This window comes from Neolamprologus multifasciatus, chromosome 6 (genome assembly GCF_963576455.1).
Source record: "Neolamprologus multifasciatus chromosome 6, fNeoMul1.2, whole genome shotgun sequence".
NCBI classification, from domain to species: domain Eukaryota; kingdom Metazoa; phylum Chordata; class Actinopteri; order Cichliformes; family Cichlidae; genus Neolamprologus; species Neolamprologus multifasciatus.
The window spans coordinates 21,944,957-22,089,135 of record NC_140444.1 but is presented as its reverse complement, the minus strand read 5'-3'; the positions used below and the strand labels follow the sequence as shown (position 1 = coordinate 22,089,135).

Sequence of the window (144,179 nt, the reverse complement as noted above, 5' to 3'; positions counted from 1 at the left end):
TAGTTGGGCCAGATTTTCAAACCGAGGAATTTATCTGGGCCAGATATTTTTGCAGCCAGTAAGCAGCAGATCATGATCAATTTCAAACCCACACAACTGTATTGAAAAACAAGTACTTTTTTTATTCCCTTTTCCCCTGTAAATCTGGTGACCTCTCACAAATGCACACCAAAAGGTCCATTTAAAAAAAAAGGGACCTATAACTAAATTATTTTTTTGCACATTTGAAATAATAATAATAAAAAAAAAAACACATTTTGATAATTCCCTTTCAAATTTAAATAAATGTTTTGCTGACCACTCACTTTTCCTGCCACGGATGGAGACCCATCCGTCACAAGTACACAGACATGCTTCATATCCAGACCATTTTCCTCAAAAAGAGCTGACATCTTCTCAAACATTATTTCGCCAGCTGCGTGTCCCTCTAACGGTAGTAAGCCGAGCAATTTCCCATCCAAAAAATGGACATATACGCACAACTGTGCATTATCAGTTCTGTCTGTGAACCCATCTCCTGCTATAGAAATTACATCAGTTTTCGTCAGGTCATCTAACAGCATTTCAAACTCGTCTGACACCAGAACTTAAACTCTACGAATATTTGAACATTTTTAATAGCAGATGTCACACTTACTTTAATTTTTTCATCACTTATCACCGCATCCACCATGGCCAGCATGTTTCAGAATCTGTGAAAGGCCTTTTCTTCTTCGCCAAGAAGCAAACACGAAAGGAAGCTGCTGCAGCTCTCTCTTGAGCTGTACAGGACCCTCACCATGGTAGTACAACTCCGGTTGTAAGATTATTAAACTCGCAATTAAACTGTACTTTTGCAGCCCTCTCCTGAGATTGCTCTGGAAAGTTTGTGTAGAAAGTCTGGTGTTTGTCACTGTGGTGCCTTCGTAAGTACCGCAACACACTCGCTGCAAATTAAACACGTAGGTTTGGCATTTGGATTTGGTGGTAAAATGAATAAGTATTTGTCAGTCCAAGCAGGGTTAAACCGACGGTTTTCATTGTCAATGTTACGCTTTTGGACTGAGAAACACATGCTGTTGTCACATCATATATTACGATGATTGTTTAATATATTTACATCACGGTGCATTGTGGGTTAAATATTGCTAGGCTAATAGGAGTGTTGCATTCACAGTCTACACTACGCTGTAGGAATTTTAATTTTTTAAAAATTAATTAATTAATTAATTAATTAATTGCGTTTTCTCTGTGTTTCTGCCAGGACCACAGACAGGGCCACTCGCAGGTTGCTTCTGGGCTGCATGTGGCCCGCGGGCCGCCATTTGAATAGGCTTGCCCTATTGTATCTGCTCCATATCTTCTTATTATTATTCAGGCAAAACAAGTGACTTTTTGAGGGCTTGAACATGCTCAAAAACTCATGAAATTTTGCACACGTGTCAGGTCTAGTGAAAAATTTCATATTTTGGTGGTTTTACATATAAGCATTAGAAAATGGCTCTGGAGCGCCACCTATGCTTTGTTAAATGCAGTCCTACAAACACATAGTTTGAGCTACATGAATGAAATTTGACCCACACGTGTATCATGTGGAGACAAACAAAAAAGTCAGTTTTCTTTTGAGTTTTCGGGATACGGTGTGGCCGTGGCGCCACGGCGAATTTTGATGATTCGCCATAAAAATTCTTATTGTCTTTCATTCCGTCATACATTGTCGACCTGGATCAAAGTACACACATATGATAAGGCTCCACCCCTGAACAAATTTCGACTGCCATATTTGACATCAGTGACAGTGCCATCTTGTGGGAACAGGACATTTCACATTTTACACTTTGGGGTACAGTATAGAGATGGGTGACTGGTGCAGCCTCAAATTCCTCCAGGAAAGCCTTAAGGAGTTGGTCTTGGCAATACACTGAAAACTGTGAGCTTTTGCGAAAGGGCGTGACCCCAGCAACATGGCAAACATTGATGTCTCGCCATGAAGAAACAAATTAGTATAACTCAAAAGAAATCAGTACCAGACTTTACAGGCGTGATGACAGACCTGCCCTGAACAGATTGATATGCCCATTGTCAGGAATATGCAGAGCGCCACCTAGTGAGAACAGGAAATGTCATGTCTTTTTGCACACATCTCCAATGTGATGACGCCTTTTTTGTTATGTGATTATTTTCATGGAATATTACAAAATGGTCCCACAGCGCCCCCTACAAAATTACAAAACACCAGCCCCTGCCCTGTATTTCATCTATGAGTCTGAAACCTGTAAAGTATGGGATCAGAACGATGTCACCTTGAAATGAAACCAAAAAAAACATATTGAAAGTGAAAAGTATTTGCATATATTATAATGCTGACCAATAACTGTAGAAAACACGGACGACATGGCTGCGGTCACAGACAAACTTGCATGTCTAAGAGGTCTAGCGTTTACATTACCGACTATTTCAAAGTGACAGCCTGAGGTGTTCTTCAGTAAATTGGATTACTGAACAGGAGGACCTGAGGACCCAATGCAATATTTTCAGAAAGTTAAATGTGTTTGTAAGATAATCCGTAACTTAGGTCCTTAGCTAGCTACCTAGCTAGCCACCATGATTCTAGCCTACGTCACAGCGCCACGTGCGCTTTTTACATCCAACACAAAAACTGCAGTCGTGGTGCTTTCGATTGTACTCAGAACTCGGAAATTCTGCCTTCCGAATAGGAAGACGTAGGTAACACCAGACTGCAGATTAGCTGCATACAGGGCTGGACTGGGACAAAAAAATCGGCCCGGACATTTTGACTAGAGACCAGCCGGCCATTATAGGAAAAATCATAAAGCCTTTGAATGAAAACAAACGCTGTTGTGACAGTGATGTTCACTGTTTTGATGGTATATATGTGTTAAGTATAATTGTTGAATGTCATTGTGTTTCTTAAATTTGTAAGGTCTTAGTTCAATCTATAGGATCAAGACATTTCTTTGATCCTGACCACCTCTCTGGCCACTCTGTGCTGGGGGAGGTTTTATTGCAGATACATTCTATCTGGAAGGTCTGTTTCTTGTGTTGTAAGCTTCCTGCTTTTATGATCCTTTTGGTTAGTTAGAGGTCACACAAACACACCCACAGGTCACACACACACACACACACACACACACACACACTCTTGCACATGCATACAGGTGCTTACACATACACACACATAGTGCTTTGTCTTAGAACCATTGGGGGGTTTTACGGTGGTAGGTGCTTGTGTTGTATTGTGTATTGTAACTGTCATGTCAATAAATAGCTACGGGGACAGCTGCTCTTTGAAGGATTTTGCGCATGAGACAGGTTAGGAGCATGAGCTCCAAGAGCTGGTTCTTGACCAAAAACTTCCCTCGCTAGCGGGTTGAAGATGTTCTGTTATGTCTTCATGAGGAATAAGTCTCTAAACTAGCGGGGCTTGTGGAAACACAGACCCAACAATATGCATCAATCTATCAATCGTTTGTTGTAAGATTTAGATAATTATTTATTAAAAGCTAGATATTTTAAATGAGAATAAGAAATAAAGGTATTTCTTTGTGCCCCCTCTCCCTGTTAATGCCCTACCTGGCCCCCCTGGCAAAACTTTGCTAGACCCGCCCCTGCACAGTTACCAGCTGTCAGCTAAAAAAAGGATCCTGGTGTTATTTGTCTCTCAGAAACAGTTCATAACTTCCCTTCAACTCATTCATGTCACCTAAAAGGTAAACCTGTTTCTCCATCACCTGTTCAGCTCTGATGATTCAGTAAGGACATCTCCTGGTTTCATCTTCATGTTTCCCTCTCACCAGATAACCAAACCGATATCATGACCAGCAGCTTTTACAGCTGTAGCTCCAGCAAACATCAGCTGATACTAAAAAGTAATAATAAATAAATTCTAACAGCTGATCAAGCTTAAATGTGTTGTTGTTTAACGCGACCTCCACTGGTTTCCTCTTTCTGGCGCAAAGTGAGCGATAAACAAACAAGAGATCATTGATCAGTTTCATGATTGAAGTAGCAACAGGAAAGGGAGGGGGAGAGAATGAGAGAAGAAGAGGCAGCGGAAAGTGCAAAGACAGAATAACTCCAGCTTTGTGTCTTTTTCATTGTAGCTGAAGTACGGGACAAACTGTGTTCCTTTTCACCTCAATACGAAACGTGTAATATTTTCTCTGAATACGGGATGATTCCGTTTTTTACGGCAACTCTAATAATTAACCTTATGAACAAAATAAAGTTCAACAGTTCATCATTAATATCATAGCACCCACCCAGCTGTATAGAAACTCCGTCATGTTAGCTAGTACCCAGTACGAAAAAGTCAGCATAATGAAAATAAACTCCACCTAAACTTGGTTTATATCTGACCCAGATAGACTGCAGGTCTTAACTTCTTTCCTGAAGTTCAGTTCACCTGACACTCGGACCGGGGTCTCTGCGCCTCCTGCCTTCCTTTTCCCTCATCCACCTGCTGGCCTCCACCACTTGCTAATGTTACTGAATCTGTGGAAGCTCCGCGATAGCCACCGCAAGAAGTAACGAATAACGACCCTAACTAAATCCTAGTAACGATTAACGTGTTCCTGATTTTGGCATAATAACTACTTACCGTGCTCGTTACCACAATAATAACGTAGTTACTGTAACGCGTTACTTAATAACGTATGGCAGTCCATTCTCCCAGCAGCACGGACTACACTGCCCATGAGGCTACATTATTTAGGGCATTGCCTGTAACACTCTGCCCATTGTCTTCATATTAAATCATTTTTGTATAATAATTTTTAAAAATATTTCTTCACTCGCCGTAAGTAGGGGTGACATGGGCCGCGAGATAGAGAGACAGGCATTAGAGCTTCTTAATTCGTGTTTTGTTTGGGTTTCCACCAGCATTGAATTACCAGAAATAGAGAGACCATAGCCTAACATATGAAACAGGAAAATACCGCCATGTAATCCATTTATTTCAACAACGTAACTGTATTCTGAATATCACCTATTAAACGGTAACTGTAACGGATACATTTACTCATATTTTGTATTTTAAATACATAACACCGGTACATGTATTAAGTTACTCCCCAACACTGCCTGTTGATGAGATCCTGAGATCCACTTCTAAAACACCGCCCTCCAACTCCTAAAGAGACACAGGTATCCCTAGATTGAGCAAATATTAGCTTCAGGCTAGCTTGCTACGACGAATAGGCTAATACCAGCATTTTACCACAACTTCACCAAATTTGGCTAAAAAAACTAAACTAATGTCCAGTCCAGTGGTACAGCAAGGAAAGATGACAAAAAATGATTACTTACCTGCGGTTTAGAGGGTCAAGCTGAAATTGAAGCAGTCATTGAAAGACAGGAAGAGAGAAAGATGGCAGCTTGGTCAGCACTAGTCGGAATCCCCGCCCCCCCCAGCGTGCCACCGGACGCCAAAACAGTGCCAGCAGATTGAAACTGAAAAATGTATTGAAACTAAAAAAATGTATTGAAACTGGAAAAAAAAATGTAAGCAAAAACAAAAAATATACCGTTTCAATTAATTGTTTTTCACTATCATTTTTTTTCTGTTTCAATACAGAGTTTTCAGTACATTTATTTCAGTTACAATATTTTTTTTCAGTTTCAATATTTTTTTCAGTTTCATTTCAAGGTGGCATTGTTCTGATCCCATAGGTAAGCTTATGTAAGATATCAAGATGTATAAAAAAGTCTCTTGGAGTAGTATTCCAAATCCTACAGGAAGTCATCCATTTTGAATTGGACATGTAATTTTGGCTACATTTTTTCCTCTTTTCAGGCCTCGTACTTTGACGAACTCCTCATAGGGATTTCATCAGAATGACATGATCTCCGGTGCATGGAATCTAAAGACCTTTCTGATGTTAAATTGCGAAGCTTTTTGCTTTTGGTGAAACGTGGGTGGTCATGGCGTCACATGGAGTTTCAATCACTCGCCAAGAAGCAGTAAACTGCTTTAACTCAAAGACACATTGTCCAATCTCTCCTAAACTTCACAGGCATGATGAGAGTCAAGCTCTGAAAAGTTTGATATGCAATTTGTCAGCAATGGTTAGAGCGCCACCTGGTGCGAAGAGGAAATGCAATGTATAATCGTTATTGAACGAGATTAAGTTTTAGCTGCCTATTGTATGCATGAAATCAATGAGTGTGATATCACATTAGATCTGTTGGGTGTAAGTGTCGGGCGCGGCTCGACGCGCCGGGGCGAGAGGGCCCTCTTAACGCTGCTTGCAGCTTTAATTTTTTTTCAATAATGACTTGCTGTTAGAGCACAAAGGTACATAAGGTTTATTTAACAGTGGCCTCCAATGGACGAGCATGATACAGCCTGCCTGAAACTAGGAGAAAATTGAAACAGGAGTGGCATCCGCGGTGGGAAACGTGGGTGTACGGGGCGCAGGAGCCAACCCTGATGCGCGGCCTGTGAAATGCAACCCAGGCGTACTCTGGGACCCCCGGGGTCCAGAGCTGCCCTGAAGGGGAGCACAAGGGGATCATTGATACCCCAGTACATGAAAATGAAGCATAATCACAATAATAAGAATAATGATAAGAAGAAGAAGAAAAAGAAGAAAACAACACACAGATGCTTCTGAGTTTTCTTTTCTTTTATTTGAAATGACACTCATGATACAACTGAGGCAATCTGGAACGCAAAATATAAGTCAACAACGGGGTTGAATCAGCCTTTCAAGACAAACGAATCTCAGTAGATATGTCAACAACAGGTTTACGTGAAAAAAAAAAAAAAAAAGGTTTACATGAAAAAATATCAACAAACTGTCCGTGTTTCAGGTGCTCAGTGCTGTACAGCGCCTCCTGTGGATGAATGTGATAGAGCCTGCCCGAAACTAAGGAAAAAATTAAAATGGGAGTGGCATCCATAGAGGGAAATGATGAGGAGCATACCATTTAGGGACATGCGCAATTGGGGGGTGCGTTTTTACGTTGAATGGAAGGAATGAAACGAGGCGTGAGAAGTCTTTTCCTGATGCTGTAATAATGGTCAGCGTAAAAGTCATCCTCCAAGACTCGCAGACACTCGTGTTGTCTCTGGCTGGGGTGATTGGTCTTGCACCCGTTTCATGCGTCGGTGCGGTACTCTAGGTCGAGTAGGTGATACACGGTATTTCACGGTATCGCCGAATAAAGAAGACACCCAACCGTCAAGCTCGGCGTCTTGCCGCTCGCCCGCTGCCGCATCACACTCCGCGTCGGACAGTATCTCCCACTCTTCCGAGGAACTGTCAGTTGAGCCGTCCGAGGAACGGTCCTCCTCATCGCGACGCAGGGGTGCAGAGTCCATCTTTTTCTTTTTATCTCCCTCGGTTTTGAGCGAGTGGTTTTGACAAAAAAAAGTTTAAGAACGACAGAACTACGAGACAGAACTAGGACGTAGGTGGAGGCATCTTCACCAAAATTGTTTCGAATCCACTTCACAGCATCGCGTTCCTCTTGCGTGAACCTCGACTTGAGGCTCACCGCTAAAAGGAAAGCGTGGGGTCCGGGAGCCGACAGTTCGACGCACTCCTCGATTTTCGTTTTCACCTCGTTTTGCGTTTTGGTCGTGTCAAACAGCCCCGGAGTGTCGATCACAGCAATTTTTCTTCCGTCTTCGCCCTCTGCCTCTTTTCTGAGACAGCCGTCGGTGACAGACTCGGACGAAACGTCCTCTTTGAAAGCATTCGCATCCCCCAGGATGGTGTTTCCGGACGCACACTTTCCCAATCCTGTTTTACCGACCAGAAGGAGTCTCAGTTCTTCATGGTTCGCAGAGCCTGCGTGGTTGGGGAAATGACAGTAACATTTGAATCATTCTAGAAAAAAAAATAAAGCACTACGTTACACTAGGTTATTCTTTTGTTATCTTTGTATCGATGTTGACAGCGTGCAGTTTGTCCACATAACGCGAGTACCACAAGCAGCACGCGTCCCTGGAACTGGCCTTTGGTCGCCAACAAGAAAAAAGAAGTGAAATTAAAGGACATTCAAGGAAAGTGTTTCAGATCAGATTAGCAAGTTAAACCACACTGAAAATACACGTTGAATAAACCATGGCCCCAAACTGGTTGGTTGTCCCATGTGTTTCCCCTGTAGCTGCTCCGGGCGCACACACAATGAGCCCTGGTTTCGCGACACAGGCGTAGCAACAACCTATGTGGTCATAAATATTTTGTACTTGTAAATCAGTTTTGTATGTGTAAAAAGAATTTGTGTGTGCGTAAAAAAGATTTGAGTGTGCGTAAAAAAGATTTGTGTGTGCGTAAAAAAGATTTGTATGTGTAAAAAAAGATTTGTGTGTGGACTTAGCCAAAAAAAAAATCCCTGCAAGTTACAAGTACGAATTTTGACCCTATTTTTCTTCCTTTCATCTGATTGGTCAATGTCATGTCAATCACAAATTGGGGAGGGGAGCCTTTTTGAACTGCAGGTCTTTGAAGGGAATAAATGCCCTTTTACATGCCAACCCAGCGTTTTCCTTCATCACCACGAAGGAAAACAGTCTGGTCGTCCAAGTTTGGTGATTTGTGTGTCACAGGTCTACGTGTTTAATACAGTGACTTCCACAACCTTATCAACAGCGCTGCGGACTGCGGGGTGGGGGCGGGCAGTGTTTTGGAAATGACAGTCTTCATTACAAAGCTTTCTTCGTTATGAATTAGCATAGATGTTTTTATTGAACATTTGAAGAACTAGCAAAAAAACCCAGAAACTCTTGTAGAGGACATAAAGTCAGAGATAGAAAAGACAAGGAGCAGGTGCATCTAGTACAGGTAGAGCTGCTGCAAAAACTCACAGAGCCCAGCAGCCAGCGCAACAAATTCTGGATCCTTTGCTTTTAGTTAGCAGTTAGCATTAGCAATACATCCTGCGTCCGATGTGAAAGGACTTTTATGCTGCGCACTGTGACTCACAGCAATGGTCCCGGGTCAGCCCTGACTTTGTGTTAAACTAATCCTAAAGTAATAATGGTATTTCTAACCACTGATATACCACAACTTTATCCTTTCAACAGCTACTGAAAGTTAGGGGACCTAGCTGCTATCGGATATTTATATAGAGATCCTCCAGCTTCAAACTGTATTACCCTTCAAGGACCTGCAGTTCAAAAAAAGAGCCCCTCCGACAGCCAAACCCATCTGTTCTCTGATTGGATTGTTACATTTGTGATTGACATGACATTGACCAATCAGATGAAAGGAAGAAAAATAGGGTCAAAATTCGTACTTGTAACTTGCAGGGTTTTTTTTTGGCTAAGTCCACACACAAATCTTTTTTACGCACACACAAATTCTTTTTACACATACATTTCTTTTTTACACACACACACACAACTGATTTACAAGTACAAAATATTTATGACCACATTTTGAGGCCATACAACCTCCTTCTCGCCTCCTCTGTATGTGTGTGTGTATGTGTGTGTGTGTGTGTGTGTAGGAGGTACTGGGGTCCACAGACGGTGGTGTTCGCGAAACCCGCCCTCCACAAAGCTAAGCGTACACTAGCGAGGCACGTGAGAACGATGTAGGAGGAGCAAGGAGAACGAGGGGCACGGAGAGCCCGAGGTCCAACTGGGGCGGTGTTCGCGTAATAGGCAGGCCAAACAGCTGCTCTTTCACTAGCGGGGCACTTGAGAACGATGTAGAGGGAGCAAGGAAGACGAGGAGGCACGGAGAGCCCAAGGTCCTCAGTGACGGGGTGTTCGCAAAACCGGACCTCCGCAGACCTAAGCGTACGCTAGCGAGGAGCATGAGAACAATGTAGAGGGAGCAACGATGAGGAGGAGGCAAGGAGTTTCTGAAGTTCAAACGGAGGGCGGTGTTCGCCTAATAGGCAGGCCAAGCAGCTGCTCTTTCACTAGCGAGGCGCAGGAAAACGATGGAGAAGGAGCAAGGAAGACGAGGAGCAATGGAGAGTCCGAGGTCCCCACTTAGGCCGGTTTACGCGAACACTGCCGAGAAGGAGACGATGATGATGACGATGACGACGATGTGAAGTTGAGAGTCGTTTCCTCAGGCGGTTTGGGGTCCCTCCAGACCCCAGTGTTTGCCATCGTAACTTACGAATGTGGATTGGGGTGGCGAAATACCCCATTGTGATTCCTAAGGGGTCAGACTACCCATGGAAGAGGAACCGCAGTCATCACTTAGGCCGGTTTATGCGTAACCCGGGGCCCATCCGGCTAAGCGCTCGCCTGCGGGGAGCAGGAGAACGGGGGAGAAGGAGGAGGGAGGTCGAGGAGGAATTTTTAATTTTTTTTGATATCTTTTAAAAACAGTGTCCGACAGCGCTGTACACAAGGGTAGATTGGTGCGTAATAAGTGAGCAATTAAGACAGAAATCAGAAGTTTGAGATGAGAAGTACAAAGTGTGAATTTATAATTGTGGAAGCAAAACACCACAAGTAAGAGGGAAATAATGTCCAATATAAACAAAATGTCAAGTGTAGTTTGTGGATCTTCTTTTGCTGCTGGTTGAGTGATTTTTGGTTAGAGTGATGAAACCTGCAGCATCAGAATCTGTGAGATGTCAGGTTTCAGCACTGACGGCGTGTCGGTATACATGCTGTTGAGTGAACAATCCAAGCTTTGTGTGGAATACGTTTATCTGCTGACCTCCTATAGCCCAGCATGAGTAGAGGTCTCTTTTTTTCCTCTTGTACTTTCCCATTGTAGTGTACATTTCAGTGTTTTTTCTGTAATGCAACCGTTCTCTGACTTGTATCCCCATGTGATGTCTGTGTTGTGTGTGTGTGTAAGGTCGGGGGTGGGTTCATTCCACTGCAGGGCAACCTGCCACTGCATGTGGCGAATAAAATTTGAACTTGAACTTGGACTCGAATCAAACAGCGCCACCTCTGGCCAAGTGCCACAGCCTACAGCCAGATCAACTTGTGACACACATCTGCACTACATTTGAATTCGTTTCATGCACAATACATTTGTACCTTTCAATTGTGTGTTTGTGCATCATGCAAATAAACCTTTGAAATTAATGAAATGATATCATGTATGTATTATCAGCCTACATTTGTACAAAATTCCAAATTACATACACAAAGTCATAAGAATCACCACCCTTGTTCATCATGATATCAATACTTTTGCCCATAACAAAAAAAATGTTGTGAACAAATATATGACACACTAATATTTCACCAGTGTTGTAACATCACATGTCGTTAGCATAGTCTGCGTGTGTCTTTTCTCTCCAAACGAACATTTTAGAGTTGGTTGTTATATACAGTCTGTATAAGTAGTCAATCTCATAACAATCTGTAAAGAGGTGGCAGTTACGCTGAATGTACAGCAGTTACACAGTGATCAGTAATAAACAGTCTCCAAAACTTGCATATAATCCTCAATTTGGAACCCATCTACTGACTACCACATAGCAGCTGGACCAGTCTCCAATGCAGGTCAGTCCACTGCTGCCACCTGTGGCCAAGTACCATAGCCTACTACTAGATTAACTTGTGACACACATCTGCACCTGCTGCTATGATCACATTGAGTAAATGCTGAGTGGCTGCACTTACCCCTGGTACATCCAAATCTACCCACAAATATGTTAAAAGATGCAATGCCAGCAATGTGGATTGTTAACACTAAAAACAATCAGTAAGCAAAGACAACACGGATCAATTTTTTCTGTTCATTATCCAGCCAGATATACTTATGACACATCTGCAGCTGGTCCTATCACCACGTGTGAATTAGTGTGGTTGAGAAGAGCTTGTGAGAGAGTGGACTTCTGAAGTGAGTGACTGAGGTGTGCTAGTTGGTTTGTGTGGTGTGTCTTTGGGTCTGTGTGTTTGTGGTACAGTGGAATAGGTAGATAGGTGGACAGGTGTAGGTGAGGGAAATGGATCCCAAAATTGTGAGGGAGCTTCTGGAGTTCTAACTCCACAATCGCTATCCTGAAGGATCAACCAGCAGGGAAAGATATACAATCAAGAGAAGAGCTGACACCTTCAGGATAAATGGTGAGTACAATGGATAATGTCATGTAAACCATCAGAGTGTAGTATTGTGCTGTAATGTGACCATTTCTTTTTTTTCCTGTTTGTTCGTTCATGTCTTGCCTTACATGCATTAATGTAGATGGAGACCTGTATTATGTATGCAGGCAGAAGAAGAACAAAACTGAGAACCTGGCGAAAGTGGTCTGCTCTGCCAAAGAGGCAAATTACATTTTTAAGGAATTTCATTCCAGCCACTTTGGTGGACACTGTGGATGGGAGAAGACCCACAGTGCTATCATGGCACGCTATTACTGGCCTGGCATGGAGGGGGACATTAAAAAATGGGTGAGCCTCAAACTCATTTTGAAAACCCAAACCCCCCCCCCTTTTTTTGTTTGTTTGTTTTTCTGTTGCTTGTTTCTGTCTTTTGTTTGTACTTTGTTGCTCCTGACTAACCCATATTACCTACAGCTCTAAGGCATTTTGCTGATTATTAGCATGTAATGTCAATAGGTTGCTCAGTGCCCACAATGCCAGTGTAAGCGGGCCAATATTAAGGAAAAGAAAGGATACATTCCAATCGAGGTACAGTAACACAGACAGAATATTTGATACTGTCCAAATACATCAAATGTAACATGTTCTTTTTTCCCCCCCCCTCACAGGTCACAGAGCTCTTTGAGCTCGTTGGAGCTCTTGTGGGTAAACTGACCTTAACGGATGGTGGTAATCAGTATATCTGTGTAATGGTTGACTATTTCACCAAATGTGCAGAGGCCTACCCAATGAAAAACAAAACTGCACATGAGGTCACCAGTTGTATTCTGGATTTCTTCTACAAATTTGGTGCACCTAAAAGACTGCTAACAGACCAGGGCTCAGAGCAACAAGGTAAGGTATTAATAGCTCAAGCAGATATGTAATGTAATGTAAGCTTGGATGACTAATGTGATCACCTTTTCAAGGTCAACTATGGCTTGTGTAAAACCCTGGGCATCCAAAGAAGCCTCTGCTCACCATACCATCCCCAAACCAATGGCTTGGTGGAGAGATTAAATGGCACAATCCAGAGGTACAATACTGTCATTTATATTTTGTGCTGTAACTATGTCACAACGCTGGCTATTTAGTATATTGTTCTTATGCATTCACATTTCAGATCCCTCAATAAACTGGTGAGTGACGAACCCAAGAACTGGGACAAATTTTTGCAGTCCATGTTTGGACTGAGGACAAAAAAGCAACTGACGACAAAATACAGCTCATATTTCCTCATGTTCGGCTGAGAGGCAAGGTATCCATCGGAGATCCCAAAGGAATACAAGGTACAATGGTGTAATTTACAAGAGAGAAAATGTCTCAATCCTAATCCAGTTACTCAGTCATTCTATTTTGGCAGATTACAGAAGACATGGTCACTAAAATCATTTCAAATGAAGAGGTGTGTGAGGGCCTACAATCCCAGGAGGTGGTATACGCTGAAGTAACCAAAAATGTTAAAACCACCCAAGACAAAATCCACAGGGGAAAGGCAAAAAGGGGAGAGGAGGATGGCTTTCAGGTGGGAGACCTGGTTTTGTGCAAAAATGTGAGGCAAGAACAGAGAAAAGGTGGCAAACTGGATGCTGATATGCTGGGACCCTTGAAGATTATGAAGCTGGACGGCAAAAGTGCTGACTTGGTGTCAGAGAAGGGCAAGAGGACTCTGAAGGTCAACATCGACCAACTGACACACTACTTCCAGCCTGAGGGGAGGGTCCCAGCAAAACTGAAGAACTTGTCTGCTTTCTGCGAGGGCCCATCAGCACCACCGGTGTCACCGCCTCCCTGCGAGGGTCCATCAGCACCACCAGTGTCACTGCCTCCCTGCGAGGGTCCATCAGCACCACCAGTGTCACTGCCTCCCTGCGAGGGTCCATCAGCACCACCAGTGTCACCGCCTCCCTGCGAGGGGCCATCACTGGTGCAGTCTTGCTGTGACCCCGAAAATGGTGACTAAGCAGACAATGAACAAATGATATGTCTGACAAGTGCCTTACAATATTGTCTTCACAGTAATAACCAAAATCTGGGCTGGGGAAAGGGGAAAGTGCTGTGCTATTTTCAGGAAACATTGCTGATTTGGCACCTGAGAAAGAGTTGGAAAGTGAGCTTTGTAAATGTTTTGCACATGAGTGGTCACCTCATTGGAAGGAAATGACAATCTACCGTTTGTGTTCCTGGATCATAAATGCCTATTTGACACTGGTGAGGCGACAACACGCTGCATTGATTATGGACTCCTATTTCATTACATCAGTCGGGCAGGGGTCCACAAAAGGTTTCAGAAAGGTGAGTTGGCTTTGACATTTAAACATCCTCATTTAAGACTATTCATGATTTAATTCCAAGATCTTCACTTTGTAGCTGGATCTGCTGAATTATGACGTGACAGCTGGGGCAGTCTGCGACAACAGACACTGGACACTTATTGTAAGACATCACACAACCATGAGAATTTGAAGTGAAATTACTAGGTTTAAAATGATCTCCATTTGTTTTTCAAGATAATGTATCTAAAAGAGATGTGGGTTGTCTTTGTTGACCCATTTGGGGCAACACAAGCACAAATGGATAAGTGCAGGGATGTAACAAGGTAAGCAAAAAAGGTTAATGTTAACCACAGCATTCATTTTTCTAACTTGTACATGTGAATTACATAAGGCTGCTGCACTGAATAACATTCAGTACCTGTTTCTTTCTTTTTTTCTTTTTTTTTTTTTCCACAGAGCTCTGGTTAGGAGAAAATGTCCAGCCATCGGCAAATGGACGTGCTCAACTGTTGCCCATCCAAAACAGCAGGACCTAACATCCTGTGGCGTCTTTGTATGCAAGGTAAGTAAAATGCTCATTGTGTATTGTGCCTAAATAGACAGATTCTAATGAGTAGACAATGTTCAGCTTGCAGAACAAATACTTTCGGGGACCAATATACTCTACCCTGTTGACGAGGAGGGGGTTGCCAGGCTCAGACTGGACATAACGCTCTCTCTGATCCAAAAAAACAGCATTTGGACCTCCATTTAAAACATTTCTGTGTATATCCTCATTGTGACATTGTGCAGAAACCGATGACTGGGTAAGATAATGAAATCAATACCTAAGATGGAAGCACCTTGACTGGGTTACTTCAACATCACTGGGTGACATGTCACTTTGATGCACCAACAGTGGAATTATAGTTCAGGTGACCTGCATGCCTTTGCACTTTAAAGACACTAGAGCACCTAAAGGATGCATGGAAACATCAAGTGATACACAGATAAGACTGTTGCACAGGAATATGCAGTATCTGCACACTGTAACATGTTTAGTTGCTTTACTCAAGAGCCTGACTTCAGATGAATGACTCTGACAATCTAATTTTTCTTGCAGTTTGAATGCACCTTCTGTGGGAAGTAGTACCACAGTGTGTGGACTTCCCCTCTGCAGAAGGCGACCACAAATGTAGTGGGTGCTAAATTAACAGAAAAAATTGATCTAGAAAAGAAAAGGGGAGTAGGGCAGGTTTTCAGACAGCATCTTATGGGGAAATTTCGACAAATTTAAATTCTCTTTTCAGCCTTTAGTGATTCTTCCATAGAGTAAAAAAGTAGCATATTGACTAACCTGATGAAAAAAAACATCATTTTTGTTAGATTTGAAGAAGGTGGGGGGGCCAACTTCACTCACGTGTAAAACTTAAATTGGGAAAACTAAGCATAGAAAACAGACCAGAACCAGAGATGCAGGGAGACACGGAGAAACAATCAGAGACGACGAAGGGAGATACGCAGACAAACCAGCAATGCACATGAGAAAACACAGGGCTTAAATACACACAGGGCAATCAGGGAATGGGAAACAGGAGGGAGGCATGGCTGGGAGTAATTGGACATAACGAGACAAGGGGAGGTGAAACTAGAAACACTGACGGAAGACACAGACCTACAAAATAAAACAGGAAACTCACACATGCAAAGACACAGACTAAGAAACACGGACTTGACACAGGAATACACAGGCAGAAATGACTAAACACTAAACTGAGGAAGAACAGTACCAACAACCAAAGAGATAGAAAACCAGAACCAAAATACATCACAATAATAGACAACAGAACACGCTGGGTCAAAAGACCCAGGGTCATGACAAAAACATGTTAAAAGCACAACAGCCATAAAAAACACAAAGTAATTTGAACGTGGAAGCAGGATTCATCACGTCATCACTTATAGACCTGATTGTCGACCAGTCTTAAATAATCTTTCGTAAACTGCAACATTACTCAGTGTTTTTCATTTGTGTAGAAAGATTGTATTGTAAGTGAAGTCCACAGAAGCCATCCAAACACCGGCTACAAGCTAATGCATGAACTTCTGAATGCAAGAAATGTGCATTTCCCAGGTGAGTATAATAAGCCTGTTATTGAAAATTATGAATAACTATAAAGTGATTTCTTAGTGAGCCAAGCTAAAGGTAAGCTCATGTTTGTGTATGCATCCTTTCCTAAGCACCATGATTTGTTATGCAGGTTATTAGACTGACAGTATTTCCTCAAAAGTAACCATGACAGTATCACTAACTGATGAATATTGGAAATTCTGCTGGTAGATATTTTACAATATTGGTCAGGTGGTTAATATAGGTATTTCTAATAAAGTGGCCAGTTGATTTGTGGTTATTTTTGCCCACCTCTCAGTCTCAAGACTGCGGGAGTCTTTATGCAGCGTCGATGCAGAAGGAGTGAACATCATACGTCTACGTCTGCATGTATTAAGATGACGGCAGTATTCTGTTCCAGGTCCAAACTCCTAATGGCACATTGCCAGTAACCATAAGCTAATAAGGTATCAGTGGTATTGGCATATGAATACCTAATCATATTATAGATATTTTAATAATTGCTCTACAAAAAGGTTTCTGCTTTTTTGTGTTTTGTTGTCCATGGTGGCACGGATGGATTCAGTCGACTAATTGTCTACTTGACAGTGGCTGGTAACAACAGAGTCTTGGAGAGCTTTATTGCTGCTGTTTAGCAGTACAGACTGCCATCAAGTGTTCGGTCTGATAAAGGTGGGGAGAATGCAGATGTAGCTGTATTCATGATCAGGAGCAGAGGTACCAACAGGAACTCTCACATCGCATGCAGAAGTGTCCAGAATCAGCGCTAAATAACATGTTTTGTTGCTGTCTTATAGACAGCTTTGTGAAAGCTACATCACATAAACATTTTCAATTTTATTTTAATTACAGAATAAAGAGGGTGTGGAGAGATTTCTACGAGCATGCCCTAGACCAGGGGTCTGCAACCTTTTACACCCAAAGAGCCACTTGGACCCGGTTCCCACGCAAAAGAAAACACTGGGAGCCGCAAATACTTTTTAACATCTAAAATGAAGATAACACTGTATATATTGTTTTTTTTTTGTTTTTTTTTACCTTTATGCTTTGTGTGAACAACTAAAGTAAGTAAGTAAAGTTTATTTATTAAGCGCTTTTCACAGACAGGCAGTCACAAAGTGCTGTACACAAATATTAAAATAAACAATACAATCAATAGACATTATACACAATGTAAAAGATCAAATGTAAAGAATATAAAATACGTAGATCAACAAAAGGCTTGTTTGAACAGAAAAGTTTTTAACTGCTTTTTAAAAGAATCCACAGAGCAACTAAAGTGTGTTGCTTATGAAATCCATGAAGTGCTACAGAGAAAATTACATTTTATTTATGTAATTAACACATTTTGAACTCTTAAAGAAATATAACAAAAGGAAAGACACCCAGCTGAACTAAAATGATCCATGTAGCAAACAAAAACTGTTGTGAGCCTCCACCCTTATATCGCCTTTGGGTTTTGGAGCCTTGACCTGACTTTTAAAAAGTAATTGGAAAAAAAGCACTATGCTGCTAAAAAATAAATAAATACATATTTGCAAAATTCTGCCTAAATATGTATTTTACCTGGTTAATGTGTGTGCATATGTGTCCGCTGCAGGGGAGTCGGACGCACCTGAGCGGCACCCGCAATCATGCCTTGCCGCTTTAAAGTCTGTGCTCTCTCTGCTGTTGTGTTGTCGGGCTGTGAGCTGAAAAGCTACAGCCGGCTGTATGCGTCAGCAACTGTGTGTGAAAAGTGGTCAATAAAGAGATGCTGAAAAGCCTGTTCATGGAAACATCGTCGGGTCTGCCGTGATATGTTTACAATATGACTTATGGTCCCAAACTTCTGCGCACAGTGTCTGCAAATCGGGGCTGTACGAAGTCACTTTCATCTTTACGCAGGACTGTAAGCTGTCATCTGTGAGGCGTGAGCGGTGTTTGTTTTTAACAAAGTTCACGGTGCGGTGGAGAATAGCTGCTGACATAATGTGGATCCGAAGATCCATAACTGGCCTACCTGGGGTCGAAAGTCTCGATAAATGCACGGCGTTTTGGCGGGTATACCAGCTTCCGCGAGTGTGACGCTTATTTTGAGCGATGAAGAAATAATAAAATATAATTGTATTTTTATATTTCAATATCACAATAATCTTCCACTTTAGAACTACAAGTTAAAAAAAGAACTAAACACAAATAAAATACACTTCAGCTAAATATTTCTAATTTATTTTCCCAAACCACCCGGAGCCGCAGTATAGAGCCGCAGGTTGCCGACCCCTGCCCTAGACCTTTTCTATCAGATCTTCACTTCACTGAAAAATCAGGGAACACTTAATCCAGACAATGAAATCCATCTGTATGCCTTACACCGGGTCTTCCTTCCACACATACAGAGCAACCTCGACTCTTTCAGAGATGCATGGAACAGTCATGGTCTTAGAACTGAATGGAATCAATCACCACAGCAACTCTGGATAAGATACAGAGACCAAGGCTCCATGGAGGATCCTCCAGAGGTTAGAGAACAACAGCCTTTTTACAAAGTTATTAAAACTAACTGACCATATGCCAAAAAAAAAAAAAAAAAAAAAGAAAGAAAAAAGGCTACATACTGATCTTAGTTTTTGACTAGGGGAGAAAAACCATGTGCTAAAAGGTGATACTCAGAGATCCAAACCTAAGCTCTCCAAAATGTTCTGAGCTAAGATTTCTTTGGCACATGTGCATTTGTCTAGCATATGCAGAATTGTACTGTTTTACAATAATTGATTGTTAACATATATTATTCAAATACTTACCAACATGCAGACCACAAAAGAGCCCCAAATAGGTTGTGCAATGACCTAAAGCACAGGTGTCGAACTCCAGGCCTCAAGGGCCGGTGTCCTGCAGGTTTTAGATGTGTCCTTGATCCAACACAGCTGATTTAAATGGCTAAATGACCTCGTCAACATGTCTTGAAGTTCTCCAGAAGCCTGGTAATGAACTAATCATTTCATTCAGGTGTGTTGACCCACGGTGATATCAAAAACCTGCAGGACACTGGCCCTCGAGGTCTGGAGTTCGACACCCCTGACCTAAAGCATTATTAAAGTTCTATGTTCAGGCTTCTGAAGACTATGGGATCGACTGGAAAAGGCCTCACACTCACCATGGAGGCACAACATCAGTACCTGACATTCAGCTGGGCAGTGAGCTATCAGATGAAGAGCTTACTTCTTTGCCAGTTTCAGGAGTGTCTTTAACAGATGCAATTGGATCATACTTGGAGACCGTCCAAATTCCTTCAAGAACCATAGGAGACTGATATACAACTCAAGCTTCTTTTTTTTTTAGCATGCTAAAACAAACAGACATGCACTGTAAAACAATTTGCTTTCCTCACAATTTTTTTTAAGTTCCTTTCTTTCAAGTTTTTTCCATCATGACATTTGTCACATATAACTTTTTGGTTAACATAAAATTATAATTTTTGGTTTGTTGTAATTGAAAAAAAAAAAAGTAAGACATGAAAGCTGGGGATGCAGAACTGCATCTCCAGAACAAAATGTAAAACTGCTGTTTATAAACATGTGAAACATTAAACATGTGTTTCATTCCCCTTTGCTTGCTTTCGGTTTGAACCATGGCAAATTCTCTGCCTGAAAACTCTTAAACCAGTCCAAAACCTGTATGTGCACTATTTATTGCAGAAATATGTGCTTCCTCGAAGTCTTAGTATGTCTGGAAATGATCAGGCAGCGTTAGCATTTCAAAACATGTGGAGGCTGTAGGAAAGGCGCCCCCAGAGATCTCCACATTGAGTTCAGGAAGAAGCATCTCCCAGCCAACCCAGAATTTTATCAGTTGGGCCAGTCTACTTGATGAAGCTAGAAACTCAGAAATGGAGTTAAGGAAACATTTAAGTTCATTGTTCATAATGTTGCAGAGAATATACAGTTAAATTATAAATTTCATACATTAAATAACTTCAAATGCTTATTATCAAGCATTTGCAATATGAGCAATAGCTTTATTTATTTATTTTTTTAAAAAAAGGTCCCTATACCGGTTTCAATGAAGATCCGTAGAAATCTAGTGATGCGGCACATGGACTCAACATCAAATTCCTCATCTTCATCACTATCCTTAGCTGGCCATGTGATTTTGTCTATTACCATCTGATAGAACATGGAAGAGGACAACTTAGTCTTCAGTACTGGTGAAAAGAATATATGGATTTGGGCTGCACGATTTTGCATAAAATGAGAATCACGATTTTTTTTGCTTAGAATTGAGATCACGATTCTCTCACAATTTTCTTTATCAATATAAATATTTATTGCACTTATTAACTACACATCAACTTTGTAACAGTTGAGACAGAACATAAAAACAATAAATAAACATAACAAAACAATAAATGTCTCACATTTTGTTGTTGAAGCAAAATGTTGTACTGCTTGTAATTCCACCGCCACCGTTGCTCAACACTGCATGTATAGAGCAGGTAGTGCAACATTTGAAAAATAGTTGCGGGATGGCACTGTGTAGCGTTTGTCTAGGGTGTTGATAATTTTCATAAATCCCTCGCTTTGCACAGTGTTGATGGGAGCCATATCTTTAGCCAGGTGATAAGTGATAGCCTCTGTAATTTCTTTGTGCCTGCGGGAGTTCGACAGGTATGGGGAAGAGCTTACCATCTTTATTAATAGGAACACATCAAGTTCAGTATATTATTATTTCATGGCAAGTTCTCCAAATATATTTATAATTAAGGTCTCATAAATCAGTGGTCCCCAACCCCCGGGTCACGGACCGGTCTGTGAGTCGTTTGGTACCGGGCCGTGAGAGTTGATGCTTGGGTGTGAAATTTATGGTTTTCAGGGATTTTATTGTTAACTCTGTTTCCCTGGGTCTTTTCCCGTTTGTTATGAATAAACCTTTTTTGGTACCGGTACTGGTTTTATTTTGTTGTATTAATCCACTACAGCTTTAAGGCTGGTCTCTGAAAAAACTGTCGGACATAAACCATTCCGTGGTGCAAAAAAGGTTGGGGACCGCTGTTAATAATGATGAGAAAGAACTGGCTTACCTGTGGTGTGAACTGCATTTCTGCCATTTGTGGGAAAAAGAAGCGGGACAACATCTGGCCCTGTTCATGAAGACACACTGACGTAATGAAATATGGCAAAGCACGTCATGGGGTGATCGTGGCTCAAGAGTTGGTTCGTCTTGTAATCGGAAGGTTGCCAGTTTGAGCCCCGGCTCGGACAGTCTCGGTCGTTGTGTCCTTGGGCAAGACACTTCACCTACTGCCTAGTGATGGCCAGAGGGGCCGATGGCGCGATATGGCAGCCTTGCTTCTGTCAGTCTGCCCCAGGGCAGCTGTGGCTACAACTGTAACTTGCCTCCACCGTGTGAGAGTGAATGAATAGTGGAATTGTAAAGTGCTTTGAGGGTCTCGAAAAGCGCTATATAAATGCAATCCATTGTTATTATTATTATTATTTACACTGTAGCAGACAGTGTATACACCAAAGACAAATTATAATATATTTGCACATTTTACAGTAATATATTCTTCAATTCACACATCTTTTCTGGGGGCTTTGTTATTTTCCCAACATCAAACCACATTCTGCAGTAAAAAAAATAAAAAATTGCTAAGGTTAGCCTTTTTCATTAACTACAATGTGTCTTTAATGCCTATTTAAGTGCAAAACGTGGTAATGCAGAATTAGAAGTTTCACTCAGGGGCCATGTGAAGATATATGCCACCAGTTGGATCAACAGCCTAGGCAGTGAACTTACTCCCTTGACGAAGCATCACAGTGTCTCTTATGTTTGCCATGCCCCAGTCTGTCAGGAGTGCCGTCTTAGAGGGGTGGTGAACCTATAACGTATACATATCAGAACTTTCCAGGTTGATTAATCTCACAATCTCTCACAACACTCACTCTTTCAAATGGACACACCACAAAATAAATAAAATCAAAGACTAGCGGTCCTGTTGCTATATTTTCACCTGTAAAGCAGGTGAAAATTAAAGGATTTTAAGAGCACCTTAACCCTTTAAAGCCAGTCGGAGCGGGCATGCTCCGTTTTGCGTAACTATTTTTAAATCCCGGTAGCACTGCAACCACGTAAGCTAGCGCAGTGATTTTTTTTTGCATATGAAACCGTAGGTGTTGTACTCACATCTTATGCCATCAGCTTGCCCTTGGTCACAGTTTCCTTCCACATATAGCTTTGCAAAAATTGCATAAAAAGCACTTGCAGCAACAAAAACATAATATTCCAGAAACACGCTTTGCCGATCCGATCAGCTGTTCGTAACACGTCCTATGTCCATCAGCGCGAACTATCGCAAGTCCGCCATGACCTGCCTGAAACCGGAAGTGATGTCATTTTGCGGAAACGTAGTTTTTTACCATCAGGGCCTTGTAAGCCTATACCGGTGTTTTTAAAAGTCATGTTTGACTTTATAACTTTCTGTGTCATTTCTGGGATGCTTAGGACTAATATTGCACTGCTGGAAAAAGTTTATTTTGATGCATATGCTGTTTTTTTTTGCAAATTTGCAGTATAATATTTATTTTTGTTTTTCCTGCAGTATATAAAAATTGGTGTATTTCAAAAATAAAACTATGAAGACACTCAAAGTTCCTGTGGTGGGAAACTATTTTGTGCAACTTTTTTGTATTTACAGTTTTGAGGGATAAGCCTCTTAAGTTTATTGCACTTTTTTGCAATTTATGTAATTGCTATGCACTTAATGCATACATATTATTAGAATTTGGGCTATAATGGTTGTATTGATGTATATCTTGAAATGCTCCCAAAAATGGCACTACAGCATGTAAAAATATAATATAAGCTCTGGCGGACTTGGTTCTATGGTAGGTCTAAAAGGGTTAAAGTCAGAAAAATATGCTAATAACGACAGCCTGCTTGCATGGTCTACAAAAAAAAAGGGCTTTGGTGGGTATCTGAAGGACAAAAAACAAACCAGTACCACATCACTGAAGTTGCACCATTTTTACAAACTAATTGTGGTTCATCTGTTTCATTCAACAATCTGCTTTTGCCCTTCTCATTCTCCATCGCCTCCGTGTGTATGTAAACAACGGCACTGCGCATGCGCGTTTTACCCATATTGTATCGCAATATTTCATTTTCTTATCATTGCCTAACATTATACCGATATTACCGTGAAATGGTATATAATATGGCCCAGCCCTAAATAAAAATATAGAAAACTTACAGTTTGTATAGTCTAAACTTATTACAACATGTTTAGGAATTTTGCAGATGTGCAACATCCAACATGTCACTACATACAGTGCATTTACATGTGCAGTCCCTTTGTGCAGATTATAGAGAAAATGTACTAGCACGTCTCAAGGACCACACAAGCACCCCAAAGCACCAAACAAATTTTCCAGAACAACCACACTTAAAAAGCCCAAATTCTAATTGCATGTCCCTGTAATGTGTCGACAAGAAAGACATTAAAGTCCCGCCCCCCTCTCGCCTCAACATCAAAACTAAGGTCAAAGGTCTTAAAATATAAATATTTAATGTAATAAATGTAAACATGTTCCAGATAACATAAATTGTATGTGATTTTACTGAGGTTTAGTTATGCTGCATTTCTTAATACTGGCAAGTTAACTTTGCCAATGTAATGAATTAGAGAATAGAATAACAGTCATTCTAATAACAAGATCTGCACACACACACATCCACCAAGATCAGACACCAAGTGTCTGATCTTGGTGGATGTGTGTGTTTCTGTATGTGGTGCATAATGGGGGTGAATGTATCACATGGGAGCTCCTAATCTCAAAGAATATCTAACAAACAAAATTTATGTTTTCATTGCATAAAATAACTAAAGAAATAAATGGTAAAATACTGAGTTTTAAAAAAACATTTGAATTGAAAATTGAATTATGAATGAATGTTCGTGTTAAAATGTCCTAAACACAAATCTAACTCAAGTAGAATCACATAAATGAAACATGAAGTGAATTACATTCACATGTGACTGAATGTGAATTTTCTATGTTAATATTACGATCCTGGGTCTCTGACCGTTTCAGTTTCAGTTTTAAGTTCCTAAGTTATCCCTTTAAATTTTGAGTAATAGGATTATCATTTGGCTGCCTTAAGTTTAGTTATGTTTCACTTAGGTCTTCTACGTTAGTCGTGTTTCTTGTCGTCTTGTCCATGTTGTCAAGTTTGTGTTGTCATGTCTGCGTTCCATGCTGTTTCCTGTTTTATTGTTAAAGTCCCTGTCATGTGTGCATTTTGTCTAGTTTTGCTTCCCCTTGTGTTGTTAGGTCTCATTTGACCTAGCTGTGTTCCCACCTGTTCCCCATCCCCTCATTATCTCTCTGTGTACTTAAGTCCTCTATCTTCCTTTGTTCAGTGTCAGGTCGTCTGTTGTCTTTGTGCCATGTTTCCATGTAGCGTTGGCTACGTCAACGGGTGTTTTTGAAAATTGAGGTTTTTCGTTTAAAAAAAAAAATCGTGTTTACACGAGCAGTTTTGAAAAAATATCTCCGTCCACATGTAAACACTAAAAACGAAATGTGGGCCAATCAGAAGTCTAGAAGCCTGGGAGGGAAAGGGTTTTTGTGCCCTCACACAATTTAGAGACAAAATACTGTTGTAAATCTGACTATCTGCAGTTTTTACAGACGTGCAGTTACTGTCCCTCCATTTAGAAAGAAGCATCAGAGTGAACTTTGGATGTGGCTTCTACATTCAAAACAGACGCTGTCACAGCCTAAATATCGATGTCGGTTTTGAATAAATTTACATTACTAATAATAATAAAAAACACACACACACACACACACACACACACACACACACACACACTTATGTATGCTGTATGTATTTTCTTCATTCCTAAGCTGTGAGTTTACCCCAGCCAAAACACTGTCTTTATTGTTAACATTTGAAATGATGAAGGCACTTGAAGTAACACAATTATCTGCCTTATCAGAAGTACTTAAAGTAGAAACTCATCTCATAAACAATAAGCTGGTGATAAGCTTTGATGTAGCTTGACTAAATCAGTTTTTCTTAACCACACGTAAAAACAAAAACGGAGTTTCGAAAATCTCCACACTGCAGGAGTTTCAAAAAACTCTGTTTTCAATGATCAAAAACGCCATTTATGTGTGGACGAAAGGTGCAAACGCATAGAAAAATCTGCGTTTTCAAAAATACCCGTGTACGTGTGAACGTAGCTTTTTTTTTTATCCAAATCCGGTTTCATGTTTTGTTTTTTTATGTTAAACTTTAGGTTTCCCAGTATCAGTGATGGTTTAGCTTGGCCTCTGCCTTTTTGTTTAGTAATGTTTAATCAGTAGTGATGTGTCTGTCGCGAACAAAATGGCTCTTAGAGCCGGCTCTTTGACGTGAACGACGCGAGCCGGCTCTTTGACGTGAACGACGCGAGCCGGCTCCTTATGGCGAGCCCTGGTTTGTTTTGTTTTGTTTTTTGTTTTTTTTCTCTCATCCTCTCTCTCGCACTTTTTTTCCGCTTCACTAGCATGAGAGCCTTGTGCTTTGCAGAGGGAGGAGGGGCAATAGTTACACTCGCAGTAGCACAGGAACAGAATGGGAGGGAGAGACAGAAAGGGAGCCAGGGACAACAACGTCACATTAGAAAGGTATAGTAATCATCCACAACTATTTTCAGTTGCAGATGATAAAGGATTTAGAAAGTTTATTCATGCAGGCCCATATGACAGAGAATATGCATCTTTTTGTTTTCATATTTTAATTTATATTTAATTGTGTTGTGGTTTGCAGTGTTTTGTGTTGTTTAATTTTAGATTTGTTTAAAAGGAAAAAGCTGAAAATTTAAAAGTGAAATTTTGAAATGTGAATAGTTGGTTTTTGTATTATGATTTATTTGTTACATTAATATGTGAAGTGAATAAATAAAACTATAATTACTGTGGCCCTTAGAGACAAAGCACGTACAAACTTCAAAGCACGTACAAACCCTGAAGCACGTACAAAGCTCAAAACACGTACAAAACACAACAGAAGTGCTCCAGGATGCTCGGTGCAGTGTTGAGCTTTTGTTACCTAGTGGCTACAGAAGCCAGCAAGTACCAACGACCAGATTTGGTGTGTGGTAGTAACAGGTAAATTAACATTTATTTTTTTTAATTATTTGAATATATATGAGTGCTTGTGTATAAATACACAAACAATACACATGCTTTCAATTGTGTAATTCAAGTGCTCTAGGTAGCTCTGTTTTGGAAGTTCAGTTAACGCTAGAAATGTGTTTTTTGGAGTTTTGTACGTATTTTGTCTCTAGGGGCCACCTCATATATTTATATATAAACATATATAAATAAAACCACTTTTTTTTTAACATTAGTAATTCCCTTTGTGCATGATTTTATATTATTGTTAATAATAAATTAATTAAAGCAACAAAACAACCTGAAGTGCCGGTTCGGAGCTGAAAGAGCCGGCACTTTTTAGTGAGCCGAGCTGAAAAAGCCGGTTCTTTAAAAAGAGCCGGAAATCCCATCACTATAGGGTTCACACCTTCTGCATTTTTTTTATTTTTTTACCTCAGAGGGATTTCATTGATAAAAACACACATTTTTCTTCGAGTTAAAATCTAAGATATGGAGACGGATGGAGAGATGCAGGGAGACCGTGGTAAACAACACAGACGAACCAGCAACGACTAAGACAGAAGACACGACTTAAAAACACTCAGAGAACACAGGGAGATTACACACAGGTGGGGGACACAGCTGGGAGTGATTAATGTGACGAGACTAGGGAGGCGAACTGAAAACACTGACATAAGTGGCTCAGGGGGTTGGGAAGCGTATCTGTAACCGGAAGGTTCGATCCCTGGACTCTCTGTCCTGGTCGTTGTGTCCTTGGGCAAGACACTTCACCTACCGCCTACTGGTGTTGGCCAGAGGGGCCGATGGCGCGATATGGCAGCCTCGCTTCTCTCAGTCTGTCCCAGGGCAGCTGTGGCTACAACTGTAGCTTGCCTCCACCAGTGTGTGAATGTGAGAGTGAATGAATAGTGGCATTGTAAAGCGCTTTGGGTGCCTTGAAAAGCGCTATATAAATCCAATCCATTATTATTATTATTATTATTAGTAGTAGTATTAGTATTATTATTATAAGACGCAGACCTTCACAACAAAACAGGAACTTACACATGCAAGGACACGGACTAAGAAACGTGGACTTGATACAGGAACACACGGGCACAACAGAGTAAACACTAAACAGAGGAAGAACAGAACCAACAATCACACTAATAGAAAACACAAAACGCTGGGTCAAAAGGACCCAGGACTATGACAGTTGCTATATTTAACCTGAAATAAAAAGGATCATTAAGCCAATTTGTTTGTCAAAAGTAACTTAAAGATTTTTTCACAATGAGGTGTACAATCACAGAAGGTAAACAATACTCACATTTGCACGCTTGGTTGAAGAATGTAGCTGCTTGAGCTCAAGATTTCTTTCGATTTCACACTAACAGCTGCTTCACCACCTGTAGCTCAGTGAATAGTATCTGACTCTTTTAGCAATCAGGAGCAGGAGCCTTTTTTTGCTTTGCTGCATAGTAAGGTGCACTGCTTGGGATTAACACATTAGGTGATATCACTATTGAATCACAAGCAATCTTGCTGGCAGATATAGAAGAAAGCTGCATAATTGGGATTGTGTGGTCACGGGGAGTGTCTTTGGTAGAGAGAGAACGCTGTAGGTTTTTTTTTTTTAACAGAGTCAATGGGAGCCTCACTATCAGAGGGAGGAGCAGGGTGGTGTTTCAATGTGGCATGGTCACTGGGAGCCGTGCTGTATGAGGCTATAGGAGAAGTAACCTTTGACACATTCCTCCAGTGCCCTAAAGATGCCCTCTTTAATTATTGCATCATCCACTTCATCCACATGTGAGACCATTCGTGTTGTGGGATTTGAAGCCATCAGAAGTGCCAGTTCCTTAGCAATGCCTCTGTCCCTTTACCATAGACATCTGCTGGGCCCAGTATCACTCCAGAGCTGTATATATGGTTGTGTGAGTTAGATCTAAGGCTGGCTCACCCACACACAAAAACCACACAGAGACAGCAACTCAAAAAGATACCTGTAATTCATGGACCTTTTCAAGGTGCTTGTCAAGCCGATTAAGACATTTTGACATTTCTTAACATAAGCAGACTGGACAGTCCAAAATTGCAGAAAAGCTGTACAAATAGTTAAAAATGCTGTAATAGAAATTGGGCGTATAAAAAAGGTAGCAATTAAATGAATGCAGTGATTAGAAAAAAGGGTGCAAGAACAGTAAATATAAATTTATTCTCCTTCGGAATTTATTACGACTTACAGCTGTCTCAAAAGAGTCAGCTCAATCTCATTTACCACCTGCTCTGTGGCTCTAAGGTGCTTGACAATATTAAATGGGACGCTTATGTCCATTTCTGACATTGTGATGCCTTTGAGTTTTGAAGACGACAGCAACCTGTTGCTGTTCCCCTGTGGCTCCTCAATGTTCACAAACACCAACACCACCACCTGTACACAAAAACAGGACTTATAGAAGTACTGAAGGAGAAACATTGAATTATTAAATCAAAATTTGTTTTTGTCTTACTGTGCCTTTTTAACATTTAAAATGTCCTTGCTTTCGCAACAATATGAAATGAATGACATGACAGAAGCCGGTGTATAAATGACGCCTGCACTGAATGTCAAGCAACTGCTGCATGGCTGAGAATATATTACACATGAATAATCTGGGGGATAAAAAAAAAAAAAAGACAAAACAGGAGGGAAATGTTAAAGTAAATTGTTGTCATTTTTATACTTACCATCTCTACATTGTTTCCAACTGTGTGATCAAAGACATTCCTTTGTCCCCCCTCCCCAACCTGTCGAGGTTTTGGGGGAGGCACAGACACATCCCATGTGAAGGTTCTGTTTGTTGTTTGGTAAACTTCCTGCCCTTTTATGGCCTCACCTGTGTTGTGCATGGTGAACCAATACAGGAACTGAACCATATATTGGGTGTGAGGGAGATTACCCTCTTTATGACCAAGGATGTTGTTAAAAACAGTTGTAATCAGGAAGTCACGTAAACTTTTGTTTTCTTTTGCAACCATAGGGGGGTTTTACGATGGGAGGTGCTTGTGTGTACTGTAACTTTTTTTAAATGAAAAGGATTGGATTCAGAGTGCTTTTCTGAGACTCCGACCGGGGCTTTCTTTGCGCAAGTAAAATCGATCAATCGCTGTTGTCTTGCTTTTTGTCCTTCACAGGAAAAAGTCTCTGAGTCAGCCAGGTCTAAGTTTAGACCCAACAAAAACCATACAAGCCACGGCTCTAACCTATTCGTACATACATGTGCGGGGGTTAGGGTAGTCCACGGCGCCAGCCCGCAGATGTAATGAGAGTAGCTTGACTGTAATTACTGCTGCTGCACTCACACCAGGAGACTCTTTAACTACTACAATGACAGGACGACACCCACCATAGCTTTCACAAACCCCCCACCGCCTTTCTGCCTATCATATGACAGTTGTTACGTTCCTGTAAAAAGGTCCGGGGGATGAGGGGAAGTAACAAATAGTGTCCTGGTTGAACAAGGAGAAAGAGGAAAAAAGGTTAACGTAAAAAGGTTTTATTAACATTTTCACGATACTAACTCAAAGAGACGGTCAAGCTGCTATCACCTTTTAAAAAGAAAATGCAACGAAACTCAACACAACAAAAGTAGTTGGCCAAAGCCCTGGAAAGTAAGTAAAACAAAAGGTTAATTACCAAACACACTGGCTGTATCCAAATTCAGGATCTGAAGCCTCAAAGGCCACATTTTAAGGCCGATTACATCAGAGACGCGACGAAGGCTGTCCCAATTCAAAGGCTGCTCAAAATGCGGGCCTCAAATGCGTCCTTCATTTCCCCGGATTTTAAGGCTGTGGCGGTGTAGACTTTATGGCCCAACACATCCCAGACTCCATAGCGGCAGCGGTGGGTGTGGATAATTTTGCCAAAAAATACGGCTGAAGACGAGCGGCCGAAGAGTAAACTCTTAAAAGTAAGTACTGAATATTATATCACTTATATATGTGCAAATGTTCAATAATGAAGAACATTAAAATATTACTGTTGGCCACATGTCGGCAAAGTAGTGTGCCATTAGCGATGTTAGTACTAACTTGGTTTTAAAGCCTTTAAAATATACGCCGTGCAATAGTCGACCTTAATCTTAAAGACAATGTAATGATTTTATGGATAATTAAAGTCAGTCATATATCCACAAACACAACAAGCTTAAAGTCAGTGATGCTGCTCGGTTTGCGGTCCTGAATATCACGGCACAAGCAGGATTCATTGCACTGTTAATGTGCAAAAGAAGCGCGTATTCCCAGCTGCAACACCGCAAGGCTCTCTGGCCTAGAGCTTACCTAACCCTGGCTTAAGTACCTCTAACTGGGAGTTAACTGGCTCTAACTAGGTCAGTGGGTTAATGACCCAACGCATGTTAAAGGACATACTTTGGACTTGGTTTTCTCATATGGTCTGGACATTTGTATCAAGGATAGGAAAGGAAGTGACGCTGGGATCTCGGATCATTTCCCAGTTATATTTGATACTGGCTTATGCACTAATGAACTACACCCTGTGGCTCCCCTTCGCCCGCTACGTGTAATTAATGCTGAAGCGATGTCAAACTTCTCTATGTCTTTCCTGGATTCTGCATCTGTCACTCTGGACTGTTGTTCTTTTCGCTCGGTTGATGACTGTGCTAATTCCTTGTTATCGCTATTTTCTTCAATCCTTGATACTGTTGCCCCCATTAAGATGAAGCGCCCTAGAACCTACTCTCAGCGTTGGCTTAATGACACTACGCGCGCCTTACGTCACGTGTGTCGGCGCGCTGAGAGAAGGTGGAAAAAATAAACTTCAGGTTTCTCATGACATGCTACGGACTAGCCGCTTTAAATTCCAAAGTGCTGCTAAAACAGCCAAAGCGTCCTTCTTGTCCAAAATCATCCTGGCCAATGACCATAACCCCCGTACCTTATTTAAAATTTTTAACTCTGTGGTTAACCCTTCCCCGGACATGCCTTTAATTTATTCTCAAGCTCTTTGTGAGCGATTTCAAATTCACTTTTTAGAGAAGGTCTCATCTCTTAAGTCCTCCCTTCCCCCTGTTTTATATCCTCTCCCCATTCCTGAGTGCATTTCAACTTTCCACCAGTTTGAGCCTTGTCACTTTTGACTCTTAAGCGGCTAGTTGTTCAAATGAATAACACCAATACTGTGCTTGACATTCTTCCATCTCGCTTAGCTAAGGACTGTTTTGATGTAATTGGACCTAGTATCCTATTTCTTATGAACTTTTCCTTGCTCTCAGGCTGTGTTCCTTTGGCCTTTAAGCATGCTGTAGTCCACCCGATTCTTAAAAAAAGAAACTGACTGTTATGACCGTTAGGGATGGGTATTGATAAGATTTTCACGATTCCGATTCCATTTTCGATTCTGTTTAACGATTCGATTCTTTATCGATTCTCTTATCGATTCTTTTTTTAAAAAAGGAGAACACTAAGGTCTAATAGCTTAGAACTTTGTTTTATATCTTCTCTTTGAACAAGATAGAAATTTAGGAGTAACATGGCCTTACAAACCCAACAGTGAGATCTTAAGAGATCCACAGCCTACAGCTCTTCAATGGGGTGTCACTGGGTCCCCAGGAAAAAAAAATTGTAAATGTAAAATAATAAAATAAATATTCTTCTGTAGCAATAGCAAAGTATAACATAAATTATTCAGTAGCAATTACACAAGAATATCCAGTAATGTCCCTGCCTACAATTAAACACATTCACTTACTGAAAATCATCTGCTGTGGCAAATGGGTGCATGCCTTTGACCACAAACTTAGTCACTGCTCGGTGACATTCGTCTATCCTGGCCTGAAAGGAGACGCTACCGGTAGACTGCAGCGAGAACTGCCAGCATCTGAGCCAGACTCTGTCTGTCTCTCTCATCATGGTCACCTAAACGCACAGTAATGGCAGGTTTTGTAATAAGGCAGATCGCGCTAACATAATATGCACTGTTAGTTGATTATTTACCGGCCGCATTAACGGGAGAGGACGCGCAAACGTTACCGCTGCTGCTGGGTTGAGATTCACGAGTCCGGAGCGGAATTAAAAACACGACATTCATTTAAGGTTATCGCGTGTTTTGTGAGCAAATGCTTTTGCATATTCGTAGTGTTTCCTTCCTTAAATGAAATATCTACTTTACAAGTATTGCAAGTTGCCCTGTTGTCATCCGTTCTCGTAAAGTATAACCAAAGTTTTGAGCGTTTGAGCCGCTTACGCGCCATGTTTCCTGCCAGGTAAATGACGCTCCGCAACGTGGTGACGTCATTCGGGGCGACTGGAATCGATAAGGGAATCGTTTGCAAAAATGGCAAACAATTCCAAGGAATTGAAACAGTGGGAACCGGTTCTCAACAAGAACCGGTTTTCGATACCCATCCCTAATGACCGTCCTACAGACCGATCTCTAAGCTTTCGTTCTTGCCCAAGATCTTGGAGAGACTAGTTCTCTCCCAGCTCCAGGCGTACTTGGACACGAGCAATATTGCTGAGAAATTTCAATCTGCCTTTAAGCCATTGCATAGCACTGAAACAGTGTTGGTTAGAGTTCTTAATGATATTCTTGTAATCACTGATACTGGACGCTCTATGGTCCTAGTTTTACTGGACCTCTCTTCGGCCTTTGATATGGTGGACCATAACATTTTATTACTAAGACTTGAGCACACTGTGGGTATTAGAGGCACTGCCCTCGACTGGTTTAAATCATATCTCGCTGATAGATCCTTATCAGTTAACTTGGGCACCTTCTCCTCCGCTCCGGTCTGTTGTGGTGTGCCTCAAGGATCAGTTTTAGGCCCTATTCTCTTCTCATTGTATTTGCTCCCTCTAGGCGCAATCTTTGAAAAATACAATATCACCTTCCACTATTATGCCGATGACATACAGATCTATTTTGAACTTACTGATGACCTTGCTGTGTCCCTTCACTACTTTCAAGAATGCACGCGGGAGGTCAAAGAATGGTTCCTGAGTAATTCTCTTGTTTTGAATGATAAGAAGACTGAGATTGTGGTGTTCAACAGTAAAATCCCTCGTGCCCAACTCTGTGCTGCCCCGGGTTCCTTTGCTAGCTTTTCTTGTGACTATGTCAGTAACTTGGGTGTACTGCTGGATAGCTTGCTCAAACTCGATAAGCAAGTGTCTGCTGTAGTGAGATCTAGCTTCCACCAACTGCGCCTTATCTCTAAGGGTAGGCATTATGTTCCGCATGAGGACCTGGAGAAGCTTATTCACGCTTTTGTGACCTCCAGGTTGGATTATTGTAATTCTTTGTACTACAGTCTTCCCTCTTCTTCTTAGACTGCAAACAGTCCAAAATGCAGCAGCCCGCCTCTTGACTGGTACCAGGAAATTTTGCCATATTACTCCTGTTCTAGCTAGCCTGCATTGGCTGCCCATAAAGTACCGTATTCAATTTAAAATATTACTCCTTACATTCAAAACTATTAATAAACTAGTGCCAAGTTATCTTAGTGAACTTCTCAAATCACATACTCCTGCTAGAACACTCAGATCTGCCACTCAACTACTTCTGACCCAACCCAGATCTTGGCTGAAGTCCCGGGGTGACCGTGCGTTTGCTCTGGCTGCCCCAGTACTGTGGAATACCCTTCCTCTCGACCTCCGCGCATCTGATTCAATTGCACTGTTCAAATCACGACTAAAAACCCACTTATTCAATCTTGCCTTTCCCTCTAGTTAATATTTCTTTCATGATTTTATATCATGCACTTTTATGTGCCGCTCTCTTCGCGCAGCAGTCCAGCCTTTCGGAACCCGTTGGTGATGGTGGATTCTTTCACAGCACTCCACGCTGTTAGGATCCACTGACAGACATCAGAAAAGGATGCTTTTCGCATGCGGACAGTTTTTGTGAATGACTTTTCACCGCTTGTCATCCAAGTCTTCCACTCAACCCGTAGTGCTGCTTTAAATGCCCGATTTACACTGATGTCAAGTGGCTGTAAATACTTTGTTGTACCTTCAGGAATCACAGCTGGAATGGAGTTTGTTTTCTTGATCGCTGCTTTCACAGAATCTGTGATGTGGGCCCTCATGCTATCCAAAACAAGCAGTGCTTTTTTCCGGTAAAAAAAATCCTCCCAGGCGCTTCCCATAGCACTCCGTTAACCATTCCTTCATTAGACCTTCTATCATCCACCCTTTGGTGTTAACTTTGACCACTATGCCTTTCCGGAGTTGTTCTTTCGGCATAGTTATGCGTTTAAAAATCACCATTGGTGGAAGTTTTTGTCCGGATGCCATGCATGCCAGAACGCAGGTGAAGTGCATCCTCTCGTGGCCTGTTGTTTTCAACAACACAGATGATGCACTTGTCTTGTTAACACCTTTGAAATCTTCAATATTCATTTCGCGGGCAATTGTTTTGGCTTTCAGTCGGATCTGTACAGTGGATACACCTCGGCCACCTGCTCACTGTGTGTTCACCCATTCCTCCAGGACATTTTCAAGTTCAGGCCACCTGCTTTTATGTCCTCTGAAAGCTTTTCTCGACTTTTGGCATTGCATGAGCTCTTCCCGCTGTCGCCTCCAACGTCTCACCATAGACTCATTGACGCTAAGCTTGCGTGCAGCAGCGCGGTTTCCCTCCTGGATAGCAAGATCGATGGCCTTCAACTTAAAACTTGCATCATACGAACTTCTTTGTGTGGTTTCCATGATGAAGGGGAGAAGATTTGACAATAATTACGAGTTGGTAATTTGTTATGCGTGTTCTATCTGCTAAAGAAAAAGTAGCGTATTCTTCTTTGCATTGATTTTTCATCTATCTTGTTTTTTATTCTAATTCTGATTAGAGTCCCCCTAGTGGTGGAAGAAAAATCCACAGAATAGCCGCTTTTTTGTATAAGCTTCATGGCTCAAAACCTAGGAAAAAAGTAGCGGCTTATAGTCCAGAAAATACAGTACTGTGGTTGTGCCACAGGGTTGTCACTGAGGGAAATACTGGTCCCAAAAAGAGACTTTTATTTGTAATGTTTTGTATGTTTGTCATATTTTCTTTTCTTTTGTTTTCTGGGTGAAAAGAAATACAAAGCCAGCATTTTTCAAAACTCACAGTTGCCTGAGTCTCATTCAGTTTGCCTCTCCTGTACGTAGCCGAACCTACTGGTCCGAATCATTGAGCTCTTTTGCATCAAATTTGGGTGAAGTACCTTTTGATCTTGGAGTATTTGAAACACAGCAGTGTTACACATGCTACTGTCTCAATGTTTCTGTAGAATTGTCCCTTTTCTATTTGTCATAAGTAAAGAAAAATAATTTGAGATGCCGCATTAACCCTTTAAAACCAGTCAGAGCGGGCACGCTCCGTTTTGCGTAACTATTTTTAAATCCCGGTAGAACTGCAACCGCGTAAGCTAGCGCAATAAATTTTTTTGCATATGAAACCGGAGGAGTTGTACTTACATCTTATGCCATCAGCTTGTCCTAAGTCACAGTTTCCTTCCACATATAGCTTTGCAAAAACTGCATAAAAAGCGCTTGCAGCAACAAAAACATAATATTCCAGAAACTCGCTTTGCCGATCCGATCAGCTGTTTGTAACACTTCCTACGTCCATCAGCGTGAACTATCGCATGTCCCCCATGACCTGCCCGAAACCGGAAGTGACGTCATTTTCGCGGAAATGTAGTTTTTTACCATCAAGGCCTCATCAGCCTATACTGGTGTTTTTAAAAGTTATGTTTGACTTTATGACTTTCTGTGTCGTTTCTGGGATGCTTAGGACTAGTATTGCACTGCTGGAAATAGTTTATGTTGATGCACATGCTGCTTTTTTTGCAAATTTGCACTATAATATTTATTTTCGTTTTTCATGCAGTGTAAAGAAATTGGTGTATTTCAAAAATAAAACTATGTAGACACTCAAAATAAATTTCCTGTGGTGGGAAACTATTTTGTGCAACTTTTTTGTATTTGTACAGTTTTGAGGGATAAGCCTCTCTTTATTGCACTATTTTGCAATTTATGTAATTACTATGCACTTAATGCATGCATATTATTAAAATTTAGGCTGTAATGGTTGTATTGATGTTTATCAACTTGAAATGCTCCCAAAAATGGCTCTACAACATGTAAAAATATAATATAAGCTCTGGCGGACTTGGTTCTATGGTAGGTCTTAAAGGGTTAAAGGAACTAATTTTAACCGTAAAAATTTCATATGAAAATATTTTGTTTTGCCATGGAAGTATCTCATTTGAAATAAGAACCAAACAAACTTGTTTTGAGTGGAAAAACCTCCAAAGATAATCAATGAAAACAATAATAACAATAATAAATAAAAACAGTCTCGGTCGTTGTGTCCTTAGGCAAGACACTTCACCCGTTGCCTACTGGTGGTGGTCAGAGGGCCCGGTGGCGCCAGTGTCCGGCAGCTTTGCCTCTGTCAGTGCGCCCCAGGGTGGCTGTGGCTACAATGTAGCTTGCCATCACCAGTGTGTGAATGTGTGTGTGAATGGGTGGATGACTGGATGTGTAAAGCGCTTTGGGGTCCTTAGGGACTAGTAAAGCGCTATACAAATACAGGCCATTTACCATTTATAAACACCAATCTGGAAACTAATGAAAAGTATAATAGTAATGTGGCGTGGGTGTGGTCTCTGGCCAGCTGCAGAGGAGGGGTGACACAGTGAGCTCCCGGGGCGGCGCAGGGGCGGGGTCGACAGGTGTGCTGGGTTCCGACACTGATTGTGTGTCTTTTTATGTTGACAGTGACAGTCGGAGGAGAGCGGACGTGACAGTTGCAGAGAGCGGGAGTGGCTGTGAATAAACCCACATCTCTAAATAAAAAACCTTGCTGTCAAAACAATCGCCCCAGCGTATGTTTATCGGGTCGAACGCTACACTGGTGCCGAAACCCTGGCGCGATGTCCGGTCCCCAGCCGGCTCCCCCTGCTCCCCCAGCGGCGGCGCCGCCCGCCCAGCCGCCCGCCCAGCCGCTGCAGGTCTTGGGCCAGATGATGTTGGACATGGCGGCGATGGCGGCTCGTCAGGCGGCCGCGCAGGACCAGCAGTTGGCGTTGCTTCGCCTGCAGTCGGAGCAGCAGACCGCGGCTCTGGGGCAGCTGCTGGGGGATGCGGCCGCGCCGGCGCCCGCCCCTCCTCTGTCGGTGACGTTGCACCGGATGAGGGATGGGGAGGACCCGCTGGTCTTCATCAAGGCTTTCCAGGCCACGGCGGTGGCCTGTCGCTGGCCGGAGGTGGAATGGGCCGCCCGGCTGCTGCCGCTTCTGTCAGGCGAGGCCCAGACGGCGGCGCTGAGCCTGCCCCCCGGCTCGCGGGGGGTGTTTGAGGATGTGTGCCGGGCGGTGCTGGATCGTTTGGGTCTCTCCCCGGAGGATTACCGCCGTCAATTCCGGGCCAGCAGGATGACGGGAGGGGAGCGGCCCTTTGCGTGGGCTCGACAGCTGGAGGATGCGGCGGCGAGGTGGCTGCGACCGGGCCCCTCGGCTGGGGAGGCAGCCGCAAGCTGACGGACCGCGAGTTGCGATATAGCACCGTGGAGAAGGAGTGCCTGGCGATCCGGTGGGCGGTCGACTCCCTTCGCTACTACCTCCTGGGCCGCCCGTTCACCCTCTGCTCAGACCATGCCCCGCTGCAGTGGCTCCACCGCATGAAGGATGCCAACGCCCGGATCACTCGGTGGTATCTGGCTCTGCAGCCCTTTAAATTCAAGGTGATCCATAGGCCGGGTGCGCAGATGGTCGTGGCCGATTTCCTCTCCCGCTCGCGGGGGGGGGGAGTAGGTTCGGCCGGATGGGCCCCGGCCTCAGTCGGGCGGTGGGGATGTGTGGCGTGGGTGTGGTCTCTGGCCAGCTGCAGAGGAGGGGTGACACAGTGAGCTCCCGGGGCGGCGCAGGGGCGGGGTCGACAGGTGTGCTGGGTTCCGACACTGATTGTGTGTCTTTTTATGTTGACAGTGACAGTCGGAGGAGAGCGGACGTGACAGTTGCAGAGAGCGGGAGTGGCTGTGAATATGCCATGAGAATATGACTGAGGCCGGATGGGCCCCGGCCTCAGTCGGGCGGTGGGGATGTGTGGCGTGGGTGTGGTCTCTGGCCAGCTGCAGAGGAGGGGTGACACAGTGAGCTCCCGGGCGGCGCAGGGGCGGGGTCGACAGGTGTGCTGGGTTCCGACACTGATTGTGTGTCTTTTTATGTTGACAGTGACAGTCGGAGGAGAGCGGACGTGACAGTTGCAGAGAGCGGGAGTGGCTGTGAATAAACCCACATCTCTAAATAAAAAACCTTGCTGTCAAAACAATCGCCCCAGCGTATGTTTATCGGGTCGAACGCTATAAGTAACAAAAAAGATATTATTTGAGTAATACCTGAATCTGCTCAGAGACTTAAAGAACAGAGTTGTTGATAGCAGCTTTACATCAACTAAATTAAAAACAAAGTGCTCTAATTGTGAAAATCTGCCTCCTCCCCCCTCCCACCTGTTTTGCTTCAGGTGGGAGGGGGTTTACAGTTTACTTAATGAATCATATTCCTTTGTTCTGTTTTTATTTAGATGTTTGAAGGCTAATATTGGCTTCATCTATTTGCAGCATGAGGTATGTTGAAAAGCTGCCTAATCATAATTACATTGAATATTTGCAGTTTTTTAAATGCATTTTAAAACATGGATGTATTCATGTTATTTTTATAGAATTTTCCCAACATTTTTCCCACACCAAGCCAAGTCACTGTAAAAAAAAATTTTGATCGGTCCACAAGGGCACAAAGCGCATACTTTAAAAGGTATGACTGGGATTGTATTGCCGCTATAAACAAATTTTACACAACTACAAAGTTGTCAGAAGAATTTTAAAAATCGCTTTCCAGAACATTTTCTGTTGTAAAGATTTACTCAAAAGCAATGCGTGGCATATTCAATAACACTTCGCCAGCTTATCTTTTGTTTCTCTGCTGCTGTTGTTGGAGTGTGTGGCAGCGAGCTGGAAAGCTGCAGCACGTGTGTGAACGACAGCTGTGATAAAATACGTTGAAAAGCATGAATATGTTGTTGTTGTACTACACTTTCATAATTTGGTAGTGTAGAGAAAGAGAGAGATTTGATTTTTTAAAAATGTCATGAAATAATCGACATATTACCACACCCATTATATTGAAATGTAACACAAAATCAATAATAAATTACATCAACACCTGTCCAAAAACTAAGTGCCCCTCCACCACACTACAGATTGCCTCTCTGAAACCCCAGACCTGAGAAAAAGTATGTAGGTCTGAGGCTTCCTTATAGAAATTACATTCTAACAACAGCCTAGACTTTACCATGTTAACAAACACAGGGACTACTTCAACATTCATCCCTTCTGTCACCTTTCTGTTCCTGCACATATACACTTCCATTTTTTCCCGTTCTAACAAAAAAATTAAACAGCTGGCATTTGTTCTTCCTAAGACAAATTTAAAAACACAAATGAAAATAGTCAGTGTAAAACCTTCCCCACATCTACTGAAGATAGCCTTTAGAAGCACAAACAGAGCCGAGAGGCGAACACATTCAGAAAAACAGTGAAACAGGGTCTCCTTCTACTCACAGAATGGACATTTGTCTTCCACAGCAGCGTTAATAACAGAAACAAAAGAATTTACAGCAACAATGCCATGAAGAATTCTCCACTGCAAGTCTGCATGTTTTTTCGTGAGGGGAGGTTTGTAAATGGCTCTCCATGCTGGTTTGATGTCAGGTGCTAAGGAGAGATGGGTCCTTCACACCCCTGTCATTGCGACCATTCAGCTTGCCTTGGTTGAGAGTTTGTACCAGCAGCCTATACAAAGTTTTTCCAGAGGCTCCTTCCCCGCAACATCCACATTATCCAGTAAAGGACCAAAGCAGTTCGTAAAACCAGCAAACGGTCTGATGGAAGGATACGGATCTAAATGATTTGGAAACAGAGTGCCATCACAATAACTTCCCAAAAGTGAACACTAAAATCCACCTAACTTGCGTTTCCAGTGATCCAAAAGCTGAACTACAACTCGAGTAGACCGTATCCCAAGCTGTGCAGCAAGTCCATCCGGAGTATATAGCTGAGGTCCAGCCAGCTCCACCACTCTCTTCAGAGAAAAGACTCGTGCAGCGTGGAGCCGTCTGGATAAAGTAGTCCTCCCCCAGACGGGATAATCCGGCAAGCTGCCAAACAGTACAGGTTCCTCCAGCAACCGGTACAGAGAATCAGCTTGCTGCCGCCTCTCTTTCCCATACATGAAAAAACACTCTTGTAAAAAGGTGGAAGAAGTGAAGAGTTCAGCTTGTTTGCATCCATCAGAAACAGAGATGAATCCAAATCCATTTGACCAAGCTGCTGAAGAATACAGCACAATACCCTCCTCCATACGAGATCTTGGGGTCCTGTAAGCAGCCTCTGAATAAACTGAAAGTGAAAAGCAGCCCCTCTACTGGCCAAATAGACTAGACCTTGTCCTCCTTCCTCTCTAGGGAGAAAAGGGATACTTTGAGGAATCCAGTGCAATTTATCCCCAAAAAAGTCCACCAGGATTCTTTGAATGTTGGGTAACTGGGGGATCAACACAAGTCAACCGGTGCCACAAAGCAGAAGAAACCAGACTATTGATAACAAGAACCAGACCTCTGTATGACATGTTAGGTAAACGACACCTCCATTTTGAAAGCCGACCGTTGACTTTATCCACCATTTTTTCCCAATTCTTCTGCAAAAAAGTGTCATTGCCTATAAACACCCCTAAATACTTAAGCCCACCCTTTCTCCAGATCAAACCTCCAGCTGACCTATCACAGTTACAGCCTCACTCTTTTCCCACTTTATTTTGCAGAAGAAATACAACCAAAAAGAGAAACTGTGTTCTCTAAAACCTTGATATCTTTCTGTGAGTTGATCAGGACAATTAAATCATCGGCATAAGCAGACAACTTCAAAGGTACATTGCACCCAGGGATATAAACACCACACTCCTGTCTTAATTTGTGAAGCAAAGGTTCAATTGCCAGGGAGTACAGCATCCCTGACAAAGAACAGCCCTGCCTCACCCCCCTTAGAACACTGAATGGACCACTCAAGACCCCATTTATTTTCAGTACACTCGTAATTAGGGCTGGGTATCGTCACTGATTTCTAGAATCGATTCGATACAGCGGTTTTATTAGAGACACAGCTAAGTGTTTTGCATTTTGCATAATTTTAAAGTTTAAAATTGTTGAGTATTGAACGGCAGAAATTAGGTTTTCTTTTCAGAAGTAAGTAAAAGGAAAAAACAACAGCGGCCGACAGCGCTGTAAACAAAAGGTAGACTTGTGCGTAACAAGCAAGCGAATAATGCAGAAAACAGATTTTTAGACGGGAAACTGTTCTTGAAGTACAGAGAGAGAGAGAGCTATGCATGAAGTGTGATTTTATTGTGGTGGAAGCAAAACAGCAAAAGTCAGAGGGAATTCATGACGATGTTTTTGTGAAGCGTAGTTTGGATCTTCTTTTGCAGCTGGTTCAGTCAATATTGTTTGAAGAGAGTTAAAACTAACAGCTTTAGAATCAGCGCAAAAAGGGCGTAAACACAAAGCGCGGACCCTCCGAAACATCAGAATCAGCGAGCTGTTGGCTTTCAGCCCCGACTGTGTCAGGTGAGAAAGGTGACATCTCATTGATTTTGATCCGCAGGTCCGAGCTTTGTGTTTACGTCTTTGTGCAGAATCCGTGTACCTGCTCTCATTTACGGTTTTAAATGTTTGGTGGTTGTTGAAATTTTGTGAGGTTTCACCTGAGATTCTGGCATTTCGGGCAAAATAAATTTATATTAAAAAAAATCAATTCAGGATTTTAATGAATCGATTTCACGTTATCCAAGCCAGAATCGATTTTAATCGATAAATCAAAAAAACCCACCCCTACTTGTAATGTCACGGTACAGAACCTGAATCATTGCTACAAAACCTGGGCTGAAGCCAAAAGCAGTTAAAGTGTGCCACAAATATTGGTGTTCAACCCGGTCAAAAGCTTTTTCTTGGTCTAGAGAAATGAGACCAACGTCTATACCCAAAGAGCTAGAGAGGTCCAAAACATCTCTAATCAAAGTGACATAGAAGCCATCACGTCTCGAAGCCTGGTGGGCAGGACTTTTGAGAAAATCTTATAGTCTGTACAGAGCAACAAGACTGGTCTCCAGTTCTTCAAACTGCGTAGATCTTCCATCTTTGGCAGCAGAGTGATGACCGCCCTTCTACAGCAAGGCTCTCTGCAGACTATCCGTGACAACCTCCAGCAAATCTTCACCCATCACAGACCAAAAGGCTTTGTAGAACTCAACAGGAAGATCATCCATGCCAGGAGTTCTACCATTCTGAAAACTCATCAGAGCAGTATGAAGTTCTTGCAAAGTTGGCTGAACCTCCAGTTTTCGATTAGTTTCAGCCGCCACTTGAGGGATTCCCGTGAAGAATCAATTGCACAAACTAGGATTTTCTGAGAAATCAATCTTAAAAAGGGTCCTTATAAAAGCTGACAGCAAACTTTCTGATCTCAGAAGGATCCGAGATTATTGAGCCACCGTCAGACATCAGAGAGTGAACAATTTTTCCGCCCATTCTTCTTTTCCAGTCCAAAGAAAAAGTTAGATGGGGCATTCATCTCTGTGACACTGAGGAAACGTGACCTGACCAAAGCCCCTTTGGCTGTCATGCCCAACAGGTCAGCTAAAAAAGCCTTTTTGGATTTGAGGGAATCTAAAAGCCCCCGGTTTCCTGTAGACGCTGCTAAACCCTGCAGATCAACCACCTGAGTCTCTAGGTCTCTCATAGATCTGGTTATGTCTCTAGTAACATTACGAGTGAACTGTTGACACAATTGTTTGATCTGACACTTCCCAAAATCCCATCACTGCTGGATACAAACAAAGTCAGATTTAGATTTCCGGTGATTGAGCCAAAAAAAAAAATTCAAAGGCTGTCCTAAAAGTATTGTCATGTAACAGGGCCGTATTGAAATGCCAGTAGGCACTCCATACACAAACATTTTTAATGAAAACAGAACAATGAATCAGACAATGATCAGAGAAACCAACAGGGGTTATCTGACAGTCCTTAAAAATACTCAATTGGTGTTTAAATGAGTATATGCGATCCAGTCTTGCCAAAGATAAATGATTGTCCTTAGAGTGACTGCATTTGTACTGTCTCTGATGTCCATTGAAAAACCTCCACACATCTGACAGGTCCATAGCTGCAGCCAGCTGCCTAATCCTGCGAGACGATGCAGGATGAGGTTTGATGTGGTTCCTATCCAAAAGGTGGGTTGTCAGTACAATTGAAATCCCCACATAAAAACAAATACTCATCGCTACAAACCTTAACAGTATCACACAGGACATCTAAAAAACTAGGGCTGTGCGATATGACCAAAATCTCATATCCCGATATAAGAAGTCTATCGTCTCGATAACAATATAAATCACAAAAATGAAACATTTTCTGTAAATTCTGTGAATCTCGGGCAGCTCGACTTGCGGGAAGTGTTTCCAGCTGGGCGTCGTGTAGCTGGAATCGAGTGTTTTAACCGATGCATGAAACGATAAATTTTTAGACATAAATTGTAACGGCTGCCGTTTTCTTTGTGGTAAATGGCCTGCATTTGTATAGCGCTTTTCTAGTCCTTAAGGACCCCAAAGCGCTTTACACTACATTCAGTCATTCACCCATTCACACACGCATTCACACACTGGCGATGGCAAGCTACATTGTAGCCACAGCTGCCCTGGGGCGCACTGACAGAGGCGAGGCTGCCGGACACAGGCACCACCGGAGTATTTGTGAGTATTTATTACACGGCGTGCTGCGGGGAAAAGCCTGTTCTAAGGTTTGAGTCTAAGGTTTATTTTTTAGCACCTGACGGCTCTTTTTTACTTCTCATCCGTAAATAATCTGCTCTTTCACGTGATTAAGTTTATTTTGAAAAGTCTCAACAGGACCTTGAGCTTTATTGTGGAAGGCTTATGTGAAACATAAACAAGCAGACACGCGATGGTTTTACCGTCATTGTTGCTAACGACAACGCATAAAAACAGGCGCTTGTCCTTCCGTAGTGTGGTTATATTACATATAAGAAAAAGAGAGAACTTTAAGAAATTAATATAGCCACTACAGTGACCATAAAGAATTTATTTTGCAACACCACGAAACAAACGATAGCGTAAAATGAAACGACGTTTTTATATCGTCATCCGATATATATCTTTATATCGAACAGCCCTATTAAAAAAAACATTCTGTCCACTCCCCTAGTTGGTGCATATACCTTGAGAAAAACAATATTCACATTTTCATATTTGATTTTAACTTTCAGCACGCACCCCTTGATTATTTCCTCTGCTTTGCAAGAAACAGGTAAACAATTCTTAGACAACACAAGCCCCACACCTCCACTACAACTGGACTTATGACAAAAAAAAAACAAAAAAAAAAACCCATCCCCCCCACAGCCCTTCCTTCAGTCACTCTCATTGTCACCAGTAATGTGAGTTTCTTTAACCAACATAATATCCAATTTCATTAAGTCCATAAGCTCGAAAAAAAGCAGCTCTTTTCACCTCATCTCTAGCACCATTCAAATTTAATGTGCCTATTTTGAATTCAGACATGAGAGAAGCGAGACAGAGGAAAAAAGACAGGGACATATAGAGTCTGTTCCTAAACATCGTCATCATCAGCAATAAGTGCTTGAGCTCTCACTTTCAAAATCAGTTTCTTTAAACGATAAATCTCTTGGTCTGTCAACACATCATCAATAAAATTTCCAGATTTTTTTGTCAAGACCCGGGACAACTCAACAAAAAGCTTAAGGTCCGGAAAATAGTCCTCCACTTTCACCATCCTGAGGCCTTTGGTTTTCTGTAAGAATCTCCTGATCTCAGCAGAAGAGTACAGATTCCGGTGTTCCTGGCTTAGGGACAAATCACTTTCAGACTCCATACTGCTCTCGCCTGTTTTGTTTACTCTCTAAGCTTTCAACGTTTTTGTACTACAGTAGGCAGGTTCAGAGCTCTTCCTCTTTTGAGACAACTTCAACAAATCCTCATCAAGCATGTTGTCATCCTCACAAAGATCATCACACACAGACTCAAGAGCCGTATCAGCTTTCTGACTGGTGTCAGAAAAACCTCATTAGTCAGATCCGTTTCTATACCATCAAAACTTTTCACAATGCCAGTTTCATCAGACCCATTACTGCTTGTAAAAACACGTTTTTCCACCGGCGCCTGCCTCAGCTATGGTGGAGGTGCCCGCGGCCTCAGTGGGTTTCGCATGAGCGATCGCCGTGTACCTACCAGGAACCCTGGCCGGGACCGGCTCTCCAATGGCATCATCTGCTGGCTGCCTGTTTCTTAGCCTCTCTGAACAGGATCAAATAAAATGCTCTTCTCCACCACAACCAAAACATTTCATGCTCTCAGATGAAGCAAACACCATGTAGTTGAAAATCTCTATTTTGTAACTGAAAGACAGGTTCAGCTCGCCAGCGGTGTCCTCAAAGACACAACATGTTTGAGGAGCACAGATTTGCACCCCAAAGAGACCATCTTTATGGGTGAAACTAGTTGGCCATACCATGACAGCTCCTTGGCTAAAGTTTCATTCTTAATAAAAGGAGGCGCACTTGAGATGGTAACCTTTTCAGCAGGGCTAACCAACGGGAGAATGGGCGTAAAGGTTTCGTGAATGATGATGCCGCTTTCCACCAACTCATTAACTTTAGGTATCTTATCAAGAAAGATAACAATCACACCATTCATACGGGAGGCAGATTTCATGCTGTCATAGCCCACCACCTCTCCTACAGCTAAGACAGCTTCCTCCACCAAGAAATTCACAGTCGGTATAAGTTTGACAGTATGACGGTGTGTCAGCTCCTCAAACTCTGCACCACCCTCAACAGCGGACATTCTGCCAAGCCAAGCCGGTAGCAAAAGCTACCAAACCAGCTGGCAACAAACAAAACAGACCAACAACCGTGTGTTGAAAAAAATAATTAGACCTGACAGTAAAAATAGAAAAAAGGAACTCGAAAACAGAAATCCACTCACATCCCCATCACCATTCACTCCGAGCGAGAGTGAGAGAGCGAGAGAGAAATGGCCTAGATGCAACTCATTAGCAACCATCCTGAGACGCCTTATTTCCAGCCACCACCCTTGCATATCTCCGTCTTAAAGCCTTGTGACCAGCTGAGGGTGATAAGTTGGGATGTGAAAGAGGGAGTGGCTAAGGATGTCATTACAAAATGTAATAAGGTGGCAGCCATATCTGATGGGGCTGAAGTGACATTTTTCAGTTTCAGCAGTTTGTATCAAAAGTGTAGCAGGGATCTCGTATATAATGAGAGGGCATGAACTAAGAGGTGCAGCTACCTCCTATGCCATTCACATTAGTGCTTCCACACAGTTCTTCAAGGCCTCTGCCCTTTCTGTTTCAGAAGAGGTTTGTTTTCAAAAGCAGAGGATGTTTTGCATCCTCAGGCTCCTGTGACTAACCTGAGGATGAGCTCCACAAATGTGGGGCTTATTAAAGTAGAAGGGGATGCAATGCCGCTGCAGGTGAGACAGACTTACCTAGTCCCTAGTGTGGAAATATTGAACCTAAACCCTAAATGATCCAGCTGAAAAAACTGCAACATAAGTATAGAGACTAACAGCAGCATTTCACAAAGTAGAGGTTTTATTTGAAGTTCCATAGTAAGTTAGTGGTACCAACTATTGTAGCTAAGACAAAGACTGTGCCTCCCCAAAAGCCTGCATTAGGCGTGCCTTTATCCACACCTCACATTGCTAAATTAGCAACAGAGAATAGGGGCTGCAGAGGGTGCAACAACATTTATTGAAGTTGGTTTAATTATGCTTTACAAGATTAAACCTAATATTTTTAGTTGCAAGCAGCTAATATTTTTATTCATCAAGCTTTGCATCATGTGATGCAAAAGTAGACATGTCAAATATTTTGGAAAAATAGAAAATATTTAGGCAGTTATTTCCAATGAATACAATAATGGTATTACAAATATAAAACATGCACTGTATTTAAACTAAAAACATTAAAAGTGAAAAGCATTAAATGTGGAATAACCTGAGGGCAAAAAAGATCAATAAACCAACAATATTTGTTTGTTTTTTTTAAATCAAACTGTAACATTTAAACTAAGTGAACTAAGAAATGGTCATTGGAACTGTGACTATATCCTTGCTTGCTATGTTTATGACCCCACGACAGGCAGACACACGATACACTGCTAACATTTGTATATATACATATACAAACAAAGTGAAGGACAAAATATATTCTCTGATTTGAAGTTTTGTGCACATACCATATGGTAGGATAAACAACACCTGAATCAAATGATTAGATCATAACCAGGCCTCTGACGAACTTAAAGATGTTCTGAGGAGGTCATTTAGCCATTTAAATCAGCTTTGTTGGATCAAGGACACCTCTAAAATCTGTAGGACACCGGGCCTTGAGGCCTGGAGTTCCCAAGCCTGGTTTATTGAATCAAATGCTTTAGTCAGATCAAGCACTACAGCCCCAACCACACTTCTATGTAATAGTTTATAGAAGCTGGTTGCTGACAGTTTCTAAACTCACTGATCTTATCGACTGGAAGCACTTGTGTCACGGTCTGTGTGACAGACTGTGGGGAAGCCGGGGAAAGGAGGACCCAAACGCTGGACAGTGCGGTGAACAGGGCGTTTATTTACAGTGAAGTAAATGTTAACCCAATAAATCCCTGTGCATTCCCTCAACACCCATCTTGTGTCTTCTCCCAAAAGTCCCTGTTTTTTGCTCTCAGCTTCTGTGTCTCCACACTCGCCGTGGTCTCTGCTGTTCCACACTTCTCCCAGGAGAAAATAACAGACAGCTGTCAGGACACACTCTCTAGCAGGCATAAACTCTCTGACTTTAAACTAGTTCAGACACTGACGTGGAGTCTCACACAACAGCCCCCCATTGAGGAGTGCTCAGCCACACTGTTAAGTAGTTCCCCGATGAGGCTTCATCAGCTCCAGGTGTGTGATGATCTTCAGGTGTGGCCAAACACCACGCAGGACCACACCCACCAGGCCTGAAGTTGCCTGCCCCAGCCACACACACACACCAATAAACACAAGCATAGACACAGGAACAGCAGCACAGTGCATGAACAAACACATATCATATAAAAAGAGTCACAACTTTCATGGACCCTGGGTTGCTCAGACCCAGGTCCCTGACAACTTCTGTCTAAATTGACATTTTACAGTTTTTGTTTTGTAATATTAATATTAGAGATGGCACGATACCACTTTTTTATGTCCGATACCGATATCATAAATTTGGATATCTACCGATACCGATATGAATCCGATATAGTGTTTTTAATCAATAAAACTGTTTTTTAAATATCTTGCTGCATTTTGTATAAGTTCATACTCAAGTTTAAAACAACAACAACACTAAAGCTATTCTGTTATACCTGTATGCAAAAAAAATATTTCATAGTTCAGCAATACTGATCAATCTAATAAACTTAAACCTACACCATCCTCCCTATTCTGGTATTTTAAAGAGTACTTAGTGTAAATATTAATACAACTCCCAGCAACAACAAAAATAAATAAATAAAAAATAGGGAACCACCCCTCATGCTCCACCTCATAATGCTTAATCAATTATTTTTCAAGAAATATTAAATAGATTCAACATCTTTCTTCAACAGAATTGCAGACTGCACAGATGGTACCTTCCCAGTACTTCCAAGTACTATAGCTTACTAGGGTATATATATTAGACTTAATAGGTACTATATACAGTAATGGACTTCTATTCATTTTACATCAAATTAAAACTTTGGGTGTCAGATAATTATTTATTAAAAGCTCGACATTTTAAATGAGAATAAGAAAGAAAAGTATTTCTTTGTGCCCCCCTTTTCCCTGTTAATGCCCTATCGGGCCCCCCTGGCTAAACTTTGCTAGATCCGCCCCTGCACAGTTACCAGCGTCAGCTACCTAGAAAAGGATCCTGGTGTAGAAAGTAATATTAAATAAATTCTAACAACAGCTTATCAAGCTTAAACGTGCTGCTGTTGTTTAGCCGCTGGTTTCCTCTTTTTGGTACAAAGTGGGCCAAAAACAAAACACAGAGACAACTCGTGACAGAAAAGCCGATCAGCTGATCATTAAGCAGTTTCATGATTGAAGTAGCAGCAAGAGAGGGTGAGAGAGAGAAGAGGCAGTCGCTCCATATATCGGTTAAACTTAACGTGGGAATGCTTTACAAACATTCAGAGATGGAGTTACAAACTTGCTTTACTTCTCTCGGGGATAACTTTGTCGGAGATGAAATGCCGAGTTGTTAGCAAAGCTCCAAATGCTCAACCAGACCAGGTCCCGCATGCCACAGCCGCTCTATCACGTGATGCATACTGCTCCGACGTGCTAAGGTTCTGAGGCGAGTTACGGCGTGTTGCAAGTTTTGTGAGATGCTTTCGTGATATTTAATGGATCGGATTACATTTTTTTTATTTTTCTCCGATATCCGATCCAGTAATTTAGGTCAGTATCGGACCGATACGTAATATCGGATCGGTCCATCTCTAATTAATATCATCACTTTTTTCTCAATAATTACATGTCAGTAGTGATGTGTCGGTCGCGAACAAAGCGGCTCTTAGAGCCAGATCTTTCAAGTGAACAACGTGAGCCAGCTCCTAATTGGGAGGCTTTTTTTGTTTGTTTGTGTTTTTTCCCCTGTCTTTCGCACTTTTTTCCACTTCACTCCACACGCGAGCCTTGTGCTTTGCGCTGGGCAGATGGGGCATGGACGGTAGTTACCCGCAGTAGGACAGGAACAGAGCAGGAGGGAAAGAGAGAGAGAGAGAGAGCAAGGGACGTCATATTAGAAAGGTATAGTGATCATCCACAACTATTTTCAGTTGCGGATGATAAAGGATTCAGAAAGTTTATTCATGCAGGCTTATATGACAGAGAATGCGCATCTTCTTTTGTTTTTTATTATTTTAATTTATATTTAATTGTGTTCTGGTTTGCAGTGTTTTGTGTTTTTTCACTTTAAATTTGTTTAAAAGGAAAAAGCTAAAAATTTAAATAGTTAAAAGTTGAAATGTGAATAGTTGGTTTTTGTACTATATGATTTATTTATTATATTTTATGTGGAGTGAATAAATAAAAGTATATTTATGGTGGCCTCTAGAGAAAAAGCACATACAAACTCCAAAGCACGTAAAAACTCAGAAGCACGTAAAAACTCAGAACACGTACAAAAGACAACAGAAGTGCTCCAGGATGCTAGGGCGCAGTGTTGAGCTGTTGTTACCTAGTGGCTACACAAGCCAGCAAGTACCAACGGCCGTATTTGGTGTGTGGTAGTAACAGGTAAATGAACTTTTTTTTTTTTTTTTAATTATTTGAATATATATGAGTGCTTGTGTATGAATACACAAACAATACACATATGCTTTCAATTGTGTAATTTAAGTGATCTAGTAGCTCTGCTTTGGAAGTTCAGTTCATGGTAGAAATGTGTTTTGTTGTTTGTACGTGTTTTGTCTCTAGGGGTCACCGCATATATTTATATATAAACATATATAAATAAAACCACTTTTTTTTTTTTTTACATTAGTAATTCCTTTTGTGCATAATTTTATATTATTGTTAATAATAAATTAATGAAAGCAACAAAACAACCTGAAGAGGTGGTTCGGAGCCAAAAGAGCCGGTTCTCTAAATAGAGCCGAAAATCCCATCACTAGTTGTTGTAGTGATGGTCCAAATGTTGAGTGCTTTTTATATACACTTACTGGATCAGCTTTGTTTAGAAATGGTCCTCTAAATCCATCCTCAACATTATTACTTTGACCCCCTGCCAAAAAAGCCCCATAATAAATAGTTTTTAAGCCATAAATTGAAACCCCGCTCACAAACAAAACAAAAATAGATTTGTCAAATATAATACAAATTAAAATATGTATGCAAATTAACATTTAATGTGTTTCATGAAAAGGTTCAACAAACACTCAGTTTTCAAAAATTAGACATTTCTGCCAATTATTTTGTGGTCAAAGCTGATATGATTATGCTGCACTCATTTCATCACAAGTATCAGAAATAATACATTTTAATAGATTTGTCCAGTAGTTAAAGTAAACATTAATCTTTATGTCATCAGAAAACATTGCATATGCACTGTAATGTCGGTCTCCACCCTTTAGTGTTTGCAAACTGGTAAACAGATGGAAATACCTTGCTATGATTACAAATCAGAGGACTTAGCAGCTTAAGCAGTTAACAGACAACACCCAGGTGAGTTTTTTTTTTTTTAAAGAAAATAAGAAAAAAAAAGATCAATTAAAGAACAACAAGCCACAAATGGAGAAAAGTTGGGACAATGATTAACCTTCTACTCCAACCTTCTGCAAAGAAGAGTGGGCCATCCCCCAGAGATGTTAAAGGCTCATTGCCTGCTATCACATCTGGACAGGAACATGCAAATCATTGACGTGAAACATGAACATGAACACACAGATGACCCGACAAAAAAAAACAGAAGAGACTAAGGATGTAAATACACAGAAGGGTAATAAGGGAAGCGTAAACACCTGGGGAGAAACATCTGACACAAATGACCATGACGCCACAGGGGGTAAGTAAAACTAAGCACATTAACCATAGAAACAAGATTTTCAAATTAAAACAGGAAGTATCGACAGACGTGAACTGGGACATGAAAGCTTGACAAAAGAGACAGAGGGAGCGAGAGAGGGAGAGGGACACAGAAGAGAGACACAAGGGGACCTACATAGACGAGGAAGCGTAGAAAAAACATAAACCAGACCAAACCAAACAAAGACAAACTAATAATGATACTAGAACTTTGATACTAGAACTAGAACATTGTCTCATAAGTAATACAAAATAGAAAATAACTCAACTATACCCTTACTTAAGAATACCACATGACTTTAACATAATATTAACATAAGAAATCAACAATACAAAATAACACAAAACGCTGGGTCACAGACCCACCCCTGAACGGTGGTAAAATATACAACACCTGATTATTTTCTAGGTATATAGATAGATACAACCTATCCCCTACATTTTAAAGGGTAGACAATTATACTTAAAGGAACATACACAAACAACAGTTAGTTTTGTATGTGACTCATACCTGGTCAATCTCACATCACTGTGTTGCAGCAAAAAGATTAATCAGGTGTGTCCCTGATTATTGCCTAATTGTGTTTACCCTTGTTAAGATGAGAAGCTTTTCTAAGAATTACAATTTCCCAACAATTACGCAAATGAGATTAAATCATCTCTTGCAACTGTGTATAAAAAGCTCTGCTGTCAGTACAACATTACCACAATCATCCACATCTCTGAGACAGTCTGCTGAAGTTGTGAAGACCTGTCGGTAACATTTCTCATCAATCTCTTATTGCTTCTCTGTTTTCAGTGTAATGTTGGTTGAATAGTGATTTTGCAAATGGTTTTGACCACATCTCATCAGAATTATTGTCAACAGGTGAAATCACTGAAACCATGATCAAGGTTGTGTTTCTGCTTGGATGCCTGCTGAGCCTTGCTCTGGCAAATCCTGTAAGTGTAATATGACTGTAGACTGTGCTAGTGATGTTATCTGTAATATATGAGTATATCTTGCACTGTGTAACCAGAGACTGTGTCAGTGCTCCTATCTTGTCATATCCAAACAATACATTTACATGTTTGTTTTTAAACAGAATGACTCAGCACTTGAGCGCGATGCACGTTCTTCATCTAGGGAGGGGGTGAGTCTCATGTTTGTCTTTCTAGGTTTGAACATTAGACACACTTGACTCTCTGATATTTACATATCTCTAAGACGTTATTCACCAGAGAATGCACTATCACATGTAATAATATATATTACTGATTCTCTTGCAGACTACTGGGACTTCCCTAAATCGTCTTATCCTGCTACTACCTCTTCTACAGAATCCAGCACTTCTGCAGAATTCAACGCTCCTTGCTTTGCTTCTTGCTGCTATACGATAAGCTGCTCCTTAACCAACAGCTACAACTGCCACAAAGGATGAATTGAAAATGAACCAACAATGAATAAAAACCTATGTTGAATTGCACTGGGGTTCTTTTGTCATTTATTTACAGGATTATTGAAAATCAGTGCTTATTTTTGAGTGACTCGATCTTACAAAGAGTTACACTACAGTAGCATAGGCCTATTTAACACCATATACATTTTCCATGAGACAATTTATTTCTTATATGAATGTTATTTATTTTAACTGTCAAAAACAGCATGTGACAAGTGATAATGATAACAACTGCACTGCATTAAACAGTCACAGCAGGTTGGATAGCCAATCTTTAAGAGATGACCTGATAAAACCTGCTTCTGGGTCCAAACTACTCTGAGTTTAATAAGGCTGTTATGTTTTTAACATGTTTTAATGCTTTTTATCTTGTTCTATTTAATCTGAACAAGCCCCTAAAAAAAGTCAGTGAACACTGTGGACCTGTCTCGGATTTTCTCATCACTATTCATTTTAAAGCTCAGTTTTTAAATGATGTAACTGCAGCCCAGCCCATGCAGCAGTGTTTTTAATGACTAGCCTTATATTGCAGTTGTTCTTCTCACTGAAGTTTGGTCCGTTTACAGCATCCTGCCATGCAATTACATTAGTCCCTAACCATCAGGAACCCTCACGTTAACTTTTATTGAGTAGAAAAAAGTTAGCATTCATGCTCCAGCTTCACTGTGTTTATGCTTGGCTAACCATAGCTGTGCTAGCCACTACGCAGCACATCATTATATACCAGCTCGCCCAACTTCAGTAACCCTACAAACGCCACTGCTATTTAGTTTTCACCTCTGTCAGTGTTCCCCAGGGTGGCTGTGGCTACACTGTAGCTTGCCATCACCAGTGTGTGAATGTGTGTGTGACTAGGTGGATGATTGTATATAGTGTAAAGCGCTTTAGGGTCCTTAGGACCAAGTAAAGCGCTATACAAATACAGACCATTTACCATTTTCTGTCGTCATTTATGTCGGACGTGATAGCAGAGCTGTAGGTTTAAATTTTTGCTGTGGAATTTCAGCCAACAACATGTTTGGATCGCGGCACAGCGGCACCGCAATCCCGGCCACCATCGTTGAGGAAAAGGGCCGTGTTTTTACCATCAGCATTTTGGCACCGCAGCAAGGCGCTGTCCTCCGCCTTTGCAGTTTTAAGGCCCAGGAAAACAAGCCCGCCCGCACTCTGTAGTGGCTGCAACCGCTGGCGATAAGGAACGGCTGCTCTTCATAGAGGACTCACGCTCGGGGAAACGTTTTCTGGTCGACTCCAGCTCCCAGAAGACCCTCGGGAACTCTTGTGTCTTCTTTGCATAACTCTACAATGGTATATTATTTAATCTTAAAAAAAAAATTGGAGCTTTCCTGCGTACCACCAGAGACAGCTCAAGTACCACTAGCGGTATGCGTAGCACAGTTTGAGAACCAGAGTACTATACAATACTATATATACTATATATTATTGGTCAGAGGGGCCGATGGCGCGATATGGCAGCATCGCTTCTGTCAGTCTGCCCCAGGCCAGCTGTGGCTACAACTGTGGTTTGACTGCACCAGTGTGTGAATGTTGTGGAAGTTTTTCCACTTAAATAAAGCCTGCAGATGAGCGGTGAGCGGTAGCTAACATTCTTTAATCCAAACACACAAAGAACATACAACCAAGCTTGATGGAGAGCCTACATGACCACGGGGCAGGGTCAGCAGAGTCTCACTGAGCCTAGCATGGCTCTCAGTTAAATACCTTCTTCAGGAACAAAAGGCAGTGCACAGCTGTTTCACACCTTAAGGTTCACACTCCCTTGCTACTTCCCAGAGTCCTCGAAGAGACAAAATGTCACTGTTCGCTGGAGGACTCACACGCAGGACTCAGAGGCACAGTATTTATTACAATTCCACCAGGTGTATTTACAAACAGTGCAGAGGGGGTAGTGCTATATACAAAGCAGTGACAGGGGAAAAGGCTCCGGGGAAATCCAGGGAGGGAAAAGACACTCGCTCTTCTTCTGACTCTCTCCAGACACTCACACAAAGGAATCCACTCGGGGAATGCAGGGTCGGGTCCAGGGGATCAGAAGTACAGAAAGAAATACACGTCAGAGGTTTTGCGCAGGGAAAAAGAGAACTTGCTCAGAGCCGGGCTGCACTGACGTGAGTCACACACAACGATCCAGCGATGAGTAGAAGCCACTCCCTGGCTTAAATGCTGGCTGTGCTGATGAGGCCCAGGTGTTTCCTCTTCAGAGGGGTGTGGGCCGAGGGCGTGAACCCACCATGAGTTCCGCCCTGGCGAGAGAGCGAGAGAGAGAGCAAGAGAGAGAGAGAGAGAGAGCTACTAGTCAGCGGCCTGCTGATCCCCTGGCCGTGACACAAAAGACTGGTCCTCTGGAGTTCCTGTTTCCCCCAACATCCTTACTACACCCCCTACCATTTGTCTTAAGTATGAGTGTCAGACATGTTAAAATCCAGTGGCACCAAGGCATTACAATAACGTGATTAATACATAAGTGAAAGAAATTCCTATACAATCCCACCCTTTGATTCTTAAATCAAGAATCACATTAAAACCAGAATTTCTTTCCTGACATTCTGTATATCACATCAACATTATTGTACACTTAAAGGAGTTTCACACTGTGTATCCTCACTTCACTGATCTCCCACCACGCTTTGTTCATCTTTAATCTTCCCCACAATCTAAGCTCTCACATGCAAATGAAAACAACAATGATACAGAGGAAAGGTCTTCTCCAGAGTGTCAAAGTACTTTGCATGGCAAAGTGAAACAGCATTAGGTGGTCATTCCCAGTCACAGTCATGGCTCCTGGTGTCTGTGCCGTTTACAGAGTCATAATTTCAACGCTAATCTTCCTTGTGCTGTCACTTTTGGAGCTTGGCACGCACGCATGTTAAAATCCAGTGGCACCAAGGCATTACAATAACGTGATTAATACTAAGTGAAAGTTAAGTGAAAGAAATTCCTATACATGAATGTGACAGTGAATGAATAGCGGAATTGTAAAGCGCTTTGGGTGCCTAGAAAAGAGCTATATAAATGCAATCCCTTATTATTATTATTATATTAGGACAGAGTTTAGGACACTGACATAGCATAGTCTCTGTTATAGTACGTACACAGTTCACTATTACAATCTGTTCAGACCACTATGCTTCCACTACTGTACATATATTCATAGCACTCCGTAGATCGGTTTACCACACATCGATACATCGGTATATATGTAGCACATCTCTATATTTTTTCATAGTACATCTGTATATCTGCCTGTCTGTATAGCAATTTAGAACATCTGTATGCTATACAGATCATCTGTATATCTTTATATATGCTTACATCAGTAAATATGCTTACGTAGCCTTCCATCCTAGCTGGAAAAGACAAAAACCAGTTTTTTTGGTCTTATCTATCATCCACCTGGCCCTTACTCAAAGTCTCTGTTTGAATTCTTGGACTTTTTATCTGACTTAGTGCTCAGCTCAGATAAAGTAATTATTATTGTGCAGCATTTGACTATCTGTGTAGATACTGAAAATGACAGTCTTAACAAGGGATTTAATGTATTATTAGGCTCAACTGGCTTTTCTCAAAATGTAAAAGAACCAACACACCACTTTAATCCCACTCTAGACCTTGTTCAAATATATGCCATAGGAACATAACATTTAACAGTATTTCCTAAACCCCCCGCGCCCACACACACACACACACACACTTTTGTCTGATCATCACCCAATAACATTTAAATATACAATAATGGATTACACAGCAGTGGGGAATATATTTCATTATAGTAGATGTCTTTCACAAAATGTTGTAACTACATTTAAAGATATAATTATTCCAGTGTTATCTTCTTTTATGCCTTATGCCAACAGTGCAGAGTAGCTAGCTGAACGCTACTCCCACAGAGGTCTATTATCATGTCAATAATTTTACTTCTTCAATATGTACGATTCTGGATACTGTAGCTCTTCTGAAAAAGAAGACTTCAATCAGTACCTGAATCCCTGGTATACCTCTAAAACGTGCACCTTAAAGCTGATACAGTGGTCCCTCATTTATCGTGGGAGTTATGTTCTAAAAATAACCTGCGATAGCTGAAATCCCTGAAGTAGCTAACTGTATTCTCTTTTTTTTTTTTTTTTTTTACAATTATTATAGATGTTTTAAGGCTGTAAAACCCTTCACTACACACTTCATACACTTTTCTCAGACAAGCATGAACATCTTCACACTTTTCTCTCTTGTTTAAACACTCTCAAAGTTCAAACCTTTGTAGAAAAACAAGTCTAGTATTCCAGAATGAAATCAAGGCTAAAAAACTGTTTTCAGGTCTAGAACATGGGAATAGAGCAGCTGCAAGAGAATTCAACATTAATGCAACAATGGTACAGAAGTAGAGGAAGCAAGAAGAATGAGTTGTGTAAAGTTTGACTTTTCTGACTGTTTTGTTTTGCTTAATGCGCTTTATAATCTGGAAAATACGGTAACTTCTACTTTCCGCCAGCATGTCCAGAAGTCCAACTTTTTGTGCGATGGTTAGCAGCCTCCTCTCCCTTTTGGGTGCTATCGCAGGTGCCTTTGACTGTGCAAAACGTTTCGTCAACATTGTTGTGTTTGTTGGGGAGAAAACTTACAAACATACAGTACAGCACTTCAGAGTCACACTGCTAGCGATTGAAGATTTTTGTAAATTTGACAAGCTGAACGCATTCACAAGGTTGGACGCAGAACACAATGCGCTGTGCAAACAAAAACGAAAACAAACTATGTAAAATTGCACCAAAAAACATTAGCGAAACAGCGAGGCCGCGAAAGGTGAACCACATTATAGCAAGGGACCGCTGTAACTCGTATGCTGCAGAAGAAATTGCACTTTACTAATTTAGAAGATCATCGTTTAGCCTGGAAAGCCAGTTTGCATCTGTATAAAAAAGGCTACATAATAATACTAGAGAACATCTTACTATTCATCACTGATTGATGGAAATAAGAACAACACCAGGTTTCTCTATAACACTCTAGCCAGACTGAGAAAACCCGGGGCTCTGTTGAGCCAACAGTCGTTTAACGTCAACTAGTGATGACTTTGTGAATTTCTTCATGTGTAAAATTTTAAACGTTGAAGAAAAAATTGCCCATAATCATCTCACAGATGTAACATTATGTACAGCTACTTTCAGTAGGAAAAATTCAAGAAAAATGACAAAAGCTTTGTCCAAAAACTTGTGTGTCATGGCTGTGTGGAGGCAGGCAGGAAAGGTGGACCCAAAAGCAGGACTCACGGAGGCACAGGTGAACTCAAAACCCTCGGCTTTATTGTGGGAATGCAGACTGAACAAAGAACTAACCAGACGAAATGCAAATAAACTAGCAGGCAGGCAAACACAACACAGGGTGGTATGAGGATGAACAGACGTTAACGACGCGACACTGACACAAAGACACACTGGGCTTAAATACACTGAAGGAGTCATCAAGGAATTAAAGACAGAAGAGGAACACAGCTGGGAGGGATAAGACCTAACAAGACAGGGGGAACAAAGCTAGAAACACTGACAAAGACAGGAACATGAACCTTCAAAGTAAAACAGGAAACAAGACACACTTTACTAGGACACAGACTCGACAGAGTAAGACGGACTAGACGCTGAACTAAACCGGCAATAATAACAAAATACAACCCGAACCTTAGTCATAATGCAAAAACATACCAGAATAACTGAAACACAGATTAAGCATAAGGAACTCAAAATGCTGGGTCGATCCGACCCAGGACCGTGACATTATGGGCCAAACTGTACAATAAAACGGTGTTTGTGAAAAACCCAAAACAAATTTTGTGTCTGCCTGATTTTCACTGATGAACTTTATTTTGCAGCTACCAAACACAACAGTGAGCAGAAAGACTAAAGAAAAAGTCAAGATTCATTTTAGAAAAGAGAAAAACTAAAGCAAAACAAGCAACATTATGTGCTTTAAGGTGCCAATTTGAGAGGTATACCAGGGAATCAGGTACTGATTGAAGCCTTTCTTTTTCAGAGGAGCTACAGTATCCAGAGTTGTACGTAGTGAAGAAGTAGCGTTCAGCTAGCTACACTGCACTGTTGACACAACAACATTTTTAATCTTTTTTTTAAGACAGAGTCACTCAAAAATAAGCACTGATTTTCAATAATCCTGTAAATAAATGACAAAAGAACCCCAGTGCAATTCAACATAGGTTTTTATTCATTGTTGGTTCATTTTCAATTCATCCTTTGTGGCAGTTGTAGCTGTTGGTTAAGGAGCAGCTTATCGTATAGCAGCAAGAAGCAAAGCAAGGAGCGTTGAATTCTGCAGAAGTGCTGGATTCTGTAGAAGAGGTAGTAGCAGGGTAAGACGATTTAGGGAAGTCCCAGTAGTCTGCAAGAGAATCAGTAATATATATTATTACATGTGATAGTGCATTCTCTGGTGAATAACGTCTTAGAGATATGTAAATATCAGAGAGTCAAGTGTGTCTAATGTTCAAACCTAGAAAGACAAACATGAGACTCACCCCCTCCCCAGATGAAGAACGTGCATCGCGCTCAAGTGCTGAGTCATTCTGTTTAAAAACAAACATGTAAATGTATTGTTTGGATATGACAAGATAGGAGCACTGACACAGTCTCTGGTTACACAGTTACACACACAGTGCAAGATATATTCATATATTACAGATAACATCACTAGCACAGTCTACAGTCATATTACACTTACAGGATTTGCCAGAGCAAGGCTCAGCAGGCATCCAAGCAGAAACACAACCTTGATCATGGTTTCAGTGATTTCACCTGTTGACAATAATTCTGATGAGATGTGGTCAAAACCATTTGCAAAATCACCATTCAACCAACATTACACTGAAAACAGAGAAGCAATAAGAGATTGATGAGAAATGTTACCGACAGGTCTTCACAACTTCAGCAGACTGTCTCAGAGATGTGGATGATTGTGGTAATGTTGTACTGACAGCAGAGCTTTTTATACACAGTTGCAAGAGATGATTTAATCTCATTTGCGTAATTGTTGGGAAATTGTAATTCTTAGAAAAACTTCTCATCTTAACAAGGGTAAACACAATTAGGCAATAATCAGGGACACACCTGATTAATCTTTTTGCTGCAACACAGTGATGTGAGATTGACCAGGTATGAGTCACATACAAAACTAACTGTTGTTTGTGTATGTTCCTTTAAGTATAATTGTCTACCCTTTAAAATGTAGGGGATAGGTTGTATCTATCTATATACCTAGAAAATAATCAGGTGTTGTATATTTTACCACCGTTCAGGGGTGGGTCTGTGACCCAGCGTTTTGTGTTATTTTGTATTGTTGATTTCTTATGTTAATATTATGTTAAAGTCATGTGGTATTCCTAAGTAAGGGTATAGTTGAGTTATTTTCTATTTTGTATTACTTATGAGACAATGTTCTAGTTCTAGTATCAAAGTTCTAGTATCATTATTAGTTTGTCTTTGTTTGGTTTGGTCTGGTTTATGTTTTTTCTACGCTTCCTCGTCTATGTAGGTCCCCTTGTGTCTCTCTTCTGTGTCCCTCTCCCTCTCTTGCTCCCTCTCTCTTTTGTCAAGCTTTCATGTCCCAGTTCACGTCTGTCGATACTTCCTGTTTCATTTTGAAAATCTTGTTTCTATGGTTAATGTGCTTAGTTTTACTTACCCCCTGTGGCGTCATGGTCATTTGTGTCAGATGTTTCTCCCCAGGTGTTTACGCTTCCCTTATTACCCTTCTGTGTATTTACATTCTTTAGTCTCTTCTGTTTTTTTTGTCGGGTCATCTGTGTGTTCATGTTCATGCTTCACGTCAATGATTTGCATGTTCCTGTCCAGATGTGATAGCAGGCAATGAGCCTTTAACATCTCTGGGGGATGGCCCACTCTTCTTTGCAGAAGGTTGGAGTAGAAGGTTAATCATTGTTCCAACTTTTCTCCATTTGTGGATTGCTGTTCTTTAATTGATGTTTTTTTTTCTTATTTTCTTTAAAAAAAAAAACTCACCTGGGTGTTGTCTGTTAACTGCTTAAGCTGCTAAGTCCTCTGATTTGTAATCATAGCAAGGTATTTCCATCTGTTTACCAGTTTGCAAACACTAAAGGGTGGAGACCGACATTACAGTGCATATGCAATGTTTTCTGATGACATAAAGATTAATGTTTACTTTAACTACTGGACAAATCTATTAAAATGTATTATTTCTGATACTTGTGATGAAATGAGTGCAGCATAATCATATCAGCTTGACCACAAAATAATTGGCAGAAATGTCTAATTTTTGAAACTGAGTGTTTGTTGAACCTTTTCATGAAACACATTAAATGTTAATTTGCATACATATTTTAATTTGTATTATATTTGACAAATCTATTTTTGTTTTGTTTGTGAGCGGGGTTTCAATTTATGGCTTAAAAACTATTTATTATGGGGCTTTTTTGGCAGGGGGTCAAAGTAATAATGTTGAGGATGGATTTAGAGGACCATTTCTAAACAAAGCTGATCCAGTAAGTGTAGGTGGTGGTGATTGACTGATGATGGAGTCTCTTTTTATTTCTCTATATAGTGAAGCCAGAGTCGAGCGGGGAGAGAGAGGGCTTGACTGGAACAGACTGTTTTCCTTGAGTTCACAACTGTCAAGAAAATGCAATAATAGTGAGCACAATCATCGTGCGTGTCTGGTACTTTTACAACAGTCATGTGAGAAAATAGGGGCACTGCATTAAATTATCAGCTCTTTATTAAGAAATGTTCACATATCACTGTCCAATCATGTTTTCATGTATTACTGGAAAAGTAAGTGACTTAATTGCAAATAAACAAAAAAAAAAATTTTAAAAAATTTACACATAAAACAAAACAAAACAGCATACCCCCAAAATTTGTATTTTAATGGAGGAAAAAGTAAGGACACTCTACCCCCCCTAATAACTAGTGTTGCCACCTTTGGCTGATATAACTTCAGTGAGACACCTTTTGTAGCCTTTTACCAGTCTCTGACATCAATCAGAAGAAAGTTTGCCCCACTCCTCACACACAGTAGACTTCATGATGGATTCTATGATGGTGAGCTGGCCAGGTGGTGCCTCAGATAAGCATCCCCAAACTATGATACTGCCACCTCCATGCTTCACAGTTGGTATGAAGTTCTTTTCTTGCAAGGCTGTATTTAGTTTATGCCAAACATGTCTACTGTTCTGGTTCCAAATAATTCCACTTTAGATTCATCTGTCCAAAGAACATTATTCCAGAGGTCATGGTGTTTGTCTACGTTTGTCCTGGCAAACTTCAGTCTGGTCTTAATGTTTCTCTTAGAGAGCAAAGGTTTCCTCCTTGCACACCTCCCATGAAAGTCAAACTTGTGTAGTCTCTTTCTGATAGTAGAGTCATGCGCTTTCACATCGACAGCAACCAGAGCCTCCTGTAGTTCCAGTGATGACATTTTAGGCTTTTTGATGACTTCTCTGAGCACCTTGCGGTCTGCTCTGGGGGTGAATTTGCTTGGAGGGCCAGACCTGGGCATGGTGACAGTTGTTTTGAATGTCCTCCACTTGTAAATACTTTTCCAGATGGTGGAATGGCTGATGTCAAATTCTTTTGAGATCTTTTAAAATCCCTTACCAGACTCACACAGTCTTAGGGCATCAGACAGTTATAGATCTCACTATGGTGCTCACCTCAACACTTCAAAAGTGAGGAGCATACCAAACTAAATCTGAGGTTGCAATAGGACAAGTCTCCTTTATAATGCTGGATAACGATGTACTGATCCTGTGTACCTGACGTGATACACCTGTATGTGATTTTAACCATTTTGAATAATAATAATAGAACTTAACAGAATAAAAGAAAACTCACCTATACCATTACTAAAGAATAGCACATGAATTTAACATATTATTAATATAAAAAATCAACAATATAAAATAACACAAAATGCTGGGCCACAGACCCACCCCTGAATGGTGGTAATATACAACACCTGATTATTTTCTAGTTTCTTTACATTTTTTAAAAAGCCAGAAGATAGATATATAGATAGATACAACCTGGTGACCATTACCTCTACATTTTAAAGGGTAGACAATTATACTTAAAGGAACATACACAAACAACGTTTAGTTTTGTATGTGACTCATACCTGGTCAATCTCACATCACTGTGTTGCAGCAAAAAGATTAATCAGGTGTGTCCCTGATTATTGCCTAATTGTGTTTACCCTTGTTAAGATGAGAAGTTTTTCTAAGAATTACAATTTCCCAACAGTTACGCAAATGAGATTAAATCATCTCCTGCAACTATGTATAAAAAGCTCTGCTGTCAGTACAACATTACCACAATCATCCACATCTCTGAGACAGTCTGCTGAAGTTGTGAAGACCTGACGGTAACATTTCTCATCAATCTCTTATTGCTTCTCTGTTTTCAGTGTAATGTTGGTTGAATGGTGATTTTGCAAATGGTTTTGACCACATCTCATCAGAATTATTGTCAACAGGTGAAATCACTGAAACCATGATCAAGGTTGTGTTTCTGCTTGGATGCCTGCTGAGCCTTGCTCTGGCAAATCCTGTAAGTGTAATATGACTGTAGACTGTGCTAGTGATGTTATCTGTAATATATGAATATATCTTGCACTGTGTGTGTAACTGTGTAACCAGAGACTGTGTCAGTGCTCCTATCTTGTCATATCCAAACAATACATTTACATGTTTGTTTTTAAACAGAATGACTCAGCACTTGAGCGCGATGCACGTTCTTCATCTGGGGAGGAGGTGAGTCTCATGTTTGTCTTTCTAGGTTTGAACATTAGACACACTTGACTCTCTGATATTTACATATCTCTAAGAAGTTATTCACCAGAGAATGCATTATCACATGTAATAATATATATTACTGATTCTCTTGCAGACTACTGGGACTTCCCTAAATCGTCTTACCCTCCTACTACCTCTTCTACTGAATCCAACACTTCTGCAGAATTCAACGCTCCTTGCTTTGCTTCTTGCTGCTATACGATAAGCTGCTCCTTAACCAACAGCTACAACTGCCACAAAGGATGAATTGAAAATGAACCAACAATGAATAAAAACCTATGTTAAATTGCACTGGGATTTTTTTATTTATTTACACGATTACTGAAAATCCCCGCTTAATTCTGAGTGACTCGGTCAAAAAAAAAAAAAGGAACAGATTATTCTAGTCAATATAAACAACATCTCCTTGTTCATGCAGTTTCTCCCAAATCAACCAAATAATTCAGTATGCATTATCACAGAATATGTAGCATATTTATAGATACCTATGTTTGTTAAAAACCATATAAATAGAGATTTTATTAAGGCTTGCCTGGAGAGGTCACAGATGTTTTGCAGGATCATTCATCATCCCTCCAGTCCAGAAGAAAGAGAATACAGAAACAGCTTGTTTTGGATGGGAAGACTAAGATGTTTTCTTTAAAAAAGCATTAATTGTGAGGAAATATTTAAAATATAGAGTTTGTATGTCACAAACAGTAGATTTGCTACTAATTGTATTTTCGCAACAGGAATGCATTATGCTAACTGGATTACAGTTTAAGAAAAGCTCGGCACAACACCACAATATTATTACAGTCCACTTGATTCTTTAAGGTAGTATGCCAGTACTATACTATATAAACTATATACTATACTATGCTATACTATATACTATACCAGTGGTTCTCAAACCTTTCAAAAGGAGTACCACCACATAAAATATATGGAAGTACCACCCTTATGACCAATATTAAAGTACAGTATATACATTTTTCATGAGACAATTTTATTTCTTATATGAATGTTATTTATTTTAACTGTCAAAAACAGCATGTGACAAGTGATAATGATAACAACTGCACTGCATTAAACAGTCACAGCAGGTTGGATAGCCAATCTTTAAGAGATGACCTGATGAAACCTGCTCCTGGGTCCAAACTACTCTGAGTTTAATAAGGCTGTTGTGTTTTTAACATGTTTTAATGCTTAGTATCTTGTTCTATTTAATCTGAGGAAGCCCCTAAAAAAAGTCAGTGAACACTGTGGACCTGTCTCGGATTTTCTCATCACTATTCATTTTAAAGCTCAGTTTTTAAATGATGTAACTGCAGCCCAGCCCATGCAGCAGTGTTTTTAATGACTAGCCTTATATTGCAGTTGTTCTTCTCACTGAAGTTTAGTCCGTTTACAGCATCCTGCCATGCAATTAACCATCAGGAACCCTCATGTTAATGATTATTGAGTAGAAAAAAGTTAGCGTTCATGCTCCAGCTTCACTGTGTTTATGCTAGGCTAACCATAGCTGTGTAGCTAGCCACCACACAGCACATCATTATATACCAGCTCGCCCAACTTCAGTAACCCTACAAACGCCACTGCTGTTTAGTTTTCTGTCTTCATTTTTGTCGGAAGTGATAGCAGAGCTGTAGGTTTAAATTTTTGCTGTGGGATTTCAGCCAACGACATGTGCGGATTGCGGCACAGCGGCACCGCAATCCCGCCCATACGGTAAAAAAAATACATTTGTCCTGGCCAAAATATATTTCAAATATATGTTGTGTTTGTGATGCTCAAAAAATATATATTTTTGAAATTGAAAATATATTTTTTTCAAACCAAAATACATTTCAAAAGATATTTCAGGTTGAAGAAAATACATTTCCAACCTTACAGTAGAATGTATATCAAAGTATCCTTTATTTAAAATGTATTTAGTGCAATAATGATGATAATAATAATAATATTAATAATAATAATAATAATACTAAAAGTAACATGTTTTATGTACATCTGCAAAAAACAGTTGGATTCAAACAAAACAGTCAAAGGTTTAGCAAGAATTAGGCTGTTTATTCATTTGCTTACAGTATTTCACATTACACAATATCTTACTATAATGTAGCGTTCACTTGACTTTGAAATTATCTGTCAGTGATACAGTAAACAAGATACAACAACTACTATGTACACTTTAGTTTTTGACAATATATACAATACAGTATTTAAAGGAACACACTCCACTTTTTTTGGAAATAGGCTCATTCTCCATCTCCCCCAGAGTTAAAAATGCAGCGTCTTCTTTCTAGATCCGTATGTTAATAGGGCTCTGGAGCGTGATCTTACCGGATGGGGCGTAGCCAGGATTTTTGGTTGAGGTGCCATATTAGCAGGCCAAACAAATGCTTGCTGTGTGGTCGGTTGTAATGTTAGATTGCACTACTGGCAAAGGAATAAGCTTGAAAACGGGCTCTTTTCTTTTTTCATTGGAAGCATCATGAGGGAGCTTATGTGTTGGATGTTACCAAAAGAAGGTGTCTAGCCTGGATAGCAGCTGTGACACGAGCTGATATTCAGTTCTCTACCAGCCACAGATATCTGTTGGTGTGCTTCAGTATTTTCATTCTGGTAAGTTCTAAATAAGTTCATATTACTAAGTTCATATTTTTATTTTCAATACGCTCTGAGGTCATAGCAAATTAGAACAAACATGCAGAACTACCTTTATTTATAGAGAAGCTAATTATTTGGCATTATTGCAGGCAAACCAGTCTATGAAATGATTGAAACAAATCCTGACTGGGTTCCAACAAGGGGTGATTCTAGGATAAGAGCTTTGGGGGTGCTGAGCACCCAGAGAGCTGCCCAGCCAGGCAAGATAAACCTGTCTCTGCCGGTCCCTGCATCCTTAAATGTTGTCCCGAGTTCTCTCTGACTGTCACTTTGGTGCATTTAAACCCCTGTTCCTCCCTGTCTTCATCGTCTGTTGTCTTTGTCTCCGTTATCATAATTTTACCATCTCTGTGCAAGTCTGCAAATTTCTTTATTAAATCATAAGATTCTTAAATTCATCAAGTCTCTCTGTGCCTGGGTCCTCGTCACAAAACCTGACATCACTGTTTTGTGCATTTTAACACAATTTAATCCCCACATTTGTGAAAGAAAAGCAAAACACTTTTTTGAAAAGTCTGTAACAAAACCATCAAATCTGATCAAGGTTATTTAAATGCTGCAAAAGAAGAATGGATTGGAATAAAATACATATCCTAACCTTAATTGCTGGGGGAGAATAATGAGTGATGCTCACAGTGAGTAAAAAGTAAACAGAGTACATTTTTTGGACAGAGATTCACTTTTAATGTGTATGTATAATATAATACAGATACATAAAAACACTCCCAAAACAGAATAAATTATTACAAATAAATTATTACAAAATATTAATAAAAACTATAATATAATATATGGAGGCAACTTTGCCTGTGGTAGAATGTATACAATGTATGAAAAAATCTTTATTGCAGATACTAATTTTACTAATTTAATAATAATAATTTTGTGTTGTAAGATTTATGACTTTCATGCTTTCACAGTGGTCCTTAGGAGAGCTTGACATTTTTATCAGGTGGTACACACTGTAAAAAGTTTGAGAAACACTGATAAGTGTATGTGTGCTTTTGGAAAACATTTATAGCTGCTGTACAGAATCTTTGAAACAAGCTTAAAACATTTTTAGAATATAAACAGAGCATCTGCTTCTCTTTACAGCTCCTCACTCCACCAGGGCTGTTTGGCACTTTCTGATAGTGTGCAAATGTGATGTATGTACTGCGTCAGTCATACAGACAACTGGACGGTCCAAAAGTTGGCCTACCTATTACTGGCTGAGGTTTTAGTGGAGTTGTGGCTGAACCACATAAAAATATATCATAATTTTAATCTCCCCAAACAATTATAATGTTATGTTGAAATGTTGTTAAAGAGGGTCAAAAATGTTTCAACCCAGTTTGTTTTGCAGATTCTGTATAGCAGCTTTAATATAAGGAGACCAAACTTCCAGATTGTATGAATAAAATTTTTTTTTTTCTCTTTGTCAGTTTAACAGTTTCTGTTTTGCCGGTCACCAATGTTCCCTCTAATTTTTCACGTGTCTGAGCAAACACACAAACTCCCTGAGCGATCCCTTGGACCACTGACATCAGACATGTGCACTGTGGTCACACCAGCATCTAATCCATCCAAGTTACATGGTTCATTAAAATAATCAAATTACAGCATTTACATTTATGTTAGACTACTTTTAATTAACTGCTTTAGCCCACTTACAATGAAAATTTAAAAAAAATCTAGTCATTGACCTGTGTAGTATATTAACACTATTGGAAGTAAAAACTCCAAGTTCGAAAACACAACTTTTTTTTTTTTTTTTTTTTTAAATAAAGCTCTTACTTGTATTATGAGTCTGTGGTCTGGGAGAGAGTCCTGTAACTCTCTGTCTGCAAAATACAGTATATAATGACCAATGTTCGGCAATTAATTATATAGTTACTTCTTCAAAAAAGTAACTGAGTTTTGCAAACAACAAAGTTTTTTGCAGCTATTTTTATTAAATGCAGCCAAGGCATTTTTAAATAAACATTTCAAACTATTTACAGAACAATCAGCTGTTCTGCATCAAATTTGATGCCACACAAATTATTTGTGCCACTCCGCCCTCACTCCTAAAACTTTCCCCCGTTTCTTAACAACTAGATGCCACGTTGCCATATCATTTTTTGATTGGTCGACATGGTACTTTTTTGGACAAATAGGAAAGGGAGAGGGGGTGGAGGTTTTTTTTGCTCACAGGCGGGGAGTGCTTTCAAGCCTTTTTTTCTTCTAAAACGCTGTTTTTACCGTTTCTTCCCGTTTCTTCCTGCAGTAAATATAAACAACAATAGTATTCAGCAATGAAACCAAACATTGCAGATATTTTTTATCATAACTCTGGTTTTACGTGGCCTATCAACACAATTTAAAAACTGGTATAAAGTCCACACTTTTCCCGTCAATTGTTCCGTCTGTCCTGCTCACATCTCCAATGGTTGTCCACGTTGTCATTAACGTGGCTTCACTCCACATCAGCCACGCCGCTTTGCTAGTTAAAACACCGGTGTCGGCACATAAAGACGCTGTCATAGCCTGACAACGACGTTGATTAGCTGCATATATACGAATGTGAATCACATTATTGGCTGGACTATGGGATAAGGTGGCATTGTTCTAATCCCATACGGGAGCAGCCAGTCACTTATTGACTAACACTGTAAAACAGAATTGTTAAAGTATTAATTTTAATTTCAATTCAGGTTAGATTTTTTTTTGTGCGCAACGCAGATTTTCTGTGCGCAGAGACCGTGCCAGCAGTGCGCAATTGCGTACGTGCGCAGCTTAGAGGGAACATTGCCACTATTCCCTGTCTGTTTTCTTACCTGGTTCTTCCTGACCTTGTACTTTCTCCTCACGTTCCCCTCTTTCCTCTCTCCCTCTTTGGACTGACAATCATACACAAATAGATTGTATTCAATTAGATGAAAAATTAAATTAATGTGAAAAAAATTATATTAAGATCACTATAAAAAGTCCTCTCTCAGTGTACTTTCAACCAAAAGGCAAATAACCAAACCACATGAACATCTAATAAAAGATATAAACATTGAAACACTGATCCAACATTGTTCCTGATTCACGGATCATTTGATTTTACACTTTTACCTGAATGTGGCTCCTTTTTTTGAAAAAACTTTCTTATATCCATTATGAACCTGGCTGTCTCTCTGTACACACACACACACACACAACAGGAGTTATAAGGTTAATGGGCATTCAGTCAGTTAGCTAGTTAGTATCCATTTCAAACAGGACAGTGGTAACCAACAGTAGGCTGCGGACAATTTAAAGTTTTAGATTTTAAATAGGCTGTATACATTTCAATGGGAGCAACAGGACGGTCAAATGTCGCTATATTTACTACAGAGCAGGACGGATTGTAGAGTAGCAAACATTGTCAGAAAACACGCTTTCAACACTGCAGTTTACCTGGTGTAATGTTTTTCAGCTAAAAAGAAACATGGTCTGACTCCTACCTAACTATATAAAGAGTAACTGAAGGTTAAATGCAGCTAATATGTCCTGTTTTAAGCCAGGCACTTACACCTCCGCTCCGCTGCGTCTCAGCCACCATCGCTCTGGCAGCAAGAGCGCTAGAGCCAGAGCGGGGAGAGCTGGAACAAACCATTTTGGGAGGGGGGTTATCTATACTTTTGTTGTTAAAATGTTACGTCTCAAACAAGTACAGTACTGTATGCTTTTTATATTTTTAGTAGTGTGTCACACAAACAGCAAATATTGTCAAAAAAAGTAAGAAATCTTTGGGGGTGCTTTGATTCATTTTCATTCAAAAATGGGCTAAAATCGCCCCTGGTTCCAACACTACACATGGGGCACTACGAAATCTTTGCTTCAAACTACATGCTACATACCACCATGCCAGTCAGATTACTTATTCCATGTGAGGGTGAAAAGGTGACCCTCCTGGATAAGATGGCAAAGCGTTTTAGTGAACATGTGCCCCAGTGTGTTAGTAAAACCAGGGAAAATACTCTTGTTAAATACTCTTAAAAGTCTTGTGCTGTATATGTAGTGATACATTTTCAAAAGAGACAGTAAATTACAGAATGCTAGTAGTGGGTGATATTATATAAATGCTGTCATGATTTTATGTAAACATTTTGTTATTTGTAAACTATACATGACATTAATTCTACATTGTAACTGATGTGATGTTCTACAAAGTGCTTTTAATTAAACATTTGTTTGTTTCTTTATTCAACTTTTGAACAGTGGTAATTAGTAAGTACATAATCAGTAAATGCAAATTATTTACATGCCCCCCTAAATTAAAACATTATGGGTTATTCAGAACAGAACTATGCTTGGAAAAATATTTTCCCATCAGTTGATCCAACTCCACAGTAGCAGGTGGAATTTTTCTGTTTTGAGGATGGCTCCTTTTACCTGTCACTACAGATGGTCTGTTTATGTTTTGATTGAGAGCCTTTTTTTGGGCAGCTGAAGAGGAGAAGTCTATCGAAATCTATAGAAATCAAATATTCCTCATAAAGTTCTTCCCATATCTTTTGTAGAAGTTCCAATAAATGTGTGGTACTTGCAGATTGCTTTGCTTTTACTCTTCTGCCCAGTTCATCCCAATTTATTTTGTGACCCAGAAAGAATAATAAGAGTAATATCAAAACTAACTAGCTGCCGCCATTGTTGGAAACTGAGCAGGGCCGTGCTATGAATTCTGGGACAGAGCTTCTTCTTCTTCGGGGTTTAACGGCAGCTGGCATCCTTTACATGCAGTGCTGCCGTCTTCTGTTTCAGTCTGTTATTACACTCTTAAATCCTACTACTTATTCCTGCGTCTTTTGGGATCTTACAAAGCTTCAAACGACGCGTCGACTATTAAATTAGTCGTCGACAATTTTGATAGTCGACGTAATCGTGACTAGTCGACTAATCGTGGCAGCCCTACTGTCAAACCTGCAGCTTGAAGTCTTCTCTTCACAGTTGAAACAGAGACTTACTTACTACAACTACTACTACAAGCTGTGCTTGAAGCTGTTGTCCTGTGAGCTGCCTATCACGCATGCTGTTAACTCTCAGAAACTTGTCCTCTGATTCAGTTGTGGCTTTGTGTCTGCCAGACCTCTTCCCCAGTTTGCATCAGTTTCTGAGTGCCTTTTGATTGTAAAGGAAACTACTCACTGACACCTTGACTTCCGTTGTAATTTCCATGTAGGAAAGAGCTACATTTTTAAGTTTTATTAAAATTGTTAATTAACTTTTTCTCACCATTTTTGTACAAACACACTACTTTCTGCAGTACAATACGATTCAACTGATACTCATAAGGGAATGGTGCATTAGTGTGTTCCAACACTGCTTTTATGCAGACAGAGGGGATTGTAAGTAATCCAGAAAAGTTGGAACACCTGTAGGAATTAGTAGCAACAGCTTTCAAGGCTTGATCAACCTCCATTGCCTCAGAACAGCTTTAAATTGTTAACCCATTTTGTGTTCCCTGAAAAAGGCCTTTTTGTATAATTCTGAAATGTACATTATTGTTAAGTTTTGGGTAACTTTTTTTTAACCTCTAACAGTTCACCACTTACCTTTATACCATTTCAAGCTATCCATCGACTTGAATGACTTGAATTGCAATAAATAGCTGGAAAAATTGTGGTGTTCTAAAATGTTTGACCGGTAGCAGCAGTAAATTGGGCTGGATATTGCAATTACTAAATTTATATTTTTAATACAATAGTGTCTTTTTATTGTAAGCAAGCACATAAAAGAAGTATAAAAATAAAAAAAACTAAATACCTAATGCCTCACTATTATTTTTACTGTGGATTATGAAAACCATTATAGGCTATCTGTTCACTTAAACATTGAGATCTAAAGTGCAGTTGAATAAATATAGTCTTATTGGATGATGAGTCTACCAAAAGAGAAGGAGTGAGTGAAACAAAGAGATGGCTGAGTGAGCTACACTGACTCATATCAGTAGAGAGAAAGCGTCACTTTACTGTGAAGTTGTTAATTATTTCAATAGAAACTACCTCTACTTTCAGTCTGTTGACTCTAGAAGGTCAAACACTTGGTTGGTGGATGAGCTTTTTCATGAATTTCTCAAGGGTCTGGATGTTGTGAGGTTTTCTAGTTTGACACACCTCTTTAATATTGCATTGAAGTAAGTCCTCTGGATTGGCAGACTGGGGTGAAGTTTCCCCTCTTCAAGAAAGGGAACTTTAGGGTGTGCTTCAAGGGGAGGATCACACTCCTCAGTCTCCCAAAGAAGATCTATGGCAGTTTATTGGAGGAGAAAGTCCATCCTTTAGTTATGTGACACACAGCATTTTGGAAATATTTTCTTCCATCAGAAACATTTAAAAAACAAGAAGATCAACTTACTATTTGCAGTGTTCGTAACAAGTAGGTCTTTGAAATGAAAACCACTTTATTTGAAAAGATAAGTAAATCTAAGTCTTTCAGCATTATAAATGGGATGTGGATAAATGGTCTGACTCTAATGCTTTTTTGCAAGAAGAAAAAATATAGAAAGAAAAAGAAAACATATAGCAGGAGGATAGTGCTAGCACCTTGTTTTGTTTTGGAGTAATGACAGTTTATTGTAACACATGAAGCAACACATCCTAAGTGATCTTTCAAGTTAGTTTTCCAACTCCAGGAAACACTCATATATTTTAACATCACTGTCAAAAATAAAGTCTCTCACAGACATTTGCAAGGTTTAAAATTTAATTGGTAGGTCTAATGTCAGACCTTGCTGGTGCAGAGGTTCGTCACTGTAAACAAAAGCAAGACACTCTGTACGGTTCTCACTTGCAAGCAAGGGAAGTCCGGCAAGATGTTCAGCCAATTTCAAACTGACTCCCCTTGCAGGCTCTTTTATTGACTACCGTGGGTTACACAAACACGGTCAAACTGGTTTCAACTGGTTACACAATGTAAAACCCATGTAGTGTGCCATAAAAGCTAAGGCACTGTGTGTGTGTGCATGCATGTGCGAGCAAGTGTGTGTGTGTCTCTCTATATGTGACTTCCTGCCACACAATATAAGCTTACAACCGTTTAACCACATTTCCTAGTTATCCATAGGTCATCTCCCCACACCCGTATATGGGTTAACTTTAATGGTTCACCATATACAAGCATAGGCGAACCCCTAAATGGAGAAGAGGGAACATTCTTTACCAGATAAGGAAACCAGAACCTTTAGATGGAATGTGGCTGCAATTAAACATTATAGCATCCAACATGTGGGGGAGGGAAATATCTGAACATGCAGTTTAAGTACAACAATGACAACTATTATCAAAGTCAACCTAACATTAATGACAGTAGAGGAAATAAAACGAGGTTCACCACATGTCAACAAGATGATTATAGTATTTGGAAAAGATTGAGCAAGTATTGTTTTGCAGGTTGGAAATACAGCTCTAGGCAACAGTTTTGCAAGTATATAATGCCTAACCACTTATCAATCATCCCTGCATTCGACAGCAACTGCTTATTTGTGTTATATACATATTTGCTTCCATATATATCCATATAACTAGAACATGTTTTAACATGGTGATGCTCTGAATTTTACTTAGATTGGAAATATGAATATAAATTTTAATCTTACAGTATGTGTGTGTCTGTATGTGTATGGGATTAAAAACTCAAAGCTTCTCAGCATGATAAACAGGATGCGAGCCTTTAATGTTGTGAAAACACAATCTAGTCTGCTAATGAAATTGTGTTCACACCTAGTTTGGTTTCGCCTCTGGAGGCGGCCATGAGAACTGACCACATCTGAGGTGAAGTAACATTTAGCGTGGGAGATCAGTGTGGGTACAGAGTCTATTTAAAAGCCAAGGACTGTCTTGGAGATAGACTGCAGGAGCTTGATTTTATTCATTATTGTGCTGTTTACTGTCATACTCTAGTGTGCGAGCTCTAACTATCAAGGGAAAATTACACTCTGAACTGCAAGATGAAAGTCTTTCTTCTCATGATTTTATACTTGGTCACTTGCTCTGTTGCTGTAAGTACAAAAATGTCTAAATAGTTTTATTTGATATTGTCAATTTTTATCCCTTATCAAAACACTTTCTGTTAATATTTAAAACAAATACATTATTTATGTTTTTGTAGAGGCGCCATCATTCATGCAGCAGTGGGTCTGACAGTAGTGAGGTAAGACATAAATAATGCCATAATTGTTTGTAAAGAACACAGTAATATAAATTTTTTTGAATGCTTTTGCAGAGTGGCCAACACCCCTGGATTAGACCTTCATTCAATATCTGTACTCTGTTTCCGATTCTATGTGTGCAACCACCTATTCAGCCATCAACGTCAACCACAACACAGACTTCCAGGACCACAATCATGTCTACCACTACAGCCCCGAGGGGAGATAATAGGTGAATAGCATTGATCTGAAAAAAAAAAAGTAGCTGATACTACTTTGGTTTTAACTTTCCAACATAAGCAGCACAAAGCTGCACAATAATAGGGAAACTGATGCTGTGAGAATTATGTCTGTTTTTTACATTTTGTTACCTTGAAGCCAGAAATGAACCAAATTTTATTGGCATTCAAAAATATTGCATACTGTGTTTGCATATTTTCACATTTCAGTATTGCAGCATCCTTCAACCTCCCTTTACAATGTTATATATGTTTTGTTGATCCTACTTATTTGAATGTTTTGTTTAATTAAAAAAAAACTTATATAACCAGTGAGGTTATATGTTGCACTGTGATTTGAAACATTTAAAATTTAGAGAGGCATTCAGTCAGCAAGGTAATGATGAGTTTTGTTAGAGACTAGGCTTCCAGACATTAGTGGGAGGGATGCTGACGACATGCATGCGTAATATCCAGTCAGCGGGTACACACAACACCAACCCTAGATCAACACAGCTTAAGTGTGGGATGATTGCTGAGCTGTTAATGCATGGCTCTGTGCTTCATGAGTTAGTACTGCTTTATTTCTTCTTCACACACCCTCTTCAGCAATACTTTCACTGATTGCACAGCACTGCTTGCTCCGCTGATTTGACAAAAATAAGAAATTAAGATTGTCATTAGCATACACCCTTTTAACACAGCTAGTATGGTCTCTTACTTTCTCTTTGATGTGATGTGTGCATGAATGTGCATTATAAATGTAATCTCCTGTTTTGTGGATGTCTGCCTAATTTGCAAACTTGGTTAATTTTGTAAACCAGCTGGCAACCAACTTTTAAAGTATGCACTGAATTATATGTATTTTTCATAATTGTTGTATTTGATGCTTTGATGATTTTTTTTCAGAATAAATTATAATTTGAAAAGAGAACCTTGTTGTGGCATACTGCACTTTTTAATCTATCTATCTATCTATTGATCTATCTATTGATCTATGTATCTATCGATCTATCTACATAGTTAGACAGATACTGCTATTACTAATAACAATTTATTATTATTATTTGGATCCTGTACCCAAATTGCCACTTGTCAGTAATTTTTATGTATGCTGTTTTAGCGTATGATGTTGCAAACAAAATGTTGTGTCAGTTTAAAATGATGGAAAGATATTACTTTATCAAATGTAAAAAAAAATACGTATTATCTGTGTTTCCTTTATTTTGTTATTTGTTATTGAGTGTTTGATTAAAGAAGGTTGATTCAAGGTGATCGACAATGGAATTTCTTTTTAAACAGAACAACTAAAAGTCAAGCTGGACAGAATTTATACATAATATAATTACTTGCTCTTCAATTTTCTCTCACATTTCAAATACATTTAGTGCTAAGTTAAGCATTTGAGCTCACCTTCAAATTAATTTTAATATTTGAATCAACATATATGTCATTAATGTGTAGTTTGTCATTTTTTATGTCTTACATTAACTTATCAAGTGTTCATTTTTCTATCTGTTGCAGCTTCAGTTATTTTTCATGTCTGCTTTTTAAGATTCTTTTTTTGCACATCACACATTCTTGGTTTAACCATACTGCAATTACAACAGCGAGACACTGACACATCAGCCACATCAGCCACACCCGTAGGTGCCCGTAGTAGCAGGAAAACCACAAGGCCTCAACTCTCATGCGTTTGTTTAATTATTTCAAGAGACATTACACCATCATAATTGAAGAAAAACATGCCGTTTAGGACACTTATTAGATTTTCTTTGGTTTCCACCTCCCTGCTTCATTCAGCAGATGATTAGGTTGAATTTATCTTTCTTCAGTCTGCCATGTGATTGGCTGATCCAGTTTGTGAGCAGTGCATAAGTTGAAGGACCCCTCCATACAGTTTCAATGAATTTACTCCTGAGTGCTCCACGGAGATAGTCCTTAAAGCACCCACTGATCCAGTGGAACTGATTAAAAACCATATCGATTTTTTTCTCTTTTTGGAAATGATTATCATAACGCTGCTGTTATGCTTTACCATAGAAGTCTCTGCAGTACCAGTAAGTAGACTCATAGAATATGGTTTAAAATACAATACTTGATATAATTATATAATTTTATGTTTATTCATTTAATACTGGTTGTCATTTAATTAACATTTGACATTCTATGAACTCTGTGACTCTGTGATAATTTTACCATCTTCTTTCTTTCTTTCTTTCTTTCTTTCTTTCTTTCTTTCTTTCTTTCTTTCTTTTTCAGGTCAATTCAAATGTCCGTCATCCCCTGCTGTTACAAGGAGGGGAAACAGCAACTCAAGGTGCTCAGCACGTTGTAGCCGCAAACCAGAAACCCGAATCTCCTACGCCAGCCTCTGTTTCTCCCAGTGTCCAGCCACAGGCAGGAGGTCTACAGCAGCCTGATCCACAGCCCATTCCTTCACTGCAACAGTACCCCTGGTATCCACAAGGGGGCATGCCCATGCAGCCACACTTCTATGGACCCCACCAGCTGACACTGCCACAGCAGCCTCTAGTAGGAGGAGGCGGGGGGAGCTAAGAAAACAGAATATTAACTCTTATTTGAAATTATTTTCTCCCTTTAAAAATGTGTATTGCTGCTCTTTTCAGATTTTCCCACCTTATGGATACTTACCGCTGTTCTCCTCACCCTATGGGAATCAGCTGGTAAGCTAAGAGATATGCTTGCTGGAAACAGGAAACACCCTAAAACCCTTTCATAAGACACAGTATTATGAAAATAAAGACATTGGTATTTTGGCTTTTGGAGTAAGGAGTTAATATTGGAGTTGTAACTTGTGGTGTTGGTGCAGAAATTGTTGATATGTGTTGTTTTGTTTTATTGTATCTTCTCTCCATCAGTTCAGCCCATATGGTTACCCAATGATTCTGGAATCGGCTCTCCCACAAATTCCAGCAAATCAGCTTCCCAACAGTCCAGTGTTACCTGCAGAAAACGCTGCAGGAGTTGCAGTTGCTCCTTCAATAGATGCAACTCAGGGAATACAGCAGCCACAGCAGCAGCTGCAACAACAGGTGTCTCTGCATATACATAATGCAGAATAAGGCAAAAAAAGAAAAAAAGAGTTACAATTATCTAACCGAATTGTCATCCACAGAATCCCCAGATTGTATACATGCTACAGCAACCAGTGGTAAATATATAACACCCTCTGCAGACTTAGATGATTAATGCTTTTTGCAATTTCACAATTTTCTTTCTGAGAACATTTTACTTGACATATGTTGTAATTCCTTACCAGAGCTCTCCTCTTGGCAGTCTTAGCTCTGAGGAACTTCAGGTAACACAGCCAAGATTTTTTTCTTCTTCCAGCTTGTTCGAACAGTCTGTTTAGTGAACTCAGTGATCCCACTAACACTGCCCCTCCCTTGCCTCTTTACAGTATCTTATCTCTGTTTACTGTTTCAGATGGCTGCTACAATGGGCCAAATGGGGGTGTACATGCCTAATGTGCTTACAAACCAGCCTGCGGGAGCTGTTCAGCCCGAGAGCCAGGCCGCAGGACTCACACACCCAGAACAACAAGGCGTTCAGCCAGCTGTGGGGACCTCAGCTGCTGGAGCTCAACCGATAAAGGCACTGCCGTGCTCTGGATCACAGCCAAATGCTAGCGGGTTCTCTGCAGGTTTAGCTGGGTCGGATGCTGCCACTGCCCAAACACCTGCTGAACCCCAGCTTCAGCCCATGCAGGAAACCCTTGTCTGAGACTGTTGTCACCAGTGGAGATAACCCACAACATACAGAGAAAACAAAAAGCATTATTGATGGGTACTAACAACTATTCAGTGGAGCTTCTCAAGGATATTACTAACCGTTGCTATTTAATTTCATTTATTATTATTTTACTTAAAAAAAAAAATAAAATAAAATAAATGTCAAATAAAAAAGGAAAACAAATAAGGCTGGGCCTGAACTGTTTTGTCTTTCCATGTTACTGTCTTTCATAACCTTCAATTAAATACATTTTAAAACCATAATGTAAGAGAGTGTGCACAGTATTTATCTAATCATCATCCTGAAGCATATTTATCCCAGATTATAGATTGTCATCACACCTCTGACGTATCCACGCAGGCTCAGATACAATGTGCAGTGAATGTCCCTAAAACTGTTGTAAATTTAAAGTTCTACCCAATACATTGAAAAAGACATTCAGTTTTACAAGTATACATGATCATTTGTAGGTTTTAACAGGCCTCGAAATACTGCTGTTGGTAAAGCATTTATCCTCTAAACATCATCGGGTATAAAGCATCATATTTTCTATTAGGACAAACACACAGGAGTAAGTAAGGAAGCACTCTTTTGAATTCCAACTCCTACTCCCGAATAACCCTGTTGCCCTTTTTGAGTTTGAGATGTTGCAAGGGGGCACCTGATAAGACACATTGCAGAGGAATGTGATAGATGTGCTTTTCAAGCCAAAAAATGTATTAAGAGATTTCCCAGAGATGCAGCTGCCAGGTTTGTAATCATACAAAAGAAAAAATGTTTGGCTTACCATCAATACCTGTCAAAAGTTTGTTCGCCCTTTGTTTCTCTCAGCAAATAAATAGGCGATCTCACTCTCCTCTAATCACACCTCTCTTCAACAATCCTCCAGTGCTCACGTGCAGCCAGGGAAGAAAGGTAATGTAGATCCTGCTAATATCACATGAAACTGCAAAAGACATTTTAAATTTGAATGCTTTTTTAAAAGACGTGCACTAAAAACTACCAGATGTAATAACTCAAAATTCTCTTTCTGTCACAGGAAGTTTCAAATGAAATTTATCGTGCTTGCTGCCTGCATCCTTGGGATGGCCATCTCTGCTCCTGTAAGAAAAATACTTACATTTCTGCAAAAATATCTATTTTCCCTTTCTTTTTCTTTCACATGTAACAATTAACATACAACATTCATCTTCAGTATTTTAGAGAAATATCACCTACAGAGCTTTAATACTCACCTTTGGGTTTTTTTTAGCAGATGGAATTTTTTGGTCATTGTTATCTGTTTATGGTGTCTGTTTTTGTCTTTAGCATTAATCAGTAAAACAACATTCAATAATTGTCTGAACATGTTACACTGACCTGCATTACACTGAATTTTATTCTCTTCTTTACAGCTGCAGATATTTGAGGAGTTTGACATCCATTACGCTCCACCTCAGGTACAATAACAAGCAGCTTGGATCAGCTGGTGGATATCATGACACCCACACACATTAACCACAGTAAAAGCCCGATTTTCAAACTCTGCATGGTTGTCTGTTATCATTTGTTCACCACTGATGTCTTCATAGCTGAACTGCTTTTCTCCAACACGGCTGACTTTTCTCATAAGATTGTGTCCCTGTTAAGTATTAATATATGATTAATACTGTATTTCAGGCGGCCCAGGTTATCCCTGCTGGAGTCCCACTTGACAATCTGGAAGTTGTAAGAGTTCAATCATTGTTTTGCACCTTTTCAGAACTTTTCTGTGCATCTGGTGATTATTTCTTTACTTTGTTGTTTTAATGCTTCCAGTTGCTCCCTGTTGATGCCCAAAGACACCCTCTTGGAGGACCTGTGAGTAGCACAGTTCATATATATATATATATATTTACCTATTGAGAGTGTAGTTTGCAGACTTTGATCCAAAGAATGGAAATGGAATTGAAACCTAAATGCTATCTGATAAAAAGAGTTAATTCTACAGACTTTGGCGTTTTAATCAGAGAAGAACCACAAATCAGAAGTATTACAGATTCCAGTGCAATTATGAGCTTCTAAGTCTGTTTTCTTTGAAAGGTCCACGGCTTTATCAAGCACGAGATTCCAAATCCGAATGGCATAGGTACCAAGGAGGTGGTAGGTGTCTGCAGAACATATTTTCTCTGGCAAAGGTTTTACAGATATTTTATTGAATTCACAATTTATTTTACTTTTTGTAGTTCTACCCCTTCGGCTTCAACCTGCCTAATCCAGCTGCAGCTGACCCAGCTGCTCCAGTTGCCCCAGCTGCTCCCGCTGCCCCAGCTGCCCCAGCTGCCCCTGTTGCTCTTGCTGATCCTGCCATTCCTGTGGAACCTCTGAATCCTGTCGTCGTTGCACCTCCCCCAGTAAGAAAGACTATCGCATTTAAATCTATTTAACAAACAATAAGCCTCTGTCATGATTTGATGCTGGCAATATGCAGTTTAGTGCAGTAATAGCTTCAATAGACTTTGACAGGCAATAAAGTGGAGTTGGATTGAACTGAAATTTGTTATGAGGGCAGCCGGTTCATTCCAATAAAAAGTATCACGTCAGACAAACCTCCCAACTATTTCTGCTGAGTTGTGGAAAAAACAGTGACTCATAAATGCACATGTAGGAGACTATCATCAGTCCTGATTGGCTCACCCAAGTCCTCTGTCATTTTAGCGTGGCAAAGATGATGAAGATGAAGATGACTAAAACTACTTAGTCAGCAGGAAAAAAAACACTCTTGGCACACTCAGGTATCAATTCACATATTCATATATAAAGGTTTTAGCAAAGTAGTTCATATAAATAAATATGTAAGGATCACATGTTATTTTTCTAGGGGATTGAGTCTCTCAAACTTTCATTTGCTTTTGTCCCCACTGTAGGTGACCAGAGGTGTAAGACTATCTGCTTACTGTGGTGAAAAATCGCCAGCCAGCAATGCTATTTTCTGTGGTGCTATGCATTTTTTGAAATGGTGCTTTGTTTGGAAAAAGAAGAATAAAGTCAAAAAGCATGACATGCCTCTTATGAAAAAAGAATTGATGGTTTGCAGTTAAATATGACCAAAAGAAAATATCAAAATAAATGTAGCAGCATATTGTTTCCTCTCTACATGCAACATCAAATGTTTCATTTCTGTGCTTCATAATAAATGAAACCGCTCATTCATCTATTGTTTCTGGTTCTTTGCTTCAGATACATTTCAAATAATAAATATCTGATACTCAGTCCATGAATTATATGCAGCATTTTGCAGATTATTACTGACTTGCTTTTTTGACTATCCACAAATAGCTACAGCAGGCAATTATATTTATTATAAATAATAAAGGCTGTTCTCTGATTTCACTACTATGTGCTGCTTCAGTACAAATTTATTTTTAGAGTAAAACAAGCAAACAAACAAACAAAAAAGGATATAGTATATATAGTATATTTATCTATGCTGTATTAACATAAATTTTTAGTTTCAGATATTTGTGCCACCTTATGCAATTGTAGTGAGACTAATGGCAGAATGAGGAGTAAGCAAAGTGAAGGTGTGCTCTGCTCTAGACGGTATAATCAAACAGACGACTCTGCTATTACACAGAAAGTGGATATGACCACTGGTCATTTAGTAAAGCTGAAGACTAGACACCTAAACTCTACCTAGTCATTGGGCAACACCACTCCTATCTCCCGTGACTGGCTCTTTGGTGAGAAAGCAGTGTATAAATATCCAAGTAACTCTGCAGAAGTCACAGTCCAACCTGCTGGCATCATCTCCAACATCAGCATTCATAATTTCTCCTTTTCTGGTGATTTTTAAAATTTCAGACGGTGAGTTGAGCAAAATTTTAACATTAGCTCCTGCATGCCTTTCCAGAAGGAAGCAACCATCCAGTGTGACTGTGGTGGAAGTTTCACAACTTGATTTGTTTGGAATGATTTGTTTTATGTCTGTAGGATAAACATGAAGCTGGCTCTCTTGTGCCTCTGTTTGGCTAGCACAGCCTGTGCTGCACCAGTGAGTGTTAAGTAAAAGCCAACCATTAATTTCATGGAGCTGAAAACTGTCCAATACTTAAAGTTTAACTTCTGTTTATGCCTTTAGTTTCAGTACTTGCCTCATTACACTGGATCCAGGCAACAGATGTCAACTTTACAGGTAATTATGCATACTGCATAGTTTATCTTCTCTATATCTTCTGTGTATATTCTATATACAGGTTCAAAATACTGCAAACACCTACACAAAATATTGCTGTATATTGAAGTCTTCAAAATTTGCATGTATTCAGATGAACAATCCCTTTACGGCTGGTTTTCCACACACTGGACTACCTGGTGGTTACAGTGTGGAACTGGTATGTCAGACTCTTATTTATTACTCAGGGTTATACACGTTTTCAGATCAGCACCATTATTTATTACATTTGGCTCTAACAGTGGCTATGAATCATGATTACAGTACAACATTTATGGTTTTTTTTCTCCAAGATTTATCCCCACAGATTTCCAGGAGGTGCAGGTGTTTCAAACCCAGCACAGGTATGCATACACCAGTTTGAGAGAAGTTTTTCCACTTACAAAAAAAAATCCCCCCCAAAATTTCTTTTGGGGGGTCAACTTCTTTTCGTTGATCCTGATTTTACTTTTGCCTTCTTTCTCTCTGCAGCCCTTTTCATCTTTTGGTCTCATCAAGTACTCCATTCCTCAGCTACCAGGCAGACAGAGTGTTGAAGTAGTAAGTCATTTCTCTTTCCTGTTGCAGATTATGGAAACTTTTGGCCCAGGAAACCTTTCTGCTCATAGAAGTGTTTTAACTGCTTTCTTGAACTTTTTTGTGTCTTGTGTTTTTACAATTCCAGTTCTATGCATATGACTTTGCTCAGCAAAGGGTAAGAATTTTGAACTCTTAGATATTAATTTAAAATTTGAAAATATGAACTTATGTTTGTATATTTCTATATATAATGGGACTAAATACAATATATAATTTTATTACAGATAATCCCAAACATTCCCCCAATGACAAAAGGCCCCATAGTGCCAGAAGTAAGATTTTAGTTATTCTATTTACCCCATGTGTATTTTTGTTGTTTATGTTTAAAAGCATGTTTATTTATTTACCATTATACTTGTTTCCCCACAGGTTCTCCCATTTGAATATCCACCACAAAACATTCCCCAGCAAAATATGAACGTAAGAAATACAGTAGCAAATAATATAATCTCATTATGTTTTGAAGAAGCTAATTATATTGACTGTGTATCTCCATGTTTTGTTAAGTAGGTGTTTTTTTTTCTTTTCTTTTTTTCCAGATTCCGCAATTTGACGCTAATGCTCTTCCATCCCAGGACCCCCCAAAATTGCACCTGCAGGATCAGCCCATACAGACAAGCCAGGTAACCAATCAACAGATCAGTCCTTATAAAGCATCTTTAAAAACAAGGGAACACTGTTTGAAATGTGTATGATTTTAACAATGCTGATATGAAACTGCTCATTTGTCTTTACAGATGCCAGCAAAGGTGTAAACATGTGAACATTCAGAAATCAGCATTGGAAGAAATTGTCAGTGATGTTGTTTCCGAAAGTGCTAACATAAGTTAAAACCCCACCCACAAATGTTATAAATAACACTTCTTTATTAAGAAATTACAACATTATTAAACTAAAGAGTAATAGGATAATCTGCATAAAATAAGACATATTCCTGAAGCACTCTTTTATTCCCCTTGTCATTTCCCCACATTAACAATAACCTGTTATAGAACTGCAGACGCAATGTGATGCTGAATTTTCATCATACTTTAATTACTTCGTTCTAACTTTTCCTTAAATGTCATTTTCTTTGAATAAATAAAGTCTACTTTTTGAAGCAAATTTTGATACTTTTACTCATTATTTAAACACTTGTAGATCTGCTTTGTTTTTGTTTTTTTGATTAAAATATACATGTAGTAAAAATAATGTTATTTTTCCTTTAGGATTTAACTTGTGATTTAACATTACACTACTACAAAGCCAGGTGGATTATCAAGTATCAGTTTGACTTTAACTGTGGTGCCATTCAAAAGTACATTTCATACCTTGCTCTATAAAGACCTTGCCCTAGTTAGTGCCTCAGGTCTTCTGTCAGGTGAGAAAATAAATATCTCACTTGTCACATACAACAGCCTCTACACAGCAAAACTTGGTTCCTTTCCCAAAGACTTCTATAAACCTTGGAATTATTATTTTTTTACTTACAGTCATATCTCTTCAGTACATTTAAATAAATACCAAAGGTTTGGGTATCAGCAGCAACTCTATTTCTATAACTGTGTTGCTAGAAACTTCTAACATAAACATTAAACTTGAAATTGATTATTTGAACTAAACTCTTACATTGAAATTGGTGTTGAAAACAAATCTCAGAATGTATGAACAATGAAGAAAAATGCAACAAGTGATAAGAAAAGCATGATTATAAATGATAAAAGACATAAAAATGTGTCTATTTTAGAGTTTAGATGTATTCCTGAATGGAATAAACCAAATTCATCTATAAATATTATTGCTTGATTTCAGTTTGCTGAGTTTGGTATGTTTAAGACTTAATATTACTTGGCATCACATGAGCTATTTTACCAGAAAATACTCTAGCATTATCAGCCTAAAAATAATATTTTCTGATGAATTAAGTTATGTTTATAAAAAATATAAATATGCAATCTTATATATGTATAATTTATATAAAAATAAATAAATAAAATTTAAATTTGTTCAAAATTAACCGACAAAAAGGTAGAACCTTACCTGATTTCAGCATCGGTGGTATAATTTTTTAGATCTTCAGTCACATTACATTTTCTTGTACTTGTGGACATAAGTGTAGGCAAAGTTAGAGGGAGCCAAAAATGTGCAGAACCGCATGAATGCTGAGAAAACAGCATGCGCCTCCCAGTCTTGCTTCTCACCTCTGGCAATGGCTTTGAGCTTGGAAACTGTGGTCACTTTGACTGAAAACTTGAATCTTCACACGGGTCCCTTTGAAACAGAAGATAATGTTTGCTCTTTGCTTACCTTTAAGTTCCACAATTAAACTGCAGAGCACAGCATTCAAAGAGCAATTTAAGTATAACACCTACACCACAGTAATTCTGCACATGCCTGTGAAGATTATCGAATAGGAGATCAGCCATGGTTAAAATGAGTCAGACTTTTGATCTTTTATAACACAATTCCCAGAGGTTTTGATCACAGCTTGTATAAAAATCCTTGTTTAGTTCTGCAACATAGCACATACATTATAAACACCATCTAAGTGCTTTATGTAAGACACTACTATAGTTTATCACACAGAAGACATGAATTTTCACTGTTGGTGGCAAAATTTCCCCACAGTGAAACGTAATTGTCTTAAGGAAGTAAAAAACATTACAGGAGAGGGAACAATCTCCCTGATCTTGGCTCACCTGGGGACAAAAGCCTGTCCCAACATGACTGAACACTTACCTCTTCAGAGGCACATCAGAAATGCAGACATTGGCCTCTCACGCTATTACTGTCTCTTCTTCAAAAGATTCTTTACTGGAACTGTAATTCAAGCCAAAAAGTCCCCTTTTTAGTGTTTTACAGTTATATATGATGTGAATGGATTCACATTACTGATGCTTTAATGTTCATGTTGGGTTTTATCACTGCAGATGTTTGAGGTTTAGCTCATTTTAAATTCTTTATATACTGGTGCATAGTTTAATCTACAACAATACACCATATTCTATAGGATCATCGTGTTTGTTGTTGTTGTTGTCCTGCAACTGGACCTCTGAAAATACAGGTTTTTTTTTAATGCTGTTCTATATGCTACCTTTGCAATTAGAATCTGAATGCATGATGGTACCGAGCACATTTTGCTTTAACAAGGACAGCTACATAGAATCTCTAGTATTGTATTGCATTGTATGTATTGCCAGCTTTGGTACCTGTAATACACAAAAAACAAAACAAAACAAACATACAGCACCTGAAACACACAAAAAATATACAGATATATGAATCACCAATCCTGTGTCTTTGTTGTTTGATAATGAGACTGGGAAGCTGCAGTGATGCCCCCCCAGATGGCCCCCCAAGTACTGAAACTAAAGGCATAAACAGATGACCAACTAATTAGGGAATACACATTTTCCCCTAGACACTAGTAGTTGCCACACACACCTGTGTCACAGATGTTGCATACCCATTTTGACATCACAACATGTGTTGCACGACACAATCTTTGTGGCTGGACGTGCACTTTTGATTTTTGTAAGCATTGTGCTGGAGCTGCCACAGAAAGGTTAAAAACTCAAGTGTACAATCGTGTACAGAAGCTCAGAAGACACATAGATATACAGACGGAGATGTTGGAACACTTTGAAAACTTGTTTTGTGGATTTTGTGGAAAAAACTTTGCAACAGGCACAGTCTTGGCTTCCTGTTTTAAGTTCTCCTCCTTTATCAGCACTTATGTTTAAGATATTGTCTGAGTGGTGACAACTATCGTTCAGGAGAATACTGCAGCAGCTTTTTTTTTAGCAGGTTTACCTTAAGTGAGCCACACCCAGTTATGAGGTTCACTGCTATGTAGAGGCTTTGTAGAGCTTTGATGCAAGTCACACTTTTAGATTTTTACTAAAAGTAAGTAAAAACCTAAAAAGAAAAAGAAAGAAAAAAAAGCTTTATTTTGTTCTGTTGCTTTTGATGTTGTTCTGTAAGAAATAAAAAGAATTAAAGCATTTGTTTGTCAAAGCAACAATGTAGCCTTCTGAAACAAAGCATAGTTTGAGAGTTAAAAGTTCAGTATTCCTGTTGGAACAGATGATCACATTGTAACCACATTTTTATAACTGCAGTTTTTCTTCAAAGGAGAAAACAGGAATAATCTAACTACATGGCACGATATCAACTGTTAACTTTTAAATGACTAATGAGATTGTTATCTTTTGACAAAGTTGATTAGCTCAGCAGATTTGAGGTCAGAATAGTATAGAGTTCAGCAAATTACAGACCAACTCCTTCATTATCTGATCTGGAACCTGAAAAAATAAACATAAGTGAGCTATAATGTTCAAAATCACTGTGATGAACAGCCACGCCAGTTAAAGCAAACACATTTAGTTAAAACTCAGACACTATAGAAGTGGTGCTTCCCACTGGCACTTACACCCACTGTAAGTTTCAGTAGATGAAAATAATCTTTGGAATACTTATGTGAAATGTGGTGTTCAATTGAGAAAAAATATGTAGTTGTTTAACTTAAGTCACACAATTGTTGTAATACATACAGTGTAAAATACCCCATTGCAGAGGGTATTTTACATGGGGTCAGAATTCTTTCTTAGACTAAAACAGATTATTAGAAAAATGTATGTAAAGGCTAACCAGCCTTTACATACATTTCTACACATTATCTCCTGTATGCATAATGAAACATAATGTCTGTAGTCAGTCAAAAAAACTTTTTTTTAAATACCCCACCCTTTAAAATGCTAAGCTAAAAGAAAGAGCTGAAAAAGTGCAATACTTGAGTAGATGTTCTTATAACCTCTATTCAAGCGAGGAGGATCAACACTGTATTTCATGTTTCTGTAGCTATCACCAGTACTTACATTATTTTTAGTAATAAGATATTGCAGATATTTAAGTTCTTGATTTTCCTTTTCACTGTTTTCAAGTCAAACTAAGTAGGGACTCTCTGTCATATCATTACATGCTTATGTCTACTTCATGGCGTCTCTCTGTTTTTTTTTCAAAGTTTGGTTTTAGGGCAGTAAAGGTGGGCATGTGTGCTAAGCATACTTGTATAGCATGTAATTAACAACAACAGGGGCCTCAACCCTAGATACCTCTTTTTTTTTTTTTTTTACCTTTGACACGTAAGGATAATTCTTCAAACATATAGGTGTGCCTGTTTTACTGGATGGGATTGGCTGCTACGTGATATAGCAGTATATAAATTGCATCCATGAGGGACAAGAAGTAGACTTCTTTCTACTGAGGTTCTTTTTCACAGTTTCTCTGCAGGACAACAAGGTAAGGCGACTTTACAAACAGAAACAATTTCTCATTTCTTTGGGCAACTTTGTTGTCTTCACAAATATTTTTAATATAATTTTTTTAAACTATTTCTCTCTTGATTTTCTTAAAGTCCCCCCCCCCATTCAGAAAAGACAATTAAGAAAAATTGAGATGAAAGTCTGGGTTGTATGTTATATTATACAGGTTTTTCTACTGAAACTGTCAAAATGAAGCAGCTTGTTTTCTTCATGTGCCTCTTGGTCTCTACTCTCGCTGCCCCTGTAAGTCTAATATTGTGTATTATTAAATCTGTCATCTGATACCATTTTAAAACACAGTTATCCACATCTAACTGTTGTTTGCTCACTTCTATTTCTGAAATTGCAGGCTCCAGCGAGCGAAAGCAGTGAGGTAAGATGGCCTTTTCAACTTTTCTGTTTTGAGTGTTGGATCCGTCTGCTATGACATGTAATGCTATGTTTTTGTCATGCCGTCAGTTGGGCACTATGATTGTTGTCTGACAGACAGGATATAATTGGCTTAATTGCACCGCATGTCTGAAGATGTCTGGTATTTATTTGCAGATTGCAGCACATGCTAATGAGGCCCTGAGGTGGATGGAGATGTACAGGCTGTACCAGCAGCAGGTAATGGGGGTTCATTGATAATTGAAGTAAAAAAGAACTTCAGATAGACCTTCCATGAATGCTCATTTATGATTATAAATCTGTTTTAATTCCTATTATTGTTTTTTCTTCTTTTAGGGAGTAGTCCAAAATCCCTTCATTCCCTCTGCTAATTTGCTTGTAAGTTTACTCTTGTTAGCCTCTTACAGGAGCTTAGTATAGTAAGAGTATTTGGCATGATTGCTGAAGTTTGTGTGTTACTTATTTGCAATCTGACATAAAATTATGTTCTTTCAGGCTGTCTCAGCTGGGGCCACTGTGAGCATACACACAGCACTGTGACATTGCATATACACATTTATTTCCTGTTATATATATTATTATTACAACTAATAATATAGACTATATACATTTAATATAGGTGGATGCAGCACCAGCCCAGCCTGCTGACGTCCCTCCTCCAGCTCCCGTCCCTGTTGGAGATGCTTCAGAGGAGGAAACAGAGGTGCTCAGGCATCATAGTTTCATGCTGAACTGTATATTGATTGTTATTGAGAAATTCATGTGTACATTTTCCTCCCTGTTTAGAGAAATATTTACTAATATTTGCTCGTATCTTGTTTATTCACAACAACTACTTCTCTGTCCACAATGGATTGGTTTAAGAATAGCCTAAGTGTAGAGCTAAAAACAAACTGGGTAAAACTTGTAATGCATGTAGAACAAACACATTCCATTGTAGAATAAATTGAGGCTTTTCTCAATTTTCCTCAGAGACCTTAACAAATAAATTTAACTAAATTGACAACGGCGGTAGACGCTACATGCAAACACTGTTAAAACAGAGAGCTAGAACAAGAAAAGGACGCATTCAGGACACACGACACTCTGACAAGCCAAAGAAACACAGACTGTTACACATTTTGCTGGAACATTAGTTCAAACAATAACTTTAAATATGACAGCGTCACAAGCATAAACCGTGAACATGAAGCAGCTAACTTCAATAATTCATCATTTGTTGTCAATATATATATGACATGATTTTTTCCATTTCTTTGGCACAGGATGGTAACCCTGCCACCAAAGCTGCAGGACGCGCCCCGCTGAACTCTGATGAGGTAGAGGAGGCCGAGGAGGTGGATGCAGCTGAGGCCGACCCAGCCATGGTTGAAGCAGAGCCTTCAGCAGAGCCTTCAGCAAACCCTGCAGCGGTAGAGCCAGCTGTAGTTGACGTCCCCATAGATGTTGCTCCAGTTGATGATGCTGCTGCTGTGGATGTACCTCCTGTTGATGTAGTTCCTGTTGACAGTGCCCCAGCAGCCCCTGAGGTGGCCGTTGATCCAGCTGCCCCTGCCACGGCCGATATACTTGCTGCTGCTGATGTCCCAGCTGAGGTTGACGCCCGTGCCACTGATGTCGGTGAGGCTAACATGACAGGAGGGCCAGCAGATCCCGCTGCACTGTAATCTGCCTCTCATCACCAGCAACAATACTCCTCTGTTAGTAAATGGAACAAAAGCTGAAAACAGCTACAGGTGATGTAGTTAAAAGAGACTAAAAAAATTTATTGGGAAAAAAATTAACACTTTGTAAAGAGAATAACCAAAATGTGTTTTCAGACCTAATCTAAAAAGGTTTTTTTTGTTTGTGGTTTTTCTCTTTTTCTGTAGTTCTGTATTTGAAAGTTTATACTCATCAACACATTGTATAAATGGTTGAGGATTATCTTATGTTTTATTGTTTTGCTGTACTGTCCACAGTATTAAACCATTAAAGTGCCAAAAAAATAACATATCAGTATTTTGTGTACACGATCTTTATCTTGTTGTGTGCCACTGTTACCTCAACAGTGTTTCCTTCTAGTCAATGTTCCCCTGAGTTTCATCAGTGACATGAACACATCAAAATCACACAATGTCATCTCCATTTACTTATTTCAACACTAAACCAAAACAAATGAAAGGACATTAAACTCCTGCAAAGATGCTTCAGCTCAAATGCAAACTGTGAAATTTGCTGTCATAAAACTGCAAACACCACATCAGCCAACAGGGAGAGCCACTGAACCACAGGATTTCTACAGTATACTCCTGTACACGTTATTCACCGATAGAGGTTCTGCTTTGATTTCACACGAGACATTATTGTTCTTTTAAGCCTGATCTGGAATCTGTTCTACTGGACATGATCTAATAGGATTAAAGGAGGATATGGAGAAGAGTGCTGACTGAGCAGGAGTAGTGTGTATGTGTGTGTGAGTTAGAGTGTGTGTAAGCGTGTGTGTGTGTGTGCAAGCAGACCAAATCCTCTGTTCCGCAAATGATCAGGAAAATTATAGCTTGTTGCTGAATTTTAAAAACAATGTCAACACATAATGGTTTTCAGTGTTGTGGATCCTGAGTAGGAGGTTAACTGAGGCTTGTCGAAACTTCACTTAAATGTATCTCATCTCCCGCTGGAGTGGACAAGCAGGGAGGATGATTGACTTTGCCTCCACTCTCCTCAGACAAGTCTAATCCCCAAATCCTCATCAGGGTCACTGAGACTCTATGACACAGTTAGATGGACTCAGTACCTACAGGTGTTAGTTGCCTAGCTACATGTTGTTATACATTATTAAATAGCATTCAGTGATTGATGATACAATAAATCTGTGGATACTGTGAGTGTCTAGGTTCCAGGAAAGTACACAACTAAAGGGAAATGGACTTTAAATTACATTAAGGATCGGAAAAGGTAAGTTTAGTCACACGATACTGTAAGTTCTTTTTGTAGCATCATCTATGTGTATGGCTAAATAATTAATTTAAACCTGTAAAACAATGTGCTTACCAGCTGAGACTGACACTACAAATGCAATAGCAACATTGGATATAAATGACACATGATACAGATGAAGACAGTAAAATCTTTTTTTTTAAAATGGATTGATACATATATATTTACACACACACACACACACACACACATATATTACATATGTAAGAATTGTATTTATTTAGTTATTTATTCATTCAGGCATTAATCATTTATATGTTTATTTGTTGTTTCGGTAAACAAGTTTTGACAGCACAACACATTTCTAATTCCATGGGTTGCTGTTTTTCTAATAAAAAGAAAACATCAAATCAAAACTTTCTTAAAATATGCACAGGGATGCCACTAGTAATTATCTCTGTGCTATCACAAGGTGAAATTGTACAACAAGTTCCTCAAGATCAAAGCGATATCTTCTTTTGTCTGACCAACAGTATAATCCTATACTGTTGGTCAGACAAAAGACCTATAATCATAAAAGGTCCTATGATAAATCAAAAAGCAGATATATTTTTCATGTTTTTTTTCTTTTAAAGCTAGGTGATCAAACAACTGCCAAAATACGTCCAGTTTCAGTTTAAAGTATGTGTAAATTTATGCACTGCTAAAAGACCAATTTAGAACCCAACAGTACTTAAATTCTAGTCTGAAGTTGTCATCCTGAAAAATATTTTATTGCTGCAGAGTATACTACAGTTCTGCTGCAATGGCCACTACCACCCAGGCCTTGCTCACCTTGCCACCTTATGTTCCACCTCACTTTACCAGTGACAGTGACGATGACATGTGAGCAAAACTTAAATATAAATACACAAAGAATAATAATGACAAAAAAGCAAAGATTTGTTAGTTAATAAAATGTGCTGTGTTTGTTTCAGAAGTTCACCTCAATCAACGCCTCTTCATATAGGCAACACGAACAATAACAACAACAATGAAGAGTAAGTACAATTTGTGGTCATGAAAAAAGTAAAGGCTTAGATTCCTGTAATCACGTTAAACATGTTGCATTAATCATTTTTTTCAGAGAGAAAAAGAAAAAAAGGAAAAAGGAGAAGAAGGAAAAGAAGGAAAAGAAAGAGTATTGATTTTTATCTCCTCACCTTTTAGGAAATGTTACTATGTTATTAAGGATAACTGGTGCTCAGTAGTCTCTAATTTATTATTGCACATTACAGAAAAAAGGAGAAGGAGAAGAAGGAGGAGGAAGAAAAAGAAAAGGAGAAAGAAAAAGAAAAAGAAAAGGAGAAAGAAAAAGAGAAAGACAAGAGCAAGGACAAAGATAAGTAAGTACATAATTTACAGAAACTTCCAAATAAATTTATGTGTTGTATGATTTTGAGTATTTATTTTACACTTTCATTCTTTCCTCCACAGGCCAGCAGAAATATTTGTCATTAATCCTGCTGGAAATTTGTATTACAACTGGCTGTTTATCATTACGCTACCAGTGATGTATAATTGGACCATGATCATAGCCAGGTGACCTTGATAAATCAGTCATTCTTCCATCACTAAAGGTCAAATATTTACATGATTTGTTTGTTTGTTTTTAATATCCTACTTCATTAAAACTACTTTTAGCTGCAGTTTGCTTTCATGCACAGAAATAGTTTTTTTTTTTTTGTTAAAGGGAGAAGTTGTGTTTTTTAACATTGTATTGTCTTTTTTTCTGTTAGTACAGACTACTGGGTTAATGGGGTGCAACAGTAGCACAACAGGACATAGTGCTGAGATATTCAACATTGTTAATTTACAAACCACCCTCACTGCTGGTGGTCGTCTTCTCTTGCAAACAGGGCTTGCTTTGAGGAGTTGCAGCATGACTACATAATTTACTGGGTTATTCTGGACTACACCTCAGACCTTATCTACCTGGCTGATATGTGCTTCAGGGCCAGAACAGGTGAAAGACTAACCTTACCATTCTGCAGAAATATTTTCAAAATGTGATATAGTTTTCCTTAAAACACTAATTAGACTTACACAGATAAAATGAGTGGCCAGTGATGTCATCGTTTCTCCTGGTCATGTTATATGTAAGTGATGGTGTGGTTCTATCTCTCTACTGCAGCACAGCAATCAACTATCATCCAGCAAGACACAAAATGGAAATTTGTACTGCTGAAGCCTTCAGCTGAATTCATGTTAGAAAACATCCCTTTCTAACATGAATTCCCTTTCTGGATATAATTTTTGTACTCTGATCAACAGGGGGAAAAAAAGACTTGTTGAAACTGCTTTACTATAAGATATCTAGAGCATTATTTACACCACCAACTACAAATCTTAAAGCTGCTAATAATTACAGTTTGAACAGTGATCCTGTGTGCAATTAAAAGGTGATTGTTGCAGTAGAAGGGAACAATTAATTCCATATAGTATTTAAAAACACAATGTCCCTGTAAATGGTAAACACTATGTCTTTCAACTGCAGGTTACCTTGAACAAGGACTACTAGTGAAAGATAAGAAGCTGCTTTTGGATCGATACATCAGCAGCTTTCAGTTTCGTCTCGATGTTCTCTCCATGCTGCCCACTGACATCTTCTACTTCGTCCTTGGCATCGACTACCCAGAGATCCGCATAAACAAGCTTCTGAGGATTGGGCGCATGATGGAGTTCTTTACCAAAACAGAGACTAAAACCAACTACCCCAACATCTTCCGTATTGCAAACCTTATCATGTACATCCTTATTATCATCCACTGGAATGCCTGCTGGTATTTCTCTTTTTCCAAATCTATTGGATTTGGTGCTGATGACTGGGTTTACCCTGCTCTGGATGATCCTGAGGAGCCTGAGTTTGGACAGCCCATGAGGAAGTATGCTTTCAGCCTGTACTGGTCCACACTGACTCTGACAACTATCGGAGAAACCCCACCACCAGCTTTGGACTCAGAATTTCTCTTCCATGTTGTGGACTTTTTAGTTGGAGTCCTAATCTTTGCCACCATTGTGGGAAACATTGCCACCATGATCTCCAACATGAATGCAGCCCAAGCCCAGTTCCAGGCCCGCATTGACAACATTAAGCAGTACATGCAGGTAAATAAACATTGATCAAAAAAGTCTAGATCAAAAGACGTAGTAAAATAATCTAGTATTTAAATATTATTTTAATCCTCTTGCTTTCTTTTCATTTGCAGGTTCGAAAGGTTAGTAAGGACCTAGAGTTGCGAGTCATCAAGTGGTTTGACTATCTGTGGAATAATGGCAAGGCACAGGATGAAAGAGAAGTGCTGAGGTATCTTCCAGACAAGCTAAAAGCAGAAATAGCCATCCAAGTCCACATGGAGACACTAAAGAAAGTTCGGATTTTTGCAGACTGTGAGGCAGGCCTGCTGATTGAGCTGGTGCTCAAACTCCGGCCACAGGTGTTCAGCCCTGGAGATTACATCTGTAAGAAAGGCGACATTGGTCGTGAGATGTATATTATCAAAGATGGAAAACTGGCAGTCGTCGCCGATGATGGTGTGACACAATTTGTTGTACTCGGAAGCGGCAGCTATTTTGGTGAGATTAGTATTCTTAATATTAAAGGTAGCAAAGCGGGTAACAGGCGGACCGCCAACATTCGCAGCATTGGATACTCAGAGCTCTTCTGCCTTTCCAAGGATGACCTGATGGAATCACTGTCAGAGTATCCAGATGCCAAAGGCATGCTTGAGGATAAGGGTCGGCAGATCCTGATGAAAGATGGTCTTATAGACTTGGATCCAGCTAACATCAAACCTGAGCAAAAAGAGCTGGAGGGGAAGGTAAACAAATTGTATGGTACCATGGACCTGATGCAAGTCAAGCTGAAGAAAATCTTACGAAATTACGAAAATGCAGACAAAACTCTAAAACATCGTATTAAAGATCTTGAGCGCCTAACTGGAGAGGAGGTAGAAGAAGATGAGGAAGAAGGAGAAGATAAAAAGGAAGAGAAAGAGGGGGGTGGGGAGAAAAGGGAAGAGGAAAAGGTAGAAGAAGAGAAAAAGGAAGAAGGGGAAAAAGTAGAAGAAGGGGAAAAGGAAGAAGGGAAAAAAGTAGAAGAAGGGGAAAAGCAAGAAGGAGAAAAGATTGAGATGACAAAAGAAGATGAAGAAAAGCAGGAAGAGGAAAAAACAGATGAAGGAGGAGATGAAGAAAGAAAGGATGAAGACACCTAAGAAGAGAAGGAAGAACAGAAAAAATAAACAATAATTTATGTAATGCACCAAGCTCTTTTTTTATGTAGCTACAATAGAATGCTTATCATAATGAAGTGGACTTTGTACTTTAATGATTCAGTAATAATATAAAAGACAACATATGAAACACTATGGACTAAAATACCTACTCTAATTTGTCCTTAAAAGGTGTTGCTATTCTATATGTGTAATAAAATTAACATATTATACAAAATCTTTTCCCATTTTTATATTCTCATTCAATTAAACGTTGGGCAGACAAACACACTATGAGCAGCAATACTCGGGTAGGCTGTAGCACTAAAATACACTTGTTTGGTGCTAAGGGGCTCAAAGTGTCAAATTTTGACCCTACCATCTAAATGTTGGATAAGTAATTGAAATTTTCTTTTTTTCTTCCCCATCCTAAAGCTCTGTTTGAGCTTCATCTTTGGTCATCTTGACCATATCAACATGCCTAAATGTTTTGTGTTTTTGGCACATTGATGGGTGATGAAATATTTGCTTTAACAAGTTGTTCAGCAGCTCTTCCCAAGAGAACAACTGATGAGAGTATCTGTTTGCTTGGGGATGGTAACTGATAAGAATTTAACGATTCCGATTGCATCACTGATTCAATTCCTTATTGATTCTCATTGATTCTCAATGACTCTGCCTTGAGAGTCACCATCATCACAAGCCAACATATCAAAGGTATTACATTGATCCAAATTATTTGTGTGCTGTGTGGTCAAATGTTTGTGCATGTTGGAAGTATTTCCCCTCTTTGCTGTGATTGATGTTGGGGTCATTACTCAAAAAAACATATTACACATTTTTCTGTAATAAAGTACACTTAATTACATACTTAATTACCTCCAGGCAAAAATAATTAGTTACATTTAGTAAATGATTGTCTTGACATGAAAGACATTGTCTTATATTTACCATTTAACAATATAAAACCCATAGGCTACATTCTAATACACCAACACAAATCCCTATCCCGTGGACACACATATGATCTTTCCTTTAGTATTTAGGGATAATAAAAAAAAGACAACAGCACAAACGAAAGATCAATACCACCAAAAAGAAACTTTAAAGTGATCACTAATGTCATATTACTTTAGAAACATGAACAGGTAGAAACAGTCCAGCAACCAGACCCTGAACTTTACAAGCTGAAGTTCAGGGTCTGGTTGCTGGGCTGGGCTCAGCTTTAACATCACTTTGGCTAGCGTTAGCATGCTTTCTATGCAGATGCTTGCAAAGCTAACGTTTTTTGTTTTTTTGTTTTTTTTGAAGCATAATGCAGCTATTTCTGTCATGGATGCAGTTTCCACTTAACCACCATGCTCTCGTCCATTTGTGCAATAAAAATAAAAGCAATTGTCATATCCACGCTGCAGACTGCGCCACTATTTTCCTCCTCCAGCACATAACCTGTAATCAGCTGGTTGTAGCACAAGTGCAAGTGGAAGCAATAAGCAAAATCCATAGGCAAGCTGTCTAACAATTCCAAGTAGTGATGGCATGAATCATAAGTAGGTCAACCAAAAAGGGAAAACTAACTTTAAGAGGCATTAAAAAAATCTATGAACTGTTTCATTAAAAAAAAAAAACAATCTGAAAAATGCAATATAGCCTTTAATCCAAATATTAGGAAAGCTTTTCATATTTGGCTTTGGACAAACCCACAAGTTGGGCACACTAGTTCAGCTCATTAGTTCCCATGCATGGGTTGATGAGTTCAAACTGAGAGGTTGTCATACATAAGTGTGTATAAATAGAGGCCCAGGCACTGGCCCTTTTTGATGGAGTCACAAACGTAAAAATTCTGGAACCTCAAGTCAAATCTCTTTCATATAAATGATTTGACACTAATTTACATTCATTCAGTGACCTGAAATGGTGTATGACTTTGCTAATAGCACTAGGAATGATAATTAAAAATGTTATTTGCAGAGAGAGGAATCATAGTTTAATAATGGCCAACATGGCTCAGTTTTTTTCAGTTCTTTATTTAATGTTTCTTGTGGGGAGGGAAACAGAACAAACAACCCAATATCATGGCAAAGAGTGTATCAGACACGCCACTTCAATGTGTACATGTCACACTTTGCCTTTCCAAAGCTTGAAATGAATATACATGCAGAAGTTGCCCTTCCAGCAGGAGGAGGTAATATATTTAAAGCCAAGAAGTTAGTAGTGACCAAGGAAGGTATGAAGTACATTCCAGGGTCCTCTTACAAATGATTAAGATAGGTATGTATTTACATGTAAATGTATTAGTAATGTCTCTTCGACATGAAATATCTCCCTCTTTTGGTACTGTAGCTTACTGGAACTTTTGCATGCAGGTCCATTTCACACTTTGGAGAGGCAAAGCGATACATACACACATTGGACTGGCACGTTACATTACATATTTGGCCGTTATACTGGGTTAAGACAAGGCAGGTAGAAGAAAGTCATATATATATATATATATATATATATATGTATGTGTATATATATATATATATATATATATATATATATATATATGTATGTGTATATATATATATATATATATATATATATATATAATATTAATTTACCAATGATTGGATGCAGAGTGATGTACATACACATAGCGAGTAAAACAATAGCAAACAGTGATTACTGTGTCAGCCATCCATATAAGTAAACAATAAGCTGCTCATTATAAAAGACCCTTAGGTATTTTATGAATAGGTACATGGAAATTCTTGTATGGATTCACTGCTGCTAGGAATTGGACCCGTGGTTAATTTAAGTATGTGGGATAGCCTTAACCAAGTAGTGTTAGTTCTTAAATCTAACCAAACAGCACATGAAGCAAGTGAACATAAAGTCTAAAAGAATGGAGTCAAATTGAAGTCAAGAAGGGTGAGAGTCGCCTCCTTTTTGGTTTCACATACTGTTGTTTCAACAGTGTTGCCTGTTATTATTTATAATTTAACAATTAAAGAAAATTTTCATGTTAGTCATACACTATGTAAATAATTGAGCTTATTTTCCATTTCATTGTGTTCAAATATTAATACTGCAGTGAAGATTACTGCAAAAAGTGGAGCCTATGGTGTCACTAAATTGATATTCCCAGTAGTCTGTTTTTCTCCTCAAGTGAAACAGGAAGAGCTGGAAATAAAAATCTAAAATGTAACAAAAACATTCAGTCATACAATGAAGGTACTTTGTATGAAATCACATAGCTGTCTTACAGAGTGAAGGGACATTAGTGAACCCTGATTTTTTTCAAAAACAACATAGAGAAATCTCTTGTTTTACATCAAAAGCACCTAATTCTTTTTCACTCATCAGCACTTTATTACTATTGCACTTCACCTGTGAAAATAAATGAACCGTTTTAGATCAAAGTAAGACATCTGAGAGAACAAAAATAAATGCCACACACTCCGGTCCCCAAATAGAGTGTGAAAGCAGCCAGGCATGTGACTATTGATCATCCTTTGTGCTGTTCTCTCAGTGCTGATGAACGTATGGCACTAGAAAGAGTTTGTGAGCTCTCATGTGTAAATCAGTGATAAAGCCAAACCAAGAAAAAAAGCAACTCATTTGTGATAACTCACAAGGATGAATGAGTAACACAGAGGACTGTAATTTGTTGGCGCTTGTATAATTAACAAGGTGCATTCTGAGAGCAGAACATCTTGGTCCTGATTAATGAAGAGATGACAGCAGGTTCATTGCACTGTACTTCAGATGGTAGCAATTTAGTGTTTAATTAAAAGTCCATTTTCTAAATATCGTCTCTCAATAAGACAGAATAAAAAGATATGCATTCAAAGGTTTATGAAGGCAAGCCTTTCTTTATTGTTATGCAGCACCAAAATGCTGCATTTTTGTTGTGTCAAAAGCACCAAAACCCAATTAATGTGTTTCAACTTTATTCTTTTTTTATTGATTAAAGAAGTCCAGACGCTTTTCTTTGCAAGCTCCTTTGACTACGATGACCTGGATGACTGAGAACCTTCACAGACATTTTTGATTGATTGATTGATTATCTTTTCTTCCACCTGTATAAGATAAACGTCTAATCATCTCTTAGTTTACTCAGATTGCACAGAGTGTATATTTGCTAATAATTTGAATAATTCTGGATAAGGATAAGTGTAAGATAATGGGGAATTTCAGTTTTTACTCTGTCGTTGTTTAGCGTAAGATTTACAGTTAATTTACAGATGGTAAATGGCCTGTATTTGTATAGCGCTTTTACTAGTCCCCTCTAGGGACCCCAAAGCGCTTTACACACCCATTCACACACTGGTGGACGCAAGCTACAGTTGTAGCCACAGCTGCCCTGGGGCAGACTGACAGAAACGAGGCTGCCATATCGCGCCATCGGCCCTTCTGGCCAACACCAGTAGGCGGTAGGTGAAGTGTCTTGCCCAAGGACACAACGACCGAGACTGTCCGAGCCGGGGCTCGAACTGGCAACCTTATGATTACAAGGCAAACTCCCAACTCTTGAGCCACGATCGCCCCATAGTTGTACAGTTGTATTTTCTTTCTTTATTTCATTTTTACATACTGTTCCTTTAATACATGGTAACTGTGCACGGGGGGAGCGTTCGCGACTGGCAGTGTGGAGTGACAGGGCTATAACTAGCTGTGGAGTCAAACAGTTTTCTAACCATGTTTGCAGTGTACAGGAACATTCAAACGGATTACTGTATTTCAAGACTGTGGAAATAAATGTTTGCCTGTTTGTTTTTCAACTACAAGCGGACAAAGACACGCGTATGGCCCGAATACCAGCTAGTGCTTCCGCGGTATTACCACCAATTAAATGACAGTCAGAAGAAGAGATGGCACAGTGTGTTTATTTTATCCCTGTGTTTAAAAATGAGGGAAGATGAGCATAATTGGATAGAAAACTACTGATGAAGATAGGTAACATTATTTATTAATATTTACCATCCTGATCTAAATGAAATTTTGAAAGGTTTAGGTTGAATGCAAAAGCAGATAACAAGAAAGTCTTTGTTTTTATCTCGAAGAGCTAATGAACATTATTGGCTAGGCTGAGAAATACTAAGTGCTGGATGGCAAGGTGAGAGGCTGGGGGTTTTGGGTTACTGTTGAGCAGATGGGTTTTCTTGCACATAGGAACAACGGATAATTTAACTGGTAACCAGGCAATTTTTTTTTGCTTATCTACAGAACACAGCAAAAATGTTAAGTTATGGGACAGTTTTATTTTGGTGTTGTTCTGTAAGGATCTGGTCAGGTGATCACTCCAGCAACACTTGAAAGACTAGGAAACATCTTTATTAGCAGAACAACGTGTTTCGGCTTGTGGCCTTCATCTTGGTCTTTACAAAATACCAAACATCGTTCTGTAAGGACAATAATAATAATGATAATAATGGATTGCATTTATATAGCACTTTTTGAGACCCTCAAAGCGCTTTACAATTCCATTATTCAGTCACTCTCACATTCACACACTGGTGGAGGCAAGCTACAGTTGTAGCCACAGCTGCCCTGGGGCAGACTGACAGAATCAGAATCAGAAAGACTTTATTTATCCCCAAGGGGCAATTAACATACAATAGAGCAGCATAATGTTGAAGATAAGAACAATAAGAACAGGCAATCAGAGTGAGGTAATAAATACACAGAATATACAGTATATACATTTTTAAAATTACACAGTTTAAAACTAAAGTGACTGAAAGGTGAATAAATAACTGTGAGTGACTAAGAGTGAATAAAGTGTCGGTAGTATAAAAAGAGTGTGGGGTAGTTTATGTTTCTGGTGTGGGAAATGGTCTTATCTGCTGGAGTTAAAAAGCACAGTAGCTTTGGGGACAAAGGTACACAGCAAATCCAGCATGTCCAAATTAACACTGTCAGATTTGATTTCAACACTTTTAAAGTGTCTATATGGGTCCACACCAGAGAGTGTTAATTTGACTCTTTTTGGAGAGTTGGTACGTTAACTCTGATTTAGTGTTAAACACCAAATCTGTCTGGAGTTGATAATTTGGCACTTGGTGTTAAGAGTTTATATATTAACTCTCAAAGAGTATTTTAGTTTGGCTACGTAAGAGTTATCTTCTAATTAATTCTAAAAAGCGGGAATTTTACTGTTCTGAACTTCTAGAAATTTCTTTTGGAAATAAACATTTACTAAAAAGACGCAATGGTTTTTGAAAAACATTTATTCTGAACTGTGCACCACAATTTCAAAACATTTTCTGAAAGATGTAACAGTGTACATGTTCTCACTTTCATTAGAATTTCGTTTATCAAAAGGTCTGACATAGGTGAGCTGGTAAATGCAAATAACAGCATTCTCATCACTTATTTCAATAAATACAAAATACAATATGCATGTCCTTCAGTCATCACTTTGTGGAACTTCAACGCACTTCTGCTCTCCCCCATATTCCATCTTCACAAGCATATCCTATGTGGAGATTGAATAAAAATTAGTTGACACTAATTAATGGCACAAATAATCAATTGCAGCACAGTAAAAAAAAATAAAATAAAATAAAATAAAATAAAAGGAATCCTCTTTGAGACATTACTTGTGTAAAGTATTTTCCCAAAAGACAAGGACACAGACAACAGGTAATACTGAACTAAATGTAAAACCTCAACCTTTTTCATTTTTACCTAAACCGTGTGCACAAAACTCTGGAGGAATCTAAATGCTAACGTAGAACCCAGTCGGGACATCTGCTACTGCTGTTTGCTCGTTTTTTATGGGAGATCGTTTTCAGGCTTCAAGTAGCATCATTATATCAACATTTCACATTCTAGACATTGTTTTAAGTGTATTTGACCAAGAAATTTGACTGAAAATTCACATGCAAGCTTTTTTTTCAAGGCTGTGGTATTTGCCCGCAAACAATACCTTTCAGCTAGCTAAAACAGAATATTATGCTATCAGCGAGCAACATGGCTAATGCCTTTCACACAGCTTTGTCTCAACTCCAAAGAGCCACAGAAGTAAAAGCTAATAACAATAATTGAAACAATCTTTGAAAGCATGACTTACCAAGCATGGCAAACAACTCAAATATGTAGAGCAAAATGTTCTGAAACGGCTTCACTTCAGCCTCGATTGGAGCCGTGCTGGGGGCGGAGTCTGTGAATTTACTCTATTGGTGTCATAGCCCCTGTAGGAGTTCAGAGTTAAGAGGTCAAGAGTTAATGTTTCCATTGTAACACCTCCAGATTTGAAATAGAAACACTCATTTTTAACACTCGATTTTAACTACTATCATTTTACACCTCAGAGTTACATTAAAAGAATGTGACTCTACTTAGAGTAAAATTAACTCGAAGACTACTAACACCAAAACATTTAACACTTTTGAATTTGCTGTGTAGCTCTCCTCCTCTCAGTCCTGCAGGAAATGCAGCGGAGGCGTCACCCGGAGGGGAGCCATTGAAATGCGGAGTGAAGAATGTGAGAGGGGTCGATGATGATTTTGGCTGCCTGTCTAAGGGCCTGTTGGCTGAAAACCTGTGCCAGAGTTCTGAGAGAGTGGAACCAGCAGGTAATGAAGAAGGTCATGATGCTTTCCAGGAAGGCATAGTAAAAAGTCATCATGATGGGTGTGCTGACTCCAAAGGAGTTGAGTTTCCTAAGGAGGTATAGCCGTTGGTGGCACCTCCTGAGAATCCCCTCTGTGTTGGCAGAGAATTTCAGGAGGTTGTCAAAGATGGTTCAGGAGGTTGTCAAAGATGGTTCCCAGGTATTTGTACTCCTCGGCCATCGGCCCCTCTGGCCAACACCAGTAGGCGGTAGGTGAAGTGTCTTGCCCAAGGACACAACGACCAAGACAGACAGAGCTGGGGATCTGTCTGTCTTAAACTAAACAAATATTTAGTTTAAGCCAAACCTGGTCTCTAATGGTGTGTCTAGAGCAGGGGTCGGCAACCCTAGGCACAAGGGTTAACTGATGGCACGACCATAGCTGGACTGGCCATTGGGCATACCGGGCATTTGCTCGGTGGCCCAATGATTTTTTTTTTTTGTAATGGTATAAACAATGAAAGGTGGTGGATTGGCCAGATGCTGGCCGGTGTGTAAAAATAACTCAGTTGTTTGGTGGTGGCTATGGCGGTGCTTCCACAGACTCAGTAAAATTAGCAAGTGGTGGAGGCCGGCAGGTGGATCAGGGAGAGGGAGGCAGGAGGAGCAGAGACCCGAGCGTCAGGTGAACTGAACTTCAGGTAAGAAGTTATGACCTGCAGTCTATCTGGGTCAGATATAAACCAAGTTTAGGTGGAGTTTATTTTTGTTGTGCTGACTTTTTACAGTCAGTTACAATAACTCATACTGCGTACTAGCTAGCATGTCGGAGTTTCTATACAGCTGGGTCGGTGTTGTGATGTTACTGATAGTGAACTTTATTTTATTCATAAGGTTAGTTAGTAGAGTTGCCAACCATCCTGTAAAAAGACGGAATCGTCCCGCATTCAGAGAAAATATTACGCGTATCGTGTTGAGCTGAGAGGGGATGCAGTTTGTCCCGGACTTCAGCTAGAATGAGAAAAGACACAAAGGTGTAGTTATTCTGTCGTTACGCTGCACAGCTGCATCTTCTCCGCTCATTCTCTCCCCTCTCTCTCCTGTTGCTACCTTAATTATGAAACTGATCAATGATCAGCTGATTGGCTTTTCTCCCTTGTTTGTTTATCGCCCACTTTGCGCCAGAAAGAGAAAACCAGCGGATGTCGCGCTAAACAACAGCAGCACGTTTAAGCTTGATCAGCTGTTGTTAGAATTTATTTTATATTAATTTCTAGTATCAGCTGATGTTTGCTGGAGCCACAGCTGTAAAAAAGCTCCTGGTCATGATATCGGTTTGGATATCTGATGAGAGGGAAACATGAAGATGAAACCAGGAGATGTCCTTACTGAATCATCAGAGCTGAGCAGGTGATGGAGAAACAGGTTTACCTTTTAGGTGACATGAATGAGTTGAAGGGAAGTTATGAACTGTTTCTGAGAGACAAATAACACCAGGATCCTTTTCTAAGTAGCTGACAGCTGGTAACTGTGCAGGGGCGGATCTAGCAAAATGTTGCCAGTGGGCCAGGTGGGGCATTAACAGGGAAAGGGGGGCACAAAGAAATACTTTCTTATTTTCATTTAAAATGTCTGGCTGTTATTAAATAATTATCTGAAGCTTACAACCAAAGTTTTTATCTGATGTAAAATGTATAGAAATCATACATATACCAACAAGACTGTACATCACTGTCACAACAGCGTTTGTTTTCATTCAAAGGCTATATGGCTTCAGGAGCTTTCCGCTTAGCACAGCATCAGCACCACGGAAATACACGGATACATCCGTAGACTCGAGACACAATGCATTTTTTAAAATGTTTATTTATAAGATTTTAAGTTCAAAGTTATATAACGTCACACCAGACAAAGGACATAAGATTCAAAAACAATAACATTTAAGCACAGAACAAAAAAAAAAAAAGAAAAACCAGAAACCAAACACACACACACACACACACACACACACAAAACCCAAACAGGAAAACAGGAAAGAAAAGGGAAAAAAAATTTAATAAATAAAAAATAAATAAATAAATAAAATAAATAAAAAAATACACCAGTTAGCCAGTACAAATCAAAAGTTCAAAAGAAACACCATCGTTCAAAGAAGATGATCTTCTGTGTGAGTTTAGACAGGGCAACAGAGAGTTCACCAAGACCAAAAGATGTGGGAAACAAGTCCAGGAAGGAATCAGGGTCCGGCAGAAGTGCAGTTTCACACAAACACAAAGTGCAGTCAAATGGGTTAAAGTTTATGTTGAATTCCCATTAATATGATTGAGAAAAGGGCCCCAGATTTTGACAAACTTAAAATGGGTGTCAGCCAAATGATAACGAACCTCTTCAATATACAAACAAGCAATCATCTCACGTAGCCAAACCCTGAACAATGGAGGAGAAGGTGATTTCCAGGCTCCAAGAATAAGTCTTTTAGCTACAATCATGCCAAACATTAAGGCTCTCTGAAGAGGATGTCTGAGTGCCAATGAGGTTAGGGAGACACAATGCATTTTTGGGACTTTCAGGCGTATGGACCAATGTTTTATTTTTTGATCAAACCAGAAATCTTTAATGAGCAGCTAGATTTGTCTCACATTAACTGGCTGAGTTAATGCCAGTTAATGCAACATCGAAGTAGCTGGAATTCACAGCTGTGCGTGTTCATGGAGCTTGGATTTTCACCTGTTGGACATCACTACCTGACAAGTTTAACTGACTTCAGAACATTGCAGAGGCTTTATTGACAGTATTTGGCTCTACATATCTGTGTGAGCAGATTTTCTCTTACACGAAGCGTGTTTCTCAGGTAGCTGTCTGAATGCTGGACACTCACAGACCTGTGTCTCTGAGTGGGAGACCAGAGATGACATTAACATGTGTGTCTCTGTATTAACAAACATGCCATATTGGCTTAGTTTATTTTTCTTATCATTGTTGTGAGGAGGCCATAAATAGCATTTGTATTTTCTGTTGTACAGTCCATTTGCTGTTATGGAGTTCTTGTTATGGATAAAACGTGTCTTTTTTTGTTTATATTGTGTAACTGTTCATATAGAGCGTTATTAAATTTATTGCTAATGCAATCATATGGCACACTGACTTCTGAGGAAATTTTAAATGGCACTCGCCATCAGAAAGGTTGCTTACCCCTGGTCTACAGGCTCTTAGCAGTGGGAATGGTGGAAAGAATATTTTTATAACTCATCCAACTGGATAACCAAGTTAGGCACACAGTTGCTTTGACTGACAAGTGTCAGTGTGATAAAAAAATTTTTTAACGCAATTAATGCATCTGGAGTGCAGAATGACTCAAAATTCCTGAAATGTTTCTGTCAATGCATTTTGGGCAGTTTTTGCAAGTAGCGTTACCTTCGCACATGGGCAAATGGGCAGTTGATCAGGTAGTGCGTATATTTTCCTTTTTTTCTCGAGTCTGTTTGCTCATGCAAAATTAAATGCGATTAATATAGAATACAAATAAATGATATTTAATTGTGATTAATCAAAATTAATCCACTGTAACCCTGTGATGAATCTGATTAAACGTTTTAATTGTTTGACAGCACTCATTTATATTATATATATATACACTTATATATATATAGTATATACTTACCTATTAGTATATAGGTTTTTTAAAAAGTTGTATTTCACAGAACCTGTGTTAAAAGATTGAAGAAAACTATTCATTCACATTCATATTCATATTTTTTTAAATCACTAGTCCTGGCACAAGCAACTGGATCTGCATAGGCTAGGCCTGTTAGGCATTGGCGGTTAGACTCCGACTGCCTGCCTCGGCAGGTGTTCCATGCTTGTGTATTGGCAGGTATGTGTGTGCATGTGCGTGTGGATACAGGTGTATCTGGGAGCACCTGTTTACAGGCATCTTCAGGCCTGGTGGGTGTGCCTGGCCAGGTGGCTGGCCAGACCTAAAAAAAACGATCACACACCTGCAGCTGATCAAACATCGTTGGGGGAGCTACAAAGCAGTGTGGCTGAGAGCTCCTCGACACTGGATCGTTTTGTGACTTCCCGTCAGTTCTCAGTAAATGTGCGAAGTAAGTGCCAGTCTGCCGTTACGTAAAGGTACTCACGGCTGCCTTTGTATGTGTGTTTCCCCAGGAGGATTTGTGGAAACAAATCCTCCTGGGGAAACAGCAGACGGACAGCAGACAGACTGTACACAAGGAACGGAGACAGAGCACGGGAGAAGGGAGAAGACATGGAACAGGAGTCGGGATCGCACTGGGGATTTATTGTTGTTTGGATTGTTACATCACTGTAAATAAATGCACTGCCTTCATCGAAGAGTCCTGCGTTTCCTCCACATCCCCACAGTCTGCCATGCGGACTGTGACACTCAGCCTGATGTTCTAGCATGCCCAACCCATGGGAGTTTGGAGTTACAGAAGAATAGGGTGGCAGAGAGTAGATATAGTTTCCAACTCTTTGTTCTGTTGTTCTCTGCTTTACTAGTACTCTAAAGATAAAATCAGAATGCTGGCAGAGCGGAAGCTTTTCCAGATGATGGAAGTGAACTGAGGTCCCCTGTCCAAGGAGATGTCACAGGGAGGAGTTGACCTCAAAATCCCTTTCTCACCAGCCCATTTGTTGCTTCCCTGGCAGATGGTAATTTATGCAAAGGCACGAAAATGCAGAAGCAGTCTGTGAGTTATTATGAACAATCAGAATTAAACTCTTAGGCAGCACTATTTAGCAGATTTTAACCTCCTGTCCTTTTAATGAGAATTTTATTTTCTCTAAATATGAATGTGTTGTTACTTCTCTCATCAACCCTGCATCGGCTATGGACTATCTGTGGTTGAGAAATGGTTTCCAAAGCCACAAAATTGTAACAACAGTAATCAGTAATGGTGAGATCAATTACATGGTTGTGAGAAGAAGAAAAAGAAACTTTGAAAGTGAACTTAGCTGATTTGTTTGATTTACACCAGGGATTTTAAACTCATTTTACATCAAGTACAGGAATGTTTCTGTCATTTAAATTTTTATCTATTACTGAACTACTTTAGTGTAGTATCAATGTCCCTGGGGAGGTATTTATCTGGAAGAAATGTTGCAAAATGTACAAAAATGCAGTTAAAGGTCCAGAAATTTATGCTCTCCATTATATTTCCCAAAGCTGTCCAGCTTGCCAGATTGGAGTCTTTGCCAGGCTGATTCTGGCCCACAAGCCTTATGTTGCAGTACTCATTCCAAAACAAAAATCAAGTTTCCACCTATAGGTTTAAGCTTTGATTATGATGAGCACGGGTTTATACTTATCACAATAAATGCAACAAAAGCAACAAAATATCTCCTGTACGGATGTAAAAAACATTATCAGAAGACAAAAGAGGTGTATTGTTATTAAACACAACAGCTTCTCCTAGTGATTACAGACGTGGAAGTCAGTGTGATTTTGGTCTGTTTTAAGGACTTTGACTCTGAACATGCATCACTATATTGTCTCATTTTATTTGGGCATTCAAGCCATTTGTTTGGGGAAACAAACTTTTTACTTTAGATCTTATGCCATGCTCAGGCAACATGATATTAGCCCAACTGTTGTCCAATCCACAACACACAGAAGGGCGAATGAATGTGGTGCTGTCCATGACAGCTGACCGCTTTATTTCTAATAGTATGTCATACTGGATGATATCCAAAGCTGCCTCGGGGACAGCTCACGAGATCCAAAGAGAAAGACCAGCATGTCACAATTTTTTTTTAAATGTTTGATGATGGTTACAGTGTTTCAGTTGACCAATTTCTGACCCCTTAGCTGTGTACAACTGTCACAATGTTACTGATGTAACACCTCTTTTCATCCATTGTTTAAAAGCCTAATTTTAGTTTCTCTCACTCTGAGGCCCTCCTTCAAATAGCCCAGTCTGTGTCATCATTTTGTAATTTTATGTGCTGTATAGACTGTGTGGCTCAAGATTTTGAGTCATTATTTAAACTGTCTTCAGTTCAACCAGCTGTTAATATTTTGCTGACATTTTTATCACATTTAGGGGGAAAAGACTTGGATCACTGGACTTCTACTTTTACATGAATAAAATTGACCTTTTTGAATTTGTTTTCTACCTCAGTCTATCTATATTCTATCTTATATCTAATAGTGTTGGTCTTTAAAAGCTGAAAGAAATCAACAAATGGTCAAAAGCTGTCAATATCCCACCCAGGTCATTTCCACAGATCTCACAGAAAATGCAACCTTTATCTTACATCTGATGAATGCAAGTATGTATGAGCAAAGTGAAATGTTAATAGAAATCTTGAAGTGCTAGACGAGAAGAGAACCACATTTCTTTGTCTTTCTTTTGTCCTTTCTCCCTCCCCTAAACCCAACCACTCACGGCAGATGGCTGTCTCTTCTCTAGTTTGGTTCTGCCAGATATTTCTTCCTGTTCAAAAGCCTTTTTTCCTTCCCACTGTTGCCAAGTTCTTTCTCATAGGGATTCTTTGGATTATTGGACTTTTCTCTATATTTTGTTAGATTCTTACAATATAAAGCACTTTGAGGTGACTGCTGTTGTGCTTTGGCGCTATATAAATAAACTGAATTTAATTAAAATTGAAATCTAACATGAATGTACAAAATATACTTTACTTTAGCATATCACCGCCATCCATGATGATTATTCCAAGCAATGGTGCTTTATTCTTATCAGTGCAGCAGACCTTGACAGCTACTGTAACTGCACTGAAGCTGGTTTTATTGAAGACAATTAATCTTTGCTCTGGTAGGTGTATATCTATAGCAACAAACTAGAGTTTGACAGTCCTACCTCATTATTCTCATTTTAGTTGAGGCAACACTAAAAACACTCCCTTGCTTCTAAATTTGAGTCCAAATGTTTCAGCAGTGCAAGCATGGCTGCTGATAACATTTAATTGATTAGTGTGTGGCAGTCTGTTGTTGGTCAATAGTCGCACTTACTTTCACAGCAAAAACTGAACTGAACGAACAATACAATGAATTCCTCACATGACAGTCTTCTTAGGAATTCAATTTGCAGCTGTTAATGTCTGAGATATGGACTAATTAGGAAATAATTGAAGAGTGATGCACATTCATTAGCAAATAAATTGCTGTCCATGGTTACAATTTGAACTGATCAAACCAAATAGCCCCGAGCTCTAACCCCAGTTTGAAACACCACAGCACCAGCAGTGAAAAGAGCTACACATCAGCTGTCCTGGCATGTTTGTAAAAGGTACTGTTATCTAAATAGCTAAACAAATGACACGTTAAGTCAGAAAATGGAGCTTCCCAATGACAATCAAGCCTATCAAGCTTTACAACAACAACACAGCAAAGAAGCAGTGGCCAAACAATAAGTCCATGGTGGCTCATTACACAGCTGTTCTCAACGCGATCCAAGGGGAAAACAGACAGGAGTCAACTTCAAGTTGGTATGCGTCACATACAAAAGAAGTTTTTCTTTTCCAACATTCATTTGCTGACAGATATGAATGGAAATCTTATCCTGCTTTAATAATATGTATACACACAGTATACATTATGCTGATATATTATACAATAAGGATCTGATATTCATTTTAACCGACATTAATATGCAGGATTGCAAAGCAGAACAAAATACTTATGTAAATCCTTCCATATACATAACATTTCTTGTCTTATCGACTACATCATCAATCATTTGAACATTTTGCAAATGTATTGACTTTTTAAAAAAATTACTGGTAATTTAGGTTTTGTTCCTGCACCACAAAACCATTTATTTACTTCTGCACAGTTTCTTACTCTATAGCCATTACAATGTATTATGCTAACAGTGAGAGTAAAACCATTATGCTTCAGATTGCAGGGTAACAATAGTTGACAGGTGTAGTGCTTGTTTGTAACTATTTGCATCTTTTTATGCACCTGCATCTCTTGGTAAACAGTATAATTAAGATGAATTTCAGAAGCTGTAAACAATGTCTTTGTGTCAGGAAACATTGTCTTAGTTTGATATGACACAGCCCAGGAGAGGCAGGCTGCAGTCACTGCAGTGTAATTGTGCCTAGCAGAGTGAAAATGTCTAATAAACGTCCTCTAACATTTAAATGCAGCATTAAATGTTCTGCTGAGTCAGAATTCAAAACAAAGCTTTTTTTTTTTTTCTTTTGTTTGAATGCACATATTGAACTGAGTTAAACGTTTTAGTTTGAGGAAGACCTACTAGACTGTGGAACCATACCTGATAACTAGGGATGTATTGTTTCAATGAGGAAAAATGACACTGAGCAGCTGCCACAGTACAGTGGGATACACTCACCAGCTACTTTATTCATCAACTGCTCATTGATGCAAATATCTAGTCAGCAAATCACATGGCAGTAACTCACATATACTTAGGCATGGTCAAGACAACCTACCAATGTTCGAATCAGACTTAAGAAAAAAGGTGATTTAAGAGACTTTGAAAGTGGCGTGAGCGTTGGTGCCAGTGCAGTGTGTCTGAGTATCTCAGAAACTACAGATCTGCTGGGATTTTCTCACACAGCTATCTCTAGGGTTTGCAGGGAATAGTCTGAAAAACAGAAAACACCCAGTGAGTGGCAGTTGCCTGGGAGAAAATACCTTGTTGATGGCTGATGTCAGAGGAGAATAGCAAGACTGCTTTAAGCTTAGAGGAAGGCAACACTAACTCAAATCATCACTTTGTACAGCCAAGGTATGGAGAAGAGCATCTCTCAACGTGTTAAACATTGAAAACGATGGACTGCAGCAGCAGAAGACCACACTGGGTGTCACTCCTGTCAGCTAAGAACAGGAAAATGAGGCTACAATTATAACAGGCTCACCAAAATTGAACAATCAAACACTGGAAATATGTTTTCTGGTCTAAGGAGGGCTGTTTTCTGCTGCAAACTACAGATAGTATGGTCAAAATTTGGCATAAACATCCTGAGCACATGGTTCCATCCTGCCTTCTATCACTGGTTCAAGCTGCTGGTGTAATAGTGTGGGGATATTTTCTTGGCACACTTTCACATCCGAGCATTGTTTAACACCACAATTGTTGTTGATGATTGTTGCTGTTGCCATTACATAAGGGATTTTTTTCAGACTGACACTGTGCCCATCTTCTGATGGCAGCTTCCAGCATGAAAACATGTCACAAAGCTCAAACCATGTCAAACAAGTTGTACTGGTGAGTGCATGTTATTGTCTGTCAGAAAGCTTTGCTGAACTCAATTGGATTTTATTAGCTGTATAAAACATGTAAATGCAGCCTGGATAGAGGTTTGTATAGCACTGTATGGGGAAAAAAGCGATGTGAGCTGTTGGATGGCTGAAGGGAACTTCAGCCTGTCAGTTGTAAATGCTGCATGGGTCTGACAGGAAAAGGAGAAATGAGAAAAATCACAGCTATACCAAAAGTAAAGGTGACACAGGACACTGCACACTTTCACTTTCTCTCCAGTACAACTTAATAATAGTAATAATAATAATAATAATAATAATAATAATAATAATAATAATAATAATAATAATAATAACAATAATAATAATAATAATAATAAGCAGCAGCAGCACAAAATTTAATATATCTGGAGAACCCAACAGCAGGAAATGGCACTGATGAATTCATTGACATAGTTGGAACAACAAGTGTTAGAGAGAAAGACTGAATGAATGAAATGCAATATCCTGTTTGTGGCTTCGTTGGAAATACTGCAAACAACATCATCTGACGGGTCAGTGTAGATAAAGGTGCACACTAAACACGGACTGATTCTACACCGCAGAGAGAGAGGGAGAGAGAGAGAGAGAGAGAGAGGGAAGAGAGAGAGAGAGCGAGCGAGAGAGAGCATTATTCATGAAGTGTAAAACAGCCGCCACTAGAATCAATCAATCTTTTTTCACTTTGTGCCATTTGTGCGTCACTGAGCGCGCACGGCGTCCTGCTGCTGGAGGAGAGGCTGCGCATTCATAGGCACAATCAAACACTGGGATTTACTTGTTCCACACACAGTTTCACTGCGTATTAGTTGTGTGCAGAGACGTGCATATCGGATCAAAGAAACGGGGATCTTTTTAGGGGTGTTTAAGTTGCGCGCTATGGCGCATGCAAGCAAATCCTTCTTGCCAATCCAGCTGTGCGCCTAGAACATATTGGCGAAACAACTGAAACCTTTACAACATCAGGGGAAAAGGAGAAGAGGATGGCGGCTTCATATAACGGATCCAACATAACGACGAACCACACCAACCAGTTCGTCCAGCCGCCATGGCGCATCGCTCTCTGGTCTGTTGCCTACAGTTTCGTGCTGGCGGTGGCGGTGTTTGGAAACCTAATTGTGATATGGATCATTCTTGCGCACAAGCGCATGAGGACAGTGACAAACTACTTTCTGCTAAACCTGGCGTTTTCGGATGCGTCAATGGCTGCTTTCAATACTTCAATAAACTTTATCTATGCCGCTCACGGGGAGTGGTACTTCGGCGAAGCCTACTGCAAATTCCACAATTTCTTTCCAGTCACATCTGTATTTGCAAGCATCTACTCAATGACGGCAATAGCTGTGGACAGGTGGGTTTTATAAAATGCAGTAAAAAAAAAAAAGTTAAACAGATAATGTTCTGTTGCTCCACATGCACCTCATACACCAATTCGTTTTTTAGTGGTCACCAGGTAAATTGATTAAGGTCTTATTTTAGGTTTAACAACAGCCTTTAATCAGTTTCTTTCTTTTTTTTTTCAATATTGGAATAAATAATCACTCAGTGTGAGGATGTTATACAAACACTAGAGTTCAGACCCTTCATTCAGCAATGGGAATATATCCCACTTATGTGCACAGTCTTAAAGGCAACTAATAATCAGAAAAATAGAATATTAGAAGACACACAGGATGAAAGATAACCTTGACATTTTAATCTGGATCATTTTATTTCAACCCTGGGTTCAAGCAGCACTTGTGGGAATGTGAATTAAAATCAGTGTAATATCTTGCTTCAAGTCAAACTGCGTTTGGCAAGACAAATGAATGTATTAACTTGTTCCCTTACAGAAACTCATTTGGAGTCCTCACCAGTTTAGTCTGATGCCTCTGTTATCAACCTCGTCTTTGTCCTTTTTTGTTCCCACTCTCTGTCCCTGCTGTTACATGTTTTTTTTTGTTTGTTTTTTCCCCAATTCCCAATGGAGTAGTCAGGTCGTGATTTGCATAATTGTATTGGAAAGGCAGTTCCTCAGGAGGGTGACTGCCATCTCATACACCTTGGGCCTGTTTCATAGATTTAGTTTTACATTTCAATGCAAGTGAATCAGACTAAAACAGTTGTTTTGGACAGAGTCTGTGCTGCAGTGAATGACTCTGTGTATGCCAACACCCTAGAAAAGATCACCCTTTCCTCCTACACGCTCTGGCTCTCTTGCTTTCTGTCACATGCACATCTTTTCCTTTTTTTCCTTTTTTTTTCTCCGTTGGTTCGTTTGCAGTCTTTCTCTTTGACAACCCTTGTGCTTTCCATTAACGTGAGGATGCAGTCAACACTATCACCAGGGCTTTGAAACTGATCAGTGGACCATCATACATCATAATGTTTGAATAAAGGGATTAAACTGATGAAAGAAGTAGCCACAGGCTGAACATAATGAAAAGACAAAATCATGTGAAAGCTGCAAGCAAGTGCAGTGTGTGTCTACAGCCAGCGTTCACGTGTCACAGTGCGTTGTGTTATTGTTTGAGGTGTTTTCTTCCTCCAGTGCTTCTTCTTGTCGCTCAAATGGAACAATGTAATTCCTCAGGCCGTGCTCATTTTGGCTTCTCTCTAAAGCAACTTAAATGCCTTTGTATTTTTGGTCCACAATGTCCATTCAATTTTTCATCTGTGTACAGAGAAAGAGAACATCGGCATGACCTAGATGATGTAGATGTAACCTCCGGTCACGCTTTTCGTAACCCCAGTATGGTGCTGTCTCCGCTCTGATGTCTTGAAATGGCATGAGGCCACAGTTCGTGATCATCTGTGAATTTGTCCTTCCTGCTGAGTCTCTCAGCTGCCAAGTGTGTTTCCTTGGGCAGTGGAAAGAAAAAAAAACAGGTTTCTGTGTGAAAGGTAACACCACTGTCCCTGTGGTCATTTTTTTAAACAATTTTTTATACCTCATATAATTATTTAATTATATTTTGGAGGTCAATATTGTAACAGAAATTAATTTCTTAAAAGCTTATGTACAATTTAATTTTCTTTGCTTAAATAGCTTTAATTGGGAACACTTAACATAGCTTTTACTAAAGAAAATGCAATGCTGTTCAAATGATAACAATATAAAGAAAAGAATGAATAGAAAACCATGGCTAGTAAGCATTAAGTACAAATAACAATTAATGATTCCTTTATGATACTCTAAAGTGAGGTTTGCAGACTGATTAAACATTTTTCTTTCCCTTGAGGACTTTTGAGAGAGCACTTGAAATCTACCTTTGTACATTATTTTTGGTCTGGACGCTTCATCTGAGGTAATCTCTGCTAGTTAAGCACATGCTGGTGATTGAGTGAATGTTTACTTGGTAATAAAACACCATTGTGACATAGCTTCAAAACAATATGCTTTCCAAAAGCTGTCCTGTGTAGCTTCAGGCATGAAAGGGTTCCGAGTCACACCCAGTTCTGTTGTCTCCCTAAATGTTCTTCGATAGATATCAAAAAGGTGTACACTTGTGTTATTTTATTTAGGTTTTTCATGTTTGCTCAGTGCCTGCAAGTCCATTCCATCAGCTGACATTGTGCTCTGGCACATATTTGATTCCACATTTAACAAGGTCCAGTGAGAAGCAATAAGTTCCAAACAATTACTGGTGAATTTGCTGTTATCCCCGAGAGGGTTGTGGTCACTGGGGTGAAAGGACAAGGCCTATTTTTTATTTTTTTACCATCCTATGAAGATTGAACTAGCAGCTCTAAGCCCCTGTGATCGCCTATTGAAAATCATGTAACATCCTGAGTTCATGAAGATGGTAATCTCCTGTCAGTGTTTCACTGTGTCAGTCAAACAAAATCTCATCACAGCTTTTTAGGAATGAATCATCCATCAGCTTCCCCGAAATTCAAACGCCCCCATGTAATTGGACTTATACAAGACTGCCTTGTAGAAAATGAGGTATATTTTTAATGGTGAAAATGTCGTTGAATCATAAGTTGAATTAATGGGCGATTCAGTCAATTCCACTTGTGCATTAGTGACATTTTCCACTTTAAAATGACACTTTATATTCTAGCAGCCTGTTAATGTTAAATGCTTAGGTAAGATATTTTTTTTCTTTATTGCATACAGCAAATAGACTTGATGCTATCTTTTAAATTTCACACTTTCTCAAATAATTACTTTTGAACTGTGAAATATTGTTTCATGTTCGCCTCTTGAGTCCTCTTAAAATCCTTGACATGAAACTTCAGAGTGTATAACGACCACTGATTTGAAGACAATTTTTGAGATGTTACGATCTGTAAAAAGTAACTGCAATAAAGAAAAAATAATAACATTAAGGGTGTGTTAACTCTAACATGTACGTCAGCAATTCAATAGAAACACAGAATTCTCTTTTTAACCTCTTTGCTGTAGGTACATGGCCATCATCCATCCTCTTAAGCCTCGACTGTCAGCGAAGGTCACCACAGGGGTTATTGTTTGTATCTGGAGTCTAGCTATAGTTTTGGCTTTCCCCCTCTGCTACTTCTCAACCATCCAAACCATCCGAAGCACACCCCAAAGGACTGTCTGCTATGTGGCCTGGCCCAACAGGAAGGATGACTCCTTCATGTGAGAAAGATTTATTTGTTTTTTCTGCTATGTCTGATGTTTGAATGTGTTGGATGTACTTATACAAATAATACAAGCAAGATGAAATAAAGTAATAAATCCCATCCTTCATTTTAAACATCACTCAGTACATTTAAACAAAGTAGAGCAGAGCAGTATTGTTGGAAACACTACAGGGTAGTGTTCCCATTTGAGCATTATGTGCGCTAAGCTCAGCAAAAAATAGCGATTTTACAACATAATGATTTAATTTTTGTAAGTATATAGTTGTACAGTGGTAGTTTTGTTTAAAAGGTAAAGACATTGCAGGTATTTGGAAAACATAAACCCTATGACTACATCTGGTGAAAACTTGTGCTATTGTCATCAGAAAAATGGCAAAATATGTAATATGTAATGAAATATGTGTTTACTGTCGTATTCATTAGCATTATGAGAGTAAAAAATAGCATTCCAGAGAAACTATGGGTTTTTTTCAGAGGTAAATAAGAATGGAGAAGCATTCAAAAAGTATAAAATATAGTAAACACACCAAAACTATTTGTTAATTTATTGTCTTTTGTTATTTTTTCTAAAAGGTAGCACCAAATGCAGTCATTTGGAATTACAGTGCAAGTGTTCCCAGAATGTTACATTTATCAGTTGCAACAGGAACTAAGAGCACAGAGGTGGACATGTTTATACAACATGAAACATATACTATGTGTGAGTTATGTATGATTATTTTTGAAATGTTCCCACTTCTTTGACAATTTTTATACTTTCTTCTTAGGTATCATATCATAGTAACAGTCCTGGTGTACTTGCTGCCCTTAGTGGTGATGGGCATTACTTACACCATAGTGGGGCTGACACTATGGGGTGGGGAGATCCCTGGAGATTCGTCTGATAACTATCATGGACAGCTCCAGGCCAAAAGGAAGGTAAGCGGGATTACAGGGGAAATAATACACCAGCATCTGAAAAATCAAGATATGACCTATGGGAACCCAATTTACAACTATGAATGTGATAATTGTTGAATGCTTAAAGGCAGAGAAATGGGAATAAGTATTTTTCTGCCACTGAGAATCTTGAAGCTTCAGAGTACTTTCATCTTGCTTCAGTTTTATAACCTAAAGTGAGCCAGGATAAGGACAGCAAACCATGCTGCATATATTTGTCTTTACTTTGCTCAAGCTAGAAACCATTTCAGCATGCACCAAGGCAGAGGAATTATGCAGCAGTGCACATACATTTAGGATTTGCATTTAAACTTTTGTTTTTTTTAATGATATAGTCACTGTGGATGAAACGTTTATTGTTGAATGAGGGGAAGACTCTCAGACTGCCACCAAACCTAATTATTTTCTCTCTATATATTTTTTTTTGTGTACTTCTGGACATGCCGTGGTTAGGGTAGCGTTGCCTTGGAATAAACATCCAGTGGAAGTGGATGACAAATAATTTTAACCTTGTAGTCTCCATTAGAAAATTTAAAGTTGTGACAATGCAGCTGTTGTTAAAACACACCATATTTCAAAGGTAGCTTGTTCTGCTGCCTGCTGTCAAAAATAATGGGTTACTGCTGTAAGGCTATTGATGTAGCACTTTTCTTCTAATGACTGTAGCTCCAGTGACTGTCCAACCAACCAGTGGGTATTAATTTTGAAAACATCATTCACTTCAAATGCCTAAAATACTGAAAAAAAAAGCACACAAAAAGAAGAGAGAGAGAGAGATAAAATAACACAAAGCAGATCTTCAAACTGCTGTAGAGGTGATTTTGATAAATTAGGTGTGTCATAATATTTTTAAAGTACAGATTACAGCCAGGTTAGAAGGACCCACATAGACCCATATTTGTATATCAAATGCGTGTATCCATATGGATATATTCAGTTATTTATAAAATAAATATTACTGGAAATTGTACCTTAATGTAATTTAAACTTGGACTACGTATATGTTTCATAGTTCTACGGCAGGGGTCGGCAACCTGCGGCTCCAGAGCTGCATGCGGCTCTTTAGTCGTTATAGTGCGGCTCCTCGTGGTTTGGGAAAATAAATTAGTATTTAGCTGAAGTGTATTTTATTTATGTTAGTTCTTTTTTTTTTAAAACTTGTACTTCTAAATTGGAAGATTATTGTGATATTGAAATATAAAAATAAAATTATATTTTATTATTTTTTCATTGCTCAAAATAAGCGTCACACTCGCGAAAGCCGGTGTACCCGCCGAAACGAAACGTCGTGCATTTATCGAGACTTTCAACCCCAGGTAGGCCAATTATGGATCTTCGGATCCACATTATGTCAGCAGCTATTCTCCTCCGTGAACTATGTTACAAACACCGCTCACGCCTCACAGATGACATCTTACAGTCCTGCGTAAAGATGAAAGTGACTTTGTACAGCCCCGATTTGCAGACGCTGTGCACAGAGGTTCAGGAGCAGAAGTCCCATTGTAAACATACCACAGCAGACCCGACGCATGTTGCATGTTGCATGTTGCATGTTTGCATGAACATGCTTTTCAGCATCTCTTTATTGACCACTTTTCACACACGGTTGCTGTATGCATACAGCCGGCTGTAGCTTTTCAGCTCACAGCCTGACACATACCAACAACAGCATACATAGCACAGACATAAAGGCGGCGAGGTGCGTCCGCCTCCCCTGCAGCAACGCTGCAGACCACGCCCCGCCACACACATTAACCTGGTAAAATACATATTTAGACAGAATTTTGCAAATATCTATTTTACTTCACTTTACTTTTTTTTTTTTTTTTTAGCAGCATTTTATCAGCTTTTTTTCCAATAATTTTTCAGGTCAAGGCTCCAAAAGCCCAAAGGCGATATATGGGTGGCGGCTCACAACAGTTTTTGTTTGCTACATGGATCATTTTAGTTCAGCTGGGTGTCTTTCCTTTTGTTATGTTTCTTTAAGAGTTCAAAATGTGTTAATTACATAAATAAAATGTAACTTTCTCTGTAGCACTTCATGGATTTCATAAGCAACACACCTTAGTTGTTCACACAAAGCATAAAGGTAAAAAACAATATATACAGTGTTATCTTCATTTTAGATGTCAAAAAGTATTTGCAGCTCCCAGTGTTTTCTTTTGCGTGAAACCGGGTCCAAATGGCTCTTTCGGTGTTAAAGGTTGCTGACCCCTGTCCTATGACAGCGCAGCAGTCGTGGCTGTTAGGCCCGGCAACTCGGCAGGCAGCCGGCACGCAGGACCACACAAACATGCTGTTTGATCAGGCCTCTGATGGAAGAGGCTGGATCAAACAGCATGCCAACCTTGGGCTTGGCAGGACTCCCGCACACTTTGACCTCTGTCTCCAGCTTGGCAGGTCCTGCAGGCGCAACAGACTCCAGTGAGGACGCTGCTGTACCGGGTGGCACCGCTGTACCCGGTGGCACCGCTGTACACGGCCAGTCCCTTCGCCACCCGGACCTCTGGGCTCAGGCCGAGCTGGTCCCCCGTTCGCCTCATCCTCCACCTCCGGCTGGTGAGGTCGCTTGCATGCCTCATCCTCCACCTCCAGCTCTGGCTGCACAGGTTGAGGACACAATGGTTCCTCTGCGGCCCTCCTCCGGGGAGCTGGAGCGGGTGCAGGCACCTGCAAGGCTCCAGGTGCTCCCACCCGAGAAGTGGGTACAGGCGCAGAGGCAGGCTGCGTCCTGGCTGGCCCCACTCTGCTGGCCCCCTCTCCTACACTGTTGGGGAATGCCGGTGGGGGTGGCGGCAGTGTCGATGTCCAGGCGCCAGCCAAACACCAACAACAACAATTTAACGACAGGACCCAGTTTCCATTTTATGCGACAATTGGGGATGTCCCTCAGGTGCGTCCGCCTTCCCTGCAGCGGCACCGCAGACCACGCCCCACTACAAAGGCATTTTAAAAAAGCAACCATTGTTGGCTCACCCACAACTATTATCTAGCTAATGCTGCTACACACCGATTATGCTTTGGTTTAGCTTTGGACCTTTTTCTAATTTCGTCAAAAATATTTAATTCTTCTTCAAATAAAATGTCTATTTGCTAACAGGCATGATCTGTTATTAATGCCTTTCATGGTGTCTTCATGGTGCCAGCAAAATTATATCTATGAAAGAACAAAATATATTTACCTTTCTCAGACAACCCTAAGAAAGGTAAATATATTGGATAGATTGGAAATCACTGGAGGAGATGTAAGGTCCATATATATATATATATATATATATATATATATATATATATATATATATAGAGAGAGAGAGAGAGAGAGAGAGAGAGAGAGAGAGAGAGATGTCATATATGTCTGTTTGGGGTTTTGTGCATAGACATATTCAGATATGACCCAAGACATATATTTTGTTCACTTGTTTTAGAGCAGAATTGTTTAAATCTTAATTTTACCATTTAATTTTTTTAGTTTTTTGTAATTGATGAAGCACTGTTCTGTTCCCATTGCTGGCTTACATGGTACAGTGTGTTTATCTGAGCACATGAATGTCATGCAGGTTGAGAGTACAGTGCTCTGAGTCTCTGGTCAGAATAGGTTACACAAAGGAGAGAACAGCCCCAGGCTTACAAGCTAATGTTTTTATGGTACTCCAGGCAAAACATACTAAATAAATAAATATATATATTCAGCTCAGTGAGCCGAATCAATTTGAAAACTCATAAAAAAGAAATCAGCTTGGTGACTGGCACAGAAATGTAAATGAATCTGATGGAAATATTGTTGTGTCTACAGCAAAATAGACACTATAACCAGTGTTGGGAAGGTTACTTTTAAAATGTATTCCATTACAGAATACAGAATACATGCCCCAAAGTGTATTCTGTAACGTATTCCGTTACGTTACTCAATGATAGTAACGTATTGTGAATACTTTAGATTACTTAATATATTATTGCTGTTTACAACTACATGAATGTACTATTGCTGTGATTTATTACTGTTACTGAAGGTCCGCGGCTCCTAACGGTAGTAAAGGGACCTCTGGCTAATACGGTGGGTTCTGTGTCGGGCTCTTAGCCGAAAACTAGCTTTACTTTGTTGTCTGGGTCAACTTTGCTAGCCAGAGACAGAGAGAGGCGTTGAACGGCTGCTCCAACGGAACTTATTGTTTTTGGAGGAAAACACAAACACAGCGTACAGTCGAGTCTTAATAGCTTACTTACAACTGGGCTCGTCAGGCACTCTTCTTGGCTGCAGTGGTTATTATTATATTTACATGCTTCCAGCTCCCGTTTTTGCTCGATGACAGCTTGTACTTTTCCTTTTACTCCCTCCCTCGCTCACAGACACATAACGTGTATGGCAGTCCATTCTCCCTGCAGCACGGACTACACTGCCCATGATGCTACATTCTTTAGAGCTATACCTGTAGCATTCTGCCTATTAGCTTAGCACAACAACAAAAAGGCCTCTCTCACCCAGGAAACACGCAGAGAGAGAGCATCACCCTGTAACCATGGCAACCGTAACCGTGCCACCTGGAACTACAGAACGTAGCTGTCAAACAAAACCCAAACAGGCCTGACCCGCCACAATATGAAACAGGGAAGTACCGCTGTGTAATCCATTTATTTCAACAAAGTAAAACGGTTTTTAAACGGTAACTGTAACGGAATACAGTTACTCATATTTTGTATTTTAAATACGTAACGGCGGTACATGTATTCCGTTACTCCCCAACACTGACTATAACTATAACTCATTTGAGTAAGTAAATGCAGATGGTGTCAGGGTTCCTGTTCCTAAAATGACTTCATGTTTTTTTCATGTTTTAAAGGATTGTGTCTCCTTTATGAAAGTGTTATAGTCAATGTGCATAGAAGATGTCAAACTGTGCATTGTGAGCCCATTTGAAAGGAAACTAAACCCCAAGTTGACCTTAAATTGCTTTCAGCTCTTCATGGTATTAGTGAACAAAGCTATGGCTCATTAGCTGTGTCCCAGTTTAGTTTTACTTATTAATTCTGAGCAAATTAAATTTAATGAGTTCACAGTGGAAAGGCTTGTCAGTACGCATTGTCTATGAGTTTAACTTTTTTAAAGCATGCTGACCATGAGCTTTGCAGCCAGTTCACTGCACAATAAACATGATTAGCTCTGTAAATGTGCTAAAAAATTAAAGCAAATACAAAAACATCAGGTAGAATCAGTTCAATATTTTCTGGAATCACTCACAACTTTCTTTTTCTGATTGATGCCCTCTGCGTCGTCTGCCACATGGCCGTCGTGCTGAACCAAAGCTAGTGTTAAAATAATCAACTGTGCCGTCACTGTGAGAAAGAAACTGGGATTGTTTTATGTGTAAGGAAACATCAAGCACAACTTAGCTCGACTTAAGCTTTCCTAACTTTGTAACATAAAATGTAATAAATAGAGACATCCAAGAACACAATTTTACTTAATTGTTGGAATTTAAAAATTAAATAATAAATGAAAACAGACCCAGGATGAATACAGTTTAAAAAATGAACTTATGTTATTTGCACTGCTCTTATTTCAGATCAAAGTCATTAGTCTGCAAACTGCTGTCTGTACAGTTACAGTTGTGTAAGTGGAGACTGAGGTTAAATAATATGTAACTGATTCGACATAACAAGTTATGTTATGATAAGTAAAATAAAATAAAAGCTTTTTTCTAAATGTTACACCAAATAAATGTCCCTTTAACTTCTTAGACGAACGAGCAAGTGAAAACATCCTGTTGTCAGAGCTTTTCAGTCATATCAGCTCACTTTGACCACAGTGAAACATGCAAATTGAAGCTGTTGATGTAGCAGTGTGACATACAGTAATGTGAGAAATTGTTGATTTCTCTTTCTTTTTTTTTTTTGCATATTTGTCGCATTTAAGTGTGTCAGAATTCTAACTATAGTCAAAGATAACTAGAGTAAATATAAAATCGATTTTTAATAAATGATAATTTTATTTGTTAAAACCTTCCTGTATGAAAAAGTATTTGCCCCTTAAACCTTATAAATGACTGTGCAAAGCTTGGCAGCTTATTGCATTTAGCCTATTTCACTTTGTTAGACAGCATCTAATTAAGTGATTTCTTAAATCAACAGGTCTGGCCTGAGCCTGGCTAGTGAAAGTGAACTCAGCTTTCCAAAATAATGTTGTTAATCACAGTTAATTCATGATTTAATAACAGAGGTCAATTAATTTTGTCACATACTTTTTTTCTTACTTTTTTCCTTAGTAAGAAAAAATAAATCATCATTTACAAAGTACCTTTTGCATTTTCTTGGGTTAACTTTGTCTGTAATACCAAATTTTATTTGGTGATCTGAAACATGTAGGTGTGACAAATATGAAAAAAAAAGAAAAGAAAAAAAAGAAAGAAATCATGAAGGGGGAAATACAAATTTAAAACGTTATTTTCAGACAGGCCAGGGAAAAAATTCAAGCCAATTTATGGCCCTTAATATTTTTGTAATTTAGAGTGAAAAAAGTATGTGTCAGGGCTGGTCTACTGTGCGACTGGGAAGTTGCAAGCCTGTAACCACGTTTCTGTCATTTTGCTCATAAACCAACAACACAGATTGAATTTATTTAGTTTGTTTGTTATACAGTCTGCAGATTTAATGTAATCTTACAATTAATCAGGCTTAATCTGAGAGAATGTTTCAGTGCAAAAAAAAATTATAGTGACAGCTTACTACAAAGATCATAACGTATGCATGTATGTCTTTTCCCTGTTTTGTCCGAGACGTATGAACTACAGTATGTGTAGTAGCTTATCTCAGAAAAGAAAAAAACCCTTTATTTTCCTTGTTGTTATTGGTAACATTTTCCTCCTTGCTCAGAAAAAAAATTCTTATTACTTACATATATTACTTGTAAATTTATATTCATTGACATAAAGACCCGGTAACGGTTCACATCCATGAACATAGATTCCCTTTTCATCATAATTTCACAAACAGCAGGGTGTTATAGCACCATACAGACAACAACGCAGCTGCTGCATCTTGCTCATTGCTGTCAACTCCTCAGCTTTTACAAGACTGCTCCTTTGCAAACATGATGAAAACGGGCCAAAGATTTGGAAGCTACTTTCAGCTGCTCCATTATTTACAGGAGGTCACCACAGCGGGGTAGCTCCGCAGGTTTGCTTTTACAGAGTTTCTTCACACCCATAAAGGGGAGGTGTGTCAACTGGTGTGTAACTCGCTACGGAAGAAAAATACTAAACTCAATATATCATCTTTAAAGCAGAGGTAAAAGGAGAATACCTACCTGATAAATTACTCACTTACTTAAAATTATCTGGCAAAACAATTTCCTCATCATCAGCCAAATTATACCTTTGCTTGAATGAATCTTAATACTTTGAACTGCCAAATCACGTCTTTCTTTTTCATCGCATTTCTGGAACGTCTCATGACATGAATTGCTCACATCTTTCTAATGCCAAACTGCCTTCAGTGGGTCTTCTGCCTGAGCGCTAATCAACATGCTAATTAACATGATAAATGAAAAAGCTAATATGAAAGTTGTTTGTAGGTATGATTTCGTTTTCCATGTTTACAATCTAATTTGTTTGTTAGGTCAGCAAGATCTGCTATATCTACTAATATTAGCTCTGTAAAGCTTTGACATATTAAAAATTTAGCTACATGTTAATGCTATCATCTAGAAACTTAATGTTCAAACTCAGTGAAAGAAATGTGTAACAAATATTAATTATGGTCCATGCAAAACCTGAGGGGGACCTCACATAAGTCAAATACAAGTGTATATTTTAGTCTGGACCAGACAAACAAACTGCAATAAAAATACCTAATAAATACAGAAATAATTTGACAGTGTCTTGTTTGTTTGAACCAATCATAAAAAAGACACATTTAAGCTCAGTTTTGTAATTTTTCATCCTGATAATAGATTTTCTGTGCAACAGGTCTGCGAGATGAGACAAAGCAATAAAAGAAAACTTGATTGTGTGCATCATTTCTCATCATTGTGATGAAAAGTGGATTCACACTGCTGCATTGTTTTGAGTTAATCCATTCTTCTGCAATCACAACACCATGGGTACTCTATTTTAAGCTCATGCCTGGGGCTGTGCATTGAAAATGTCAGTCTGACACATGAAACACTAGTGACCTGTCGCAAGACTGCGGTGCAGTCCTTTAAGGTAGTTAGTGCTCAGTTTTTCTTTCTTGGTAGTCTTGAGAATGATATGTGAGAAGGTAAAGATCGGTGTGCATTACATTACAAGATGAGTTATTCAGTACAGTAGTGTTAACCTGTATCGTGTGCAAGTGTAACACTAACATCAGCAATAATGAAATGTTTTAATCCCATCTGGATTCATCCACGGCCTGAGAGAGACAGTCATACAAGCATCAGTCAGTGTGGAGGGTTATGCTACAAAAGCTTTATTAAAGGTCATTAATAATACCATATAACTTTGCTGCTTTGTTTTTTTTATTTATTTTTTGAGTGCATGCTGACCTTAAGGTGTGTCACACTCTTTCTTCTCGCCAGTCACTGATCAAAACAGCAATTAAACATCTGCCTCACACCTTGACAAGGACTCCAGCTGAAGCCCTCACTGCAGGCACAAATCATGGGTAGATTTCTACTTAGACCCTGTGGTATCTTGAGTCTCCCTTCTTTTATCTATAATAATAATAATAATAATAATGGATTGCATTTATATAGCGCTTTTCGGGGTCCTCAAAGCGCTTTACAATTCCACTATTGGTGGTGGAGGCAAGCTACGGTTGTAGCCACAGCTGCCCTGGGGCAGACTGACAGAAGCAAGGCTGCCATATCGCACCATCGGCCCCTCTGGCCATCACCAGTAGGCGGCAGGTGAAGTGTCTTGCCCAAGGACACAACAACCGAGACTGTCCGAGCCGGGGCTCGAACCGAGAAGTTTTCTTGTTCATTTTTTCATTTTATTGAATGAGTTTCTCTGTTGCTTAATCAGTTAATCAATATTGTGTTTTATTCAAACACAATATTTGGCGATATCTGTTCCACACGAAGCATAACTCATTTTAGTTTCATGCTCAGTAATGTGTGGTTATTTACTAGCTTAATGAAGTCCAGTGTTAGGGCAAACCCCAAGACTGTTTTGGTGGTTTACAGTCTAACTCTAAATTATTCACATCTCACTAGCTTTATTACTTTTTGTTTTTTTCAAAAGGAACTGAGCATTAAATCAAAATGTCCCATTTTTGTTTTCACATTTCCCACTTTTCATTTTATTTAGATGTGAAATATTGTGGTGATGGAGATTTTTAAAGAAAGGTTCAGTTAGTATGTTCACTTTGGCTTAATTTTGTTTTTGCAGTTAAATTATGTATATAACCTATATATGTGATATAAATATATATATATGAATTTAATGTTGATGCTGGACTCTGTGCTACATTTGATTCCCACTCTGTGCTCCTCAGGCTGATTTCCACATTGCAAGCAACATATTTTTGTGCTTTTCTTCCTCTACAAGCTTCACACCAACAGGGGACCAAGTACACCCCTGCAATACAGCATGTAATGTAATATTCAGTGAGAAAGGACCACTTTCATTTAGTCCTCCTTTTTACATGTCTTGATATAAAATAGCTTAAAGGTTACACAGGCATGCTACTGTACGCCAATTTAGGCTTGACTAACACAATGTTTTTAAGATGTAATACTGAATACAAACACTTGAGATTCTACTCTTAGACAAACACATGTTTGGTCAGAAGGCTTTAGTGTCATATTTGAACACACTGGGTTCCTTTTACATCCATCCAGATATTCGTCTTCTGCTGCTCATCTGCGTCTGCCTTGCAACAACCTACTCTGGTGTTCCTGGGAAATCTGAGATATTCCCAAACCAACCAACAGATATAACCACTCCATGTCCACTCATGTCTGCCCCAGGGCCTCCTTCAGTTAGACTAAAGCACATTGCCTAGGAGGCATCCGAGGTAAATGTTGAAACCACCTCAGTGGGTTCATTTCAATATAGAGGAGTACTACTCTGCACTCTTAGTGTGCTTGGAAATAATCTAGAATAGCATTTTACTGAGGTTAGGTTAGGTTAAGTTGGGAAAATCACTGGACAAAAGTCTTAACTATGATTAAAAAGAAAAGTATTTTTGTCCAGCGGAGGCTAGCTCCTGTTAGCAATAATTAGCAGTTTTGGTTCGTTTTAGAAGAAAATGCTATTGAATCGCGTTAGTAAAAAAATCAAGATATGGGTTAAAATGCAGTCTTCCCGTTATCAAACGTGTGCAACATGCAGCTTGATTTTCTTCATTAGCACAGTGAGGGGGCTTTTGAAGCCAACATCAAATAACCAATCAAGGTCCTGATATGAGGATTTGATGACTTGAGTGTTGCACTGGCCTCTTCAGACAAAAGGGCCCTACAGGATAGTAACTGCAGGTGTCAGACAGTCTTTTGTAGCTGTCTCAAAAGTATTTAGTATCTTTTCTCAAGATAAACCAGAGAAAATATGTTGAGTCCAAATTTTAGACACTGATTAAATTATATTATGATTTTCCTTAGATTTTTCTTGTGTTTTGTCATCTGCCTGCCTGCTACCCTGCTGTTAAAGGAAAATTATCATACCCATAAAAACAATTTTCTTTAAATTGAACTGAATCCACCTAGTCTTTCACACACATTTCTCAATTATGTTTTGCATGAGGTAGATTTACTGCAATAAGCTGTTAGTTGTTAAGAGGCTTATATATGTATATATATATATATATATATATATATATATATATATATATATATATATATACATATATACATAATACATATATGTGCTGATGTCCAGAGGAGTTCAAGTATTTAGGAGCCTTGCTCACAAGTGGGGAAAGTGTTGAGCAGGTGATTGACAACATGCACCTCAGTGACTTGTTTGTCACGGTGACCGAAGAGTAGAGCATGAAGGCAAAGCTGTCAATTTACTGGCTGATGTGCAGCCATAAGCTGTGGATAGTGATATAAAGAAAGAAATCACAGATACAAGTGGCGGAAATGAGATTCCTTCCAAGAGTGTCTGTTCTCACCCTGAGAGATAAGGTGAGGCTCAGTCACTAAGGAGCAGAGATCAAAAGTAGTCATTTCAGGTGGTTTAGGCATCTGTATAGAATGACCCATTCAGGCATTTCCAAGACATGCTGGTGAGATCATGTCTCTCGTCACCCATCTGTGATAAATGTCAATGTGCAGAAGCTGATCTGCTTCACAGTTTTGTAATGTGTACCAAATTACAAAGTTTTTGGGCTTCAGTTTTTTCTTTTTTTTCCAAACTTTTTGATGTGCAGTTAGACCCTGACCCATTTTGATTCTTATTGGACTATCGGGACAATCTAAAAAACTTAAGAGCACACAGATTCCCCTCCTGTCTATGCCTGATGTGTGCAAAGAGACTGATTCTCCTCCTATGGAAGGGAAAAGAAGTGCCCTCCTTGAAGCCTCGATTTCAGTATTGCCAGTGTTGGGACTAACGCGTTATTAAGTAACGCGTTACAGTAACTACGTTATTATTGTGGTAACGAGCACGGTAACTAGTTATTATGCCAAAATCAGGAACGCGTTAGTCGTTACTGGGATTTAGATAGGGTCGTTACTCGTTACTTCGTGTGGGTGGCTATCGCGGAGCTTCCACCGATTCAGTAACATTAGCAAGTGTTGGAGGCCAGCAGGTGGATGAGAGAAAGGAGACGCAGAAGGAAAAGAGACCCGAGGCGGCTGCTGGTCCAAGTGTGAACTGAACTTCAGGTAAGAAGTTATGACCTGCAGTCTATCTGGGTCAGATATAAACCAAGTTTAGGTGGAGTTTATTTTCGTTATTCTGACTTTTTCCGTACTGCGTGCTAGCTAGCATGACGGAGTTTCTATACAGCTGGGTGGGTGCTATGAAGTTAATGATGTTGAACTTTATTTTGTTCATAAGTTATTAGAGTTGCCAACCGTCCCGTCTGGTATTCAGAGAAAATATTACGCGTTTCTTATTGAGGTGAAAAGGAACAGTTTGTCCCGTAATTCAGCTACAATGAAAAAGGCACAAAGCTGGAGTTATTCTGTGTCTTTGCTGCACAGCTGCCTCTTCTTCTTTCATTCTCTCCCCTCTCTCTCCTGTTTCTACTTCAATCATGAAACTGATCAATGATCAGCTGATCGGCTCTCTTGTTTGTTTATCGCCCACTTTGCGCCAGAAAGAGGAAACCAGCCGATGTCACGTTAAACAACAGCAGCACGTTTAAGCTTGATCAGCTGTTGTTAGAATTGATTTAATATTAATTTCTAGTATCAGCTGATGTTTGCTGGAGCCACAGCTGCAAAAAAGCTGCTGGTCATGATGTCGGTTTGGTTATCTGGTGAGAGGGAAACATGAAGATGAAACCAGGAGATGTCCTTACTGAATCATCAGAGCTGAACAGGTGATGGAGAAACAGGTTTACCTTTTAGGTGACATAAATGAGTTGAAGGGAAGTTATGAACTGTTTCTGAGAGACAGATAACCCCAGGATCCTTTTTTAGGTAACTGACAGCTGGTAACTGTGCAGGTGCGGATCTAGCAAAGTTTTGCCAGGGGGGCCAAGTAGGGCATTAACAGGGAGAGGTGGGCACAAAGAAATACTTTTCTTTCTTATTCTCATTTAAAATGTCTAGCTTTTAAAAAATAATTATCTGAATCTTACAACAAACGATTGATAGATCGATGCATATATACCATCAAAACAGTGAACATCACTGTCACAACAGCGTTTGTTTTCATTCAAAGGCTTTATGATTTTTCCTATAATGGTGGGCCAGTCTCTAGTCAAAATGCCCGGGCCGATTTTTTGTCCCTGTCCAGCCCTGTATGCAGCTCATCTGCAGTCTGGTGTTACCTACATCTTCCTATTCAGAAGGCAGAATTTCCGAGTTCTGAGTACAATCAAAGCACCACGACTGCAGTTTTCATGTTGGATGTAAAAGGTACACATGACGCTGTGACGTAGGCTAGAATCATGGCAGCAGTCAATGACGGTCCAGGCGTGGGATTTCTCTCGTGGAAATATGCACATTATCTTTTCCTTTCTATTGGTAGGTGGCACAGTGCACTTGTGGCAAGTAAGCAAGCTAGAAGACGGGCAAAGTTATGGAAGCAACACATTAACAAGAGAATTCTGAGTAAAACCAAAGTTACTTTCCCTAGTAACTAGTTACTTTGAAAGTAACGAGTAACTTGAAGTAACTGAGTTACTTTTGATAGAAGTAACTAGTAATGTAACTAAGTTACTATTTTAAAGTAACTTACCCAACACTGGTATTGACAGATACTCTTCATCTGGAAAGGATCCGCTACATTATAAATGACAAACTGGAGGACTTCGATCAGATTTGGAGGCCGCTCATTGACCACCTGGAAATTATGAACAAATGTTATTATGTGGACTTCACCATTGCTTAAAATAAGCTGATAGCACTCTGGGATAAGGGAAGGGTGTAGGGAGGAGGGTTTTTTTTTCTTTGTTTGTTTGTTTTGTTGTTGTTTTTTTTGATCGCCCTTTTTGGTACGTTTTGTTTTTTCCTGTTTTTGTTGTTCGGATTTGTTTTGTTTTTTGTTGCTGTTGTTGTTGTTAGCTTTGTTTTTCCCTTTTTTTTTTTGATGCCAAAACTGTAAAAAGGAAGCAATGTCAGTCTATGGGACAATTTGTGATTGTTATTTGTACTTCACAATAAAAATATTTAAAGAGAGATCATGTCTCTCAGGTGGCTTGGGCACACCTCAGTGTTGAGCCAGGACAGCAAAAAGCAGAGGCTGGGGGGACAAAAATTTAAGGTTACTTATACTACTATTTAATGATCTGAGAGCGAGTAAAGAATAAATACAAAGACAGAATTCAAAGGCTTAGTCTACCTGCGATACACAGTCCACAAGTACAAATAGATGAATGTCACTGCTTGTACAGTAGAATAACAAAACTGTATTTTTTTCTTTCTTTCTTTTTTTTGTAGGGTTAAAAAATATCTTTAATCTGGAACTTAACCTGTTCCACGTATAAATTACATATCCATGTACATGGTGAGGAATCCCAAATCCCAAAGTCACCTGGATAAGATGAAATGCTGCTTCGTAGTGTAGGCCTCCAATGCAGATGGATTTGTGTCTCCTCCTGGGATCAAACCAAGCACGCAGAACACAATAATATGGAACTACTGCCTCTAATTTCTCTAAGTGTGTTTGTTTGTTTTTTGTTGTTGTTTATGTTGAGTGTGTGTGTTTTAGATGACTTTTTTTTAATACTGGTATTAGACTGAAATCCTTTTTTCTTTAGGAAAATGTGTCTTGTCTTCCTCCCCTCACCCCAAATGCTCCTCCCTGATCCTGGTTCTGCCAGAAGTTCCTTTCTGTTAAAAGGGAGTTTTTCCTTCCCACTCTTGCCAAAGCGCTTGCTTGAATATTAGACTGAATACTTTCTCTTTACTCTTGCAGTTGCTGCCTTTATAAGTAGCCTGGTGCTAAATTACTGCCAATACTGTGAGCTCGGTTTTAAATAATTGTTGTTACACCTTACTTATTGTTTTCGCTGGGTTTCACTTAAATTTAACATGCCTGTTACAAAGCATATGATTTTAGGTATGAGCCCCTGTTTGTCCTCAATTTTTCATTCTAATATTGTCTGATGTCACTTTGAATTCAAAGCTCATTTGAGTACACTGCTAGACAGAATAAGCCCTTTGTCCCCATATATTCTCTTTCCTTTCAATAACCTCCAAAACAGCCAAGGTAGAGTATGTAGAAATAAACCTTTTGCACTCTAGCCATTATTTGTTTCAGTCTCTTGTGCGTCACAGAATATCATTTTTAATATTGTTTATGGACCATAGTTGCATAAGGAAGGGACTGTGGGTTATTTTTACTGCACACAAAATGTTGACCACTGTGGACTACATTTTACTGTAAAAGCTTGAAAAACAAACTCTGTCCTATACTCATTTACCAAAAAGGTGCTTTTTTGTACTTTTGTTTGTTGCCCAATGTAAATACAGATACATAATCTTCAAAGAAATGCTTTATATTCTGTTCCCCCTTTAATATTATGTTTGTTAACATAATAGTTCATTATTATATTTAAAGCATACTTCTTAAAGTAAATATTTAAGTTCGTGTGATTACGTTTTCTGGCCGTCCAAATATGGACCATTTAAACAAAACCCTAAGAGAATTTAGCAAATGTGTCTGTCGTTCTGTTAAGTTATGAACATGTTTAGCCTGAAGAGGTACCTGTTTGGCTTTGCCTTCCAAGGTATATTTGCAAGAAATCAAAAAGTGCAACAAGATTTTTAACAGCTGGTCCTGTAGTGTTCACTGAAAGCATTTCAATTCATCTCAATTGAGTTCAAGTGAATTACTTCATATATATAATTAATGTTTTATATTGTAAAGTAAAGATCCTAAAATGATACAAGGAAAACCTCAACGATCACATGACCTCCTGTGAGCAAGAAGTTGGAGACAGTGACAAGGAAAAACTTCCTTTTAACAGGAAGAAATCTCTGACAAAACCAGGCTCAGGAAGGGGCACCCATCTGCCAACTCAAACCAGTTCAAGATGAGGGGCGGAAGACATGCTGGTAAACACAGAGAGATTGACAATGATTCTAAAAGACTGTATGTTTTAAAGATCTTTAAAGGAAGAAAATAGATTTGAACACTGGCTCCATACGCAATGCAAGAAAGTCAAAAACAACTAAAAGATGGACAAGCACATGAATAATAAATAAATAACAGCATAGACCATAAGATATAAATGGTAGTAGTTACCATCAGTTAACACCTTCGAAATCAAAATGGATACAAGCAATGGTTGCAACTATGTCTCACTCTTTTATCTTCTGTCATCCTTTCAAGGCTCTGTGGCACACAAACAAAATGTCCAGCCTTTTATAAATGTAGAGAGGTCCTACAAATAATCTAGTTTAAAATAAACTTTGGAGTCAAAACCTTCCCCTCAGCTTTTCCCCATAAATTACACTGCTGGAGGATTCTTTCGCTACAGATCATTTTACATGAATTGGAAACATTTATACTTACACACATAAGGCGTTCCTTGACTTGTTTAAGTTGTATTATACCTTTTGGGTATCATCCTTCATTTAATGTAGACACTGTCATTAAACAAAACAGCAACTAAGTGTTTCAACCCTGTTCAGCAGCCACCTAGTGAAGTTTACCGCATAGCTTGTATTATGCCATAAACTTCTTTTTAAAACATATACTCAAAACAAAGGGTTCCAAGACTTTGTTTAGATTTCAGGGAGACGACTCAGGCATGTCTGTTTTGTATCTGCAAAGCTTTCTGCTCATGGTGCCTCTCTAACCTCTCTCTGAAAAAACAAAGTATTGGAGATTTTGTTCCTGGTAACCACCCAGATACAATCCACTGCAGTTCAGAATTGCCTGAACTGCCATCAGTCAGGCAAAAAAGTAGGTTTTCTTCTGACGTGATTTTTATTAACCTTTATTTTTCAATAAATGTAGCATGTTTAAAATTGACATATTGATATGGTTTGATCCAATTCTTAAATGGTTCCAAATGCAGAATGTCGCAAAAGTGGAAAGGCATGCAGTTAACAAAGGGAATTTAATAAACTTACAAAAGATAAAACAGTGCATCATATCCAAGCTGTAGGCAAATGAAAAAACAAAACAAAACAATAGCTCAATGATCTGAAGTTATCTGGAAAAAAGACAAATATTACCAAATATTTATTAAAATAATTATTATTACCAAAATAAAACAGGAAGCAGAAACAAGGAAGGCAAGGGACGTAACACATCAACAAAACAGAGATGGATAAAGAGAAAAGAAAAACTGGAATGCTGGGGGAAATATAAACATGTGTTAAAACACTTGACTGATACAGAATCCTAGATGCTCAGTGGTCCTGGGTATTCTTTCTCATTGTTTAAATTTTTGTGATGCTCCAAATGTTTTCAGTTTGTAAAAAGAACTGAACTGCAGGCAAGGCAGTTCAGCACCTGGACTGTTTCTTCTATGAAGTTGTGCTGTTATAGATGTACTATATGGATTTGAAAGGTCTTTTTGCCAATTTCTTCCCTAGAAAAAAAGCACATGTTATTCTGAAACCTATAAATACCTCTCAGCATTGATGGTGCCTATTAAGCCGTCAATTCCATTACGACTTTTGAACTGAATGGTCATAACGAGTCTCTTGTTTTTAGTCTGGAGGATGCAGAGTGTTAGGTTTTGTATTGTTGATTGTCATTTATGCTTAGAAAATATCTACTTATATATGCTTAGAGTTTTATAATTAGGTTTAGATTGGTAGAGGTGTATAATCGATTGTGTAGTGATAGGATGTGTGATCCTTAATAGTCTGCAAAGGCTTTGTGCGCATTCCAGAGTGTTCTGGCATCCACACCCACACTCTGGGAGCATGGGAGAGGTCGTACCTTGTCTTATTGTTTTATGGTAGGATAAACGTAGCTATATCTGTTTTAGTCTAAGTGCCTTTTGTTTAGATGAACTGCTGGACTTCCAGACCAGCAGGTTTAGGGAAGTCTTTATGGGGTCATACTCTGACCCCCCCCCCCCACACACACACACAGGCAAGGTACTCTTTGTTTGTATATAGACATCATATGTTAATGAACCTATGCATATTTATGTAACCTCAATAAAAGAGCAGTGTTACGGGGGAGCGGACGAGAGCAACTGGGGTCAAGCGAAGGAATGGCGTTTGTCCGGTTCTCTCCCGTGCACGAGAAACATGAAGAACTTTGCCTACTTCGTGTCTTGCTTTGCTGTGTAATTATATTGTCTTCAACGTTCCAGCGAATAGGTTCAAGCTACAAACCTATCATTGAGTCTATTTTCCAAAAAAGAAGAAGAAGAAAATTATGATTTGTTTGACCACAGAACAGTTTTCCCTCAGTCCATTTTCAATGAGGTTTGGTCCAGAGAAGATGACAGCATTTCTAAATTATGTTCATGTATGGCTAATCTGTGAACTGTGCTCACAGACAGTGTTCCTGAGTCCATGTAATGATCTTCATGACAGATTTCTCCAGATTTTCTTCAAATGTCATTAAATTCAAAATGATTTTATAAAATGTTTCAGTTGAAAAAATTCTGAATTACATTATTATTGTTATTATTATTATTAGCATTACTCCATTTCTATGTATAAAAAGCAGAAGTAAGGCTAATTAAGGATTTGTTATTGCCTCAGTCTGATCCAGGGACATTTAATGTTAAATTTAGTATCTCTTTTCCCATAACAGAGTTGGCAGAAGAGTTATTTTTGGTACTAATTATTTGGTGTTTCACGTATTTGTGTGATAGTCATGCTATAGATTGAGATCAGATGTGGAATTGATATCAAATCAGTAAAACTGGAACATGCTATCCTGCTTTCCTATTACAGCATTACAGTAATAAAAGTATCATTTGCCTGCTTTTGGACTGAAGTTATGTGCACCGTATTCTTCTTTCAAATGATTGTCATTCATCTATGCTTTTCATCATTTTGCACTCTCTCTGTTTCAGGTGGTTAAGATGATGATTGTTGTAGTGGTGACGTTTGCCCTCTGCTGGCTGCCATACCATGTTTACTTCATTGCAACAGGTCTCAACAAGTTTCTGAGCAAATGGAAGTACATCCAGCAGGTATACCTGTCGATCATGTGGCTTGCAATGAGTTCCACCATGTACAACCCCATCATCTACTGCCTGCCTCAACAGCAGGTGGGTAACAACAGTGTTGCTAATTTAGCATTGCTACTTAACGAGACAACAAGTGGTGCAACTAATTTTGCAAAGGCACCTGATGCATGAGGGAATTCATTGGAGGGCTTTTACACCCGTGTTACATAATGATTTGATTTTTCAATATATTTTTTGGCATTTTAACTTTATTGGCTTTATTGGATAGACACAGCGAAGACTGACAGGAAAGCGGAGGGAAAGACAGAGGGGAAGGCATGCAGCAAGAGGCCATGGGTCGGACTCAAACTCGGGGTGGCCGCTTTAAGGCACGCGGCATATGGTCACCTGCTCATCCGACTGAGCTAAACCGGCGCCCATAATGATTGTTGTTTATATTGAGATGAAAGCAGTTAAGGGATTGTCATTCCCTCAGTGCATTTGTATGATGACTAGGAAGGCCTACAGTGTTATCTAATGTTAGCTATGCAATGTAAGCTTCTCTATCCAAGAAGTATCAGAAGCTACTTATCATAAAGAAGTTAGCTAATGCTTAACTGTTAGCTAACTCAAGTAGCTGTGTTTCAGTAGTAATATATCAGTTGCAATACTATTGCCACTAGTTGCCTGGGTGAATGCTACCTCCAAAATAACATTTGCTATCCTAGCCACACCTGGTCAACAATGCAGAACAGACAACTACATTGCTGCTTCACATCTAGCAATCCCTACTAATAATGACAGACACCACTTCACTTCCCACTAAAGGCAAAGGTGAAAATGAAGACATGACCCTGTGTCTGTGTCGATAAGATACAGAGCGTGATATGTGTCTTGAAACTCATCAGAATTGCCCTTGAATCTTAAGCCAAATGCAGACACTGTCCTAAGGTGCTTCAACACTGACTGGCCTCTCAGACAACCTTGTCCTGCATTTACCCAGTGTGAGCCTTGGCATTCTAGACACATAACTTGGGGCAAGCAACTCATCAGTGTAGATTGGTGGGTGATGATGTGTTTGTCGGATCTTCTCATCACTGATGACCATGATCCACTTGTGGCCACATTGAGTCGTGGCCACAGGCCTCAAGAGCAGCTTCGGCAAGTGATAGGTCATTGGGTACCTGAGGGTTGGACTAGAGGATGTTTGTGTTACCACCACTCAGTCCAGGCTTGGGACAGTTATAGTTCTCAGGTACAAATTCAGTGGCCTCATTACTCTCTTCACCAAGGAGAAAAATCACCTTCTTGGCAGTTTTCTCAGAGGCTCTTTGGAGCAGCTGTCTCCACAACCCCTACCACTCAAATGACAGGGTATTTAAATCTGCACAGCACATATACTGATGCTGATACTAGTTTCTCCCAGTCGAAAGTGGAGATACTTTCCAGTGCCAGAAACAGAAACAGTTGTCTCAACGGTGCCACCACTCTGCCAAAGATGAATTCAAAAATGAAAAATAGACCAAAAAGGCATTTCTATTAAAGGTTTTGGTGACTTAGTCTTCAGAGAGTGATAGCATTCTCCAGATGAATGGATGAGTGGATGATACAGAGCCAGCTGTTCTGCACCTCACTATGCAGAAAAACAATTTCCTTCATGCATTGCAGACCAGCCTGCGACCACGGTCACTGAGAATAGAACATTCAAAACACAGAGACACAAATTGGCTTATGAGAACAACAATAACCAAGTGATACAGAAAGCAGTTTGCTATATGCCTTCCTCACCTCATAGGGTGGTTCATTTACAAGCCAAGGAGGGGACCACTTGCTTCTTATGAGAGGAAATTTCCTCTGTTAGAGAAACGAGCCATTAGCTTAGTCCCTCATAAACAAGAGCTAGCTACACAGTAGCTAGTTGTCAGAATATATCCTAATGCCAAAGAAAGGCGGGCGATGGATTTTTGCTTTTCTAGACCTCAGAAAATGCACATTCAGAAATCTGACATACTGCTCCGGGTGTGTTCATAAATGTAGAAGTGGATGCCATCCTATGAAATCAGTCAAGCAACTGAAGTTGGGTTTATTGCAGATTTCAGAAAACTATGCACTACCAAAATCTCAGACAGTCTTTTTTTTGCTTACCTCCTAAATAATATTGCATTTCCACACACACTAACCCACTAACTGCACATTTAGATCAAAGTTACTGGTTGTCTATATAAAGGTTTCAGGATCCCTTTTTCAATTAGAAGAAATTATGCAAGATTTAACAGAAATAAAGGGCAATTAAATGACAAATGAACTCATTTTTTTGTCATGTGTTTTTCTCTCACTACAACAGGTTTCGAGCAGGCTTCAAGCAAGCATTTCGTTGGTGCCCTTTTATTAAGGTGTCCAGTTACGACGAGCTGGAACTACGCTCTACGCGGCTAACCCAAACACGCCAGAGCAGTATGTACACACTGACACGGATGGATAACACCATGGTGGTAGTTTATGACCCTGCTGAAGGTGATGGCAGCGCTGTAGGTGGCACCGGAAGGAAGCATTCCCTGCCTGGTAGGAAGAGAAGCTACGTCACTTCTCGACACACAGAGATTGCTGGTTGCAGCGACACCGCTGTGAAAACGCATAATGGAAGCGCTCCCAGCGCTCAGCCTGAAGAATTCCCTTGAACATGAGCATTTCCAGATGTGTGTGTACCACAAAACATTTCCATGTGTAAAGCTTTATACGCATGCATTATTACACCGCAGATGTACAAAAAAGTGCGCACGGTGCTTGGTTAGCTTAGAAATAGAAATACTGAGAGCAAAAAGTTTAACTCTTGTTCATTCAAGTTCACCCTTTGATACAAAAACATTTAAACAGCCATCTGTCCTACAGCTCATTCAGTTGATGATAAAATTATTCAGTTCTGATGGAGATCAGATCAAAAGCCTGTTTTTTATTTCAGCCCATAACAGCTGTGAACTTCATGTGACACAAAGGATGAGTGGCTGCAGAGAGTCACCAGCGGAACAGCTGCTGATTGAATTCTTTCTAGCACTACATGGCTCTGTGTGTAACTCTTGGTTATGCAACTGTTTCCTGGTGACCTACAATAAGCCAGAGGAGAAATCCAGTTCATTTCCACCATGTCAATAAACAGGCAGCTCAATGAGCTTACTGAACGCAAACTAGCCATCTAGGAGCTAGGGCGTCATTGTTTTATTTATATTTTTCAGTCAAGTGAAAGGAAAACAATACAGGAAGTTGCATGGTGACGTGCAATATATAAGGATAGCATTGTTCCGCTACCGGTGCCACTGCTGTTTTAACGCTGTTTCCCTGTGTTGCATGGAAATTGCTTGTGTAAACATCAAGGCAGTACGACAACCTCTGGTTTGTTGCATTTACAGTTTACAGTGGAAGCATACTGTGGCAGATCCTCACTGACTCAGCATTCATCAAGTCTCAGACATGAAAATTTTCATATTTTTGGTCTATTCATAGATTTTGCTGTTAAGAGATTAGATTTGTCACTTGTTTTGGTAATCAAGCATAATCGTAGTTTTGGTTTCCTATTGAACATACCGAGCTTTGGAATAAAAAAAAAGATTTTGTGATCAAAGCTAAATACAGTTTTGGTATTTTGTCATTTATATTCCGTGTTGATTAACACATAGCGAACAGACATTTAGCTGTCACATAGTATAGAAAAGAAAAAAAACGTATTTTTTTGTAAATCAACCATAAGGTACAGCCATACAAACACAACACAAATGTCCTTAATTATCCTAAAGAGATTTGAATGTTAATAGACTCATGAAAGTATTTTCAAAGAATGTGAAAACATATATGCTGTGCATTTTAGTGTTTTGCATTTTTAAGTTGTCCAAACATTTTTATTGAGGATAGTTAAATATTTTGGACGTATTAATCAAGCATTTGCTGTTTCTATGTGTAAATAATGTGTTTGTTTGAATGTACAGCACGGTTGTGTGCCTCTCTCTGTTCAGCGGTGACTAATTGTTTGTTGTGTCTTTAAAGTTTCTTTCAGCATGGGTCTCTTTCTTTCTTCTGGTGTAAAAGCAGTATACTATACTTTAAACACTTAATTATTATTCCTGGTAAATGTCAAGTAATTTGTTAATATGAGAATGAATAACTTTCTAATTCGATATCACATTTCTTATATAAAGTCCTCCAAAAGATTTCTCATTGCTCTGCAGTGGTGAGTACTAATATATTTGCTTGTAGCTTTATTGTATATTGGTCTTCTTTGTTGCATTATGAGTGTTTACAAGTGACAGAATATGCTTATGTTGAAATGTAGCTGTGACTTATTGCATTTTTTAAAAAGAAGTGTGTTAAATGTAAAAAAAAAAAAACCACTACAAAAGATAGCCAGAAATCTTTTCAGTATTACTGTTCGTTTATACAAAAGATTATTACTGTGCTGCATCCAAGAATAATGTTTTGTGCAGTTTGCTTTGCCACATACAGTACATTGCAACATTTGATTTTGCAGTTACAAGATTGTTTGCGCTTTATTACTCATCTTGCGTAATCTTTTCATTATTGTGATGAATTTCTGTGTCGACGTAAGCCCGAGAGTTTCAATAATTTATACATGTCCTTTTGTAAAAAATTAGCTTACTCAATTTTGAGAAGTGAGCTACCACCTTAGCACAAAAAAAATGAACGAGAAACAATGTACTTGCTGGCAATCAGAGATTAAAAAGCACGTCAAACTATATTTGATGAATGCATGTGTAATGCTAAACATTACTCTCTGCAGACATAATCTCTGCACAGCACAGACCTTAATTCTACTCTCTGTCATTATGTCAGTTTTGGTGCCTGCAGCTACGATAATTCACATCTATTTTGTGGTTTAGCAGCTTCTGTCTGATGGTGAAATCCAGTGCAAAGATCAGTCACTATGAAAGGAAAAATTGATAGCACAATGTTACAGATTTTAACATTAAATTCAACTTTAATAAACAGCCAGTGTGTGTTGTGTCCTTTGTCTTGTTATATAGAAGTGTTTAACAAACCAGACAAATTTATTACAGTGGGGGGAAAGGGGGTTCAGTGCCAGGTACTCATCTGCCTTCTATCTCTCAAGGGGACCATTCAAAGCTGTTGATGCAATTTTTCAAAATGATATAAACCTATAAATGTGTCTGGCAAACTGCCCTTCATAGAACAGATATCAAGGGGAGTAAATGTGATAGGCCTTGTGGGCGTAGTAAAGTCTGTATGAGTTTGGCTAAAGGGGAAAAAAATAACAGTATTAAGGCAACTTGAAGGTGACAAAAAAAACAGCTTTGAGGTAGCTTATTGAGTTTTCACAGGGAGCTGGCTAATAGTGTTTAGCTGTTTGAGAATGAGGTAAATGAAATTCTATCTGCTGCTGTCTCAATCCACTAAAATTTTCAGTTTACAAGCTGTGCCACTTGGATATCTTTCATCTCTCTGCCGCCTCAAAGCATCTTTACCGCATGGCTTGTCTAATCTAAAAATGCTTTGAAATTTATGTGCTTAGCAGGAGCTTTTAGCTTCTGGTTGTTTTGTCATCAAAGCAGAACATTTGAGATAACTTTCCTTGATTACTTCTTTCTTGTTACTTAGGTCATCAGTATTTCGGCCTGCAGCATTTGTTTGCGACGAATCAGCAGTCAAGTAAAAGAAAAACCTGTCTACATTAAAAGTGAGTTAAACTCATCAGACAGCTGATACTTTTTTTGTCTGTGGTGGTATCTCTCTGTTGATCAGATCATAATCTCACAGTTTAAAAACAGGAGGGTTTTTTTTGTTTTTTTGTTTTTTTTTTACATCGTAGGCAGGGAATGCAAACAAACGATCATCTGGAGCTGAAGCAGATTACAAAGGCTGAAAGAGACAGTGGGTACAACAAGACTTTACTGACTGATAGTAGTACAACATGTAAATATCTGGGGGTGTAGTTTGTCCTTTTCAGAGGATAGCATGATAATTAGGACCAGCAGGGAAACATCCTCACAGTGTTCATGCAAATCAGCAGTAAATCTAATGCTTCTTAAAAATACAATCTATCACATTTAACTCCATCAAGGAATGATTTTTAGACCCAAATCTTTCAATTTACAACCTAAAAATTAGCATGGGTGTCAGAACACAGAGCTGAAACATGAAATACTGCAAAGCACTGAATC

At 39.4% G+C, this 144,179-nt stretch overlaps 6 protein-coding genes, 7 long non-coding RNA genes and 1 pseudogene across 15 annotated transcripts; 11 read left to right on the top strand and 3 right to left on the bottom strand.

The window, feature by feature from the left end:
- The first annotated feature begins 14,535 nt into the window (after nt 1-14,535).
- Nucleotides 14,536-22,382, top strand: LOC146516954 (uncharacterized; annotated as a pseudogene).
- Nucleotides 22,383-52,915: 30,533 nt separating this feature from the next.
- Nucleotides 52,916-56,094, top strand: LOC146516953 (uncharacterized). Its single transcript, XR_014874614.1, has 5 exons — nt 52,916-53,043; nt 53,155-53,228; nt 53,372-53,419; nt 53,556-55,539; nt 56,080-56,094. It is a non-coding gene; the product is annotated as an uncharacterized LOC146516953 (long non-coding RNA).
- A 3,839-nt stretch (nt 56,095-59,933) lies between these two features.
- LOC146516952 (uncharacterized) lies at nt 59,934-60,775 on the bottom strand. Of its 2 annotated transcripts, none has more exons than XR_014874615.1 (4): nt 60,655-60,775; nt 60,470-60,543; nt 60,267-60,314; nt 59,934-60,130 (listed from the first exon to the last, which is right to left on the bottom strand). It is a non-coding gene; the product is annotated as an uncharacterized LOC146516952 (long non-coding RNA). The 2 variants fall into 2 exon arrangements; XR_014874616.1 differs by having other exon boundaries at nt 60,659-60,732.
- Nucleotides 60,776-64,066: 3,291 nt separating this feature from the next.
- LOC146516951 (uncharacterized) lies at nt 64,067-64,868 on the top strand. Its single transcript, XR_014874617.1, has 4 exons — nt 64,067-64,147; nt 64,259-64,332; nt 64,488-64,535; nt 64,672-64,868. It is a non-coding gene; the product is annotated as an uncharacterized LOC146516951 (long non-coding RNA).
- A 4,735-nt stretch (nt 64,869-69,603) lies between these two features.
- LOC146516950 (uncharacterized) lies at nt 69,604-71,147 on the bottom strand. Its single transcript, XR_014874631.1, has 2 exons — nt 70,635-71,147; nt 69,604-70,372 (listed from the first exon to the last, which is right to left on the bottom strand). It is a non-coding gene; the product is annotated as an uncharacterized LOC146516950 (long non-coding RNA).
- A 3,686-nt stretch (nt 71,148-74,833) lies between these two features.
- LOC146516949 (uncharacterized) lies at nt 74,834-76,518 on the top strand. The gene is made up of 3 exons (XR_014874630.1): nt 74,834-75,216; nt 75,327-75,368; nt 75,441-76,518. It is a non-coding gene; the product is annotated as an uncharacterized LOC146516949 (long non-coding RNA).
- Nucleotides 76,519-77,490: 972 nt separating this feature from the next.
- LOC146516948 (uncharacterized) lies at nt 77,491-79,495 on the top strand. The gene is made up of 7 exons (XM_085163364.1): nt 77,491-77,644; nt 77,847-78,119; nt 78,215-78,271; nt 78,467-78,640; nt 78,724-78,759; nt 78,868-78,906; nt 79,035-79,495. Exons 1-7 carry the CDS (start codon nt 77,591-77,593, stop codon nt 79,329-79,331), a joined length of 930 nt encoding a protein of 309 aa, XP_085019490.1. The 5' UTR covers nt 77,491-77,590; the 3' UTR covers nt 79,332-79,495.
- Nucleotides 79,496-80,147: 652 nt separating this feature from the next.
- Nucleotides 80,148-82,511, top strand: scpp7 (secretory calcium-binding phosphoprotein 7). Of its 2 annotated transcripts, XM_085163368.1 has the most exons (9): nt 80,150-80,260; nt 80,384-80,443; nt 80,735-80,779; nt 81,000-81,047; nt 81,138-81,179; nt 81,402-81,461; nt 81,545-81,712; nt 82,017-82,093; nt 82,226-82,340. In XM_085163368.1, exons 2-8 carry the CDS (start codon nt 80,390-80,392, stop codon nt 82,047-82,049), a joined length of 450 nt encoding a protein of 149 aa, XP_085019494.1. In that variant the 5' UTR covers nt 80,150-80,260; nt 80,384-80,389; the 3' UTR covers nt 82,050-82,093; nt 82,226-82,340. The 2 variants fall into 2 exon arrangements, with proteins under 2 accessions (XP_085019492.1, XP_085019494.1); XM_085163366.1 differs by lacking the exon at nt 82,017-82,093 and having other exon boundaries at nt 80,148-80,260; nt 82,226-82,511.
- Nucleotides 82,512-83,040: 529 nt separating this feature from the next.
- Nucleotides 83,041-85,215, top strand: scpp5 (secretory calcium-binding phosphoprotein 5). The gene is made up of 11 exons (XM_085163369.1): nt 83,041-83,165; nt 83,292-83,352; nt 83,440-83,493; nt 83,627-83,692; nt 83,826-83,876; nt 84,004-84,072; nt 84,197-84,226; nt 84,336-84,383; nt 84,481-84,531; nt 84,651-84,734; nt 84,849-85,215. The coding sequence occupies exons 2-11, from the start codon at nt 83,299-83,301 to the stop codon at nt 84,864-84,866; spliced, it is 525 nt and encodes a 174-aa protein (XP_085019495.1). The 5' UTR covers nt 83,041-83,165; nt 83,292-83,298; the 3' UTR covers nt 84,867-85,215.
- A 3,623-nt stretch (nt 85,216-88,838) lies between these two features.
- Nucleotides 88,839-92,173, top strand: enam (enamelin). The gene is made up of 8 exons (XM_085163365.1): nt 88,839-89,391; nt 89,581-89,657; nt 89,764-89,787; nt 89,961-90,023; nt 90,141-90,182; nt 90,300-90,320; nt 90,424-90,507; nt 91,070-92,173. The coding sequence occupies exons 2-8, from the start codon at nt 89,604-89,606 to the stop codon at nt 91,469-91,471; spliced, it is 690 nt and encodes a 229-aa protein (XP_085019491.1). The 5' UTR covers nt 88,839-89,391; nt 89,581-89,603; the 3' UTR covers nt 91,472-92,173.
- A 388-nt stretch (nt 92,174-92,561) lies between these two features.
- cnga1a (cyclic nucleotide gated channel subunit alpha 1a) lies at nt 92,562-97,214 on the top strand. The gene is made up of 9 exons (XM_085163363.1): nt 92,562-92,741; nt 93,507-93,608; nt 93,701-93,763; nt 93,850-93,903; nt 94,001-94,108; nt 94,200-94,304; nt 94,622-94,728; nt 95,260-95,870; nt 95,972-97,214. The coding sequence occupies exons 2-9, from the start codon at nt 93,529-93,531 to the stop codon at nt 96,977-96,979; spliced, it is 2,136 nt and encodes a 711-aa protein (XP_085019489.1). The 5' UTR covers nt 92,562-92,741; nt 93,507-93,528; the 3' UTR covers nt 96,980-97,214.
- Nucleotides 97,215-99,557: 2,343 nt separating this feature from the next.
- On the top strand, nt 99,558-106,524 carry LOC146516942 (uncharacterized). Its single transcript, XR_014874572.1, has 2 exons — nt 99,558-102,846; nt 104,375-106,524. It is a non-coding gene; the product is annotated as an uncharacterized LOC146516942 (long non-coding RNA).
- On the bottom strand, nt 103,177-104,369 carry LOC146516943 (uncharacterized). The gene is made up of 2 exons (XR_014874571.1): nt 104,040-104,369; nt 103,177-103,442 (listed from the first exon to the last, which is right to left on the bottom strand). It is a non-coding gene; the product is annotated as an uncharacterized LOC146516943 (long non-coding RNA).
- Nucleotides 106,525-114,152: 7,628 nt separating the features above from the next.
- On the top strand, nt 114,153-143,165 carry tacr3a (tachykinin receptor 3a). Its single transcript, XM_085162977.1, is given in 6 exon segments — nt 114,153-115,129; nt 118,169-118,366; nt 119,139-119,289; nt 137,899-138,081; nt 138,083-138,096; nt 140,339-143,165. Coding segments are annotated over 6 exon segments (1,248 nt in total). The 5' UTR covers nt 114,153-114,761; the 3' UTR covers nt 140,673-143,165.
- The last annotated feature ends 1,014 nt before the right edge of the window (nt 143,166-144,179 follow it).

Coding starts and splice junctions, on each gene's coding strand:
- LOC146516948 (XM_085163364.1), top strand. CDS start 77,591: ATGATTATCATAACGCTGCTGTTATGCTTTACCATAGAAGTCTCTGCA. Junction 77,645..77,846: donor TAGAAGTCTCTGCAGTACCA/GTAAGTAGACTC, acceptor TTTCTTTTTCAG/GTCAATTCAAATGTCCGTCA. Junction 78,272..78,466: donor CACCCTATGGGAATCAGCTG/GTAAGCTAAGAG, acceptor TCTCTCCATCAG/TTCAGCCCATATGGTTACCC.
- scpp7 (XM_085163366.1), top strand. CDS start 80,390: ATGAAATTTATCGTGCTTGCTGCCTGCATCCTTGGGATGGCCATCTCT. Junction 80,444..80,734: donor GGATGGCCATCTCTGCTCCT/GTAAGAAAAATA, acceptor TCTTCTTTACAG/CTGCAGATATTTGAGGAGTT. Junction 81,048..81,137: donor CACTTGACAATCTGGAAGTT/GTAAGAGTTCAA, acceptor TAATGCTTCCAG/TTGCTCCCTGTTGATGCCCA.
- scpp5 (XM_085163369.1), top strand. CDS start 83,299: ATGAAGCTGGCTCTCTTGTGCCTCTGTTTGGCTAGCACAGCCTGTGCT. Junction 84,073..84,196: donor GCAGACAGAGTGTTGAAGTA/GTAAGTCATTTC, acceptor TTACAATTCCAG/TTCTATGCATATGACTTTGC. Junction 84,532..84,650: donor TTCCCCAGCAAAATATGAAC/GTAAGAAATACA, acceptor CTTTTTTTCCAG/ATTCCGCAATTTGACGCTAA.
- enam (XM_085163365.1), top strand. CDS start 89,604: ATGAAGCAGCTTGTTTTCTTCATGTGCCTCTTGGTCTCTACTCTCGCT. Junction 89,788..89,960: donor CAGCGAGCGAAAGCAGTGAG/GTAAGATGGCCT, acceptor ATTTATTTGCAG/ATTGCAGCACATGCTAATGA. Junction 90,024..90,140: donor ACAGGCTGTACCAGCAGCAG/GTAATGGGGGTT, acceptor TTCTTCTTTTAG/GGAGTAGTCCAAAATCCCTT.
- cnga1a (XM_085163363.1), top strand. CDS start 93,529: ATGGCCACTACCACCCAGGCCTTGCTCACCTTGCCACCTTATGTTCCA. Junction 93,764..93,849: donor AATAACAACAACAATGAAGA/GTAAGTACAATT, acceptor CATTTTTTTCAG/AGAGAAAAAGAAAAAAAGGA. Junction 94,729..95,259: donor GTGCTTCAGGGCCAGAACAG/GTGAAAGACTAA, acceptor TTTCAACTGCAG/GTTACCTTGAACAAGGACTA.